Source organism: Oryza sativa, chromosome 9, assembly GCF_034140825.1.
Source record: "Oryza sativa Japonica Group chromosome 9, ASM3414082v1".
In the NCBI taxonomy this organism is placed as follows: Eukaryota; Viridiplantae; Streptophyta; class Magnoliopsida; order Poales; family Poaceae; genus Oryza; species Oryza sativa.
In genome coordinates, this window is record NC_089043.1 from 25,051,688 (window position 1) to 25,165,682 (window position 113,995).

Below are 113,995 nucleotides of genomic sequence, written 5' to 3' on the forward strand. Positions count from 1 at the left end.
CGCCATCCGCCGTGGACGATCTGATGACGAGCTCACAACATCCACCTTATAAGTGACGAAGTCAAAAATTTTTTGAAGGCTATAGCTAAGATATAACTTAACTAATGGAGCATTGATTTTCCTTTATAAAAATTACACGGTATTTTAATAAAATTTAAACAATAATTTAAAGGTAGGCCTAGAGCTCAAGCCCTAGCTATCCGCCCTGACCCTACCGGAGTACCGGGCACCTGGCAATCTGGCATGGACTCGCTGATGGAGTGATGGAGATGTCACTGATGTTTCTTTAAGGTAGTGTTTGGTTGGTGGGATAGGATGTGATGGGATGGGACGAACCCACTTTTAAAGGTGTTTGGTTTAGGGGTGAGTGGGATGGGTTGGTTCCTGGACAGGAATATTCCTCTCAGATCCGGAACCAAGCCATCCGGAAAAATCTCGTGGACGAGCTCGTCCCACCTGGGACGAGCGCACGGCGTGAGGCGCGCCGCTTCGCCACGCTCGTTCGCTCGCACCGTCGCACGCCACTCGCTCGCCCCTCTCACTCGCATCTTGCTCCTCCACCCATCGTGAGTGATGACGATGGCGGCAGATCCGGTGGTGGGGAGGGTGGCGGCAGTGAATCTGAAGGCAGGGAGGGCGGGGAGGGCTCGTCATCGGTGGCGAATCCGGAGGCGGGGATGGCGGCGGTGGCGAATCCGGAGGCGGGGAGGGCGGTGGTAGCGAATCTGGTAGCGAGGAGGGCTGCGGCGGTGTGGAGGGCTCCGATGGCGGCGACAGTGATGGCGGGCAAGGGTGAGTGCTCCGGCCACCACTTCCGCATCGTCGTTGCCTCTGACTCGCTCCTCCTTCCGCCCGCGCCGATGGTAGCCGCTCCTCCTTCCGCCCGCGCCGCCGGTCGCCCCTCCTCATTCCGCCTGCGCCACTAGTCGCCGCTCATCCTTCTGCCACTCTACTTCCTCCGCGAGTTGCGAGCTGCGACACATTTTCTCACTAACGTGGTGCAACGTGACTCCATATGTCATTCATCCCATCCCTATCCATCCCTTCTACCAAACAAAAAATTGAGATCATTCCATCCAATAAATCAAACAAGTAAATGGGATTACTCCATCCCTAAAACTAGGGATGGTATCATCCCATCCCACGTAGTCCCCAAACTAAACATATGCTAAAAGATTTGATCAAAATGAACTGACGTTTGTTTAGACGGAATGAGAGTGATGATTTCGACACTGCACTTTAGCTAACCGAATAATGATGGTGCCAATATGACTTTGGAAAAGTTGAAATGACCACCGATCGAACACTAATCTCTTATTATCATGGACGTTCATTGCAAACAGTGTCAGCATCCCATAGTCTAGCTGAGAAACAGGAGATAATTAAATTGAGCGATCAAATCATCGAAAACTTTCTTTTACCTAACAATGTCGATATAATACGATGGGACTAAAAAAATGCGGCAAACCAAATTTCATGCAGCCACCAATTTGCAACACTGAACATCATTCGGTTTCAGCGCGCGTCAAGGACTCGAGTCGATCGATGTGATATTCAGTTTTAGCTTATCTCTTGCACTGTCATTTTTCTGAGATTTTGCAAAATAAATAGCACGCACTTACACTGTAGGAGCGATAGGAGTGCACAGCCATGCAGTTGATCCAACAAAACGGTAAATGCTGCGCGCCGGGCGTCCGACGTTAGAAGGAAAAATCGGACGCCTCGGACGCCTGCGCCTTTAAAACGATTTTTCTCTTAAATTAATTATCCAATCTACGATCCAATCACACCGTTATATTCGTTGCAATTAAATCTTTACAACAAGACCACACATGATTATATTTCGACAAAAAAATATTTTAGCTTCTCTATTGATTTTTTTTTTGAATATTGCATATTATCTGTTTCGATGTTTCAACCAGTAGCTTTACGATGTTTCACTATGTACGGATCAAATGTTGCAGTGGATTTTGATATTATGGAACGTGCCGTTGTGACAAATCACCCACATATTTTGAAAACCCCCTATTAAGGGAATTTGGTTTATTTTTTGTTCCACAAAAAATGTTTCATCTAGTGTACTCACAATATTTCACTATGTATAGATCTAATGATGTAGTGAACTGAAATATTCCATTGCAACAAAAAAACGCACATATTTTGGAAACCCCCTGTTAAGGGAATTCGTTTCATTTTTTGTTCCAAAAAAAATATTTCACCTAGTGTACTTATAATGTTTCACTATGAATGGATCAAATGTTGCAGTGAACTGAAACATTATTTCGCTATTTGCTGAAACATTATTTTTATATAAGGTGAAATAACACCCGATTTAAACGAGTGAAACATTTTCGATATATTTAGTGAAACAATTCCGATATACATGGTGAAACATCGTGCAACATTTAAAAATAATTTAATAATAAGCTAAAAAAAATTTCATCGGAATATATCCATGTGTGGTCTTGTTTTGAAGATTTAATTGCAACGAATTTAATGGTGCAATCGAATCATGATTTGGATAAGTAATTTAAGAGAAAAATCAGTTTAAACTAGTTTTTCACGTAAATCGGGCGCTGACGTCATGCTGACGTCAGTGTCCGATTTTTCTCCGAACATTGGACATCCGAGCCCGGAGTTACCTCCCAACAAAACAGATATGGATTAATTGGAGAGAGTGGATAACGGAAGAAGAAATACACTACCACCAGTGCGAGTGTGAAAACCGGGTTAACAAAAACGACCCATTTTCCATGAAATTGCTAATGGTCGGTTTACAAAAGACGGATCGATTTAGCAAGTTGACTGAAAGTAATCAGTCTTCACCCGTTTTCGTCAAAGAGTGGTTTTCACCTCTGAAACGGGAAGATAAACCTTGGTGGCAACTGGCAACTCGATTTACATATTAAAAACAAGCAATTAGAAGATACTGGGTTACATTCGATGACTTTGGAGCTTACTATTCAGAGGTCGAGAGATAGAATTTCTCAGTGAAAACACTCCAGCATTGCGTTCTTTCACTCGATCTGAGCTGCACTGCACAACCGTGATAACTCGATCCGGCAAACTTTGGGAGCAGATATATGGGCGTAACCAAGGTTGTCAGAATCGAGATACTAGACAGTATCGTTTTGCTCAAAGTAATGTCATATCGTAGGATCGTATCGTAGTATCGGGATACTAAGAGATTTTTTTTAAGTTTAATTAATATTTATGTTAATTATATATAGCCATTTTGTATAAAAAAATATAGTAATGATATATATCATGTAAATAGAGATATTTATCAAGAGAAACCACGTTGGTTTTGATATATTTAACTGATTTTTATATAAATTTGAGCATATTTAGTTACATTATTTTCAAACCATGTTATTTAAAATAATATTTTGTAGTATCGTAGGGATCGTAGAATCGGGATACTACCTAAGATTTCGTATGATCGTGTAGTAATGAATAGTAGGATAAGATACTAGGTGGGATCGGTATTGTTTCGGCTTGATAGGATCGTAGTATCGTAAGATACTAATACGAATCAGGGTACTGCCAACCTTGCCAACCTTGGGCGTAACTACTTGAGCCGGAACGGATTCCCACGTGGAGATCTCCTCTAGATGGGCCTCAACAAACAGGCCAAACACACTTGCAGTTTAGTTTAGGCCCATCATTCTAAGTCCACTAAACTCTCCTGGCTACTCCACCGCCGCACGTGACACGTCATACGCCGCATCCTTCGTTCACGCCGCCGCCGCCTCGCGCTCTTGCCGACGGCCACCGCGCCGCCTCGCCGGTCGCCGCTCCCACCCTTCCACGGCGACCGGAGCCAAAGACGGTGACCGGCGGGCGCGACGACCTAGGGGAATGTGTACCTCACCTACCCCACATCGTCCCCGCACCCGCATTCCCTAAACCCCCAAACCCTAGCCCGCTCCTCCGTTGTCGGATACGCCAACCTGCTATATGCGAGAGAAGGGCATCCACAACTGTTTGATGATCTCCACCGGAGCCGCCGTTTACCGGAGTAACCGTGCTTACGCGTCAGCTGGAGGGGTGACCTCGGATTCGGTGGAGGGCTGATGGCTCCGACCCAGCTGGTCGATCGCTGCGGCGGCGGCGCCCCCGCGAGTCGCTGCTGTGAGCCTGTGATCGCCTGTGATGGGGGTGTCCGTGGTGGCGCAGGCGCCATGGGGGAAGTAACTCATGAGATGGGATGTGGCCGCAGGCGCGATTGTCGCTGTGATGGCGCCCTTGGCTATGCTTGGGGCGACGATGGTGGCACTGATGCCCCTGCAAGCGGCTTCGGTGCCCACGATTGGTGGTTCATTCGTGATGGTGGACTTGTGACCTTGCCACCGCCTCCTCCGCAAGACGAATTTGTGATGATGATGCAGCCTATGATAGTATGATAGCACATTCATCGATGACTGCGATGTCGCTGTGATGCCGTACCCACATGCCAGAGCTGCGATGGAGCTGCTGCCTTTGTGCGCAGGCCTTCCACCTTATTGACATGGTATTGCAGCCCCAACAAGCTGGACCTATGATGCCATTGTTGGCACAGCCGCCTTTGGCCATGGCACTCCTCTACTCAAGCTTCAACATCTGGACTACTTTGGTTCGTTCTAACACTCCACCTCCCCTGTACTTTACATTGGCAACATAAGACATGAGATATTTTTAATGTTGCTAGTCGTAGCTATTATTATTGTCAGGTTGATATAAGCTTCTTTTGTCTAAAATAAATAAATAAATAAATAAATAAGCAAGAAATGAAGTGAGCTGCATAGCACATCAGCGATTAGCCTCTTATATTCCTTGTAATGTTAAGATGTAACCCAGTGATTGGATGTAGTTTCAACATGGAGGTATGCAATGTTTTGTTCGTTGTTTTGATTGTAGCTTTTCTTAAGCATGACTGCAATTGCTTGGTGTTATCTACTGATCATCATTGATCTGTGATCTTTGGCTTTGTTAATGAACTTTAGAATATAAGTGATCACTGATCATTGATCTGTGATCTCTAATCTATGTTTTTCTGGTAAGCTTCAAGATAATCTTAGGAACAGTTGTTGTTTTAGAATTGAGGTTATGCCTTTTCCTTTTATGCTTTGGCTTGTACAGTTTTTAAACATTTGTTCAGTGTAGCCTACCCTTTTCGGTTGTTAAGCAAAATGGCACATAAGGTTTTCTTGTAGAGTTTCAATTTTGGGTTAGGGAAATGTTTTCAACTGCTCTTGTGAAGAAATTTGGAATGTCTGTTTGGACCAAAGAGACGATGCAATTTATAATCTGTTGATGGCGATTTCACGTAGATCTGATCGGTTAGCTTAGGATTTGCATGATACTGCATTTTTTGCCGCTCTTACTTCATGCAGTTATTGAAAGTGCAGTAATGCAATCTCCTGTTTCCTTTTAATATTGGAGTATCATTTATCGATAGGATGTTTTCTTGTTACACTTGCTATCTCGAACCGAGCAAGAGCATTAGTAATTGCCATTTTGGCAATTGTTTGGAAATTTGTGTGTACACAATTATAGCGCTGCTGACAGCATGATGGTTCAAATAACTTGCCATTCTCAGATGGCCATCTATTAATTTTTCAACTCAATAGCCATATGCTTATGTGATAAAAATGAACCATACATATTCGAAAGAAATGGTTGTGGTTTTCCCAATACTAGTCAATGCCTGTGTATTGCAATGGATTTGTGAAAGATTAATTGTGCATGTTTCTGTTTTTAGCCCATTGGGATGGTTTTTTGGGTTGTTTTTAAAACCTTTTTTTTGTGGTGGGTGGGGGAGGGGGGGGGGGAGGCAAGGATGTGCCCTGCATGTTTATTTCTTCTTGCATTGCATGCGGTGGAGGAAGGGGAGGGCGGACGAACGATTGCCCTTTTAAGTAGTTTAGAGAGAAATTTCAGAATTTGCCACCGAATACGTAGGCCTTTAAGGATTTGCCACCCAATCCGCACTCCTTTCAAAATTTACCACTGAGGATGCGAATTTCTTCATTCCGTGCCGCTTCGTCCACTTGTGCAGCTGAGCCTTCTGTCCTTCCGCTGGCTCCATCCTCGTCCATCCGCCATACACGCGAACCCAGCTCGGCGCCAACGTCATCCATCCGCTGCCTGTGTCAGCGTAATCTGTCCGCTTCGAGGGTGTCGCGTGGGCGGACGTCACGGGCAAGGTGGAGCTGACACGCTCGTGTTCCCTCCTTCTCTAACGGCTCTCACCTCCCAGCATCCACCGCAGGAGAAACCAAGCTGCGACGCATGGGGTCCCATCCTCCCTCTTCCCTCTCGTCGATCCCATCCCCCAAAACACTCGAGTTACGACGCGGGAGAGCACACATCCGTGGTGCACCGCGGGAATAGGAAGCGGCAGCGGCGGTGCACGGACTCCCCTCACCCCCATTCTCTGGCTCCTCACATGTGAAGTGCGGCGTATATGTCCCTCCCAAACCCTAGAAATTCGACGGGCTGGTGCTTCTTCCACACAGTTGGCTAGCTTGGGATCGGTTGTGGTCATAGATGGTGGCGATGCACACTGGGCTCGCAAAGTACGTTGGTGGCAGATGGAAGATGATGGAGCCAATGCAAAAGATAGACGGCATGACTTCACGGGCAAACGGAGTGGTATGGAACGAAGAAATTGGTACCCTAAGTGGTAAATTTTGAAAGGAGTGTGGATTGCGTGGCAAATCCTTAGAAGCCTGCATATTCGGTGGCAAATTCTGAAATTTCTCGTTTAGATATGCACCATACACATTCTTACCATGATTTGCAGAGAACCTAGGCCATTGGCGAAGCTAGGATTTAAACTTGAGGGGGCCAACTTAAGCTCATTACCGAGTGACAATGACCATAAAAAAGTTGCATCATAATACGCACAAAATTGAAACATTTTGACATGGATAATAAATCATATGAATATATTTGTTAGTTTTGACCATACAAAAGGATGTTTTCCTGCCTATTATTTAGTCATTGGCTACATACATATTTTTTGTTTTGAAGATTTTAGTATTTCAAATTAAAGTGAAGAGGTAAATAAAAATAAAGTATTAGGGCTTACAAAAAAATGCATATTTAGAACACGGTATGCGGACATTGGAACAACTGAGCTGTCCAAGTGTGTTGTGTTCTTCGTGTTAGCTTGTTAGGTCTGCTTAGCCTAGGAAGCAGTCATCACCATCTAAAAACGATATACTGCTATGTCTCCCAAATAACTTGTTTGCATGCAATCCTAGCTGGTAGTGGTAGCATTGGAAGCCTGAATACGCCAATGCACCAAGTACATGACATAATCATGTATTTGATGATTAATTAGCCGGTACTTAAGAAAAAAAATTCGCCGTTGGGGGAGGCCTGACCTCCCTCCACCCCTCCCTGGCTCTGCCCTTGACCTAGGCTTTTTCTCCACATTAATGTATATGCACTTTCATGATGTATTATTTGATCACCTCCATCTTGATGGACACACTCTAACCCCATGTCATGCAACACCACCCGGCACATGTAACTGACAAACAACACATGAATAGTAACTGCCAACAAATCACTACATGTTTTTGCACAATTAAGCCCATTCAATCCACACCAACACACCTCTATCAAAGAAACATCCACCGTATACGAATATGGATTAAAAAACATATACCACCGGTAAATTGTGACTCACCTAATGCCTCCCCAGTTACTGACCACACCACTGTCCCCATCTCAGTCTCATCTTATCTGTGCCTTTTTATGTGGGCATCTGGTAGAGGTGCTCTCTTCATCTGCATCCACCATTTCATTCACCAACTAAGTAGGCCTTTTTGAGCTAGGTGGTTGGTTGGCCTTGGCCTTATTAATTTTTCATGTGGTACTACAATATGCCATTATGTCCCTAAGTTGTGTCCTTCACATTTTATTTAGTATCTATGTAGTTATGTCTTTTACATTTATTTACATAGTTATGTCTTTTACATTTTTTTTACATAGTTATGTCTTTTACTTTTTTTTACATAGTTATGTCTTTTATGTGGTTATATGATGGAGAAGAAGCTTCCGATTTGTCTTTCTTGCCGTTTTGAGTTTCTTTTCTTGTGGTCAGAGCAGAATGCAAGAATTAAAAATTAGGTGAGAAATGGAACAGAAATTTTGGATTTAAACTTTGTTTCTTCTCTTGTTGTTATGCCCTCTGATATTTGGCCATGGCCACACCTCAATGTTTTCCACCACTGCTTCTACCATGCACCTGCAGTTTGATCTCTCATTGTTCTGCATTTGATGCGTGCGTTTGTAGCAGTTGTTGCCTTGTTGGTACTAAGTTGTTGTTGTTGTTGTTGTTGTTTCTTCAATGCTCAAAATTGCAACTTGGGAGATAAAGTTTGGCGGAGAAAGAGAAGTGTGAGAAGAAATATCGATCCTAATAACAATGGATGATGCAATACCGGCAATTTTTTGGGGCATCCAAAATAGTTTTGACTAATCAACCCATGTTACCCTGAAAATTATGTGGCCTATATCTGCATTAAGTCACCTGTTTATACAACATTTCTGGTTTCTTATCCTTTTTCTTTCTTAGTGTAAATGTTGTATGCTGATTGTTATTGTTAGCTGGGCCTCTGTTGCTTCGTGTAATTATTCTTGCTTTATTGAGGTGTTACGTATGATGGAAAGTTATAGTGTAGTTTGTACTTTGGAGTAACATGTAATCCAGTGAATTATCAGTTCTTCCTTCATAAGACACTATTTAGCATTCATTTTACCTGTCATTGTTTGTGGGCAATTCCTACCTATTTGTTTGTTTTTATATAATGGCAATTCCCCAGTACAACACTAACATTTCTCACTAATGGCTTTCAATCTTTGTTGTTCTTTAAAATGAATGGTTACCTCAATTGCCTGATTTCATAACCCAGACAAAGAAATTTCTCTTGTATTTTTTTTCTTTGCTTTTTTTAGTTGTTTCACAAAATTATATTGGTGAACCCGTCAATTTTTATAAATAGATGCCATGGTAACTGCTATGTACAAAATATAGGATCAACCTGTCAGAGATTTCCCTAATTCTCTAGTAATCTGGTGCGTCTTACTGGCTGGCTGGCTGGTGGTTGATCTGCTCGCTGGTGGTGTTGCAGTCTTGCAGGATTCATCAGTGGTGTGAGCTGAAGTGGGGGTTCTGTGGTTTTTTGTTTCTCCGTTAAGGTTTCTCTTTCCGTTTCCCCTCTCGCTTGAGGGGACTGTTCACATGTTTGTTTCTGTTGCACTCCCATTTATTGTAACTTCTTAAATGGAAAGGGAAAAAAATGTTAATGACACTTTACACTAGTTTCTGCCTAATGCATTTTCTCCAAGTGGGATGTACACTAGTTTAGCATTGCTCGAGGAGAGAGGATTGACGTGTCCTTTCATGTAAACATTTCTATTACTGTATTTTTGCAAATTTAGTGCATCTGATATCTAGGAATGTGTTTTTCAATTCACATGGATTGCTCCTTTTCTGTGCTGCTAAACTAAGATCATATTTGCCTATAATTAGTCTAGGTAAAAATATATCTTTTGCGATGTAATTCATATTGCACCTCGTTGGTGCTTTTGCCCTCAGAAAAATATTGACGAGACTGTTCACTAATTTCTGCCTAATGTATTTTCTCCAAGTGGAATGTGCATTTAAATATTTTAGCACTTTACACGTTTGTTTGTAGATATGCCTTCTGGAACAGGGAAATGGCCTCTTCCATGAATGAATGAGCCCCCTCTATAGCCATCACTTGAATGATCAGGTAGCATATTGATTATAAGTTTGTTGATTTGAGGCTAGCAACTTTTTTACCAACATAGTAATTATCTTCCAGTTGCAGATGTCTTATGTTGCTGGTACTAACCAAAGTGCGATTCCACTTGGTGGGATGGCCAGATATTCAGTGGGCATGGACAGTGGAATCCATGGCGCTACAAGAACTGAATCAAGAACTCTCTATGTGGAAGGACTACCTTCGAACTGCACAAAGAGAGAGGTTGCACGTATCCTTTTCTATGCTTGTAAACTAAAATCACATTTTCCTAGCTATAATTAGTCTAGGTATCTTTTGCGACGTAATTCATATTACACCTCCTAGGTGCTTTTGCCCTTAACTCTTTCTTCTGCAGATATTTTTCGCCCCTTTTCTGGTTTTCGTGAGGTGAGATTGGTCAACAAGGAGTCTAGGCATGTAAGTTAAATGCTACCTGTGATCCAAATTTTCCCTGTTATTTTTTGCAAAGCCAAGCATGCTTACATGTCAAATCCCCTCTCTGTTTTGCAGGCTGGAAGCTGTAACCTCTTGTGTTTTGTTGATTTTTCATCTCCTCCTGAAGCTCGTGCTGCTCTGGAGACTCTGCAAGGTAATTATAACATCATATTTTCTGCATCCATATGCATTGTACTTATGTTGCCAATTTCGTTAGATAGTGCTTGCGCACAGTTTCATTCTTTTATGTTTGTGTGCCTTTAGTCTTTTTAAAAATCTGTTTATTTTTCTGAATATTTTTCCCTTTGTCCCACATCCAGTAGGTTTTAGTGTGATGACTGAACTAAAACTAAGATTGTTATTTCGAAATATCATATTTTTTCCTTGTTCCACTTTGAAACCAGCTTACTGTCATTCTATGTGTGCTATATCATATGTAATAATATTTGTGTGCACATCAACTTTAGTGCTTTCCATCATAAAACTAGACGTTTCATTGGTAGGGAGAGAATAAACTTTGAGCTTCTAATACTTGTTCAGGTTATAAGCTTGAATTTGGCTCTGAAATTATGACGTTTTACTTTGCAGGCTATAAGTTTGATGAACATGACCATGAGTCTTCCAACCTGCGCACACAATTCTCTCTCACTCCTCGCAGGAGGTCAATTGGTGGGCCTTGTGTTAGAAACTAAGTTTCTTGGGTGGAGTTGAATTAATAATGCAGAGCAAAATTTGTGGAGAATCTCTAGGGAGACTTGTATACAATGCTAGACCAAACTTGACTCTAGGGAAACAGCCTCTTCCACGAAGCAATGAGCCCCCATTATGTCCATCGCTTGAACAATCAGGTATTATATCAATTATAAGCTTGTTAATTTAAGGATAGCAACTTTCTTACTAACATAGTGCTGGTTGCAGATGTCCTATGCTGCTGGTGCTAACCAAAGTGCTATTCCACTTGGTGGGATGGCCACATATTCAGCGGGCATGGACAGTGGAAACCATGGCGCTACAAGGACCGAATAAAAAACTCTATGTGGAAGGACTACCTTCGAACTGCACAAAGAGAGAGGTTGCACATATCCTTTTTATGCCTGTAAACTAAAATCACATTTTCCTAGCTATAATTAGTCTAGGTATCTTTTGCGATGTAATTCATGTTACACCTCCTAGGTGCTTTTGCCCTTAACCCTGTCTTCTTCAGATATTCTTCGCCCCTTTCTGGTTTCTTTGAGGTGAGATTGGTCAACAAGGAGTCTAGATATGTAAGTTAAATGCTACTTATGAACCAAAACTTCCCTGTTCATATTTTGTAAAGCCTAGCATTGCTTATATTTTGTTCTCTTTTGCAGGTGGAAGGTATATAATCTCTTGTGTTTTGTTGATTTTGCAACTCCTTCTGAAGCTCGTGCTGCTCTGGAGACTCTGCAAGGTAATTACAACATCATTTTTACCTATGAAATTTATGATTGTCTGCATCCATATGCATTTTCTTATGCTGCCAATTTCTCTAGTTAATGTCTCTGCACCTGCATTAGATGCTTTTCTTTGCTGTGCTTTAACATGCATTGAAGTATAGCAGTTTAGTTTTCATAGGCACCCATTTCACCCGTCATACACTTTCAGCCAAAAATTGCCACAGTTGTGCCAGCCACACTTTTCATGGCAAAAAAGTGTGGCTGCCAACTAAAGTGCTATATACAATGATTAATGTATGCCATCTTCATTTGTGGTTAGTACATTTTTTTTCTGTCATTTTGTTTCACCCTATATAGACCATTGTTGCATGTCTACGACTATTAAAGGATATGCTTGCTATTCTGAACAACTTAGTAGCAAGCTCTTCTATCTTAAACCACATGCCAACAGGCTTATCTACTTTCACGATTTTTTGTGAAACCAGGCACTATTTTGTCATTTCAGTAATTCAGTTAAAATATAATTATACAATGTCAGTGCGCTTTTGGAGTTGCTATGGAAACCATTGTTGGAAACAGGCAGGGGCATATGTACAGTAGTATCACTGGTCTCAGATGGATGCCATCCAACCAATCCAGTGTATTGCTAGCATTTGTACGCATTTACGCACTTACCCCCGGCAGTGCAACTGTGCAAGCTTGTTGACCCCAGCCGCTAAATTGCAGCAGCTCAGAGGCTAAACAATATAGCTCCATCTTTGAAAACTTAAACAGTTTAACTGGTGTGGTAGGTGCTGGAGCCCGAATCTATTTTCCAACATCCTTCCTCTTTCATATTATAAGATGTTTTAGATTTTGAATAGATTCATTCATGCATCCATCATCCTTCCTCTTTCACATTATAAGATGTTTTAGATTTTGAATAGATTCATTCATGCATCCACATGCGCTACATATATATGCTCAACTTCATATGTATGTTAGTGAATTTAGACAAGAGATAAAAAGACCAAAACTTTTTATAATGTGAAACGGAGGGAGTATATGTTTTGGTACCATCAGCCACCACTAATGTCGCAGTTTAAAATATTTGATCTGTTGACTATAATTATTTCTTTTAGCTAATGTTTCTATCCATGTAATTAGGCCAATAATTCTATTATCAACTATTAAAAGTTAACCATATTTTTAGCTATTAGTAAAAACAACTTCAATAACTTGCTTGTCTGACCAAAAGAATAAAGGATTTGTATGTCTTATTAGGTTCTAACTCTCAAAGTATTGCTCAATACAGAATTAAGTCTAAAATTAAGTGATTCAAACCTTAAACTTTAATTAGTCTCAAATGAACATGCTCATTGAAACAACAGCAATATTCTACCGACAACTCTAGCTAAAAAGATCAGCTCAAGGACACCTTAGCTTAGAAATATTTAGAAATGGAGCCCTTCCAAACACCGCATAAGTATAAGTGAGTGGTGACACCGGTGCCCCAAAATCCTGGATACACCCCTGGTAACAGGGAAACCACCAAGTTTTGGTTGGATCGGTGTCTGCATGGCAAAACGATATTTGAATTAGCTCCAAACTTGTGCTAGCTGATCTCTAAGTGCACCTTTAAACAATGCACTGTGGCTCAAGCGCTGAATAACAGAAGATGGTTGGCTGCCACATGGTGCTTTTATTGTTCAAGTGCTTATTTCACTTGAGAAGGCATCTACATCAGGAAGTTGGCCTATAATGCTTATTTCATGTGGTCTATCAAGTTTGCTCCTTGGAAGTGAATTTGGAAAAGTTGGGCTAGCTTCGCTGCAAGTTATTCACTTGGTTAGCTGTTTAACAACTGGTGTTGGATGGTTGACAGGCTTGCTAAGCGAGGTTTATCGCACCCGAATGCTTGTCCCTTCTGCGACCAGGATGATGAATCTATTCGGCACTTTCTCATCTCATGTGTATTTCCCCGCCATGTCTGGACATGTATTCTACAGAAGCTGAATATGTTGGCCTCCGTGCCTCGGTCTACCGCGTGTCTCTCTAGTTGGTGGTAAGTTAACAGAGGTGTTCCTAAAGACCAAAGAAAGGGGCTCAACTCCTTGATCATTCTAGTAAGCTAGGAAATATAGAAGCACCGGAATGCATGTGTGTTTGAGGGAACAAAGCCCCAATGTTCAGGTGGTTCTGCATTCTATTGCGGAAGAGAGCAGCCTGTGGTGCTGGGCTGGCACCTCCGCACTTCGTGAGCTACTTGTTTGGTCGCTCACAATAGTCACCTAGTCCGTCCTTATGGTGTTATCCTCCTTTGATCTTGTTCCCATTGGCAATAGGCAATTGTTTTTAGTCCTTTTGATCTTGGGGGGGGGGGGGGGGAGAAGGGGGTTTATCCTCCTTTATAACTTTCTAAAACAATCGTCTAATTTGCATCTCATATTTCCCCAAAGGTACATCAACCATTTCTACGCATCAGTAAAATTTGTCAATTGGCCGTTGAAATGGCAAAATTACTACTACATTTTTCTATTTTGTTACTAAATTATACATTCAATACCCTTTAAATTCTACAACAACCTGTAACCCCTTCCAACCGTTTGTAAGTCAGCAGGGTCTAGATTTGTTTTTGTTTTTTTTGGCCCCCATGGTATATTTCTGTTAAAAAAAGATAAAAGTAATAACCTTTTTTTAAAAAATCTTAGTTCTGTCACTTGTTCCCATTGGCATTGACTGTATACAGCTTCTACCAATGCATTTGTGTTTTGAGGAACTGCTAATTAAAGTACTGGAGTTTTTTATGTGGTAGCACGCCCTTAGTAGTATTGCAAACTTGCGATTCTTGGTGAGTAGAAGCATGATGTTGTTACATAGGCTCATATCAGTTGCTGGTGTGATTAGACAAATCATGCTCTTTGACATGAATGAACCTATCCTAATTTATCCTTTGAGCTTCATTACCAGGAACAGTAGTTGGTTGTGCTGTATACTTTTAATCTTGCGTGGATATTCACCTAGTCTCAATGTTTCATGAACGTGAGAACCACATATGGCTGCCAAAACATGCAAGCGTGATTCCAGTTTATTGAATCGTGCATGCTAGATAAAGGGCCTAATTACCTTTATAGATGTGTTGGCAAGCAGGAGTAGAAATCAGTGTGGTTGTGTGAGTTTAATGATCTTTTGTATTTTACTATTGCAATAAATTGAAAGTTTAAGTTGGGAAGAAAGGCCGTTCTGAACATTGTTGTTAGAGGTTTAAACAAACGAGATGGTATTAGAAAGGGGGTCCTGGTTATCCTGCAACCTTAACCACCTTTACCACCTGTTATCATTATCCATTACTTGGCTGTATCTTCGTAGGCTGATGCTAGGTTATTCAACCTCTGGCTGTTTGTAGCAACAGGGTAATAGAACATTTATTGATTTATACTCACTGACTAATAAATGAAACGCCGGTTTCCTTCTTTGTCAAGAGAGAAGAATTTTGTCCTTCCTATTAGACAAGATAAACACGGCATATTACTTTTCTAGCAATTAACTGTGGGTAGTGATCGTTTCTTCTTTCTGATTGTCGAAATGGCCATTGCCATCCAGCTTTCCACCATAAATAAACTGACATGGATATTGCGGTAAAAGAACTGCCATTGATAGCAAAATTCTAAAATCTATCCTGCAACATTAATTTCTGACTAGAAGAATAAGGCAAATTTATTTTTTTGCTCCTGCTGCATTATTTGCTTCTTCAAGTTCCAGCATGACAATATAAATTCATTCGACTAGACAAACTTGAAATGTTTAATGGACGTAGTGTAATAATAGTACTACCATTTATAGCACAGTTTTGTCACTACCTGCAGCAATTTTGAAAAAAAATCAACACTAATGTGGTTGTAACTATCAGACATGTTGATACGAAATCTATTCATAGGATGTGACCTCAACTTCTGCCTGATACGCTCAAAGGTCTGTGTGTTTTGCAGTGATCACCAGTTACTACTAAGGAAAGGTGTTCGGTGATGCCACTAAGATCATGGTTCCAGGGACGATGCAAAGGCAATGGAACATGTTTCACTGAGGTTCTCATTCAGGGCAAAGGGGAATTGCTCTTCGGAGCTATGTGAATTTGGTAAGTGGTACCCTTCTTAGAGTGGTCTATTCCATGGTGCAACAGCTTATGCATCATACAGATTTTGGAATGGTTCTTATGTTATGATCGTTTTGATGTACTCCATTCATCCTAAACATATTTAAGCTTGTCTATCTACTTTTCTTTTTTCAGTTTGGCAGAAACACTGCTTCGTATGGTTGCAAGTGTATTCTAGCGTGAATTGTATTTTCTCAAGGTCTAAACTGTAACTGAATTTAAATTGTAATGCTTGGAGTGAATGTCTTAAGTTAAAAACTTTTGCTTTTTGTTTGAGTTAAGTACTCCCTTTGTTTCATATTATAAGTCGCTTTTTTTATAGTCAAACATCTTTAGGTTTAGTTAAGTTTATAGAAAAAATTAGCAATATCTATTCCACCAAATTAATTTCATTATATATAACATTGTATATTTGATAATATGTTTGTGTTGTATTGAAAATGTTGTTATATTTTTCTGTAAACTTAGACAAACTTAAAAAAAGAGTTGATTAGGAAAAATGTCAAAACGAATGACTTATGGTATGAAACGCAACGCGGGGAGTATATGGCTATGGTACAAAGACATTGTAACTACAGAAGTATATTGATTTGCCCCTCTTTTCTACTTCGAGCGGATGAGATGAAGTTTACTCCGCTCCACGAAGAGTTGATTTTTACAAAATTCCGGACAAATTAGCATCATGATGAAAAGATGTCGAAGCCATCCAATAAGCCCCTTGATTGGTTGCGACCTTTCGTTAATTGCTTGGTGGACCCCTTGAAAATTCAACTTTTTATGGGACAGATTTCAGTTACTGTCGAATTCGTTTCAACTCGGACCTGCTTCGTTAATCATCTTATGCATATGCTTAAACTTGTAAGCAAATTTGAATTTGGCTCATATGCTCAAGTTTTGGAATACCGTAAACGAGGCACCATTTTACTTCTTACTAGTAGATTTGCTCGAGGCACCATTGTACTTCTTACCATATGTATCTTTCATGGCCTTGTTAGTATTTTAGTGTGAATGAATGCCGCAGCAAATAGCCAAGGTCCTTTTTAAAGAACATATATTAACAGGTTACTGATCTACGGAATCAACGGACATATTAGGGATCGGGAGTGTTTGAATTAGGGAGCACAAAATTACACCGACGCCATATGTCAATGATAGAGGGTTAAATATATCAGTGATAGGCAGTTGTTGTGGCAGATTTACTATCACCGACTACCAACATTTTGTCATCACCACCACCAACAATTAGAGCAAGGTCAATAGTGCAGCCCACTACTAGCTCTAAATCATCTTAGCTAATGTAATAGCCAATTCATACAATAGTTGCTTACTATACTATTTATATCTGGTCTCACCTATCATACACATATTACATCTTGGAGTTCGTACTGCAGCTGGCTACAGTTCTGTAGCCCGCTGCCCTTCTCTCTCTTCCTTTATCTCTTTAAAATATGTTTATAGCTGGCTTATAGCTTGCTATTGTACCTGCTGTTATAGCTGTGTAGATTAGTTTTGGCAAATTTTGCCACAGGATATTGTGACTTTGCAGTTTTAGCCGTAGGACACCGCGCGAAGTGACTTTTGGAGGAATACACTCTCAAAATGTGGTTATTTGCTGGTGGACACCGCACCCATTAAATTAGTAATTTCCGGTTGAATAGGAGAGATAAATTGTGTGAAATTTCTAAAATGTCCTTTGGCCCACATGTCAGGTCTTTCTTCTCTCTATCCCCTCCTTCCACACTGCAATGGCTAGCGCTTCTCCGTCCTCTATGTCAACGCGAAGGAGATGGCTCGTGCTGGGCTAACCCACAAGCAGGAATCCGAAGAGGGAGGCCAGCTGATTGGAGTCGTACGCCGGCGAGGGAGGGAGCGCCACGCGCTGGGTGACGCCGTGGGGTCAGGGAGCGGAGCAGAGAAGAGCTGGGCGTGGGGGCGGGGCGGTGGCAGTCGTGTACGGCGGCGGCGGCAGTCGTGTACGGCGGCGGCGGCGGCCTTCTTCTGCTGTACCTGGTGCCGCATAGCCACGCCAGCCGTTGCTCCGCCATCGCGCCAGCCGCCGCTCCTGCACGAGTGCGCCACCGCGTCGCGCGCTGCCCTGCGATGCATCGCCGGCCGCCCGCATCGCGCCGCACAGTTGCCGCGAGCCGCGCCGTCCACTACTCCACCTTCGCGCTAGCCGCCGCTCCTGCACAAGTGCGCCTAATGCCCTGTGCCGCGGGCTGCTCGTATCGCCCAATGCCCTTCACCGGCCGCTCGCATCGCCCGCTGCCCTATGCCGAGCAGCCACGCCGGTCGTTGCTCCGCCATCGCGCCGACCGCCGCTCCTGCACGAGTGCGTCCCTGCGTCGCGCGCCGGCCGCCTGCATCACGCCGCACGGTCGCCGCAAGCCGCGCCAGCCGCTGCTCCACCTTCGCGCTGGCCGCTGCTCCTAGACGAGTGTGCCATCGCATCACCCACCGCCCTCTGTCGCGTCGCCAGTCGCCTGCATCGCGTGCCGCGTTGCGCCGCACGGTCATCGCGAGCCGCGCCATCGAGGGAGAGAGAGGAAGAAGATAGGAAGAGAAAGAGGAATAAGGGGCAATTTGGTAAGTCATGTAAAAAAGTGGAGCCATCTCGTCTACTCAGCACCGAAATCATTAATTTAATGGGTGCGGTGTCCACCATCAAATAACCACATTTTGAGAGTGTTTTCCCCAAAAAATTACTTCGCGCGATGTCCTACAGCTAAAACCACAAAGTCACGATGTCATGTGGCAAAATTTGCCATTAGTTTTTCAGGCTTTTGCTTGGCCGGCTCAACATCCAACGCTCCGATGACAACTGTGGCTGAAGGCAAGGCCCAGCCCTATAGACGCTGGCCTCCACCATGTTCCAAAGAAAGGCCCGGCCCAAAACCAACTGTGGCTGAAGGCAAGGCCCAGCCCTATAGGCGCAGGCCTCCACCATGTTCCAAAGAAAGGCCCGGCCCAATACCCAGCGAATCCCATGCAAAAGGAAAAAAGTTATACCTGACTTCCCTCGTCTTGTCGCTGAATTACAAAATCATCCCTGAACCAAAAAACGAGATATATAGCATCTCTCAACTTAGAAAACTAGGCTCTCTAGGTCTTTAGGTGATTTTGTCTTTGGTTTTTACCGACGTGATAGCTGAGTCAGTATTGGACCCCATATGAGCCATACATGTTAGTGACTACTTCCCTTCCTCTCTCTCTCCACCTCTCTTCATCTCTTCTCCAGTCCTCTCCATCTGAGGTGTGCAACGGTCGACGAGGAGAAGGGCCAGCGCGGCGAGCGCGACCGGCGACGGGCGGGGAGAACTGGAGGCGCGCGGTGCCCGACGGTGGCCCTCGCTGACAGCGACGACGCTTGTTGGTGACGACGAGCAAGGAGAAGAACGGTGGCCGGTGGAGAGGAGCTAGGAGTCAGCAGCGTCACTAAGCTTGACCGGTAATGGCGAGGAAAGCGGGAGCCCATCCCCCCAACGACGGTGGGCTCACGAAGGATGTCTGGGCAGGGGTGCCGTCAGCGAGAGCTTGATGGAGCCGGAGAAGAGGGGGCGAAGATCTAGGAGGGGAAGTAGAGAGGCCCGCTGCCGCCGCCAATGTGTAGCTCCTCTCCATCGGTCACTACTCGTAGCGGCAAGGAGGAGGAGGAGTGGCCTAAGGTGTTGGATATCGGGCGGCGACGAGCAAGAGGGAGGAGTAGTTTGGCGGCGACATCAGTGTGGTTGGCTGGTCGTTGCGTGGCCACCGCCTCCTCCCGAGCTGCTTTGCCTAGCGACCAGCCCCGGTGATCTCTTCCTGTGCCGCCTCTCCCCCGCCACCTCCGCGACCGGCTGACTACCCGTGCCGGTATCTACCTCGACGACCCTTTCCCATGCCGCCTCTCCGCCGCTCCCCGTTGCTACGACCGGCTGCCTCGTCACGCCGGCATCTGTCGCTCTGCACCGGCCTGATGTGAGAACGGGGAGAATGAGAAGAGTTTATGTCATTGACATGTAGGTCCCACGTTAAGTCAGCTACCACGTCGGCCAAAACCGGAGTCAATGCCGCCATAGGAGGGACCTCAGGTATACTTTTCCCCACGCAAAAACTACCCAGCCCATCATCACGGCCCATGCAGGCCCGACACGCTTGTCGAAGGCAGCCCACACTGCACAACTTCTCTCTCCCTCCAGCCGTCACGCGCGCCGCGCCGCGCCGTAGCGCGCGTCCACACCAGCGCGGCGCGGCGCAACGCGGTGCCCGCGCGCCGCTTGCTCCCCCCTCCTCGCGCTCCACGCGCGCCCGCGCTCGCCGCCAGCGCGCGCTGCCCCGGAGCGCGACGACAGCTGTGTGGGGGGCAGCGACAGCGCCACTGGCGTCAGCACCAGTAACCGAAGCCGCGCTCGCTGGCTACAAAACACGCGCCCCCTCCTCCCCTCACCGCGGCTGCGCACGCATTCCCCATTCCCCATTCCCCTATCTCTCGAACCCTAGCCCCTAGTCCCCTCCCGAACCCTAGCCCCCACCGCGCCGCCGCCGCCGCCCTCCCGATCGCGATGGCCGCCGAGAGCTACTGGCAGTACCAGTACGCCGCCGTCGACCCGCGCCAGCAGGCGCCGGCGCCGGTGCCTGTGCCCACGCCCGCGCTCATGTGGCAGCAGCAGCAGCAGCAGGCGGGGTATCAGCCCGCCGTGGCGCCGGTCGCGCCCCCGATGGCTGCTCCGCCACTGCCCGCCGGCCCCCCGCCGTCGTTCAAGCGCCAGCGCCCGGAGTACTTCGGTTCGTGCTCGCCCACACATTCCTCCTCTTCTTGATTGTTAATTTTGTGTTGCCTGCTAGATTAGTCGTAAGAAAGTATAGGTAGCTTTGTTGTGGGTATCCATGGGGTTTAGGGCTTTAGGCTATAGAACATATAGATGATGATAGTGGAAGCTAGTCTTTTTTTATAAGCAGATCTTGTTGTCCTGAACTTTTGGGGTTCAGGGCGAGAAAAAATCAGAGGCCTTTTATTTGAATGTATCATCATCAGTAATCTTAATAAATTGCAAATATCCCTCATGTTTGAATTACAGATCCAGATATTATCAGTTATAAGTCTGAAACTCTGAATAATAGGGAGCAGAATCACCTGGATTTTTGTGATCTTGTAGAAACCGAAATATCATCAAGAACTCGTGGAAGCCAATCTCCTCAAGGGTATAATCTGTTAGAGGACTCCTAAAAAGGGAAAACACACACACACACCAACTATAGAAAATCAGTGCAAAGCTATGAGATAAACCAACCAACCACTCAACTCAAGGAGATCTTGCTGACTAACTAGAGAAACTAATTATTATGAACAACTCACAGGAATGAGGAATTCATAACCAATCAACTCTAATGGCAATCTTTAGAACCAAAAGAAATCAAAGTTCCATCTTTTTTTTGTCAATCTTCTTTGGGGTGTTATTCAACCCTGAAGCAAAGGAGTGAGATCTAAAAAACTTAAAGAGTACGACATATGCAGTGGCTGAATGACGGGATTACATGCAGCAAATGACACACTTAATTAGGCTTTAGTCATGCTAGCTAACCCAGCGTAGTTTCGGGAATAGATAAGGGTCGAGGGGAATGAGATAGCTTCGATGCTTCGTGACCTGCGCAGACTGATATGCTTGTTGGACATCTGCTAATGAGGCTTGGGCTTCCAAACAATACGTGTGTGGTCTGGGGCCCTGACTGCCCTGACTCAGGGCCGGCCTTGTGTTTTCCCTGCCACGCTGTACTATTAACCTGTCCAAGGAAATGGTAGGAGAAGTTGCAGGCTTGTAGTTTTGAATTGTTCCAATGGTAGATGTTTGTTTGAAATGAATACATAAAAATGAAACCATTCCTCATTTCCTGATAAAGCCTCAATGTCGTAAGATGGGAACTAGTAATTTTCATATGTGAATCTACAAGATCATATTGATTCTTTGTTTTCTTTAAAGTTAGATGGTGTAGCATGGTTTATATGATATGTTAGATTGAATTAATCTCTGGTTAGGCTAATATTTCACTATCATTGGTAGGCTCTAGGCAAAAGGTTTCGGCTTCTATTATAGAGTAGTCGGTCTGACTATTTTGATGGCTAAATGGTTTGTAAATTCTGAAATCTAAAACAAGAGAAAAAAAAAGGAATTTGTTGTGTAAAAAGGTTCTAATAATCTCTACAAAGGAATTTGCTGCTTGCATGCCGTTACGTTGTTTGCCGCCAATTCTGAATGCATCTATCATCACAACAATAAAGTTTAGTCCTTTTTTAGTATCATTTTATTGGGAAAATGATTGCTTGCTATGCACAGCTACCTGAAACTATGTATCAGGATTGCCTACCTGCACATAGATTTGGCGGCTTTTTAGTTGTTAGATAATGTTGTAATTACCGCACATCATTAATTCTTCACATGTTTGCTTCTATTGCAACCCCATTTTTGTCATAGCTTGCTTCTTAAATGGACAGGGAAAAAATATTGACGAGACTGTTCAGTAGTTTCTTCCTAATGTATTTTCTCCAAGTGAGATGTTCATTTGTTTCAGTCAAAAAAAAAAGATGTGCATTTGTATATTTTAACACTTTACACTTTGTTTGCAGACATGCCTTCTGGACAGGGAAACAGCCTCTTCCACGAAGCAATGAGCCCCCATTATGTCCATCGCTTGAACAATCAGGTATTATATCAATTATAAGCTTGTTAATTTGAGGATAGCAACTTTCTTACTAACATAGTGCTGGTTGCAGATGTCCTATGCTGCTGGTGCTAACCAAAGTGCTATTCCACTTGGTGGGATGGCCACATATTCAGCAGGCATGGACAGTGGAAACCATGGCGCTACAATAACTGAATCAAGAACTCTCTATGTGGAAGGACTACCTTCGAACTGCACAAAGAGAGAGGTTGCACGTATCCTTTTCTATGCTTGTAAACTAAAATCACATTTTCCTAGCTATAATTAGTGTAGGTATCTTTTGCGATGTAATTCATATTACACCTCCTAGGTGCTTTTGCCCTTAACTCTTTCTTCTGCAGATATCTTTCGCCCCTTTTCTGGTTTCCGTGAGGTGAGATTGGTCAACAAGGAGATTAGGCATGTAAGTTAAATGCTACCTGTGAACCAAATTTTCCCTGTTATTTTTTGCAAAGCCAAGCATGCTTACATGTCAAATCCCCTCTCTGTTTTGCAGGCTGGAAGCTGTAACCTCTTGTGTTTTGTTGATTTTTCATCTCCTCCTGAAGCTCGTGCTGCTCTGGAGACTCTGCAAGGTAATTATAACATCATATTTTCTGCATCCATATGCATTGTAGTTATGTTGCCAATTTCGTTAGATAGTGCTTGCGCGCAGTTTCATTCTTTTATGTTTGTGTGCCTTTAGTCTTATTAAAAATCTGTTTATTTTTCTTAATATTTTTCCCTTTGTCCCACATCCAGTAGGTTTTAGTGTGATGACTGAACTATGTAGAGTGTAGTCCATAGATAACTAAACTAAGATTATTATTATTTTTTTGCTGAAAACTAAGATTGTTATTTCGAAATATCATAATTTTTCCTTGTTCCACTTTGAAACCAGCTTACTGTCATTCTATGTGTGCTATATCATATGTAATAATATTTGTGTGCACATCAACTTTAGTGCTTTCCATCATAAAACTAGACGTTTCATTGGTAGGGAGAGAATAAACTTTGAGCTTCTAATACTTGTTCAGGTTATAAGCTTGAATTTGGCTCTGAAACTATGACGTTTTGCTTTGCAGGCTATAAGTTTGATGAACATGACCATGAGTCTTCCAACCTGCGCATACAATTCTCTCTCACTCCTCGCAGGAGGCCAATTGGTGGGCCTCGTGTTAGAAACTAAGTTTCTTGGGTGGAGTTGAATTAATAATGCAGAGCAAAATTTGTGGAGAATCTCTAGGGAGACTTGTATACAATGCTAGACCAAACTTGACTCTGATGCACCGTTAGTGTTGTATGTTGTTGCTTTGCAAAGATTCTGCCGTGTAGGTTGGTATGGATGTGTTGATAACTATTGGTTGGATGGAAACAAAGTAGATGGGGCTGAAAAATTGTTTAATCATGTGCTGTGTGATCTGAATTACATCTATTCTTCTGTGGATGATTGCAATGAGTACATACATGGTGCATCGGCACATGTATAGTAGTGAGTTATGAATGTGTTATCTGGCTTAGATTGTTTGCAGGTTGATTTCATGGTGCAAGACTGCTCCTGTACCATTTCTTACAAAAAGGATTTCGGTGAGTTTCATTGGTTTTTCATAGTAGTTTTTCTTGCCTGAAATAGTCTTACAGTGATTCGTAAGGACAAGAGTATCTCACCACCTATATCCTTGGTATTTGACAAAATCAAATTGGAATGGGTCCTTCAAATAAGCTGATATCTTGTTCAGAGGCTCTATGTGTTCTTTTGCAGATGGCAATGTTGGCTGAAAAATGTTGTGTTGTGCCTGGAAGATGCTATGTCACTGAATCCCCAGCAACAACAACAGGGCACACCTATAGACTTGTAGCATTACTAGAAACAACAATATGCATGTGTTTTCTGGAGATGGATAAGCTACTGTATGTATGGGAATTTCAGCATGTACTTAGCAGTTGTTCAATACTGGTTTCTGGGCCTCAGTTTTTTTTTCTCTGTAGGCACAGATTGAGATGCATTTTTGTTGCATCTGCAGGACATGTAAGCCAATTGCTTGTGCTCCCTGATACTGAAGTTGTAACATGTAACTTTTGACTTACCATGTAGTAGTACTGTAAGTATGGAGTCATGGATGATTGTCCTTGGATTACTTTGAAATAAAACCTGTTGGTGACATTTTTTATGCATTCATCTGGTACAAGAGAATTGATGTGTACCGTCAACGGTAAGCATAGCTTCTCTTCATGTGAAGAAAGCTGCATTGCATAACTGTCCTGCAGGTTGTGATTGAGTGAAGAAATGCTCTGCAAGGACATTAGGGGTCTGTTTGGGGAAGGTTCTGACAGCTGCAGCTTCTTCCAAAATTAGAAATTATTGCAAACAATCCAGTTTTTCATTCAGATTCTGAGAAGTTGTAACTGTAGAATCCAAAAAATAAACTAGAAGCTAGAAATTGGAAAACTCAGTTTTTTTATATTATCAAAAGCTGACTACCAATTAGTTGCTTGTTTGTTTCTCGGAATTTTAAGTTCCTCTAAACAAGCCCTAATCATGCAACTGCTTGAACGTACAAAGCGTGTTGGTTAAAGATAGATCATATCTTGTCTATTCTAGCTTAATTAACTTGGTAAGTACATGTCCTTATTGGTATCAGTAGTTCATAATCCAGAACATGTATTTCTATCAAAAAATAAAGTTGATGCTCAAATAATGTCAGCATGATAGTTTTGCTACAGTGTCGAGCTTAGTCGGCATTAATTTGATTGGACATTAAACATACACGTACTTTGTATATGATAAATTGATGCAAACCTTGCTGGTCCTAGCACTATCTCTTGTATAGCGACATCATCCAACTAGTCCTGACACCTGCTTGTACATCAAGGACTTTGATCATTTGCTGAGTTTTCACCTTAATTAAGCGTGACACTGAAATTTCCGATCAATTTCTCATCTCTGCACACTAGCCATTACCCTCAAAATTTCCAGAAAAGAATAGGGGAAAAATCAACCTGGCTGCTACTAATATTCAGCAAATTAAAGAAATTATTCAGACTTTTCACCCAGTCGCAGGCACCTGACACATTCTACTTGACCAGAAATTTAGAAACCTGCCAAGAAATCAACAGAATTTCCACCGGGATCACGTACCCAACATCTCGGTTGGTCCCGTCTCTTCCTTTTGCTTGCAAATTCAGGAAGAGAATACCGTATGACACGCATGACTACTGCTGCAATTGCGTAACATACTGGCCGACAGCGACGGCACACTTGGAAGGCCTTGCATGAGACCGGATCAGACTTCAGAGATTCAGAGGAGAAGAAACCTTGGCCCTGTCGCAATTCCAACCGTGATTTGTTGATCGGTTTATCCAGGAAACTGCCGATTTGTTTGGACCTGGATTTTTCTTGGTGTTTTCTGTTCTTGGACGGCATACGTACAGTGTGAAGGTCTGCATGGACCACTGCTGATTGACAAAGCAAAGATCTGAATTGGTCACTGCTAAACACTCAAGAAGGTGTGGTATTCTTCACTGGTTCATTCTGGTCATCAACACAGTTAATGGTTCCTTTAAAAAAAATGAGATTTGAAAGGAGAGACATCCTTTCAAATATTTTTTAAATATTTTTTAAGAAAAAATTATGAGTATGTCAAGGATTAAATACGGGACTTGTACTATCAAGTGCATCTCTTAAGGGCTCCTTTTAGAACGTATGATTCTGAAAATAAAAAAAAAATCATAGGAATATAATGTCATGCCATATTGAATACCACAAGAAATAAATTCATAGGATTTTGCAAAAAAAAAATGTTTGGTAGCACCGTAGAAAAGGTAAAGGGACTTTGAGTCACAAGGATGAGAAAACATGAGGTCTAGTCTCATGTTAATTTTCCTCTAAAATTCTTACAAAATGGGTAATTCCATAAGAATTTTAAAGGATTTTGGGGAAGCTATTCCGTCCAAAGGATCATGTAGGGAAATTTTTCTAATGGATTTGAATCTTCCAAAATTTCTCTATTTTTCTTTTGTTCCAAAAGAGCCTGAGTATTTTTTTGAGACAGATGTATGATACTTTTTTGTGGATTACATGTAAAAAATGTCACTTCCATAACCACAGAGAGATTTTAGCGTGGCACAGTAGCATTGTGGATTACGTTATTATATGGGAAATATATATTTTTTTATCTACAAATTATATTTTGATCATTACTTCCTCCGTTTCACAATGTAAGTCATTATAGCATTTATTGATGTTAATGAATCGAGATAGATAGGAGGGAGTAATAAGTATTGCACTTATAATCCGTTGGAAGTGAAGCAATGAGACTGCTAATAATATCTGGTTTCTTGATACGTCATCATGTTGGGTCTTTCAGTTCTTGAGAGCTCCTGCAACTTGCAATCACATTTCAGACTTTCGATCGAATCGAATAGCATAAAATGTGATGTGAAGTGGCACGGCTAAGGGAACTACTTCCTCCGTTTCCTCCGTTTTAGGTTATAAGACTTTCTAACATTGTCCACATTTATATAGATGTTTACTCCCTCTGTCCTAAAAAAAAAAGCAAACCCTAGTTTTCCGTGTCCAACTTTGACTGTCCGTCTTATATGAAATTTTTTTATAATTCGTATTTTTATTGTTGTTAGATGATAAAACATGATTAATATTTTATGCGTTACTTGTCTTTTTAATTTTTTTTATAATTTTTTCAAATAAGACGGACGGTCAAACGTTGGGCACGGAAACCAGGGTTTGTCTTTTTTTTAGGACGGAGGGAGTATGTGTCTAGATCCATTAACATCCATATGAATATAGGCAATGCTAGAAAGTCTTACTCCCTCCGTTTTAAAATATTTGACACCATTGACTTTTTAGTACGTGTTTGACCATTCATTTTATTCAAAAAATTTAAGTAATTATTTATTCTTTTCATATCATTTGATTCATTGTTAAATATACTTTCATGTACACATATAGTTTTACATAATTTGTTTTAATAAGATGAACAGTCAAACATGTGCTAAATAGTCAATGGTGTTAAATATTTTGAAACGGATGGAATATATAGTATGAAACGGAGGTAGTAGTAATAAGCCAAGTTGGTCAACCACTGCTATATAATTCAGCTATAGTCTCGAACACTTGTTTAATCATAATAACAAAAGGTCTTCATGTTGCCCTGTTCCTTCACTACTTTTTCTTTCCTTTTCTTTTTCTAAAAAGCAAACAGTCTCCTGGCACTGTTTCAGTTTAATAACATACGTACTCCGGGTAATCTAAACAGAAAGAAAAGATAGTCTAGTACTACTCTACTAATGGTAAATTAATGGAGATTAACCACAGTGCATGGTAAAGAATTTCTGGCTTTTTATTATTAACACATGTATGAGATCTAAAGAAAAAAAGTATGATATCTATCTATTGTACCCTTCTTAAACCGGAAGCAACATATAAACATTTTTGTAATATGTCCAGTTGTCTGCACAAAAGTTAAAAGCAAAAGGCAACAAAACAAGGACTCATCTTGATTTTTTTTTGTTTCTTTTAAACAAAAAAGAAGGCCTGGGTATTAGCCAAGCTAGGTGGCCTTGGAATGGACAGCAAAAGGCAGCGATGATAGCTGCAGCCTCCCTTTGTGCAGCACACACTGCACTGCAGCATTGCAGCAATCCTCCTCTCCAAAAGCAGGACACACCATCACTAGGGTAGTAGACCACCAGCACACCGAGCCTCCCTCAAAAGCAAGCACTGCATGCTTTCAACATAAGCCTAGCCTCTAGCCATCCATCTAGCTCGATCACCACAGTTCTTAGCCGAAGAGAAAGAAAGTTAATTAGAGAGTTCATATATAGCTGAAGTAATCAAGAACCAAGAAGAGGAGAGGAAGGTGATCGAGGAGGAAGGAAAGGATGGTAGCGGAGGAGGAGGTGGTGGTGGTGTGGGAGGGGGAGAAGGAGGGGGAGATCGACTACGTGTTCAAGGTGGTGGTGGTGGGGGACTCGGCGGTGGGGAAGACGCAGCTGCTGGGGAGGTTCACCAAGGACGAGTTCTTCCTCGACTCCAAGTCCACCATCGGCGTCGAGTTCCAGACCCGCACCCTCTCCCTCCACCGCAAGCGCGTCAAGGCCCAGATCTGGGACACCGCCGGCCAAGAACGGTAACCATCCATGCACACACCGATCATCTTCTTTCCTCGCAAACGCATCAGTTCATACGCAGTTATCTAGACTCATGACTTAGAAATACTGGAAAGATCATTTTTACTTGTGATAATACTGATAGTATATATAATAGAGCAACGCAATGATAGTCGCTGCGAAATCGTGATCGTTGCTGCGTTTTTGTTAGCGTTTACGTGTTCAAGCTATCCCAACTGATCTGGCTGTTCTTGCATTTGATTAGTAATTTGGTACTCCATATACTTACTCCATATACTTACATAGCGTCAATGACTCATGTTCTGTTGCTTGCTGCGAGGGAGATGGTGTCACATGCATGTCAGCCAAGACACCAGCTTCATTTTGCTTTCATTGTGATTAATTAAGCCGGGAGCTAATTGGATCGGTACAAGGACTCGTGGAAGATTGGATTTGTATTGGTTGGGAAGATAAGGATGCATGTATAGTGGCTGTCAGTTTTCATGAAGCCAGCTGAAATTAAAGCTATGAAATGCGATGCTACTACTAGTAGCTTCTGCTAAAGACAACGCGTCAGAACAGAGCACGCCGACCACCGAAAGTGATCCCTGCAAGAACCACTAATGCCTCCTTTTTGCAGGAGAAGATTTGATAGAAACTGTCATGTAGCAAATCAGTCATTACCTGCCTAATCTAACCTGCCCTTGGATTAGGCAGTTGTCGCCTAATTAAGATTTTGATCTGTTTTCAATGCAACAAAGCGGGAATTCTGTGTGCAATTCGTGTGTTCCCGAGGGAGACTGATGTGTTCGTGGCGGAAATATTTGAATTTTTGGAGGAAATTTGAGCGAAGTTTGGTCTTTTTGGTTTCGCAGGTACAGGGCGGTGACGAGCGCGTACTACCGCGGCGCGCTGGGCGCCATGGTGGTGTACGACATCACGCGGCGGCGGACGTTCGAGAACGTGGCGCGGTGGGTGGAGGAGCTCCGGGCGCACGCCGATGGCTCCACCGTGGTGGCGCTGATCGGGAACAAGGCCGACATGCCGGCGGGCCGGCGCGAGGTCGCCGCCGACGAGGCCGCGCGGTTCGCGGAGGAGCAGGGGCTCTTCTTCTCCGAGGCGTCCGCGCTGTCGGGCGACAACGTGGACCGCGCCTTCCTCACGCTGCTCGAGGAGATCTTCGCCGTCGTGTCGCGCAGGGCGCTGGAGCTCGACGAGGCACGGCGGATGCGCGACGGCGGCGCCGGCGGCGGCGAGGTGCTGTCGCTGAAGGGGACCACGCTGGACGTCGGCTCCATCATGGAGACCAGCGCCATGAAGAAGAGCTCGCAGTGCTCCTGCTCGTGAGCGACACACAGAGACTGGATGTTCGCTCGTGTAATGTTTTTGTTTCGACATATCGATTATTACACATTCACATCATTTCACCTCGCGTTCTTGTCAATTATAGAGAAGGATTAGGCATGTAAAACATTGTAAATTTGGTGATTGACAAGAAATGGTTTAGATTCTTCATCTGTGACTGTGATTATCTACGCGTGCGTGATGCTATGATTCGTCGCTTAGCTAACAGAGCAAGCTAGCTCGGTTTTTCTAATGCCACATAAGCGCAACGTGGACTTTTTCCTATTTCATATACAAACCATTCAGGCGCACCTGTGAGTGGGCCGCGTGGCCTCGTGATGCCATATTTGGGCCGTTTCTTCACTGTATGGGCTAGAAAGCTAGGCCCAACACCAGAATTCGGCCCAGAGAAAGTTGGAGATGACCAGGTTGTGCAGGTCAAAGGGTTCGGAGTTACTAATCAACTCCAAACGCTGGCGCCGGAGTTTTCATTTCTGACCCCGTTGGCCTTTTTAAAGATCGAACTGGTGATTGAGTGTCTCCGACGAGCATAGCACCGAGCACGTCGTGGGTGACTGATCGAGACGTAAAAACTCCATTAATTTGTGTGGAGATGACAGTGTTGTGGAGGTCAAGGAGGTTCGGAGTTTTAATCCCCGACCCACCGGAGCCGGAGTTTTCGTTGCCCAACCCGTTCTTACCGGTCAGTCCAGCAACTAGGAGCAGCTGTCTGCCATGGCACGGCAGCCAGCAATGCTTTGCCGGTGTTTTACCGTGAAGCCATGAACATGAGCTAGTCCATGGTCGCATTTCCAATCATCGACTTACTGAACTGAACACGAATTTTCAAACACTAAACGGTGCGCTTTTTACGAAAACTTTATATACGAAAGTTGCTTTAAAAATTCATATTTTAAAAAAATAGATAATACTTAATTAATTATGTGCTAATAGATCATTTCGTTTTCCGTACGAAAGGAATTAATTCCCATCCTCATGAAACAAACACATTATTTCAACAGAAGTTCAGCGACGTTATTCGTATTCCTATTCTTGACCGAGGCAATTCTGCTGCATCAACTGAATAAGGGCATGTTTAGTACCTAAACAAAATTTTTCACGCTATCACATCGAATGTTTAGACACATGCATGGAGTATTAAATGTAGAAAGAAAATCAATTATATAGTTCGCCAGGAAATTGCGAGACGAATTTTTTAAGCCTAATTACGCCATGATTTGATAATGTGATGCTACAGTAAACATTTGCTAATGATGGATTAATTAGGCTTAATAAATTTGTCTCACGGTTTTCTGGCAGAATTTGTAATTTATTTTGTTATTAGACTGTGTTTAATATTTCAAATGTGTGTCCGTATATCCAGTGTGACACGCCAGGAATTATCGTTCACGAAATAAACCGGCCCTAAGTGCGGCTGTACATAGCAGCAGCTGCAGCGATCGTGTTGTCTTTTGTGTAGTGGGTACTGTTGCTGCAGCTCAAGCAGCCATATGAGCCGAACAAATGGACGCGCAGAAGCTTTTGGACTCCTTTTGATCCATCCACTCCAGTTGGCCTAATGGCAACTGGTACATAACTACCTACCTATGTATGATCCACAAATCCTGAAAACAACATGGCCACTTGCTCATCGGTAGCTGTTACATTTGCCTACTTGGATGGATACCACTACCGCTGCTGCTGCAATTAGCAACATCTTCCATGAAGATCAATTCCACGCAGTCCTTGCCGCACGCTGCTCCGACAGATGAACTGGGTTCTGCACTGGTGCAGCAAAAACAGAAACGTGATGAGCAGTTGAGCACCATGATCCTGTCTGCAGAAACCACACCCATGAACAGAATTGAACCTCATCTCAGACTCAAAAGATCTTCGTGCTAGCTGTATCAAAATTTGGGAGGTACAACGAACAACTCTTGATCCATGTACATGTGATGCGACATACATACATATACAGCCGAAACAACTTACAACTAGCTAGAGGCAAAAGGGAGCTAAAATGTTGGGATCTCATCAGGGAAGTCAACCGTATCAGAGGCATTCAGGCTCATGTGAGAAGCAAGCAGCAAGCTGGAGAGATTGACCGCATCTGCAGTGTCAACTACTTAACTAACATTTATTCCAGGCTAGCTAGTGAGATGCTGATATGCTGGTCTTTCTGTAGATGTTGTTGCATCAATCATGTGTGCGCAGCATAGCTTTGGTCGGTCAGAAAATTGCGTCATCCTTTTCGTCAGCGCTTTCACCACTTGCATGAGCGATCGATGTCCAGGTTCAGTTATCTACAACGCACTGGTCAACCTGGAACCACGCAAAATCCAAATCAGTTTATTGCAGTATAAAAGAACTGAATTAACAACGAAAACTCTAAATCAGTTTATCAGTGGAAAAGAACTGAACAATGCCAAACCCTGAATCAATTGTATATTCATCCCTAGTAAAGAAATGGACTGAAAGTCTGAAACTCTTGGCAGTGAGAAAGAACTCAAGAAGTCAAAGTTTCAGTCTGATCAGTTAGTGGTTAGTGAACTTAGTGCGATTACTCGGTTGTTCTTAATTGGTTCTCTATATGGATTAGTTTGATCATATTGCAGATTTTTTTTTCCAGACAAAGGAAACTATGCTACTGCATGCACTATTCTGTATTTACCAATCTGATCGAATTGGAGTTAATCCTCCTCACCTGCAATTGTTTCTGTCACGCGTTTGAGCTCAAGCCTCTCGCCTCACAAGCTCGCATCACTCTCATCCTCTTACACGAAGACACGAACATCCTGCAATTCAAGATGCATCAGGTTGAGATTTCCACGTTTACCTTTAGTTTTTGCATTCGCATAATTTTGAAACGATGATGAACAGTGCAATGACGCAGTTTCAGTAATGTATAAAAAAAGCGATGCGGTTTCAGCGGTGCTTACTCCCAGGGCACGTCGCCGACGAGCATCCAGTCGCCGTCGCCGTCCTCGTACACGACGGCGTGCTCCCACTCGCCGTACCCGTCCATCAGTCCTGCTCGATCACCGTACACAAAACATTATTAACCGCCATTACTGATCAATGTTTGGCAGATTACTCTTGCATATACAGCGAGGTGAAACTAGCAGCTCACCAATGGTGGAGCAGTAGAACATGTCGTTGAGCGCCTCGACGAGCTCGAGGTAGTCGCCGTACGCCGCGACGTCCACCTTCCTCAGGTACGGCGTCCCGTCCATGCTCACCTTCACGAAGTACGCTGCCTGAATCCTAAACCGAACAACGAAACCCATCCATCAGAGGAGACGCGACATTGATCGATCATCACAAAACCATTAGCCGTGTAAGAACACTAGAAATTACATCGAGGACGACGGCGGCGGATGGCCGTTCTTCCTGCCGCGCCTGGCCCTGCGAGCGCTGGCTCCGGGAGGCCCCAGCGTCAGCTCGGTGAGCTCCACGCCGTCGTCGCCGTAGCTCGCCATGACCCAACACCGTGTCGCCGCCGCTGACCTCGACGAAGAAGACGCTGATGGTGGCGAGCTGTGGGCTGCACAGAGCGAGCTATATATATATACCGTTGGTGCAAGCGCGGAGGCGGCAGCGGAGTGGGATCCTCTGCGGGCGAGCGGGGGTGTCAGCGTGTCAGGCGGCGAGGGCGAGGCGGGAGCAGAGGATCCGGAGGTGGTGGGGGGGGGGGGGGTGCAGCGGCTGGGACAGGCGGCGCATCGGCGGTTGGGCCGGTTGGGTTGGCACCGGAGGCTGCCGGCGAGGGGGATGGCACCGTGTCGCCGTGGGACCCGACCGGCGGGGCGCCAGGTGGACGCCCTGGTCTCCTGCGTCGTGGCTGCCTTGCGCGGGGAATCAGGTGTGACCGTCTTATAATCTGTGGCCGCCACTACTGTTCAATGTGCATTCTGCAAGTCAATAGTACTCCTAGACAAGTGAATCTTGTTCTGGTGGACGTAGCAAACTTGAATTGCAAATCTAAGCGAATAGAACAATATGGGATACTTGCAAGTACGACTAGTATAATACATCATCTGTTCTTAAAAAAAAATACTAACTTCTAGTGATAAATCTGGACAAATATATCTTTAGAAGTTGTTTTTCTACGTGACAGAGAGTACTCCATAGTTCTATTTTAAATTATAAGGCATTTTGATTTTAATTAAGGTTGCAGAGAGATATACTAGCCTCCACTTCTTGAGTTCGTTTGTGGTGGTTATCAACCTACATTTACTCGTTTTCCGTACGCACACTTCCTAAACTACTAAACGGTATGTTTTCTCAAAAATGTTCCATAGGGAAGTTGCTTTAAGAAATCATATAAATCCATTTTTTAGTTTTTTTAGCTAATACTCCCTCCGTTTCGAAATATTTGACACCGTTGACTTTTTAGCACATGTTTGACCGTTCGTCTTATTCAAAAACTTTTGTGAAATATGTAAAATTATATGCCTACATAAAAATATATTTAACAATGAATTAAATGATAGGAAAAGAATTAATAATTACTTAAATTTTTTGAATAAGACGAACGGTCAAACATATGCTAAAAAGTCAACGGCGTCAAATATTTCGAAACGGAGGGAGTACTTAATTAATAATACGTTAATCTATCGCTCCGTTTTCTATGCTTGGAGATTAGTTCCCAACCCACACCAAAGAATGCAGTCAATATCTACAGCAACAAATTAGTTTTATTGAATCTATAATTGAATATGTGTTAATAGTATATTTGTCTTTTGTTGAATTTGTTATTACTTTTTTCTATTGATTTAAATCAGTTTTAGTTTGACTAAAATGTAAAATGAATTATAATTTAAAACAACGGAGGAAGTAATTGGTAGGGTGCATGATTTAGGGGTTGTTAAGATCATCCTAGAAGGACACCATTCGTACAACTCATTATGGAATTTGTGACAGCGTTATGGAAATATTCCAAGTTCGCACGAAAGCTTACACTAAACTGAATTTTATTTTTTTTTAAAAAAAAATAGCCGCCGTGCCATTGCCACCCCACCCAGGCAGCCAGGCAGGCTGTTACTCCGTACCAATGGAGAGCGAACGGGCACAGTAGATCCGGATTCTGGCGAGGGGGGTAGGGGACAGGGTTCCCGCAAGTGGCCACGTGCTTGTTCCGCTCGCTCGCCGACTTCGCCGTGATGCTCCGCTGCGCCCTCCTGCCCACCAGGTGCAACGCACGCAGCAGCAGCAGCAGCAAACATATGAGACGACCAAGCCCAGTACTCTGCCAGTGGTGTACCGTGTACGTGCCGTGGCGTCCCCTCACCCACCCCTGCCAGTCTCGTCACACATCGCACGCTCCGGTGCGGTGCGCCCCGTCGCCCGCCCGGCCCGCGGCCTCGCCATCGCCGGCAAAAAGCCGCGCACCGGGGAGGCAAGCACGAGCATCGTGCCCCGCGCGCGCCCACACGCCCATTCTCGGTTACAAAAACCCAGTACTCCAGCATTTAGAGTAAGTACAATAACAGCTGTAAGCTAACAATAACCTAGTATCGAGAAGAGAAGGAAAGAGACAGAAGAAACTATAGCCTCGCGTATCAAGAAAGGAGGAAAAAGTCAGAAGAAAACGGGTTACATTCAGTTGATTTTAATACATTGTATATATAAAAGGTGAAACCAAATATTAATGGTGTAATATATTTTTATAGATAACTATTATATAAATAGATTATTATATTACCTATAAATAATTTGGAGCTAACATTTAACTCTGCTATTAAACTTGCTCTTATACGCACGAGCGCAGGCAGCGTAAGTACGTACGTGGCGGTGCCGTGCGGAGACGGGGATATCTCGTGGGATTTCTTTTGCCTCCCGCCGTGGCGCGCCCCGGGGGGGGGGGGGGGGGGGGGGGGGAGGAGGCAGCCGCCCTGCGTTTCGCCAGCGTGTGCCGCCGGCTGGGCGAGCAGCGGCGTGCGTGTGGCGGCCGTGGCCAATTATTTTTTAGTATTACTGGAGTATTGCGTTCAGGTCGGCTTTCGGTTTGGTTGGGTTCCAGAGGACAGTTGCGCTGCTGTGTTGGCAGAGGATGTACTAATCCATCTCGGATTTTGATGAGTGTGTGACATGGGAGTATGGGACTACTCGAGCTCTACAAGACATCCAAGAGCTTTTTGATGCAACCACGTTTGACTAGCCCTTTGTTTTTTTCTGCCCCCTTTGGGCAAAAAGGTTTGTTGGTGCTTGACCGGCTTCACGCCCTCAAAGGCATGAGACGTGTCAGTTCGTGTCCTATTGCAGAGTGCATACTGCATGCTCCCTCCGTCCAAAAAATATAAACTTTAGTTTTCGTGTATAACATTTGACCGTCCGTCTTATTTGAAAAAATTATGAAAAAAATTAAAAAGACAAGTCACGCATAAAATATTAATCATGTTTTATCATCTAACAACAATAAAAATACGAATTATAAAAAATTTCATATAAGACGGATAATCAAAATTGAACACGGAAACCCAGGGTTTGTCCTTTTTTTTTTTTGGAACGGAGGGAGTACTACTCAACTACTTGTACGAGCAAAGTTTTTAAGAATAGATGAAGCTGCTTACTTCCTTTTAAGAATAGAGCAAGAGTGGGATCTTATTGGACAAAGAACATATCTAGATTATTTATAGTCCTAGCAAATATCCAGATTTTAGTTTTACATATTTTTGAACATCCAGATTTTAGATTTTTATATTTTAAAATAGAGGTAGTAGTAATTAAGAAAATAGAGCTTCGCGTGTTGTAATCTTGCAAGAGAGCAAAATGGGAAGTAAATGCTTAACACAGTCCAAGCAAGCAACATTTGGATATACACCGAAAAAAAATGATGGGTCTATTAATCTTTTGAACAGTTTCTAATAGCGCACAGCAGCAATCCACAAAAGCACAAGTGACAGCCCACTGTGCTTCCCGTATGGCCCATGTGACACCAGTCTTACAACCACAACACGAGTACACGACGATAAATAGCGTCCACGGCATATGGCATGCCGAGTTGACATGAACTCGTTCAACTTCAGCTCTACTAGAATCATACTACTAGCGACACAAGAGGACCATGTAATAACACATATTCTGCCTGGCTGAAGACCAAAGCTAATCCAACCTCCCGGAGAGCTACTGCTATATAGCAGCAACCGAAGAAATGTACATCCTGGTGTTACGGTATTTATTTGTTGGCTTCTCGTTCGAAATTACATGTTGGCACCACTCCTGGAGAATCATGATTGTTGACGCTAACATCCACGCCCTGAGTCTGGTTTGTCATCAGTAAGGGAAGAGCATAGACCAGAGAGGAAAATGTGAGTGATCGGTAAAGGTAATAATAGATGAGCCCATTGCATTAACATGGAGAATGTGATGTACCTGTGAGTTTGAACCTTGTCCATGAGTACGGACGGGTCTCATATTAAGATCAATCATTTTGGAATCGATGTTACCCTGGTCATCGCAGTTGCCATCTGAGGCTGGATCATCAGACACATTATGATGGTTTGCCATTTGCTCCTTTGTTACTGAGTGAGGGGCCTTCTTTTGATCCGTCCGGTTTTCAGGATCTTTCTGTTGCATAGCAACATCATCCATATGACCTGGTTTATCTCCTGGAAACTAATCAAAATTTCAAACTTCAAGCACTAGAAAATAAGGCGTGAGATTACAATACGAAGTTGGTTTCTAAACAATAACCTACTTCAACCCGTTGCCTTAGGAGCAGGTATCTTCCATGGGTTCGTTTCCCACCAACATGAACAGTCATATCACAACTAAGGCAAAGTGATGTACCATCTATCTCGCAATAGAAGAAGGCTGCATGGACAGCAGGACATAATCACAACAAGCTTTAACAGGCAAAATATGATAAGAAACTATTCATAAATAAGAAAGAATACCGGGGGCATTTTCACATATATCACAGCGTTGAACTTTATTAGGGTCTGCAAGCCCAACTCTCACGTGCCGCCTAGCAAGCTTGTTACACATATGCACCTGCATCACAACATTGGAAGAAATATCAGAAAATGCAGCATGAATATTTAATGGGTTATTGAGACCAAAGCTGTAATATTTGTTTTTCTTCATGCTAATGATACCACATGAAGGATATTGCACAGCTACTAAAATAACTTGTATAGACTGATTGTTGGTCAAAATCTACAAAGTTTGGCCTCTTCAAACCAAAATACATCTTATAACAATCAATGGAGCGAGTAATTTTGTTGATCGAAGTTCTCATAGAGCTGAATATGGATATGCATCTCTAACATACAGAGTACAACAACCAATCTGGCAAACTTTCAGTAAACAAATCCATGCAAAAATGTCAGCTTTATTAACAGTATCTGATTTCTTATGTTGCCTGCACATAATCAGCATACATCGTGTTCTTCAGCAGATCCATTACTGACAAACCTTATTAACTCATTAAACAGGTGCTCAACTGACATAAAGACATAAGTAAGGACTAAGAACCAGAAAAGATGACCTTTCATAGTTGGAAGAGAACTTAACTGCTCAAAACATAGTCGTAAAACAGAATAGACGTACAATGTTTTAATGGGTAAATCAATATAATATAAGAATGTGAGAGCACAATGGGATATTTGACCAAAAGATCTGCCCACGAAGGATGTTTCATAATGTTTGGCCTCATTAGGGATGGGGCCACCCACATACAACAATTCCATTTCCGGTTGGAACTTTCATCTACAACCTGGTTGCACTTTTGCACGTACTGATGATTTTTAATCATGTCATCAGTTCCAAATATTATAAAAAACCAAAGAAACCAGTGTCATAGCATTGGTTACGGAGCGCAAAACTAGTTGAGCAGCTAAAGAATGAGTAAAGGATGCTCTCATGTATGTTTTTATTAGCAATTGAAGGTAGCGACTGGAATCATGTACAGTAACATAGTATAAGACATACTACTCTGTCCCATAAAAAAGCAAACCCTAGCTACGAATCTGGACACGAATGTGTTCAGGATTGGACTTTTTTTGGGACGGAGGGGGTATTCATTAACTCTAGAAAATCTGCAATTCAGACTCTGCATTCTGCAATTAAAGTGAGGCAGAAGCATAATCTTGGCTACAAATAACAGTAAACATATGGACTGAAAAATCGTGTAAACACAAGTGCAAAATCTATACCTAACTATTTCTTTACTATTGAAGAATTTCAACAAGGGAAATTCAATCATTACTTCTACAGAACAATGATCGACTTAAGTATTACACATAGCCAATAAGGTTAACAGAAATTCCAACCAAAATGGCAAAATCACGACAAGCTCATCTCGCACTGTCCCACATATGGCCATGAATGATGATGCCTGGAGGTGTCTAACGACCACCAAGCTAGATATAGAACTCAGGGTAGTGTGATCTTCTAAGAAATCCCGTTCCGAAGTAACCCAATTGCTGGATTCAAGTACTTATTTGAACTTATTATGTATGTTTTATGCTGTAAAAGTGCCTCCTTCGATAACAACATCATAGAATTATGCTTTGTTTTCCAGTTCTAAAGTTGGCCAGCTTTAATTTCAAGTGGAATTCTCTAGGCAATAGGCCTCATTTTGAAGTCAGACAAGAAATAAGTGGATACCCCATAAGGCAATTTCTCGGTTACTACCCAAACAAGCACTACAGTTAGTCACTATCAATGCACGCTGGCATCCTATTATACCATAACTTCGTTTGGTCATAAGTCCACAATACTCAACGAATGAAAAAAAAAAGGCCTTAATGAATGAATTGCTCCAGGCCAGTGAGCAGTACGCAGTTGATTCGCAGTCAAAATTAAATGGCTTTCTGTACCCAAAAAAGAAACACGCAGATCCACACGCTAATTCGAGCGTAGTAAACCATCTCGTGAGATCTTAATTGCACAATCAAACAACCCGATCGCCCAGCGTGAAACAAGCGACCGCAATTGAAGCATCGCATAACCCGATCTACGATTCGGCAAGCGGACTCCGACGCGTGCGCGTTGTAGAGCAGAGGACGAAGGCAGGGTTAGAGAGAGGGGGCACCTTCTCGTCGCAGGACCGGCAGAGCGCGGCCTCGTCGGCCACGCAGAAGAGCACCGCCGGCGCGCTCTCGCACACGTCGCAGATCGTCCGCATCCCGCCCGCGCCGAGCCGCGCCCGCTGTCATCGCCCCCCCTCCCCCATCTCCCCGCCCCCCCACTCCCTCCTCCTCCTCCTCCGGCGGATCGGTCCTCCCCGCCTGGCTCTTCGCCGTCGTAGTCGTACACACAGCGGCGGCGGCGGCGGCGGCGGCGGCGGCGGCGGCGACGAGGAGGAGCAGAGCGGGAGTCGCGGGGCGAGAGGAGGAACGAAGCCGGGAGAGAGATTGTGGCGAGCGAGGAGGGAGGAACTCGAGAGAAACAAAAAAAAATACTAGAAAATAGAAGTAATAGTTTTTGATTTCGATGTGGTGGTGGGGCGAGCAGGAGCTAGCTTGGTGGTGGCCCCACCTTCTCGAGGGATCGAGCCCCACCGTCGCTAGACCCGGTCCACGAGGACCACACGTCCAACTCACCGCGCCCGCGGGTCTAATCCCGTGAGCCGGGTTCATGCCGCCGTAGACCCGAGGAAAGCGAAACATACTGTGTAGTGGCTACTTTCACCAGATCCGCACGGTACATCACACTGACAGGTGGGGCCAGATGCGGTGGGGCCCGTGGATCTGTTATTATGGGGGAGGGAGTTGGGATGAGACTGGTAGGTGCAGCCGTGCAGGGGGGGTTGTGGATATGGCGGATTTAGGCGCGGTGGGCCCGCGAGAGGCGACGGCCACAGAACATAGAAGGGGGTGGGGAGACGCGGGGGGGGGGGGGGATTTTGGGGGTGTGGCTCCGAATCAATTGCTTGGCTGCTCTGCCGCCAATGGGCGCCGTCACGACTCCCTGTCTTTCTCTTTCTTCTTCTCTCCCTGCTGGCCTCCGGGCTCCGGTACCCTGTGTCCCTGTCCGTGGGCCACCACCACCGTCCAATAGGAGTACCTGTTGGACCTAGATCTCTGCAAAGGAATACTAGAGTTCTTGGGCTGGTTATAGGCCGGCCCAGCTATCCTTTGCAGAACTCCTCCAGTGATCCGGTCTCTAGGCTGAGCTGCATGCCCTGTGCAGTCCAGTAAACCATCTTTTTTTTAATGCTATTGTCTCTATTGTAAAATCAAAGTCCACTAAACACATTATTCTAAATCCAGTACTTTATTATAAATCCATCCTCACAATCACATTCCATCAACACCTCCAATCATATAGGTCTAGGCGTATTAGCCCGTTGAATAGTTGCATACTTATACTCCATTCACTTCATATTATAATAAGTCGTTTGGATTTTTTTTCCATAGTCAACCTTTTTAAAAAATTGACTAAGTTTATAGAAAAATATAGGAACACTTCTAACACAAAACAAACATATTATTAAAGTATATTTTGCATCTAATGAAACTAATTTGGTGTTGTAGATATTGCTATTTATTTTTATAAATTTAGCCAAACCTAGAAAAGTATAACTAGAAAAGAAGATCAAAGCAATTTATAATATGACTAAACAGATTTAGGACCAAAATAATATAGCACAGACGTCACTATATGCTACTAGCTTCGTTTCAGGTTATAAGACATTTTGACTTTGATCAAAGTCAAACTGCTTCAAGTTTAACTAAGTTTATAGAAAAACATAGTAACATTTTCAACCCAAGTCAAATTTATTATGAAAATATATTCAATAATTGATTGAATGAAACTAATTTGGAATTATAAATATTATTATATTTGTCTATAAACTTAGTCAAACTTAAATTAGTTTGATTTTGACCAAAGTCAAAACATTTTTTACCCTGAAACGGAGGGAGCACTATGCAAGCACATAACAAGCCTTTGAATGTCACCCTTGCCGTTATAGTCCCTCATGTACTAATCGTTTTTTTTAACGTAAAGAGAGACTTTGAGCTTGTTTGGGGGAGTTTCTAGCTGCTGCAGATTCTTTTAGAATCAGAAGCTCCCCAAACAGTCCAGCTTTTGATCTAGATTCTAAAAAGCTGTAGTTGTAGAATCAAAAAAATGAACTAGAAGCTAAAAACTAGGAAACCCAACTTTTCCATATTCTCAGAAGCTGGCTACCAACCAATTGCTTCTCATAATTTTAAGCTTTTCAAACAGACCCTTTATTAATTACTAAAATTTGGATTACATTCCTTATTTAATAGCTCAAGATTTTCTGCTGGGGCACACAATCTTCACTCCAAGCAAATTCTTGAACTAAATGCCAGCTGAGTCAATGCATGCAAATGCACACTATCTTTATGTGGATCACTTTCACTTCTTGTAGACGTTGCATCGCTCACAGATTATTCCTTCTCACGGATGAGCGTTTCATTGTCAAGCTAGCCACAACCTCTACGTTGTCAGATACGGAGTACATTACTAATCGTATTTTCACCTGTGAACTTCTCACTCCTTCCCGTATTTTCAGCGTAAACGATTCTATCGTCACATCGACAAAAACCTTTCGATTGCACTTTGCACATGGCTGGTCCAATGCAACTGCATTTTCATTCATGCACAACGCTTGCTTGGCCACGTTAATGTGCTTGTGCAGCGTCACTGTGCAGAGAGAACGTGCGTCCTACCTGCTACACGAATGAACGATATTAATTACTTAGCGTATGTATATATGGCGTAAACCATGTATCAGCCGTACATAGTACGTGGATTATTACTGTGCGCAGCGGCGCTTAAGTCTTAAGTGCCATTTTGCCGTACGTACCTGGTTGTTGACTGTGCGTACGTGTCTCTGGTTTAGTTTATTATGTCTCGTCCGTCGGCCGTCGCTAAGACTCTTGCTGACAACTGACTGACTGCAATCAGCGGCGGAGCTAGAAAATTAATTCATCGGTATCACCGAGATCAGAATACACTAATCTTGTTTAACTTTTAGTGTCATATATAACACACAATTCATTGGGAGGATTGACTCAACGACGACAAAGCTAATATGGAAAGTATGGACGCTGTCAAAATGAAAAAAAAAAAAACTTTACATAGCTCCTCATTCGAAACAAAATCTGGATGACAGATCGGCTGCAAATCCGTCAATGTCTATCAGTTTTGCTATAGAAACCTTTAAACGGCACAACACCTTTTCAAGGATTACACTTTCGTACATCAAATCTGAGAGAAGATCTTTCAACAGCCGAGACACAATACACTAAACACACACGATGGCGACGAGCCACTGCTTGACTGGTGGATCAAGGGACATCCCAATGGAAAAAAACACAAACGAAAGCAATTAAATCAATTCATATGGTGGTGCCTTGGAAAACCTGATGCGAATGACACAAACGAGTGTTCCACAATCAGGAGACTCAATTGTCTCAACTAGTGACCAAAATCACAGATAAGAATGCGAGGCTGTCGGTTTTCTTGTTGTTCTCCCTCTTGTTCGGTTCTTTTTCGGCTTTGTCTCTTTCACCTTTGGTGAGTCTGTAAATAATTTCTATCCTACCTAATATAACACCAGCAAAATGCTAGCTACGGTTTCAAAATATAAAAATTTATAGTGTCATCTTGATTGCCTAAACAATATAACCATAGATTTCGCCACAGGTTACCGGGGTCAGCTGACCTCGATAGTTCTACTGTAACTCCGCCCCTGCCTACAATCTCATTATCATTTTTATTATTTATCATGTCGTGATTTGTAATTCACAATAATCCGATCCATAATGTTTGTAATAGTTGACTGTACATTATTTAAATTAAAGACTGGAAACTCTATAATAATTAATTGTGGTCTTTTTAAACAAAGTCCAAAATGAATTAATTACATATATCTTAAAAAACCCTCAAAAAGAACACAAGGAAAATAAGCGAGATTTAACCACTGTACCAAATGTTCAGCAATGAACAGTGACCATATAATCCCTGGAAATCCGTGCTTAAACCATCAATCATATTCTCTCCGTCTAAAAAAACTCAACCTATAAGTGTATGTGACCTCTCCTACGACAACGAATGTGGGCAAAGGATAGTCCATATTTAGGGCCCCTTTGATTTGTAGGAAAAATGTAGGAATTTTGGAGGATTTCAATCCTATGGAAAAAAAATCCTATGAAGGCCTTTGAGACAAAGGATTGAATCCTATCCAATCCTTTAAAATTCCTATGGAATGGGTAATCCTATGCACATTTTGGAGGAAAGTTAGCAAGAGGTCTAACCTCTTGGAACATTTCCTCTGAGTCTATCTCTCTCATCTGATTCCTGCGTTTTTTCTGTGGTCCAATCAAACAGCCATTCCTGTGTTTTTCCTGTGTTTTGCAATCCTCTGTTTTACAATGGTATTCCTGTCAGAATCCTGTGTTTTTCCTATTCCTCTGTTTTTTCATTCCTACGATTTAAAGGGGCCCTTATAGTCTTAGGAGAGATCACATCCCCTATTAAGTTGGATTTTTTCTGTGATGGTGGGAGTATATCGCACCCCAGACTGGACGATGAGGCACTGATTGTAGACAGGTGAAAGTTAAAAGCGAGAGGCTGAATGTTTGGTAGGTAGGTTGGCACCAGTACTTGGCCGGGTACCCATCTGCATTCTTCTGCCTTCACTAGTTCACTGCCAATATAATGCGACATCTGCGACACAGTACTGTACGTGCGACGGGCTCTGAAGCAGAGCAATGGCAAAAGCAATAATGTCACTCATGGACATGGACGGCGAGCGATCTGCCGGAGCAAAGCAAAGCCTAGCTCGCCCCCACAGGGACAGCATTCATGGCGCTCTCGTCTCGTGTGCCCCCCCTCAATCGCCATTGCCAACCAGAAAGATCGTACTCTTCCCGTGGTTTCTACTGCTGCTCTCCGGTGGCCGCCGCCGCCTCCATATTAGGGCCATCGCCTTCCTGGCGCGGCCACCGGTCAAAACGGTTATTTTTGGTCCGGTCTCTCCTTTTTCTTTTCCTTTTCTTACCAAGTCTTTTTTTTAACCATTCCGTGAGCTTCACATGGCAGACAGGTGGGCCCCGTGGGAGTTAGCCCCAACCACCGTCCACTCTGCTGCCTTTTTCGCGGTAAAAAAAAGCGAGTAAAACGAAAGGGGAAATTCACCTGCCCCATTGTGAATAGTCCCGTCGTCCCCTTCCTCCTCTTCCTCCTCCCTCTCTCCTTTTTCTTCTTCTTCTTCTTTCGAGGAGAGGAAGGAGGCAGCCGCGCGCGCGCGGAGGCGGGCAACCTCTCCTCGACTCCTCTCCCCCACCGTTTCGTCGTCCCCGCGTGAGAGGTAAACGAGCTCCTCATCGATCGATTTCTCTCTCTCTCTCGCCGCGAATTCGCTTGGTAGCCATGCACGCGCGCATGGAGGGAAACCTTTTCTCTTTTGTTGTTGTCGTCGTCGTTGGTGCATGTAGCTTCGCCGTCGTTAGTACGTGACAACCTCCGGCGACGGATGGATGGATCGGTGGCGGCGAGGCGGCCGCGCGCCGGCCGGCATTTTGCTATTTTTTTTTCATCATGATGACATGAGCGCGACTGCGTACGTGCTTGGTGGTGCAGGAAGGGGAGGAGGCGGAGATGGCGGGGGAGGAGCGGCCGGAGCGGATCGTGGTGTCGGTGCGGCTGCGGCCGGTGAACGCGCGCGAGGCGGAGCGCGGCGACGGCTCCGACTGGGAGTGCGCCGGCCCGACCACGCTCACGTTCCGCGGCGCCGTCCCCGAGCGCGCCATGTTCCCCGCCTCCTACAGCTACGGTTCGTACGCCGCCGCCGCCGCCGAATGCAATTGCAAACCGCTCTCCCGCTCACCTTCTCGCCGTGGTTTCCAGACAGGGTGTTCAGCCATGAGTGCGGCACGAGGCAGGTGTACGACGAAGGCGCCAGGCAGGTCGCCATGTCAGTGCTCAGTGGAATCAACGGTAACCAAAAAAAAAAGAACAAATCCATTACTTGTTTGCAACGACGAGCTCTTCGTCGTCTTCTTCGTCGCGATGAACTCACTCGCGAGAATCTGCTCTGACATTGCTGCAGCGAGCATATTCGCGTACGGGCAGACGAGCAGCGGCAAGACCTACACCATGGTTGGCATCACGGAGTACAGCATGTCGGACATCTACGACTACATCGAGAAGGTGATCAATCGCGTTGACTGAATTACTGTTGATTTTGTTTGCATAATTGCGTTCGGTTTTTGATTTACGAGTCTCTGCTCTGCAGCATCCTGAGAGAGAGTTCATCCTGAAGTTCTCGGCAATGGAGATATACAACGAGGCTGTCAGGGACCTCCTGAGCTCTGACGCAACGCCTCTCAGGCTTCTTGATGATCCAGAGGTTACCTTTTTCCTTGACATGGTTTGCTGATTACCTTCAACAAAAATCCTGCAAAATTTATCACATTTTGCTGTTCTTTCTGAATGCAAACAGAAAGGAACAGTTGTAGAAAAACTCACCGAGGAGACTCTGCGAGACAAAGGCCATCTTCTGGAGCTCCTTGCTGTGTGTGAAGGTGTGGAAATGAATTTTCTTTCTTTCTTCCCAGTGAACCTGGATATAGCAATAAGAGTAGCAGCTCATTTGTTTCTTCAGTCTGGTGATCATTTTGTTTTTGCTTGTGTGACAGCTCAAAGACAGATTGGGGAAACTGCTATGAATGAAGCAAGCTCCAGATCTCATCAAATACTCAGGATGGTTTGTGCTCATATCAAGCTAAATTGTTTGCAACAGACTTTTTTTGTAAAAAAAAAACCGGTTCTTAACCTGCTTTGTTAACTGTAGACGGTTGAGAGTTCAGCTAAGCAGTTCTTGGGGAAAGGAAACTCGAGCACTCTTATTGCTTGTGTGGTATTGATGAAATACCTGCATCTTGTAAGCTTTGTATTATTTTGCACATGTTTTTCCATAGAATCTGAGTTTCTTGTGGACAGAATTTTGTTGATTTAGCAGGAAGTGAGCGTGCATCTCAGACGGCATCGGCTGGTATGAGGCTAAAGGAGGGCAGCCATATTAACAGAAGCCTGCTTACTCTAGGAAAGGTCATTCGCCAACTCAGGTTCACAGAATTCTCTTCTGTGTCTTTCAAATCATTCTACAAGTTCATTTTTCTCTCTCTTTCTTTTGAAACAAGACATCTTCATTTCATTTAAAATGATTTCTGAACAACTTCTTGGTGGTGTAGCAAGGGGAGAAATGGCCATATCCCATACAGAGATTCAAAGCTCACCCGGATACTGCAGTCATCACTGGGAGGCAATGCAAGAACAGCAATCATCTGCACGATGAGCCCGGCACACTGCCACATCGAGCAGTCGAGGAACACTCTTCTGTTTGCTAACTGCGCGAAAGATGTCGTCACCAATGCACAGGTCAACGTGGTTATGTCAGACAAGGCACTGGTGAAGCATCTTCAGAGAGAGATCGCTAGGTTGGAGAACGAGCTGAAGTTTCCTGCATCAGCCTCTTGCACTTCTCATGCAGAGATTCTCAGAGAAAAGGATGAACTAATTAAGAATGTGTGTACTGCTCTTGGATCCTTCTGTTTTGATCTTCACATCGATGATAATTTACAGTTCTTCACTTTCAAATGTCCCCAAGAAAAGTACTGAAGTTCTTTTTTTTGGGGGGTGAATTTTCAGCTGGAAGAACAGTTGAAGGAACTGATGGAGCAAAAGGACACCGTTCAATCTCAGCTTGATAATTTCCGCAAAGTTGCGAGCGACGGGGATATCAACAATCACTTAGCAAGGCGATGGGTACTTCTCTTATGCACTAATGTGTTATCTAAAAAAAATTAACAACGCAACAGTGTTTTAGTATCCAACTAATTTAACCTTACTCTGATGTTCTTCACAGAGTCGGTCTTCAGACTCGATTCCGCGCATTGTGTCAGAAGGTGCATTTTCATCTTCAGATACTCAAGACATTGACTATCAAGATCAAACAATGGATGAACTGTCAGTACCTCACTCGTTTCCACCAAGCAGCCAAATTTCTGACATCACAGAGGAACACGAAGCACAGAGAGTAGCTCATCGAGCTGAATCTGAGCCCCCTGAGGAGCACTGCAAGGAAGTGCAGTGCATCGAGACAAACAAGCTCAGGAGCAGGAGAAGCCAAGAATTCTTCCAAACACCTGAAAAGAAGACACACACTGATGATCAAAAGCATAGCGAAAGCATGTCAAATTCAGCAGAAAATGCCATCAAGCTATATGCGTGTGATTTTGAGCCGTCATTTGATCTCGAGAAGCCTGAAACTGAAGAATCTCTTGCCCTGAAGAGGTGTGTGGTTAGCTCCAGGGACAGTGCGCTTACTAGGAGTAGAAGCTGCAGAGCTAGCTTCATGGTCATTCCGAACAGCTGGTTCGATGACTCGGCGAGCACGACGCCGTCGTCCGAAACCTTCAGATATTCTACCAGAAGGCCAGAGAAGGTGAGGAAAAGCCTGAGTCCTGATGAGATCGCAGACAAGAGCACGGGCAACGCTGAAGAAGACAAGAGCACCTGCAATGCTGAAGAAGAGACTGCTGTGAATGACATCGGCTGCGTCACAGAAGTGAAGCAGAAGACAGAAATGAACCATGCACCCCAATCTTCAGAGCAACACCAGGTACAGTAAAAATGGGAAATCTCTCTTGAGAATTCTCTCTCCATAAAAACCATTGACTGCAACATTTACATTTCTCTTGTCAAGCCGATTTCACTCTGGTGTACTGTCTGTCTACTATTGATTCATGCAGCCGAAAATTGCTAAAGAAGTTGCCACGGTCTCCCTTTCGAAATGGCACATCGATTTCGAGAGAAAGCAGCAGGAGATCATCGAGCTGTGGCATGACTGCAACGTCTCGATCGTACACCGGACCTACTTCTTCCTCCTCTTCAAGGGCGATCAGACGGACAGCATCTACATGGAGGTAGAGCACAGGCGACTCTCCTTCATCAAGAACTCCCTCATCGCAGACGGCGAGCTCCACGCTACCACCGCATCAAGGTTCAGAGACGCATCTCTGAAAGTATTCTGAACACCGTCTTGATGAGCAGCATGACAAACAACATTCTTGGTGGTCTTTGCAGCTTGAGGAATCTTCGGCATGAGAGGGACATGCTGTACAGGCAGATGGTGAGGAAGCTGCACCTGGCCGAGAAGGAGAGGCTGTACGGCAAGTGGGGGATCGACATGAGCACCAAGCAGAGGAGGCTGCAGCTGTCGCGGCGGATCTGGACGCAGACCGGGATGGATCACGTCAGGGAGAGCGCCGCCCTCGTCGCGAAGCTGGTCGAGCACCTGGAGAAGGGGCAGGCCATCAGGGAGATGTTCGGGCTGAGCTTCAGTTTCAAGCCACGCAGATCTTTCAGCTGGGTCGGCGTCTACTCCCGAGACTGAATTCTTGCCCGGCCATGGCGATGAACTGATGATGATGTCTCAGTGGTAGATGGATGCGTAGTGGAGGAGACGATGCTGCATGTCAGGAAGGAGAGGAGAGAGATTTTGCCGCCGGAATTGAACTGATGGATTGCCCCGTTCTATCTATGCATGTGAATTGTGATTCAGATTTTTTGCTTCTGGCGTGAGTTCCTGAGTTGTGGAAAAGAATCGGCGTCGAGCTCCTCTCCGGCGAAGTTGTGGCACGCCGCCGCCGGAACCGCGTCGCTGGCGGCGGCGCGGCTTCTGCTCGGCGGCGAGGCAGCAACAACGACTTGGGCCGGAACGAGCTTCTCACTAACGTGTGGGCCGAAATGATAATTGGGCCGGGCAGCCGCATGGACCTAACTGTTAATTCTAAGTAATAGGAGGGACCTAGTGAAAATAATGCAGCCACGACGCTTCCTATTCCCAAGCCCAATCTGATCCGCACAATATTAGATCGGACAGTACAGATAGTAGCGATCCAAAACTGGAGGGTATAAAAAGACAAAATCTAATATTACAAGGGCCTTATGAAAAAAATTCCAACCGTACGTTCTTTGACCCGATCTGAGCCGCACATCCGAGATCCAACGTCTCACAGAACAAGCCAATTCATATTGGGCCAATGGCCTATCAGATTCGACTGGGCCGAGAGGACACGGACAAGTGGGCCTTTGCTTAACTCGACGTGGGCCCAAAAACCCTTCGTCCCTCTCACTTCGCTTCTCTTGTCCCCTCCCCCATCTCTGCGATCCAAAGGCGGCGGCGGCGGCGAGCTCGGTGGCATGGCGATGCGGCTGGCGGCGGCGGCGGCGTTCGTGCGACGCCTCGTGCCGGCGCGAAATCCGGTGATCTCGGCGGAGGCGGAGGCGGTGACCTGCGGGCGCGGGGACAAGAAGACCAAGCGCGGGAAGCGGTTCAAGGGCTCCTACGGCAACGCGCGGCCGAAGCGGGAGAAGAAGATCGAGCGCATCAAGGACCGCGTCGAGGTGCCCCGCTCCACCCCGTGGCCGCTCCCCTTCAAGCTCATCTGAGCCAAAGCCCAGCGCGAGCTCCCCCCCGTCGGTTCGTGAGGCTACCTAGGGTTTTCCTTTCCCTTTTTCGATTTGGTACTCTTGTCCAACTCTTGCGCCTGCGCCCACGCTTGCGTGGGCACGCATCGTTTTTTTAGTTCCTCATATTGGGCTGTGTCAGATATGTATTGTCGAATCAAGCTGCCATATCGCAACATTGTAGAATGCAGTCCATATGGACGAAAATATCATCACCATGTTTGTTTGTCCAGTGTCCTTTTGCTGGGTGTCATCTGGATGGTGATAATACGCAGTTTATGATAATTGGAAATGGAATTTACGGTTTTGGATTGATTGTTTTGTGCAGTTGCTGATAATGTGATCCACGGTTGTTAATACGAACACAAAATGGATGGGTAACAAACGACTTAGCCAATTAGCCTTGTTTTGTTTCGTTTGGCAGTTGATTAGCATATATTCAGTGAATTATATTTTCTTTTAAGAAAATGATGCCTGGTACTTTGATCAATTTATGTTGTAAACTGAAATAGGTCCGAGTAGTAGCGAGCAGCCAGGCACTCGAATCACTAGTATAAGTCTTTGTTTCTTTGTTATCGTCATAACTGGATTAATATGTGTGGATTCATGGTGATAAAAAAAATGTTTTGGCCGAAGCCAACATTTCCGTGCATTGATGTTTATTCATAACTGGATTGTATCAAACTTCTGATCTTAGGTTATTCTGCACATCGCATCTTGATATTCCTAATGCATTCCTGATAGATTAGACTTGAAGCTTGCCCTGTGTTGAGATTGGTGGATTTCATAATGATAAAATATGTTGACTGGTGTTTAATATACCATCATCTTCTAGTGCATGAGCTTACGCTCCGCTATATTGGTAATTGGTGATAACTTGTCTTGACATTCATGTCGGGCTAAAGAGACAACCTTACTGTTTATTAATACTACTTACTTGATTGTCTTTACAAAGTCAGGGAAATGTATATTATTTTGTTGCACGTTTCTAGCTGGAGATAGGACCCCGACACTTTATACTCAGCTCTCACATCATGCTTGAAGAAACATATTCATCTCATTGCATTGCCAATCCGAAGCTCTGGAAGAATTTTAGTGACTCTGGCAGTACAAAGCTCTAGAATTCCATGACATTCCTCTTTGCTTAGCGATATCTGTTGCCATTGCAAAATAGACAAAAAAAGAATAATGCTATGTGATGTGTACCAATGGCTTGCTTTGCACGTTTCACGTGGTGAAACTTTGTAGCGACAAGCTGACACTCTAATGTTAGTTTAAGCTATGCTGCGAGATAAACAAATTTTTTAGTCTCCTTTTTCAGTGCTAGATAGGGAAATAGGGAAGAGTTCCAGAAGGGTAATTTGTTCTGGTCTTTTGGTAGATCAACTTTTGTGCATGCAACAGCTTACATATGCAGATATATGCTCATATTAGCAAGTGTTCCTTTATGCTTTTCTTTATTGTTATTTGAGACATCATAATGTATACTAATTACTGTAACAGTGTTCCTTTTCAACAAATCCTCATCACAATTGTGTTTGTACAAGAATAAGAGCTAATAGATCTAAAGCATAATGAAGAATCAACACACATATTAGTGTCTTTACATCTATAAGATATACATGGTATGGAGATTTTAAAGAAATTAAATTATGTTTATAAGTTCAGATTTTCAGTTCAATAGCAATTAAGAATACTAATGGAATACCCCCCCCCTCTCCTTTCTCTCTTTTTTAATTTCTAATGGGTAACACAGACTGGCTGCACTTTATATAGATCACAATTGTGTTTGCTTCCATCTCTAGTTACAACGTTACCCCTATGTAGATCTATTCCCTGCTGTCGGAGAACCTGTTGATTCTGCATGTTTATTATGTAAGAAATAGTAAATCATACTCGAACCCGTTTTTCCTTCCAAAACTCTACTTGGTACCTATATGGGTTTGATGCTAACATGGACAAGGTACTGGAGTGGCAGAGCCCGGATGATAATTGGCACTAGTCTATGTGTTACTTTTTATGTGCTGTTGTTATCAGTCCATGTCATTTGACATTCACATTTCACGCTGAAGTTGTCGGTAACAAATTCGGTGCAGTGAAGATTAACATCTTGAATGCACAATTTGGGCTACTCTGACATGTTGGCAAGTTGTTGATAGTACTAGTAAATTCTACTGCAATTTTCTTTGTGAAGTTGACAACTTAATGTTTAGAACCAAGTCTTAATTTACAATTTATAGATCATGCTGTGTCAAAGCTTCTGATTACATATTTGGCTGTGTACTACTGTTAGCAGTCATCACCACATGTCCACACACTGTTTTGTTGCTTAGATTTGCAATAATTATATGCTAGGATCCCAGGTTATCCGCATGGAAATTTAACACGCCTGTGGATTAGCCTGGTTCTGACCAAGAATCCGACCAATCCTGTTCAAGTACTTACTCGAGTGAAGTTTAGACATTACATAAATAAAACTAATAACAATCTGTCTGGTTTTGTCAATGGATAATGGAGGTGTATTACTGACGAGTGACGAACCAAGATGGTTGCCGTCAGGTATGGATCATAGATCGATGAACAGCTCCTGACCATGACAGGCCAGCGACCACAATGGAAAGATTACGCCGTACGTACGATCAGTCTTCATTCCTCATAATTTCATTGTTCGTACTCCTTTTTGTAACACCATTTCTCGTAGCAAAGCAAAGAAAAGCATCATGCGAATTGACTAACAGCAGCACACACCACATAAATTCTGCTCGATATTTCAACGTCACCATTGTCACCTGAGGGCCAATGTAAGGGGGTGTTTGTGGTTATCAGTCACATTTTGTTGCATCTAGTATTAGGGAAGTTTAATCACACTGGCAGTTGTTTAGTTGTAGCTATAGTTGTGACAAGATTTTTTTTTAATATATTGGGTCAACTTAAAAAAGTTTGGTAAGATTCACTTAGACTTGCTAATGTACGACCAAGAATTTAATTGTCTCAACTTAAACAAGTGTAACAATATTTATTGACAAATGGACGGAGCTCCTCTTACGTAAAGTCAGAGGGACATAGGTCCCTGATAGGTGGGGCCGGCCCATACGTCGGTGACCATGTCCCTCTAACTTTACGTCAGAGGAGCCCTCAATGGTGATAAAGTATGACTGGGAACCAAATACAAATACTCCGTGCTTTCTCCATCCTAAAATATAATAACTTCTAATATTTACTCCATCCATTTCATAATGTAAAACACAACTATTTTTTTTCATATATTTCATAATATAAGATGTGCATACATACAATTAATTAGTATCTTCTCACCACCAAATTATTATTTTTTTTAAATCCTCAATCTTCAACATCTCTAATTTTGTTGGATGCAGTATTATATTTATCACGATGATTTAACTTAGGAGATGATAATAATTGTTTCTTGGTTTTTAGATTAAGGTTGTTGTTCTATATATTTTGGATTGTAGGGAGTAAAATTTAATTTGAATATAGTAACTTCTTCACCTATTTCAGAGTACGAGACTTAACTGCTGTGCAACAGTGCTAGGGCATTTTCTTTTTGTTTTTGAACTTAAAGATGAGAGGAAAATCAAGATAAAAAGATGTCGATTTCATTTGGGCTCTCCATATACGGAGTACATCTTGAATTCCTGAGATATCCTCTACATCGGATGAGTCCAGATGAGTCAAACATGGGATCAATCGTCGTCATCGATCCGTCCGACCTGCAGGATAGGAGAGGTCGAGATCGAATAGGCCGGCGTTGACGCCTCCTGTTCATTCCTGGACATGTCACTGGTCCGAGAAACCATGTCCATTCCACTTCTGCTAAATCCAAGCTTTTTCTCTGCACATACACATGTACTGCATGCCAATGCCAAGCATCTCTGCATTCACGACACGGATGCGACCCTGTTCTTTTCTCCAACAAAATTTATTGGATAAATTTTTAAATATTTGTGACACGTTTTTCAAACTGCTAAATGATGTGTTTTGTATGAAAACTTGCTATATGAAAGTTGTTCTAAAATATCTAATTAATTCATTTTTCAAGTTTGTAATAATTAAAATTTAATTAATTACATGTTATTGCCGCTTTCTTTTACGTGAAACACTTAACCTTTATTTTATCTTTAGAAGATTCAACCACCATCGCATCGCAATGTACCGCCACAAAGAGAGATCACTGTTACACTGTATCAGTCTCAAGAACATTGGGATGGAGAGGGGAAGAAAAAGACTGAGATCACTGTAGTGGTGCATATATATATATACACACGGAGGAGAAAAAGGCGATGACAGAGATGAACATTGGATGCCAGTACTGTATCTACTAGTTGGGTCGGCATGGAGCGTAGGGCTCACCGGCGGTGGCCACCACCACGACGTACGTACACGACGCCGGTCGTAGCAGGTGGCCGTGCCGTCGTAGCGTGACCGTGCACGCAACTCCGGCCGGCCGGCCGTCCGCGACACTGCAGTACGCAGCACTGCACTGTAGCTAGGATATTGGTAAGATCGGTATCACTTTGGCGTGACAGGATACCATGTATCGTAAGATATATTATGATTAGTGTCAAGATACTGACAAACTTGGTAGGCAGCATTGGCACTGTGGCTAGTATAACCACAGAATTCTTAGGTCCGTTTGCTTTTCGATTAACACATACTCCATCCGTCCCATAAAAAACAAACTTTATTACTGAACATTTGAACATTTTTTTAGTACAACGAATTTTGATAGGCTCCTATTCGGATTTACTACCTCCGTTTCAGGTTATGAGATATTTTGACTTTTCAGAGTCAAACTGCTTCAAGTTTGACTTAAGTTTGTAGAAAAAAATAATAACATTTTCAATCCAAGACAAATTTATTATGAATATATATTTAATTATTGATTTAATAAAACTAATTTGGTATTATAAATATTACAATATTTGTCTATAAACCTAGTTAAACTTGAAGTAGTTTGACTTTAACCAAAGTCAAAACGTTCAGTAATAGGTTGGTTTTTTTAACAAAAAGTAGATTTTACCTCAATTTACATTAGCACATTTTTTTAAAAAAATAAATGGTGTATTTGTGCGAAAACTCTAGACAAATATTTTTTAAGTTTAAAGTAATTAAAAGTCAATTAATTATTCAACAATGATTTTCTCGTTTTACAGTGCACTAATGACTATTATGCAGTAGGATTGGCTAGGATATGCGGTAAAGATTGGTATCATTCAGCTTGATAAGATATGATAAGATACTAGGATACGTGTTGGGACATGGTAAAGAGCCTCGCAACACTGTTACTTCTTTCATCTTAAAAACACCATAAATCTAAATATAGACTACATTTAGGGTTGTAAGCGGGCCAACCCGCGAACCCGTTTATAGACAAAATTTATGAGTAACCTGTGGGTTGACTCGCGGGTTAACTACTAATTTGGCCTGTAAATAGGTTTATGGGTTGATCTACTTGCATCTCTACGACGCGGCAAGCCGAGCCATGACGTGAAAACCTGCAGATTACCCTTTATTTAACATATATGTAGGTTCACGGATCGGCCCGCTTACCTTCCTACCTACCTATATTAGAATTTAGTATTTTATATATGCGACGGAGGGTGTAACCGTGTAAGCGGCCGCAGTTGCCAGCAATTCTGCATGGAGGGTCGAGGGATAGAAGCAGTATACAAGAAGGTCACAAAGCTGTAGAAGGAGCTAGGGAAGGTTGGCAGCAGCAGGGCGGCATGGGGGGGGGGGGGGGTGACCTGACCAATGGGGTAGAGAAAGGTGGACGGCGACGGCAACGGCATCATGGAATGGCGATGGATGGGGCGGAGCTAATGGCCAAATCCACGCACTGTGGACGGGGACGGCTGACGAGATGGCGCCACAGTGCCGCCGCGGCAATTTGTCAGATTCCCCGTCCTACGTGGACCATCCGCGCACGGCTCGACCTCCTCCCAACGACCAAACTCCCTCCGTAAAAAAAAAAAAAAAAAAAAAAGAAAGAAAGAAAGAAGAGAGAGGAGTAAGAGACAAACCTTGAGTTTCCATGTCCAACATTTAACCATCCATTTTATTTAAAAATATTATGAAAAAAATTAAAAAGACAAGTCACGCATAAAGTATTAATTATGTTTTATCATCTAACAACAATAAAAATACTAATTGTATAAAAAATTTATATAAAACAGACAGTTAAATATTGGACACGGAAATACAGGCTTACTTTTTTTTTTTTTTTACTACGAAGGGAGTACACAGCTCGATCGACGCGGTCGAGCTCTCGCGTTGCTGGCCGATTCCTCGCCTCTCGTTCGATTGTCGTCGCCGTTCGCAACGCAAAAGGGAGATTTGTATATAGTACAATTTTGGTTAGTACGGAGTATTAGAAAATCTTAGCAGTGGAGATCTTACAAAGTTCGGTCGACTAGGTTACAAGATGCGATCGGGAGTCAAAAACCGATTCCTATTTTTCTAACAGTTTCATCGATATCTATGATAATCAAGCGTATATGGAAAAGATAAGATAACCGATGAAACTTTTTTTAGTAGAATAAAAAACCGATGAAACTTAATAAATATTGCTACTCCGTCCTAAAATATAACAACTTATATCATTTAAAATCTACCTTAAAATATAATAACTTTTCAACCTGTCGAGGGGTGACCCTCTCTAGCGGGAGGCTGTGAGATCCCCTTTGTGAGTTTAGTCGGGGGACCGGGTGCAATACTGAAGAGCGTGTTCTCGTGCGAGCGAAGTGAGTCGGTGGGGGTCAAGCTTGCGAGGCAGAAGGCGAGAGAGCGAGAGAGAGGGATTATACAGGTTCGAGCCGCTACGGAGCGTAATACCGTACTCCTGTTTATATGATGATCTTCGTGTGGTTACAAAGACTTCAGATCCTAGGAGTGCTAGCTAGGGCTTGGCCGGTCTCTTCCCAGAATCCGGTTTTCTAAGAGACGTCTCTTTACTCGTTGGGTACGGTCCTCCTTTTTACCATATGCACCGCCCCTACGCTCTCCTCACAGGAAATGGGCCCACATTGCCTATATTAACAAGCATCTCATGCCTTGGGTCGGAAGCGATCCACGCGGCCGCTCTTGGGTGGCTCCCACTGAAGCTTTTCGTCTAACACGGGAGACATCCCCTGTCATTCCCTATTAAATGTTTGGCAACTTCGTAGGCACACGCGCGTGGGAGGTGGCGACCTGCATGTCCTTCCCTTGCGCATGATGGGACGGGGCATACCAGCTCCCACGCCGCCTGACACGAAACGGGACATGGATGCGTTGCCTCCTGTCCCATCCATCCGTCGCCGGGTCACAGACCGGTCAAAAAGTGGTCGCCAGGCGCACGTCTATCGGCGTGCGGCGCACGACCTGCCACACCGTATTAAATGCAACTGGGGCGGTTAGGGCGCTGCCCATAAATGCGCCTGGCGGACGGTACTCCCGCCCGCTCAAGCCCTCACACAGCTGCCACGTGGCAGCCGAGCGAGGGCTTCGGGGCGATCCAACCCCTCGGGCCCGAGGGGTGTGACGGGGCACCCTTGATCCCGAGAGTGGGGGGGGGGGGATGGCCGCTCCTTTTCCGAGGGCGCGACTCACTCGGGGGAACTAGGCCCACCCTACGTGCCATACGGAAAGGGATTTCTTTCCCCCTAGACCGGGGACCCCGTGCCCATATCACCGACACAACCTATATTTTTCTTCTCAACCAATTATAATTTTCTACCATTTAAGTTCTTCGTCCACCTCCTTCCATCAGCAAACCACAAACTCTTTCTATTTAATTTCACATATTTATTGATATCCGTGTCTAACATAAAAACCCTTATATTCTTGTAAGAGGTAGTACTAAATTTTCGAAATTTAGTTTCTTTTACTTTTAATTTTTTTGCCATTTTAGTAAGCGATTTCTAACATGGTAATATTAATAACAAGTAGTTCTCGTCGCATTTTCAAACATGTATTCTTGTCAAGTTATAACCTCGTTCAGATTACCTGCACGTGCGACGGTGGTGTTATCGCGTCGTGTCCTTCTTATAAGTGTCGCTTAGGAGGTTTGTTATTGCCTCTTCGCCATAAGATAGTTGGATCGATGATTTTGGATGCGGCTGGTCTATACAAAGGATGAGTGGATCTTTTTCTCTCTTGCTCTCTCCAGATGCGATCTTTCTCTCTCGCTCTCTTTATAAGATAGTTGTTTGGAGGCGTTGGTGGACGGTTTAGTGGCGGCTGTGTTATAGGTTTGGCAGTGTCCATCTCGCATTGTCACCACAAATTGGTGGTTTTTCTTTTCTTTTTCCTGTTAACAATCTCTCAAGGATGTAGTTTTCAAAAAAAAAAATACTATATCGATATAAAACATTGCACCATCTTATACTATTTGTTTTAAAAAAAAACACTAAGATGCATATACATACCACTATACATGCAAGCACCCATGAGTGTGCACACTTTACCATACATAATAAATGAAGACTAGCAGTAAATTTCTAACCTCCATATCTCACAAAGTTTTGATTGAAAATATATATGCATGTGTGCAGGGGCGTTCCTACACTATACTACCCGGGTAATGACCCCGGGTAGAATTTTAATATTTAGATGGTTTAGTCTATATTAACTATATTATTAGTTAAAAATTAACTAATAATATACATGTTATGACAGGTAAAAGACCTCGGTAATTTTCGTTCTGGATTCGTCCTGCATGTGTGAAATTCTAACCATTAGGTTTTTTTACCCTGATCAATGTACTCATACCATCACGAAATTTACCACTGTCGCTTCTTCTCTTATCAAATTTTCGAGGATGAGAAACATGTTAGTAAACCTTTTCTTGCTTGCACAAATGCTCGAAAATGACATGGATGAGACATATGTTATTTCGGTTGTGTATGAAAAGCTTTTAGCTACTGCAGCTTATCCAAAATCTTAAGCTTCCCAAATAGTTTAGATTATTACCTAAATCCTAAATCAATACTAACTACAAAATCCAAAGAAACAGGCTAGTGATAAGAAACCGGGAAACACAACCTTTTAGATTCTTACTAGCTGGCTTTTTATTATTTCCCGTCCCAAAATATAACAACTTTTAGCCTTTTAAATTTGTCCCGAAATATAACAAATTCTGCATCAATATTCACTTCTCAACCAATAACAACATTCCACTGTTCAATTTACCCACCTACCTATTATCAACCAATCACAATCTCCCACCATTTAATTCTACTTACTTTCTAAATAACCGTATACAACTCTAAAACTTTTTATATTTTGAGACGAAAGGAGTTATTGTTTTTCATAATCTCTAGCTTCTCAAACATAACCTTGTAAAAAAGGGCAGAAAAGGAGGCATTTCCTTTTCTTAGCTGTCCAAAATGAGAGCAAAATAAGATTAAACACGGCAGAAAACTCAACTATATGAGAAGAACATGACACCTAAAGGAAACCTTCATTGCGGCTGGTCCATAAAAAACAAAAGGCAAAAACACATGTTCAGTCAACGATAAGTAACTTGCCAAGACACGAAATTTGGAGTGTGGCGCCGATAACTGATAAGATAGGAACTGGAAAAGCATCAAACCAGCAAATCACTAATCAGCAAACAGTCCAGCTTTGGTTAGTGGATCTAAAAGGACCAAACCCAAGTGCGTCGTCAAACTTTTCTGCTTAACGATCACACGCTGCCCAAACAAAACTCGCCAGCGGCATCGCTGGGAAAGGACACCTGGTGACATGTGCGAGACTAACAGCAAATGTGGCTATCTTTCACTGAATTTCCAATTCAATAGTAACACTGGAAGAGTGAGAGAGCAGCCTAATCCACCTGCTCACTCTACCTGTCTTTTTTTATGTCAGGGATAAGGTACCTGTGTTTACAAATTACACATCAATAAACTGAAAATTAATGCTCCACGTGGGCACCGTGTCCACATAACATAGTGTCAGTCAACAGAGTATTTGATGTTGATTACACACAAAGATGATTTTCCAGAGTACAGGGATGATTACTGCACGGAACGTACAAGGATCAAGGGCTAATTAAGTTTGGTACTGTGCCAGGTAGTACTTGAGGGTATATTTGGTTGCCAGGCAGGTTGTCGCAATTTGCTGACAGAAGTAGACAAACTTACTCAAGGTTTGGTGTTCAGAGTTCTTAACAAGTCTAACAGAATCTTGTTTCTTTTTTAACATAAGCCAGCAAATGCTTATGTTATATTGAGCAGATGAGTAGTAGAAATATGTATAACTTCACCAAAGATGAAGAAACTGACTCCAGTAGCCCGAAGACAGCCGAGAAAAGAAAAACGCACACATATGCATCAGTTTTGTAAGTTATTGATGCCTAGTAATTTGTTGGAAGTGAATTTTCCTACAAATATGGCTAACCAAACAGCTAATGTTTCAAATCACTTATCATCCAAATTTTGTTTGAAGTTAAAACATTTATATCTTTGACTATCAATATTTAGATATTAATATGATTTAACATTACAATATTTATCTTTTTTCATCATGACAAGTATTTTTCATAAATAATATTACAATTCATATGTTGTTAAGCTATATAATTTTTTTAAAGATTGATAGTAAAAAAGATAACATCTTTTACTTAGGACAAAGCTAAAAAGATAGGTAATTGAAAAAAAGAGTATTTAAATTAGTTTAACTTTAGACGCATCAGATTGTGACAAGTTAGCAAGCAAACATCCCCTAGCTAGTGAGCCTGAGTGTTTGCTCAGGTGGTTAGTGTCGCCGGTGGGCACACTACCTGCGAGCGTTCGAACCCTACGTTCGATGGCTCGTGCTCTCCTGGGGAGGTTTTGTTTTCCCTTTTTTTCCCGAGACTGACTTCGGTTGGTTCCGGTTAGGTATAAGGGTAAACATACACGTGAGCGTTCACTGGTACTGCACGTTTCCGGTGCCTCCAATTTCATTCTTAGCGTGTGTTAGGGATACGCAAACGTGTGTGCGTGTGGCGTGGACTTGTGGTGTATGTGTGGTGTGTGTTCATGTGCATCCTGAATTTTACTTCCCTCTAAAAACACATCCCCTAGCTAGTAGCTGCTGGTAAACTACCGTCCTGAGCAACAGAGAAGCAAAGCAATGAGTTGACGCGACCGAATCCGCGACGCCGCCCTCGCACCGCAAGGGCCACGCCAATTTGGTGCTCGATCGATCGGAACGCGCGCGGCGCTCCACGGCCATGTCCCACCGCACGAACCGCGCGGCCGCCCGCCAACCGAGCTAGCGCGCGGCCCCGGCCGCCGCCATGCTAACACACACCCGATGCGTTGCATTGCATGGCCGCTCCACGACGCCTCCCGCCCGCCTCGCGCCACCACGGCCACGCGGTGCACCAGCTATAGCTAGCTAGCTAGGCGCATGGGGAGACGCTCCACGACGCCCACTGCACTCCCGACACGTTTCCCCCAACCAACCACCACGCACCAACCCAAAACCATCCATCCATCCAGCCAGCCAAGCCAATCTCCCGGCTCCCTCCGCTACGCGCCCCACGACCTTTTTCCCATCACCCGCCCGCGCGCGCGGTCGAGCGCAACGCAACGCAACTCCACCGTACCAACCGCGGCGCGGCCGATCGATCGACGCGAATCCCGCATGCGTATACGTACTATTCTACGTGAAGTATATGTGTAGCCGATCGAGCCGTCTCCCACCGCGCGCTCCCTCCCTGCCCCCGCGACAGCGACGCCGAGCGAGCGAGAGCGCGCAGCTAGCCACAGCCTCCAGAGCTATAGCTACAGCGCGATCGAGAGAGAAGGGGGGAGACAGTGAGGCCGAGAGCGAGAGGGCCAGCCACGCACGCACGCACGCCACCGCGCTCCATTGGCCACCCCCTCGCCATCGCCACGATTAAACTACTCTCTTGCTACTCCCCCTCCATCCATCCACACACTCCACCATTTCCTCTTCTTCTTCCTCCATATCACACGGTTTTCGTCCATCGATCATCAGAGCTCGATCGGGCGCCATGGATGGGGAGGAGGACAGCGAGTGGATGATGATGGACGTTGGAGGGAAGGGCGGGAAGGGCGGCGGCGGCGGCGGCGCGGCGGACAGGAAGAAGCGGTTCAGCGAGGAGCAGATCAAGTCGCTGGAGTCCATGTTCGCGACGCAGACCAAGCTGGAGCCGAGGCAGAAGCTGCAGCTCGCCAGGGAGCTCGGCCTGCAGCCTCGCCAGGTCGCCATCTGGTTCCAGAACAAGCGCGCGCGGTGGAAGTCCAAGCAGCTCGAGCGCGAGTACTCCGCCCTCCGCGACGACTACGACGCCCTCCTCTGCAGCTACGAGTCCCTCAAGAAGGAGAAGCTCGCCCTCATCAAGCAGGCACGCACATCGTCGTCCTCATCGATTCTTGATCGCTTTCTTTCTTGCTTGCCTTTTGCATCGATTCTGACGCGTGATCGGTGCGTTCTTGCAGCTGGAGAAGCTGGCGGAGATGCTGCAGGAGCCACGGGGGAAGTACGGCGATAATGCCGGGGACGACGCGCGGTCGGGCGGCGTCGCCGGCATGAAGAAGGAGGAGTTCGTCGGCGCGGGCGGCGCCGCCACGCTCTACTCGTCGGCCGAGGGTGGCGGGACGACGACGACGACGACGGCCAAGTTGATGCCCCACTTCGGCAGCGACGACGTCGACGCGGGGCTCTTCCTCCGGCCGTCGTCGCAGCATCATCCGCCGCCGCCGCACGCCGGTGCCGGCTTCACGTCCTCCGAGCCGGCCGCCGACCACCAGTCCTTCAACTTCCACTCGAGCTGGCCGTCGTCCACGGAGCAGACCTGCAGCAGCACGCCATGGTGGGAATTCGAGAGCGAGTGAGCATCCACACTGTTACTACTAGGCTACTCATGGATGATCCATCGATCGCCACAGATCATGCATGCCACGATCAGAATTTCAATTCGCCGCGAGGACGGATCAAACCTGTACTAGATCGGATCAGAGCAAACATAGCAGAGAAGATGATCAAACCAACAGTGATGTGTACATAGCTTTCTGTAGATCAAAACCCCAGGCAGTCTCCTCTCCATCCAGCCATCAGCATGCGAAAATTCTCTCTCTCTTTTTTTCCCCTCCAAGTCTTACTCGACTTCGATGTTGTTATCACAACACCACATCATGTAATCCAGCAACACGCCGAGATGAAAAAAAGGTTAAAAAGCTTATAGAGTTCGTTCATTTGATGGATCCAATGGCCGCTTCAGTTTTCGCCTTTATGATTTCTTCCAATGGATGGATCAATGAATCTTTATGCTTTCTTCCAATGGTGGATCGATGAATGCTACAAAAAAAAAAACTAGATAGGTTCAAGAAAGAAAGAAAGTGAAGAGAGGAAAAGGATGTGTGCATCCATGTAGATCAAGATTCCCGAGCAGGTGAGGGGATGAGAATCGAACAACACACATTCGCTCACTCACACGTACTACGCTACAGTACGGGACAATACAGAGTGGCACAGATCACAGAACATGCGAGCCGCCATTGTTAATTTCAAGCAAATGTAAGAGGCGCGTGGGATTAGTCAGCCCAAATATATATATATCATACCATTTGATCGGAGATTGATTTTGTAGTGTAGTGTAGTCCTGATCAGTTTAGCACACCCCATTTAGACACAAACCTTTGCAGAGTTGGGACAAATTAACCCGAACTCATGGCACCTTTGGAACCTAATTAAGATTTCTACAGAGTTTTCATATATAGTAGTTTGATTCCTACGAAAATCTTTCAAAATCCTCCTGTTCCAAACGAGCCCTTCAGCTTGCTGCGCTTACAGGATAAACGACTGATGAGTAGTCGCATTTTTCTGCAAGATCAGAAGGCCATTTTTTATGACTAAAGCTAGAATTTTGTGAGAAGGCTGAAGAGTGCAAGGCTGAGTAATCAATCCGGATACAAGCAGTAGCAGTTTTAGTCAAAGACAAGACCCACCCAGGACAATGACAGCCACCATGTTAATCCTTCGTTTATCCTAGGTAGAAGTGATAGTAATAATTTACCCGGCATACTTCTTTTCCATCCTGACAGCGACCAGCTCCAACGTGTCAACAATCCAGTACATGCTAGCTCACCCACAAGGCCACAAACTAAAATGGTGATCCAAAACCAAAATTTCACTTATCAATTAAGCAACTTATTTACTTACAGTAATTAATGGCGATGGTATCACCCACTGTTTCTTGGGCACGTACGTAACCCCGGACGAATTAGGTTGCTTTCTCTGGCGAACGATCAGGTCTCTTTCTTTCGTCTTCAACTGTTGTGTGGGCTCCATGGCATAATTACATGTCACTGTTCAGACACAGTGACGATCAGAATCGTTGAACACAAATTCTATGTTCGATGGGCACTAGCCAAGCAGCCAAGAGTATGAAACTCTGAAAAAGAAAAATGGAGAGGAAAAAATATTGAGTTGAGCTTGCTAGCTCCAGAATATCACAGGCGCTTGTCGTGTTATCTTGAGGGTGGTTAGCATTGCTTCCATCTAACCGATATGGGTTCCACTCAAATGTGACAACTCATGAGCCCAACATATTATAAGCAAATTGCAATCCTGTCAAGAACAAAGACCCCATCAGTGAAGGCAAAGGGCAAAGCAAAGCAAATATAATGGACTAGCAATATATAAAAAAAACTCTTCACCTAGTCACAGAATTGTAGCCACTTGTACACCCTGTGATGTGAATGCAAGGGTTCTGTCATCAAGCCGTTGTCCACGTGGATTGCTTATCACTTACTCGTGTGACATTACCTTGGATGAGTTAGAATATACAGAGGCTTTTCTCAGTGGATGCTTGATACACTCCAATAAGAGACTGAAAGACTCCAAGCACGCAGTTTCAATTTGGATATTCAACTTTAGATGCGATTAGGTGTCAACTCCAGATAAGTTGCAGATCATTCAAAAGATGAGCACCACGCATGGTAGTACATCAATTTACTACATATCTGGAACACATGATTTACGTAATACTAGTAATAATTAAAACAAAGATTTGTATGGAATTCCTAGAGATGAAACTCAGTGGAACAAACAGGGTCTTGCACTCTCATCTTCATCCATGGACGTGTTGTACTGGGAGTTTGAAACCAATAGCATCTTTGACTTGATTACTGATGCACAACGACTAAATGATTTGGACTAAATGATTTGGATACATAGCTTTTGGGACTTATCTGGGCAGGCGTGACTCGTTAATTTAAAAAGCTCCCATGCTTGGAACAATCCAAAGACTGAGGGTAGTACAGCCATCAAAGAAGAAATATGAGAAAATGATCTCAAATTATTCTCACATATCTTTCAAAATAAACATATGGACTACATCATACGATCGCTCGCTACAAGTCACTGTTACGTCCTAAAGATACTCTGCATCTCATATATGCTTATATACATAATATTCCAGGCTGATGTCAAGATCAAGGTTTACTTCTAATTTAATGCAGTCTTGTATTCATAATATATCTTCCGTCCCCTTAAGTTCCATTAGACCATAGCAAATTCCATGGTAGCTCAGTAGCTCACCATCATAGTATCCACGTCACTTTAGGAGAAATCACCAAACGATTTAAGTACCTGAATTAATTGCATTCATGTGATAAACTGGTGATAATAGTCAAAATCATAAATAGGAAAGATTAGACATTGAAGCGCCCCAAGTATACAGATGAATTTCCTAATTTCAACTAGCTGACTTCGAAAGGGAAATCGACCAGCCAACACAGCATAAGACAACCGTTTCTCTGTTTAACAAACCAGAAGGCAATCTATCCTATGTACTATATAGGACCATAGACTACATTGCAGAAAGAATCTAGGGGCAACTGCCAACTGGATTAGCAAATGAATGGAGTACACAGCAGTATCCAGTAGGACCAGAATGAGGAAATGGTTATCAGATCAGACGAATGATAAGATATAAGCTTACAGATTTACTATTAATTGTCAGTTGCATAATAGTCTATTGACTGATAGATGAGGCATGGCATTCCTAGTCCAGATGGTGCTACTCTTTGGATAAACCAAAATAAGGTAAACACAACTACTCAGCATGCAGCACCTAATAAGCAACCATTTTTCCCTTGAGCTAGCTGAGCTGCAGATAATTTATGCTCATGTAGGATGATAGATTACAGGGTTATTACTTCAATCATTAGGTAAGCTGAACAAATGATGTGGCACACAATACGAGAATACATACAGATCTATTGGTAAGAAACAGTTGATACAAGGAAATTTGAGTTGTTAATTCACAAATCATACCTAAAGCAAAGCATAAATAAAAATCCTTACCTTTGCAGTTGGGTCCTCTCAATGCTCCGGTTTCACTTTAACATCACCATTAGGCAAGGCGCTTTGGGACTGAGCCAGCTGTTTTGATTCCTGGATAAAAACAAAATATTTAGAAATCAGTTGGATATAAAAACGAAAGAATTAGTACACCCAGAAGAACTAAATATGCATTCTGATAATTGAATAATGAAGCTTGATATAATACCAAAAGATGATCACCACAACATTGCTGGCCCATTGGACCAGCTATGGGCATTCATATGCAAATCCTGAAACAGAAACTACATTCCAGAACTTACAGCAGCAGCAGTAGCGCGTATCTCCCTGTATGCTTCTACATCCTCAGGAAAAGCTTGCTCCAGCTCCTCAAGAAGATGCTTCCGCAGGCTCTGAAACAAACAAGTTGCAAGGAAAATAATTCAATTTGTATTACTAAGTAAGTTCAAATGAAAGACGATGTCAATTTTTCATCTGAATACAGGAAATAATTAAATAGTAATGTAAAAGGTTGTAAAAGATGAATGCCTGTAACCAAACACCATATAAGAAAATAGCAGATGTTTAACTTGGAGAAATCAATCATGGATCAAATTATAGTTTAAAATACAAACTAACAATGTTGATACTCCCTACTACATTGATTCTTATATGGCATATTTTAATTTCAAAAAGGCCAAACTTTGTAGATTTTGATCAATGATTAGACAAATTAAAGGAACCATTTAGTTAGTGTATAAAAAGTATATCAATAGCTTTGTACTTTAAAGTGATCTCACATACTATTGGATTTATTACTATTATGAGTATAATTTATAAGAAATCAATAGACGAAGTTAATGTTGAAGACTTCTTCAAATTAAAATACAGCATATAAAAATCAATGGAGGTAGTTTATAAAACGTATCCATGACACAGACTAATGCAGATCACAACTATATGCACCTCATAAAAAAAATATCAAAAGGCTAAAAAAAATCTGGGCCTAACAGTTATACATCTATCAATAAATGCTATAGAAGTATTGGATGAGAATTTCCATCTATTTGTTTCAATGAGGACCATCAACTTATACAGCTAGATGTACCAGTGATAGGAATCTGTCTAGCTAGTACAACAAACTTTGTCCCCACAATTCGCCTAAAATTAATTAGAGCATATTGTTGGAAGTCAATGAGAGCAATACAATAAGCAAAATGTGTACTTAATAACTGACTAGCTAGACAGAAGATACTAGACCATAACCAATTTCACTGGGTTAAAAGGGATTAGTATATGCTCCTGGATACGGTTTGGATGAGAATGTTTGAAATGAGATAAGCAAGGCTCTTGCTGATTCTTTTCATTCAAGTGTCATTGATTCCCTTGAAACTACATTTAAACCTTCTTATCTAAAAATCAACATAAGACTAATAACACGAACAATAACACCCCTTAGGGCGGGGGGAGCGGCAATTGCAGTTTGGATCAAGAGTTTCCCTTTGAACAGATCTAAATCTCTACTTAGCAACTGCCAGGGAATACCTAAATCTCTACTTAGCACCTAGAATCAAAATAGCACATGCTATGTCAGCATTAACCAATTGTAACATACCTTGAAAGCATCGGTCTTGCCCTTAGTGACCTGGTTCTTTGCGATGCAGCTGTTGAGCACGTCTCGGGTGAACTCGTCAGGATTCTTCCCGTCATCGATCAAACTAGCAAAACAGGCACCAATCCAATCCAATCCAATCCAAGTCATACACCCAGAACCAGGGGGCGAAAGGGGTACTGAGATGGAAATCGAACCAACTCACTTGACGACCTCCATGGGGACCTGGATGTTGCATCCCTCGGCGTGCTTCTGCATCGTGTCGAGCTCCGCCACCAGCGAGTTCCTGCGGCAAACGAGACAATCACCAACCAAACCCTAAGATTTCTCCACCCACTCACACCCGCACAGGAAGGGGGAGAGGGGGATTTGCTGGGAGAATCTCACAGGCGCTGGAGGAGGGGTAGCTGGGAGGCGGAGCTGAAGGAGGAGACGTTGAGGTTGAGCTGGTGGAGGAGCCCCAGCGTCCTCTGGATCGAGGCCATCATCAGCGCCAGGTTCTGCTTCGACGCGTCCTCCGCCCTCTCGCCCCCGCCCCCCGCCTGCACGCCGTTCCCCGCCGCCGCTGCCGCCGCGGCGACTCCAGATGCGTTCGTGGCCGCGCCGCCGTCCATTCCGCCGCGATCGGAGAAGACGAGAGAGAGAGAGAGAGAGAGAGAGAGAAGAGAGACCGAGACTTGACGTGTCGGCCCAATATATCAGCGGCCTATTGCTGGGCTGACGTGGACGTAACACCATCACGGGCTCTTCCCGAAGCGCATGGGCCGCAACTCCCTAATTCGGGCCCAGTTTAACTGGGCCGTGCTGTCCTAGGCCGAGAAGCATCGGAAGTTTTTCTTTTTCTTTTTCTTTTTCTTTTCTTGCTATATGCTACTTCCTCCGTTCCATAATGAACTTTCTAGCATTGCACATATTCATATAAACTTACATTATGAGAAAAGTACTAAAATTTAGGGATGCAAGTGGGTAGTCCCGCTATCCGTATAAAAACCCGCTTGCTAGTTCATTTCCCATATAGTAGTATAAAATTTAGAAGAAAAAAATAAACTAGAAGAAGCGGGCTAAAAAAACCTATTTGCCCGTCCCGCTTGTATCCCTATTACATACAAAAGTTGGAAATATTATTAGCCATGCAAAGGTAAAAATGGAGATTGATTGGTTGGTGCGTGTCCCACCATCATCAAATCATAGGTTGATAACCAGTCCATGTACAGTGCACATACGCTTCCTCGTCGGTATTCATACGTGTTACATATGACAAACAAACGAGATAACGAGATAAGCGTCGTCACTCGGTCGCTAGCTAGCTAGATAGCTTAACTTGCTTTGTTTGGAGGCCCGTCTCCATCATATCCATCCAATCTGATCTCATGGCCGCTAGCTGCAGGGTGAGTCCGCAGTGTGAGTGATCAGCTGACTCGATCGATGTGCATGCATGGTGCATGCGACCGGTGCAACGTACCGTACGTTGCGTACCCTGCCCTCCCCTGCCGGTATACGTGTTGTGCCACTGCCACGTCAGTGACAACAGTCTCATCGTTTGGTCAACAGCTGATGACTCATAGGAAAATAAACAAAACAATAGAATAAATAAAGCTTTATTTGTGTTCTTGATGAGTTAAAAGTGGATGGTGAAAAATAAACCATCGTTAAGAAAAGAAATTCAAAAAACCAGCTCAATTAAGTTTTAGAACACACATAAAACTAATTTGATTGTGGCTTATAAGCTAACAATCAAACAATTGGGCTGCGAGTTTTGGGACGACGCCGTACGTCGTGTACCATACAGGTCATGTCATCAGCAAGAGCTGGCCAAAGTTGAGGACGCCGACTCGCAAACCGATCGTCCAAGCTAATTATTAAGCTAGCTAATCGATCGATCAGTCGACCGATCGAGAGATCGCCGTGTGATTGCTTACGTGCATGGTCCCTGCAGCTAGCTAACTAGCTAGCAAAAACGTACAAAAAGATCCCATGAAAACTACCATGTACCGACGACACGTACGTTAACGTTACGCCGTGGCATGGGCATCAGGGCATGCAACTAGGTACTAGCTCGATATCTCAGCTGTTGGCGAGCTAGTTGTGCATTTACACTTAGGACTTATTTAAGAGCTTCTAACTACTAAACAAAAAATTGGAAAACCTAGTTTTTTTTTAAAAAAAATTAGAAACTAACTATCAACGCCGCCAGTTACTCCTCAGAATCTTGAGCTCTCGAAATAAGCCCTTAAACAGCTAGCTAGCTGAGCACAAGAACGACAAGGCCGGCCAGCCGGCTCCCTGTCGCCGCTTTGTCCGAGTGGCCGGCCGGCGAGCGAAAGGGGCTTGCGCGCATTGGATTAACTACGATTATATTCCGACGATTTTAGCAAGGAAAAGAACATCAGCAAGGTAACAAATTTGCAAAGATATTCGCTTCTCGATCGAGATCTGTCCGGCAATCAGCTGGCTGGCCGATCGAGACGATAGCTAGCTATAGCGCAGATCGCCGTCAGTCCAAACCACCGGCCGTCACCCGCACCCACCCGCGGCGCCACCTTTATACCGCGATTCGATGCGATGCGATGAGATGAGAGATGCTTCGATCTCTCTCTCCCCTCGCCGGCGCACCCAGCGTTCCGGGCACTGACCCGCCGCCCAATCGGCTGCGATATTCGCCGTGCACCTCCGCTCACGGTTGCTAGCTAGCTTTGTACCACCCTTACCCGTGCCGCCCATTGCATCATCGATCAGTACGTACACAAAAAACCGGAATAAGTTCGTACCGCGTACGGGCCCGGCGATCGGTACATGCATATGCGCGCTGCTAGTGGATCGCCGTCGTCGTCGGCGGCGTCCGCCTCGTACGTCCACTTGGCCACCGTGCTGGTGATCGATCGATCGCCGGATCGGAGGCAGGGGTATATGCGTAGAGGTAGGCATCTCGTCAGACACAAGTAGCTTGACCCGTGTGGCGTTCATGGCGGGGCCCCGGGGTTGGATCTGATAAGATCCACCGTGCCACAGCCGGCGAATCAGCCAGCTATAGCTACCCTCGCCGGCCTCTGCATCGCATTCGCTCGTGGCTACACGTGCGGCTGCGGCCTGCGCTGCGGCACAATATCTGGAACAAACCGGCCACTCGCGTGCTCCGCCGGGCGCCAATAATAATGCAAAATCACCTCGATCTTTACTTGCACCCGGAGCCCCGCACTAGTGGAGAAACCATCTTTGGTCGCTAGACCAAATTCCACAATAATACTGGTTCCATTAAAAACCGGGACTAAAGATGATTTTTAGTCCGGTTCATCCCCTGTCAGATGTATGTCAGGGGCCGAGGATCTTTAGTAGATTACCACTTTAGTCCGGGACTAAAGATTGATCTTTAGTTCCGGTTGGAGTTATCAACCGGGAGTAAATATTTCTCTCCCACATCTGATCGGTTAAGTCCCAGACAGATATTTAGATAAGATTGGATCATCCCATCTCTTCCTCTTCTCGATCCAATCCCCTTCCTCCTCCCCTCCCCCCTCTTCCTCCCCCCTTCCTCTTCTCCTCCTCCCCTCTCCTCCCTCCCATAAGCCGGCCCTTCCTCCTCCTCCCCTCTACTCCCTCTTCCATCAGCCGGCCGGCGGCGGGCGGTGGCAGCGCGGCCGCGCGGGGTAGGATGGCGGCAGGCTGCGAGCGGTGGCCGGCTCGTTTGTTTTTTTATATATAATTTGTGTTTCACTATATGTATATTTTTTTAGATTTTGTGATTCATTGCATCGCATGGATCTGACATGTATAATCTGTGATGTATTTAATTTATGTGTAGTTTTTTAGGATTTATGATGTATTTGATATGTGTGTAGGATTTGTGATGTATTTGATCTGTGTGTATGAGTAACTTAATATTTAGGATGTTGATTTGGGATATGCATCCCACTCGATTTGGGAAAAATATAGGGATTAACTCTAGCCATTAGCAAATCAACAATGAAAAAAAAAGACCTCAAGGGATTGCCGCTACCCCTCTTCAGGGACTAAAGATTACCCCTCTTTACTCCAACCGGGACTACCTGGATTCGTAGTCCCGGTTGAAAAACCGAGGGTTCTAAACCGGGAGTAAAAAATATTTCTCCACCAGTGCCGGACGGCGGATCACAGTGATCGGCATCAAGAATTACCATATCCACGTATTAATTCCAGCGTCCAAAATTACCAAAGCCACTCAAAAGAATTAGTTATAATTACTATACCTCCATATTAAAACATAAAGATTTTTGGAAGTAGTTATATAATATTCGATAGTTTTTTGAATGAAAAACTTTCAACTGCAACTACTATATAATTACAATTACAATGTAGTTGTAGGAGTACCATGTAACTACAATATAAGCTATCTGTGACTCAAATGTAACTTGGAAGAATTTGATGGAGCGATTGGTTATTTCAATGAGCATGTAGTCTGTAGGTCTCGGGTTCAATTCTTGTAGTGAGCGTGTGGTTTTTTTTTTCCATTTTTTCCACCACAGCACAAAGCTCAAAGCATATCGGACGGTTTAAAGTTTGCTGCAGGTCTCGGGTTCAATTCTTGCCGTGAGCGTGTGGTTTTTTTTTTCATTTTTTCCTCCACAGCACAAAGCTCAAAGCTAAGCATATCGGACGGTTTAAAATTTGACAGTTTTCACCCCTGAAAACTGTGGTGAAAACTGTCGACAGTAGGATAGCAAATCCGTTTTTAGATTGTACAAAGATATTTTTAAAATATGTATAATTAGGGGCAGACTCACACCTCAGATCACTCGGGCCATGGCCCGAAGACTGCCCATTAATTATGATGGATATATTTTCACCATGTAATCATTATGCATAGGCTAATTAATTATGTGGATATATTTTCACCATGTAATCATTATGCATAGGCTAATGTGCCTTACCAATTTTTTGGCAACTTAAATAGTACATGTGTTTGGATTGAGCACAACCAATTGGTAGTGCCCATGTTTTATTTGGCCAAATTATAGAAGTTTTTCACTACGATACCAAAATTTGGCTTCATATTGATCCCAATCGAAACAAGAACCATATAACTTTACCTTAACGAAATATTAGTAGTGCTAAAATTTGCCTAGATTTTGGCACTAGTAATAAATTGTTAGGGTAGGATCCAAACATGCCCTTAACTCTTTTATAGGCTAGCCCTGACCATGGACCAATCCTAGATCACTTCCTAGGTGGAACTAAATGAAAAAGTTATGATTTGTTAAGAACATAAGTAGATAGAGAAGTTATATTTTGGTATAAATTTTAGGAACTGCCTATATGACTTTTGACATGAAAAACCCCCTCAAATGTTGTAAATTTTGAACTATTGGATCACTTTAAGATTTGTGCAACATAGCCAAAACCTTTTCTTTCTCCTTCCCTTCCTCAGTCCCGCTTGCACATGCGCATGCACACTCCTCCTGCGCCGGCTGCAGCCCGGTCTCATCGGATGGTCGGAATTGGTTAACAATACCAAGTCCTCTCTCTCCGGCCGGCCTCCCCCCTTCTCTTTCGCAAAGCTATGGTGCCCCCACCCAAGGTCTTACCCGTCTCTAGCCGCCGGATCCTTCATCACCAGTCGTTGCCTCCTCTACAGTCTCGTTGTTTGCCCCCGTCTTCAACGCCGGCCCACTGCCCACTGCCAACCCCCATGGCTCCAACGTCGTTGGCCCGTGTCCACCACCCATCATAGGTCCTCTGCTGTCTATGGCGATCCCTCTGAACCCCAAGGAAATCCTTCCTCTTCCCCATCTCCCAACGCTCCTACCCAACCTAATCTTAAACCCAAACCCTAATCTATGTCTCCTCTGTCAGAGTTGGGAAATATCGTCGGGGCCGGAAAGAGGGGGAGCTCACTAAAGTCGGAGGATAAAAAGCTTAGCCACAAAAATTTAGTGCGGATCGGATGGTCCAAAATCTATAAGATTTTATTTCTAAATTTTTATCGAATGATATGTAGCAAATATGTAAATTTTAAATGCTGGAGGTCCGGATGGAGCGAGTACGAGCTTGATTAGTAGGGGTGGTCCCACTGCACAGTTGATGAGCCTAACCCAATGACTAGGATGGTATCTATAGTATTAAATAAGTTGCCATCTAAAATGAAAAATGATATGGCAAGTGAATAAATGAGGAAAGAGAAGGAAACCATGTCTTGCATGAGACATGGTTTCTACACAACATCTAAGACATCATGTGGAATAAGTAGCATTAAATTAAAGTATGGAATAGTTGTGTTTGCATTGGAAGAGTAGTGTCTAGCACTAGTTTCTTGATGATGTGGAGTTTATGGAAACTATGTCTAGTGTCATGTGTTGGGAATGACCTACCATTCTCAATCCAATGACTAGGATGGTGTCCATATCATTAAATAAACTGTCACCTAGAATGAAAAATGATATGGCAAGTGAATAAATAAGGAAAGAGAAATAAACCATGTCTTGCATGAGACATGATTTCTACACAACATCCAAGACATCATGTGAGATAAGTAGCATTAAATTTAAGTATGGAATAGTGATGCTTGCATTGAAATAGTAGTGTCTAGTAGTACTAGTTTCATGATGATGTGAAATTTATGAAAATTATGTGTAGTGTTATTTAATGAGGAGTTACAAAATCTTTTCTTGTAATAGATCTTAACCTCTGGTAGATAACCTAGAAATGGTTATATTATTTGTGGATGGAAGGAGTACAATACAAGGTTAGCATCAGGATTTGCCAGGTATGTGAAAAGAGAGAGCTGATGATCCAAATCAAAAAACTTAATTAACTTACTCCCCGGAATTAATCAGCTGATGGATCATCATCACTCATGCTCCTTTTAGTTTCTTTTGAGGAAGGCATCACTCATGCTGTCATCCAATATTGGTTGCTGTTTCTTGCTAATATGAACAAAACAGTCGCTATATTATATATGCTCGTAAAATATTGATGCGTTGTGAGTAGAACGCAAAGAAAAAACAATAGGAATCGATAAGGACTCAAACACTTATCTAATTGTAAGCGTCTTAAAAAACCGCACTGTTCTTTTCGTCCCTCGTATGCACTAGTAGGATTCAGAACTTCAGATATATTTAATCATGCTCTCATCCCTCGAGCTAGAATAATATACAATGATGAAAACTAACTTGTGCTTGACATAGACAGAGAATGCAGAATTTTCAGATCAAACTTACTGTACCATACAAGATTAGCCACTCACAGCTCATCGATGCAATAATTGATTCTAGTTTATAGCTTAACACCTGATTTGTTTATGGTAAACATGGATGTTTTCCTGCAATGGAAGCAATCAGTGTCGATCAAGCAAGATTGCCACAACAAGATGGCAGGAACGGAAAGAGCATATCTAAGGAAGAATCTTGATTTAGTCACTCCTCTTCAGATTAAAATAGAGTTGGTCCATCCATATCCACAAGCCTTGGAGGTGTTGTTCACCCGTTCTGCATTTTTTTTTTCGCGAAACCTGTTCTGTATTTTGCATGTCCCTCTCTTGACCACATATAACTGAAGAACGTTGCTTAATTATTTCAGTTAAACATGTAGTCAGGCAAGAGCACATTATGTTATTGAGTAAGTGAGTCACCTAGTTGACTTGCCACGAGTCATTTTCATGTGTTTTTAAGAAATGGACATAATGGTACAATTAGGGGTGCATAGGGAAATTAACTAATCAGCTATACATACTAATTAGTATAGTAACAAAGCAAGCCTTTGGCGTCCACAGGAGACTAACAGAATCTAGCTAGCAACAGATCAGATATTATCTATATTGGTTGAAGCAGCTCTTGTCTGAGAGCATGTCACTGCGTCACATACTCGCATGTATTGTCGATCGATCGATTGCAAGAAGCCAAGAACTGGTAAAAACGGAGTAGAAATGAATGCCTGACTACAGCCTGAGTAACCCCCTATTTGTCCCAGCTGTTTGGTGTGTGATACTATATGTGTACTTGAAAGTTCTATCTTTCCAAGAATTAATGAAGCTGCGAATACCACTGACCACATAACGATCTGATAATTACCTTGCTGGGCACTTTGCCTGTTCTGTTCATGCTGCACCATAACTGAAAAGATATCACACAAAAGCAGCAGAAGAATGTTATGACAGTGCTGAGTGCTTGCCTCACAAACTCGTCACCCTTACGATCGAAATCATGAGCTAATTAAAACAAGTCCAGCGACAAAGCATGTTGATCTCTACTATTATTCTTAATTTGGTACTAGTACAAAATGTGACGTATAATTTTCCTGAACCATATATGTATGCAACAATAATCTAATTAACACGCGACTGCAATTCCCCCTCCCCGGGTTCGTATCCTCTGCATTTGGGACCAAAGGCAAAGTTTGCCGTTGGTTCCATCCAGGACATCCATACGTCAATCAACGGTTCCATAGTTTAGCAGTTAGCACCCTTTTAGTGACTAATTAGCAGCTAATTAACTAATAGAGTTGTTCTCTCTTAAAAAAAAATCAAGGAAATGATCTCCAGCGGTAAATCAAATACAACTAATACCTGCCTTGCCTTTTGGAACCAACTCAAAAAATAAGATAAAATCAAGAAGCAAACAATCTCAGGACAAGAAAAATCCTTTATTTATACAGTAGTAAAATAATTATGCCACGTCCGTATGAAACATCTAGCAATTCTAATGCTAAAATCCTCCCAAAAAATAAACATTTATTTTGAAAAAACTAATCTGTCTTTATTGTACAAGAGTATTTTATCATAAGAAAATTAATAGACAGAACCGATCTTGTTAATTAATTGGACTAATATATAGAAATTATTATATTATATTAATTAATTAGCTGTTAATCATCTTTGAGGTGCTAAACCATGCTACCGTTCATTGAAGTACGGATGGTCTGGATGGAACAACGGCGAACCTTGCCTTTCATCCCAAAGGCAAGACGATACTGACCCCCCAGTATTCTTTTTAGTTCAAATTTTGTAGAATAATATAAATATTCGTAGGGAACTGATCCTAATGAACAGAAATTCATCCATTTAGGCAATCATATCCTCGAGGGGGTAATCTAAACAAATTTAAAATTGGACTACTAGTGTGTGTTAATCTTAGTATTTACTACTCCCTCCATCCCATAATATAAGAGATTTTAAATTTTTCTTACAATGTTTGATCACTCGTCTTATTCAAGAAATTTGTGCAAATATAAAAAACGAAAAGTTATGCTTAAAGTATTTTAGATAATAAAGTAAATCAAAAAAAATAAATAATAATTCCTAAATTTTTTGAATAAGACGAATGGTCAAACAGTGCAAACAGAAACGCAAAATACCTTATATTATGGGACGGAGGGAGTAAATAACTTGCATATGTTCGTATCCATGGGACGGACATGCATGATAGGTGCACACTTAAGTACCTGACTTGGATCGAGTTGTTTTATGCATCAACCTTGCATTATTTGAGGAAACTTTTTTCATACCTTAATGCAATATCCTCTTATTTTTACATGCATTTAATATTTTTTAGAAACATAGTATAAACACAAATACTTACAATGCGCGCACATTCACCCTATGAACCTATGAGGGCCTTCATTGATAAAGTCGACACGGACGCCTCACTATCGATGGGTACGTTGCCTACCACGGAAAGAATAATTAGCTATCAACGCGAGCAGCCATGTCAAATCTATAATTTAAACCAGATGAGCTAGTTCCACAACAAGAAACCTACCCAGTTGAGTTACACTCACTTCGCTATATGCACCTAAATTGTTATTAATTTTTTTTAAAAAAAATGACATGATATATTAATATAAGATATTTCATGTCACAAACGTACCAATTTAAAATCAATATATACAAATAGAAATAAAAAAACAATAAATTTGAATGTGAACAGTGCGTACCATTCGCAACGATATTTATTATTTTTTTATAATTGTCTAAGTTAAATTTAAATTTACATATTTGTGAAGTCTATCTTGTTAATATTTTAATTTTTATCACTTTTAAAGTGATAAGTACAAAACAAGGGAATATCCTCATGGAATGGATATATGTCTCCCATCACTGTAGTGATATTTGGCATGGTGAGTTGGTGACATTTCTAGCCATTCGATATTTATTTAGTAGGAGTAATCACAAAGTTTGTTTAATGGTGTCGCTAAATGCGTGACGCGGTACTAATATATAGAATGACATTATGTTGCATCAGCTGGGACTCCCTGCCCCTGCCCTGATAACCTGATCCGTATATCTGATCATTATCTGAAGATGTCTAGCTGCAGCTATGCACACGGAAGAACTTGCGTAGACTTTCACAATCTTCAGCTCCTCAGACAACCTGGATTTTCCTATGGATTTCGAAAATCAATAGCTATAGTATTTAAAAATTGAACTAAAAACTAGAAACGGAAAAACTTCTCACCCGCTAACTACTCATCTCTTAACAATGAATCCTCTAATTCCTGTTTGGCACAATTCCAGCTCCAGCTCCACCTCCATCCTCTACTAGAAAAAAAACACTTTTACCGACGTTAGGTATTTATTTTCGCAGGCGGACATGACCCTCGGAGCCAAATAGCCGCCTACAGAAATACAAACCGGGGTGAAGCTCGTTGTCCGCCTGCGAAAATAGACTTGGAATATAAATAGAGCCAACCTATAGGGCCTATTTTTTTTCAAAGTCCTCATTCTCCCTCATTCCTCTCCCGCGTTGTAATATCCCGGCCTAGGGCTTAATAGAATTAATAGAATATTCATATCAACAAGTTACAACTTCTTTTCCGGAAGCCGATCTCGAAAGAACTTTGAACTTGTGTTGGTTTGTGAGGGTAGTTTATGACCTATGAAAGCTGATAGATGTAAGCGGACCCGACCTGGAAGAGGCGGGACGTTACAAGTGGTATCAGAGCCGACTCTCGCGGTTACACAGGCGCGTGTGTCGCAGTTGCACAGGCATGGGGCTCATGGCTGGTGTGGACTCGGAGTGGTCATACAGCATGGCACATGCGCTGGCACTGGATGCACGGACGTACGTTACAAGTGGTATCAGAGCCGACTCTCATGGTTACACGGGCGCGTGTGTCGCAGTTGCGCAGGCATAGGGCGCATGGCTGGTGTGGACTCAGAGTGGTCACACAGCATGGCACATGCGCTGGCACTGGATGCACGGACGTACGTTACAAGTGGTATCAGAGCCGACTCTCGCGGTTACACGGGCGCGTGTGTCGCAGTTGCGCAGGCATAGGGCGCATGGCTGGTGTGGACCCGGAGTGGTCACACAGTATGGCACATGCGCTGGCACTGGATGCACTGACGTAGTCAAGAGGGGACGTTCCTAGCCTGGGGTTGACCGACGAGGACGTCGGTGTCTTAAGAGGGTGAGGATGTAACATCCCGCCCTAGGGCTTGATAGTATTAATAGAATACTCATATCAACAAGTTGCAACTTCTTTTTCGGAAGCCCATCTCGAAAGAACTCTAAGGTTAAGCGTGTTTGGCTTGGAGCAATTTCAGGATGGGTGACCGATCGGGAAATTCTTCCTGAGAGTGCGCAGAAAAGACTTGTGTTGGTTTGTGAGGGTAGTCTATGACCTATGAAGGCTGCCAGATGTAAGCGGCCCCAGCCTGGGAGAGGCGGGACATTACACGCACCCTCCCCTTCCCCCTCCCCTCCACGACGTTGGGCGGCGGCGGCGCGGCTCCCCTCCCCTCCCGGATCCGGCCAGGGGAGGGCGGCGGTGGCGGCATTGTTTGTCCAGAGGATTTTCGCAGGCGGGTGACTAGGCCACCTGCGAAAATTTATATATGGGTGACGGGAGCCTGCGAAAATGATTTTTGGTTGCCTGAAAAAAATGATTTTTCTAGTAGTGATCTCTCCTGAAGCTGGAGTTCAATCAAACAGTTTTAGCTCCACCTAAAATGGGAGCGGAACTGGGTGGAGTTCTCTCACAAAATGAACTAGAGAGGTGGAGCTAGGTTTAGACAGCTCAACAACTTCACTCGAGACCCAACTCCTGTAGTTATTTAGAAGTTGGAGCTCTACAAGGCCCTAGGGTATGTTTGGCACGGCTCCAACTCGAGTTTTAGAGCTCAGCCAAACAGTTCTAGCTCCACCTAAAATAGGAGTGAAGCTGGGTGAAGCGTTCTCACAAAATAAAGTAGAAATGTGGAGTTGTGTTTAGGGTGTTCTCCAACTCCACTCCAAATCCAATTTCTGAGCTAAATTTAGGAGTTGGAGCTGTACCAAGGGCATGTTTGATACAGCTCCAACTACTAAATATAACTCCAGGAGTTGAGTCTGGAATGGAGTTATGGAGCTGCATAAACCCAGCTCCACAACTCCAGTATATTTTGTGAGAGCTCCACCCAATTCCACTCCTAGTTTTGGTGAAGCTGAAACTGTTTAGCTGAGCTCCAGCTCCGGAAGGGGTGGAGCTGGAGCTAGAGCTATGCCAAACAGACCCCAAATACTACTACTAGCTGCTTTTAAAAATCTCAAAACTCTTCAAACAGCGCCGTTGCGGCATTTGCCAGAGGACTTCATGAAGCACACGATCGAACGAGCGACAAATTAAACAAGGGATACGGAGGAAGAGGTCGATCCGCCGATGCCGTTGCATTGGTTGGTGAGCAGCATCATGCGCGCGCCCACGCCCGCACGCGCACGAGCCCCGCGTGAGCGACGCAGCGACGGCGCGTGGCCGGGCTAGCTGTGGGCGAGCGCGCGCCGAGCCGACCAGCCGCGCCCCGCGGCGCGAGCACCATGCTCCGCGCCTACCTAGTATTCCGATCGTAGACAATTACACAGGCCGACGCGACGCTAGCCTCTGCACCTGCATGGGCGCGCACGCCTCGCTGCCAACCGGCGCATCCGTGCATGGTAATCACGTGCACCCCACGCCGCCTCGCCCCCCTGCCCCTTCTCCCGCACCCCTACCACCACCGTTCGTGTACGTGTCACCGCCGCTTCCCTCTCTCCCCCGTCCTTACGCGTGCCCCCCCACTCTCGCGCGCGCCGTTTCACCCCCTCAAAACTTTCACCAGCTTGTGCCATGCATCTCGCCAATTCGTCCGGTTGAGAATCCTCTACGTGAATTCTACTCTTCTACTGCTTTACGTGTCACTGCCTATAATAGTACTACTATTATGCCCAGTTCGCCACCCAAAATATCTCGTCTTTTCATCTGCCGAATCGCCGTTGAAATGAAAACAGCTAGTAGTACTACTACTCGTAGAAGTGCGTTAAACTGTATACCGTCGCTCGCGTCGCGCGCCGTTGACGACTTTCCCGCGCCTATAAAAGCCGGCGCCTCGTCCGTCATTCCGCCTGTGTCAAGCCGAAGCGTTGAGCTAACGAACGAGAGTCGTACGTCTCTAGACAGTCGAGTCAACAATAGTCATGGCGACTCCGGAGGACACTGGCAGCTGGCTGCTCTACCTCTCCTTGGCGGCTAAATGCTCCGGCGATGGCGACGGCCAGCCTCACCGGCTTCTTGGGTTCGTCGTGGTTTGCGCCGTCGCTGGTCTGGTTACATGTCTGCTGCACTGGTCCTTCCCCGGAGGGCCGGCGTGGGGGAGGTGGTGGTGGACGCGGCGGCGGCGTCGGGGGTCGCCGTGCGGTGTGGCGGCTGTTCCTGGGCTGAGGGGGCTGCCGGTGATCGGCAGCATGTGGCTCATGACCGGGCTGGCGCACCGGAAGCTCGCCGCGGCGGCGGAGGCGGCGGGGGCGGGGCGGCTGATGGCGCTGTCGCTCGGGGAGACGCGGGTGGTCGTGGCGGCGCACCCGGACGTGGCGAGGGAGATCCTGCACGGCGCGGCGTTCGCCGACCGCCCCGTGAAGGAGTCCGCGTACGGGCTGCTGTTCCACCGCGCCATCGGGTTCGCGCCCCACGGCGCGTACTGGCGCGCGCTGCGGCGGGTGGCGTCCACGCACCTCTTCTCCCCGTGGCAGGTCGCGGCGTCCGCGCCCCAGCGCGCGGTCATCGCGCGCCAGATGGTCCGCGCCATCAAGCTGCAGCAGCGGAGCCGGAGCGGCGATTCCGCCGCCGGCGCCGCCGTCGAGGTCCGCCGCGTCCTGCGCCGCGCGTCGCTCCACAACGTGATGTGGTCGGTGTTCGGCCGGCGGTACGAGCTGCAGCTGGACCCCGGCAAGGAGAGCGACGAGGTCCGGGAGCTGAGGGCCCTCGTCGACGAAGGCTACGACCTGCTCGGCCAGCTCAACTGGTCCGACCACCTCCCATGGCTCGCCCGCTTCGACCTGCAGAGCACCCGCGCCCGCTGCTCCCGCCTCGTCCCCCGCGTCAACCGCTTCGTCACCCGCATCATCGACGAGCATCGCTCATCTGCTCCCGTCGCAGCCGCCATCGACTTCACCGACGTCTTGCTCTCCCTGCAGGGCAGCGACAAGCTCGCCGACTCCGACATGGTCGCCGTTCTCTGGGTGCGTCACGTCACCGAAGAACCCAACCTTTCTCGCCGGCGACTACCTCTGCATGTTTTCTCATCGGTTTTCTGATACGTGTGCAGGAGATGGTGTTTCGCGGGACGGACACGGTGGCCGTGCTGATCGAGTGGGTCTTAGCCCGGCTCGTGCTGCAGCAGGACGTGCAGGCTCGGGTGCACGACGAGCTGGGCCGGGTGGTTGGGCTGGACCGGGACGTGACCGAGTCCGACACGGCCTCACTCGTCTACCTCCACGCCGTCATCAAGGAGACGCTGAGGCTGCACCCACCGGGCCCACTCCTCTCATGGGCCCGCCTGGCCACGTCGGACGTACACGTGGACGGGTACCTGATCCCCGCTGGCACCACCGCGATGGTGAACATGTGGGCCATAGCACACGACCCCGACGTGTGGGCCGAGCCGATGGAGTTTCGGCCCGAGCGGTTCATCGGGAAGGCGGCGGAGTTCAGTGTAATGGGTTCGGATCTCAGGCTCGCGCCGTTCGGATCGGGTCGGCGGAGCTGCCCCGGGAAGAGCCTCGCCATGGCCACGGTGGCATTCTGGCTTGCCACGCTGTTGCACGAGTTCGCCCTCCTCCCCTCGCCCGACCCGGCACACGGCGTCGACTTGTCGGAGGTGCTAAGGCTGTCGTGCGAGATGGCCACCCCGCTGGCGGTGACAGCGTGGCCTCGGCGTGTGGTGTGATGACGTGTCCAAGCTACGTCATCAGAGATGCTCCTTACAAAGACTACTTGATGGTGCCTTGTACTCCCTCCGTCCTAAAAAAAACTCAACATAGGAGGGGATGTGACCCCTTCTAAGACAACGAATCTGGACTGACTAACGACGCTTAGTCCAGATTCGTTATGTTAGGAGGGGTCATATTCCCTTCTAGGCTGAGTTTTTTTTGGACGGAGGGAGTAGTTGTAGCATATGCTTTAGATGCTCCTGCCACTACATATATAGGATGTGAAGTGCTGATGCTTTTTGGACGCCTGGTCAGCCTGCACCGGCACAAAGGCCACAAGGGTGTGTATGCTGGCGAAATGAGGTGACTGAGTGTGATATTTTTGTTTTGTACTGTTCTCTTGCTAAATATTACCCTCGGCTTGCTCTGTAAATTAGTCTCAATGGTATGGAATTGTACATCTATTTTACTGCCAAGACTCGAAATCTCCATTTCCTTGCAATGCTAAGCTGAACTGTAACTGATTTGGCTCACAAAGGAAGGACCAAGAACAATCCCTGACAAAACATCTCAACCATAAAATTCAGGAGTTAACAAAAGCATCCGACAATCTGAAGCATGACTAGATCCAAGCATATCCTGAAGACCTGAACACTAGATTTTATTCCTTCAGAGTTCAGACTGTAAACTAGCTAACCAGCCACTTATTACAACTGGTCTGAACTCTGAATTATTCCCAGCTTCTTTCTCTGAAGATGGCAACCGTTTGGGGCTCTTGGCAGATAGCTTCTTGTAACCGCGCTACCTGCCATGAAATCTGAGGACAACAACTTGGCATCCATTCCTACCCAAGCGCGTGCCTCTCTTATCTCCCAATTTCACTGCCGAAAGTTGCCAAGTTCACTAGCGGGTCGCTTTTCTCTCGAGGCACAAGTTGAGGCGCTAAGCTACAAAACTGAAACTGGCATCTTGGGTAGAAACCGATCTGTGAATCCGACGCATGATGTTTTCTAGTAGGAGGTTCAGTTTAAGTCGATCGGCAGAATGTATCACTGTCTTTGCTTCATTTTTGGTTTCTTTCATGATAAAATCCAGCCGATCGAATTGCCGCGCAATCGCAGTCTATCCATAATCCTTAATATAGCAGTCAGTGTTTATTTGTCACTGAAATGTGGGGTTGAAATGGCCAAATGTTACACAGGAACAGATAAGGATCATGTCAAGCATATGATATGTAGTTTTTGCTATGCAGCAGTAGTTAAAATTGTTGCAACCAATTACTCAAGTCAGTTTACTTTTCACTCATGCATCATGCATGCTACTACATCACCAAGACAGGAAGCACTATTAATTGGTAGGAAAATCACATGATAAGTACAGCATATTATTGATGAGAGAGCACCTAGTGCATGCTCAGGATTCTTTAACAACTCTGATTAGAAGGGTTTTAGGCTTTCAGCAAGTGTATAATGTATACGCAGAGGTTCTGATCGACTGAGTCACAGACCCATAAATCCATAATTAATTCTGGAAAGGGATTGCTCAAGCTTTTAGAACAGAGATTAAACTCACCAAATCAATCATAGTGCAGCAATTTTGCTGTTGTCAGACGATCTGTGTCCACTTGCTGTATCTCAGTCCAAGTTTGTGGTCAGATTAGACAGTTAAGCAGCCGGACTGATTGATTGTGTAGCTTAGAACGACTCAGATTGATTTATGCAGGCCCCCAGCTAAGCTACACAATTTACATATATATCATCATTAGTATGCAGCTGTTTCGATTTTGCCCAAAAGATGCATCATGATCACGCAGGAACAACATGGCTTCACAACAAAGGATAGAGCACCTTACGATGGTCTGTACTCCTCCCTCCGTCCCATAATATAAGGATTTTGAATTTTTACTTGCACTGTTTGACCACTCATCTTATTCAAAAAATTTATGCAAATATAAAAAATAAAAAGTTGTGCTTAAAGTACTTTGGATAATAAAGTAAGTCAAAAAAAATAATTCTAAAATTTTTTGAATAAAATAAGTGGTCAAACGGTGTAAGCAAAAACTCAAAATCACTTATATTATGGGACAGAGGGAGTATTATTTCACTGCAGTATTATCACCAGCAGAAGTGATCTCAATCATTCAATTGTGAGTTTTATTACTAGTAAAGAAACATATATTTTATTATAAGTAGTTGAGATGGTAGTACAGATAGAAATAAATACGATATATGGATTAGGAAAGATGAAGTCGAAATTAATTCTAATACTACTATAAACCATCTCCAAAGGGTTATTATTATCTTTAGACCTTTTATGAATAAGAAAATCTACAGGACGGTGTTTGTGCAAGATAAATTAATGAGATACTTATCCTTTCCTCTTCCCTCGCTCCATCCTCCTCCGCCCCCTCCTGTATTTTCCCCTCCTCCTCCTATGCTCCTCCTTCTAGCCGTAGACAACTACTTCGTAGAAATGCTTAGCGATGGTGGAGCAGGCCAATGAAGCCAGATTATAGGCTAGACCCTTCCCACCTACTGGATCCGGCCGAGTGCACGTCAATAACAAGGGCGGTTGCCAGCATCATTCTCGTGGCCTCCTCCAGTTCATACTTTGAGGCATAACGGCATCCATCTAATCTGGCTTCCATGGCGAAAGGGGGCGACCAGGAAGAAGGAATGACATCGAGAAAGATGCCAATCAGCGCATTGTCGATGGTGATGCAAGGGAGAGGCCAATAAAGTTGTTGGACTTGGAGTTTCGATTCACAACAACATGGTGGTGAGCCCATCGTGCTCCTTGCCGGTATTTTGTGCAGTTGCGGTGCATTATCCTTATCTGGTACCTATGGTATCACAGCTGATACCTACGGGGTATCAAGTCTATCAGACTGTCACTAGCACCTCCTCTCCTCTTCTCCCTTCCCCTTGGCTCAACCCTTGCTCCCTGTTATTGTTGTCGTGACGAGCGTCATTGCCAATAGGGATGCAAGTGGGTAGTTCCGCTACCCGCATAAAAACCCGCTTGCTAGTTTATTTCTCACACGATATTACAAAATTTAGAAGAAAAAATGAACTAAAAGTAAGATAAGCGGGCTAAAAAACCCACTTGCCCGCCCCACTTGCATCCCTAATTGCCAACGTAGCCGCTGTTGGCTCAAGGTGCGGGGCGTGAGTGCGTGGAGTGAGGGTAGGATTATGCTAGACTACGAGTAGGAGCGGATACATGGAACTACGTCAACCTTCATAAAGTATCCTGTTCGGACGATATCCCATGCTCTAGCAGCTCTCTTTATGAACAGAACCATTTGTTAAACATACGGTTTGGTCTATCTGTTGGAATTAATGAATGGGCCTTAGCCCACTCGAAGATTAATTCTTTGGAAAATCACAAAAGCCCACCTCATGGGATGGCATGCATGTGGAGTTTAGTACCACCTTGCTTATTCTAGGAGAGGGGGACCTCCTTAAAAGGGAGGATGCCCTCCTAGTCGCTTGAAGCATGTGTGGTGGAGAGAAGAGGGGAAACACACGCGCGCGCTCGCTCGCCTCGCCTGGCAGGGCAGGGCAGGCGGCGCGCGTGCACGACGTACGCGTCGAATGGTCCGAAAAATTGGCTCCTCACCCTTGCGCAGATGCAGCCTCCTTTTGCAGTTTTGTTTTGTTGCAAATTCGGATTCGTTTTTGTTTTGGAAACGTTCCGAAAGATCCGGTGCGTGCAAACGGCGTGGAGTCCGGATAAGTTACGCGCGACTTATCCGGTTCGGTTACGCGCAATAGAGATCGTGCGGGCGCCCTGATCAAGCGACCCTTCTCTATATAAACCGACCTGCCGTCTTCACGCAACATACAAAAAAATCAATCTAGGGTTTGCTTCCTACTCTGTACTGCGCCGTCGCTCGTAGACTACTCCATCCCGCTCGCCGGCGTGCACCGGCGATCGGGAGAGCAGGTCTCCGGAACCTCTGCCTTCGACGTTCTGCACCGGGAGAAGGCAGCAATAAGGTTTTTGGGAAGCGCTTCGCGCGACTGCTCCCTGTTCGTTCGCGACGGCTCGCCTTCCTCTTCGCTCGCGTGTTTCGTGCCTTCGTAGACACTTGCGAAAAGTTTCGACCAAGCAGCCGGTCTTTCCGTCACCTCGGTACGTGTTCAATATGTTGCGCATATTTAATCTGTTCATGTTATACTGTGTAGTTTACATGTGTAGATCTAATGATGCGTTCATGCTAGTTTTCATCTGTAATGTCATGATTTATTTATGGAATAGATTAAATCATTATATGTCTATAATCTCAACAATCCAAAAACCTTATTATAGGCACTGTGATTTTACTATGGCTGGTTTTGCCGATGCACTGAGACCGGATAAATTCACCGGTGTGCATTTTAAGAGATGGCAGATCAGGGTCACTCTGTGGTTGACAGCTATGAAATGCTTCTGGGTGAGTACTGGCAAACCTGAAGGAGTTCTTACTGCTGAACAGCAGAAGCAATTCGAGGAAGCCACTACTCTCTTTGTGGGATGCATTCTTAGCGTTCTTGGCGATCGTCTGGTCGAGGTGTATATGCATATGACCGACGCTAAGGAGTTGTGGGATGCACTGAATACTAAATTCGGTGCTACTGATGCTAGCAATGATCTGTATATCATGGAGCAGTTTCATGACTACAAAATGGCTGACAACCGTTCTGTAGTCGAACAGGCTCATGAGATACAAACCATGGCTAAGGAACTCGAACTCCTTAAGTGTGTCTTACCCGACAAATTTGTGGCCGGGTGCATTATTGCAAAACTACCTCCATCTTGGAGGAGTTTCGGTACTGCACTCAAACACAAGAGACAGGAATACTCCGTTGAGGGGTTGATTGCGTCTCTTGATGTTGAGGAGAAAGCTCGGGAAAAAGATGCCGCGTCTAAGGGCGATGGTGGGCAGTCCAGTGCCAATGTTGTGCACAAGGCCCAGAACAAGAGCAAGGGGAAATACAAAGCTCAGCAGACCACCAACTTCAAGAAGCAGAAGAAGAACAACAACAATCCTAATCAGGATGAGAGGACTTGCTTTGTGTGTGGCCAAGTTGGTCATCTGGCTAGGAAGTGTCCACAGCGCAAGGGGATGAAGGCACCTGCAGGGCAGACTTCTAAGTCTGCTAATGTGACCATTGGCAACACTGGAGATGGAAGCGGGTATGGTAATTTACCTACTGTTTTTTCAGTTAATCAATCTACTAATTGGTGGGTTGATACTGGGGCCAATGTACATGTTTGTGCTGACATCTCATTGTTTTCTTCTTATCAGGTCGCACGGGGTTCCACCGTCCTAATGGGGAATGGGTCACATGCTTCTGTTCATGGTGTTGGCACGGTAGATCTGAAGTTTACTTCGGGAAAGATCGTGCAGCTGAAGAACGTGCAGCATGTCCCTTCTATCGACAGGAATCTTGTTAGTGGCTCCCGTCTGACTAGAGACGGATTTAAGTTGGTTTTTGAGTCTAATAAAGTAGTCGTGTCTAAACATGGATATTTTATTGGTAAAGGTTATGAGTGCGGAGGCCTGTTCCGCTTTTCCCTTTCTGATTTCTGCAATAAGTCTGTGAACCATATTTGTGGCAGTGTGGATGATGAGGCTAATGTTTGGCATTCACGTTTATGTCATATTAATTTTGGCTTGATGTCTCGGCTTTCCAGCATGTGTTTAATTCCTAAGTTTTCCATTGTCAAAGGTTCTAAGTGCCATAGTTGTGTGCAATCGAAGCAACCTCGCAAGCCTCACAAGGCTGCCGAGGAGAGAAACTTGGCACCACTAGAACTCCTACATTCAGATCTTTGTGAAATGAATGGGGTGTTGACGAAGGGTGGAAAACGATATTTCATGACATTGATTGATGATGCTACTAGATTTTGCTATGTGTACTTGTTGAAAACGAAAGACGAGGCTCTAGACTATTTTAAAATTTATAAGGCAGAAGTTGAAAATCAACTTGACAGAAAGATAAAAAGGCTTAGGTCTAATCGTGGTGGAGAGTTTTTCTCGAACGAGTTTGACTTATTCTGTGAGGAACATGGCATCATACATGAGAGGACGCCTCCCTATTCTCCCGAGTCTAATGGGATTGCTGAAAGGAAGAACCGCACACTGACTGACTTGGTGAATGCCATGTTGGACACCGCGGGACTGCCTAAGGCATGGTGGGGGGGAGGCATTGTTGACCTCAAATCATGTGTTAAACAGAGTTCCTAACAGAAATAAGGACAAAACACCATATGAGATATGGATTGGTAGAAAACCATCACTTTCTTATTTGCGCACATGGGGGTGCTTGGCGAAAGTCAATGTACCAATAACGAAGAAGCGCAAACTTGGACCTAAGACTGTGGACTGTGTTTTTCTGGGATATGCTCATCATAGCATTGCCTATAGATTTTTAATAGTTAAATCCGAGGTACCGGACATGCATGTTGGTACAATTATGGAGTCTCGTGATGCTACCTTCTTTGAGAGCTTTTTCCCAATGAAGGATACACATAGTGGTTCGAACCAACCCTCTGAAATAATTCCCAGTTCAATCACACCACCAGAACAAACTGAACATACACATGAACTTGTCTCTGAGGAGGATGTCAGTGAAGCTCCTCGAAGGAGTAAGAGACAAAGGACGGCTAAGTCTTTTGGTGATGATTTCACTGTGTACCTCGTGGATGACACTCCTAAGTCAATTTCAGAAGCATATGCATCTCCTGATGCAGACTACTGGAAGGAGGCTGTCCGTAGTGAAATGGATTCCATTATCGCTAACGGGACTTGGGAGGTGACAGAGCGACCCTATGGGTGTAAACCTGTGGGGTGCAAGTGGGTGTTCAAGAAGAAGCTTAGGCCTGACGGTACTATTGAAAAGTACAAGGCTCGGCTTGTTGCTAAGGGCTATACTCAGAAAGAAGGCGAAGATTTCTTTGACACTTACTCACCTGTTGCTAGATTGACCACAATTCGTGTGCTACTTTCCCTAGCAGCCTCACATGGTCTTCTCGTTCATCAAATGGACGTTAAGACAGCTTTTCTTAATGGAGAGCTGGATGAGGAGATCTATATGGATCAACCTGATGGGTTTGTAGTTGAAGGTCAAGAAGGCAAAGTGTGCAAATTGTTGAAGTCTTTGTATGGTCTGAAACAAGTTCCTAAGCAATGGCATGAGAAATTTGACAAAACATTGACATCTGCAGGCTTTGCAGTCAATGAGGCAGATAAATGTGTGTACTATCGCCATGGTGGGGGTGAGGGAGTTATTTTGTGCTTGTATGTTGACGACATACTGATATTTGGGACAAACCTTGAGGTGATAAATGAGGTTAAATCATTCTTGTCTCAAAATTTTGATATGAAAGATTTGGGAGTAGCTGATGTTATCTTAAACATTAAGCTAATTAGAGGTGAGAATGGGATTACACTCTTGCAGTCCCATTATGTGGAGAAGATCTTGAATCGCTTTGGCTACATTGATAGTAAGCCTTCTCCAACACCTTATGATCCTAGCTTGTTGCTTCGCAAGAACAAGAGAATTGCTAGGAATCAACTGGAATACTCCCAAATCATTGGCTCGTTGATGTACCTGGCTAGTGCAACTAGGCCTGATATCTCCTTTGCTGTGAGCAAGTTGAGCCGATTTACCTCTAATCCGGGAGATGATCACTGGCGTGCGCTTGAGCGAGTAATGCGCTATCTGAAAGGTACTGTGGAATTGGGGCTTCACTATACTGGGTATCCTGCGGTACTGGAGGGTTATAGTGATTCTAACTGGATCTCTGATGTGGATGAGATCAAAGCCACTAGTGGATATGTTTTCACACTGGGTGGTGGTGCTGTTTCATGGAGGTCTTGCAAACAGACAATTTTGACGAGGTCAACCATGGAAGCAGAGCTAACGGCACTGGATACTGCTACTGTTGAGGCAGAATGGCTGCGTGATCTATTAATGGATCTGCCTGTTGTTGAAAAACCGGTGCCGGCTATCCTTATGAACTGTGACAATCAAACGGTAATTGTCAAAGTGAATAATTCTAAGGATAATATGAAATCGTCTAGACATGTGAAAAGACGATTGAAGTCTGTCAGGAAATTAAGAAACTCCGGAGTTATAACGTTGGATTACATCCAAACAGCGAGAAACCTGGCAGATCCCTTCACGAAGGGACTATCACGAAATGTGATAGACAATGCATCGAAGGAGATGGGTTTGAGACCCATGTGAGTTATACTATGGTGGTAACCCAGTCTATGTGATCGGAGATCCCGTGAATTAGATCCTGGGAAGAACAAACCATTAATAAACTAGAGGAGAGTACCAATATATATACCCTCTCCAAGTGAAGATGCATATACTCTCGTGAGCTGCAAGGCAGGTTGGCTATGCCTTAATGAGTTCTGTTGGCTTTAATTAGCAAAGATGTTGTCCTGCAGAGCATTCTTGAAAGAACTCACCTTTGTGAGCTTGACTGTTGGTCGCAGTCTATGAAGATTTTGGGTGAATCTTCTAGGAAGCTTACTAAAGACCTAGGAGTATGACTTATACGCTCCACCCGAGGGGTAGTCTACAGACGGTCTAGTACCAGATAAGACTTTGAGTGAAACTTGCTTGCACAAGACTTGCAATTCAAGGCGTAGTCCATTGTTCAAGTTGTGAGTAAGTGTAGCTTGGAGTTCTAGGTGGATGTTCAACCTTAATTGGTCTCCATCGAACCGCTGGTATATAAACAATACATTGGAAAAGGCAAATCTCAGTGGGATTTTGAGATTTGGTGGGGGATTGTTGGAATTAATGAATGGGCCTTAGCCCACTCGAAGATTAATTCTTTGGAAAATCACAAAAGCCCACCTCATGGGATGGCATGCATGTGGAGTTTAGTACTACCTTGCTTATTCTAGGAGAGGGGGACCTCCTTAAAAGGGAGGATGCCCTCCTAGTCGCTTGAAGCATGTGTGGTGGAGAGAAGAGGGGAAACACACGCGCGCGCTCGCTCGCCTCGCCTGGCAGGGCAGGGCAGGCGGCGCGCGTGCACGACGTACGCGTCGAATGGTCCGAAAAATTGGCTCCTCACCCTTGCGCAGATGCAGCCTCCTTTTGCAGTTTTGTTTCGTTGCAAATTCGGATTCGTTTTTGTTTTGGAAACGTTCCGAAAGATCCGGTGCGTGCAAACGGCGTGGAGTCCGGATAAGTTACGCGCGACTTATCCGGTTCGGTTACGCGCAGTAGAGATTGTGCGGGCGCCCTGATCAAGCGACCCTTCTCTATATAAACCGACCTGCCGTCTTCACGCAACATACAAAAAAATCAATCTAGGGTTTGCTTCCTACTCTGTACTGCGCCGTCGCTCGTAGACTACTCCATCCCGCTCGCCGGCGTGCACCGGCGATCGGGAGAGCAGGTCTCCGGAACCTCTGCCTTCGACGTTCTGCACCGGGAGAAGGCGGTAATAAGGTTTTTGGGAAGCGCTTCGCGCGACTGCTCCCTGTTCGTTCGCGACGGCTCGCCTTCCTCTTCGCTCGCGTGTTTCGTGCCTTCGTAGACACTTGCGAAAAGTTTCGACCAAGCAGCCGGTCTTTCCGTCACCTCGGTACGTGTTCAATATGTTGCGCATATTTGATCTATTCATGTTATACTGTGTAGTTTACATGTGTAGATCTAATGATGCGTTCATACTAGTTTTCATCTGTAATGTCATGATTTATTTATGGAATAGATTAAATCATTATATGTCTATAATCTCAACACTATCAACTACGAGAAAAAAAAGACCTGCATAAAAAGCAAGTTGTGTAATCATATTCTAATAGTCACTAAAAAAGGGCAGATATAAACACAACACTCAGAAACAGCAAACGCGAGACAGCACACTTTTCTCTGAAAGTAAAGAAAAGCTAGGAAAACTCTTGAAGCTGTTGCTATCGTTATTAGGTCTCGACGTCCATGTCGAGCCATCGAGTGTCACACACACACGCTTTCCTGTACTATGTTCAGTGCATGCAGTACACACTTGCCACTGAAAATGCAGCACTAAAAACAAACAGTTACAGTGTATTTTTAAACTGAAATTTCACTGGCGTAAATTGGTCACTTATCGAGTTCAAAATTTCAGAAGTTTTCCAATTTATCCAAAGTATAAATTTTGAATTGTATGGTGTAAGATTAGCGGTAGAAGTTCTCACATTTAGGCCAATTTTGAATTGGAGCAAAAGCAAAGAAAACCAAGGATTTGCTTTCCTATGTATTTAACCACTGTAACATCGTTTGGATCAACGTAATTAATGGCACAAAGGAAAATCGAAGGAAAGCATAAAGAAAGTTTCCTTCCCTGTCTATTCCAGAGGAAAAGAAGAATTCACTCAGAGCTCTTGATTTTCTTTTCATCCCTTAACTTTTCGCATAATGTTTGACCATTAATTTTATTGAAAAAGTTAGTACAACGTTCGCACAACATTAGCAGCATAAAATCCTCTAAAATTCTTAATTTTTCATATGTTCCATTCAAATACATATTTATATAGAATTATTGTGTTTTTCAATATTCTGTTTTACACGGGCGTTCCTATCGGTTTCATTTCTTTTTCTTTTCTATCATGTATCTAATCCTCCGATCATTTCAGTGGAAAGCATCGTCGACAAGCCTATCCGTTTGGTGTTTGGAGCTCGGACACTAGTATTCTGTCAAGTCACAAGTGCAACCTTCTGACAGTGCAATGTAATCGAGTGAGGTCAGCTACACTGTGAGGAGTTTGTTTGGAGCAAACAATTTTTCTTTTTTGTAGAAATTAATTTCACAGTAAGATTCTGTCGGAAGCGCAGGAGAGGTCCCATAAGAATTTGACAGAAACTAATTTAATTTAGTGCCAAATATATACACAAAGGCGGTTACAAAGTACACAACCATCCAAAAATATAGCTACTTTAGTGTTTAAATGTCCCTAGTATACTCCCTCCATGCCATATTAATCATCACATAAAAAAAATTCAGAAATTTCAAACTGATCGTCACATAACACTGACATCTTCATTTGACGTGCAGTATTATTGTCTATACATGCAAATTAAGTTTGCATGAAATGGGGGTAATTAATTAGAACGGTCCCAACCCTCCACATGAGCTAATTTCTATAGCATTAAAGAGTAAATTGCACCCATAGTACAACAATTTAGCGGGTGGCTGTGATATAGTACAAGAACTTAAGAATTAAACATTCGAGTGCAACAACTTGACAAGTGGGTGTGTTCTAGTAAAAGAACTTGACAATTTAGTATTTTGGTGCATCAACTTAGCTAAGCATATGCTAGGTGAGTTTTTTTTTCACGATGTCAATATGCTGTTACATAGCAATCCTACAGATATTATCTTACAATATTAAATTTAATCTTTAAGAATTATACTGCACATCCAATTACCTTCAAGAATTTTTGTTTTCTTCACCTTCCCAAATCTCAACCGAAATATAATAATTTCTACATCCAGTTTAATTGACTTTCAGTTATTAGTTATTAGAATAAAAATATAAATATACTTATATACAAACCCACGCTAGTATATTATCAAAATAAGTACTTAAAAATCTAATATGTGTAAAAATGTGCTCCAAATAATTAAGTTGTTGAATAACTTCTTAACTTATTGTATCAAAATCATACATATCTTGTAAGTTGTTGTATTTATACGATCACTTATGAAGTTCTTATACTAAATTGTACTTATCTGCCAAGTTGTTGCACTAGAACGCTCATTTCTCAAGTTCTTGCACCAAATTGCACCCACCTGCTAAGTTGATGCATCATGGGTGCAATTTACTCATCATTAAATATATTGTCACATAAGAAAAAAATAAGGTGGCAAAAGAGTTAATGAGTAGAGAGGGAAAAAAGATGAAGAAACCATTTTTATGCAACAAACTAGTTCTACATAAAAAAAAGAACAAGGGGATAGGAGGATGAGGAGAGAGAATAAAGGTGATTGGACAAGAATATTGTCAGGGTTATGGATAAGTCATACCCTCTATCCTTAGGGTCATGAGACATACGGATACGGTATATCCATAAGTACACGAAAAGGATCTGTATAAATCAAGGAAATAGTATTTGTGAAATGGAAAGTAACAGAGTCCTACTCGGAGAGGATTAGGATATAGTTTGGTCGTACGGGGTCCGTTGTCTCCGACTTCTACTTGGAGACTAAGGTGATCTACGGTATAAATACAAACCCCCTAAGGGATACAGGGTATCAAATCTTAGTGCAAGACACCTGCCACCATAGACGCAATCCGGAGGACTTGAAGCCTACTCGCCGATAGATCTCGTTGAACCCCTCTCGACAAGGATCTCGTCAGTAATCTCAGAGTTCAGTCGTTCTCTTCTGTACTCTCTGTGGTTTCTTCCATAATCTTATATAAAGTGGATTAGCGCTATTACCTTACGAGGGGTCTGAACTAGTATAATCATTTTCTTCTTGTATGCTTGATGTCGTATCGTTTAGATCCTCGTACCAACGTACCCCAATACCCTCCAAATACGATCCGCGGGTATCCCCCGTCGACAAATATATTTTGAAGAAACTACTTATTGGGTACATAGTTTCTATATATAGTGTCTATATGATAAGGTAAGTATGGAAATCACTATATGATTTCTAGGTTGGGATTGCCCTTAAGCACTCTTTCCTTGTGCATATGAGGAAGTTTAAGTCTATATGTTTCTTGATTATTCTCTACCACTTTTTGTACAACAGGTAAGTCTTTCGTTACCCAGCTTGGAAACCAAGCCCAAGAGACAACATAAGTGCATACATGAAAAGCAGACAAGAGAACCTTGCTGCACTAAAAGTGAAAAAAGGCCCAAAAGGGCAGAACCATAGTAAACAACTACACTGGGGCTATGTCACACCCCAAAGTTCTTTCCCAAGCCTAAATTGAAGTTATAAATGGTCTCAAAAAAATACTTGTGTAAATCAAGAGAAAACCTTAATAAATTAATGCAAATAATAATCAGAATTGGCATGTGGAATTTTTCTTGAGTTCTACATGTCGAAATACGCTAACAAGATTTTTAGTGGAATTTTCAGAGCCCTAGAAATAATTTTAACTAATTAAAATTGAGCAAGCAATATTTTAATTCCAGGGAAAATCCTTTTCTTCCTTTTTCTTTTTCTTTTTCCCCCTTTTCTTTTCGAGTGGGCCGCCGGCCCATTCCCCTTCCTCCTCTCCCCTCCGCTGGGCCAGCCGAAGGCCAAGGCCCAGCTAGGCCGGCCGCCTCCCTCCTCCCACCCAGGACGCCGACAGGTGGGCCCCACCTGTCGGGCCCGTCTCCTACCTCGCGCCCGCGCCGCCGCGCCCGCAACCGTCGCCACGCCCACGCCTCCGCCTCCTCCGGGCCACGTCGGTCACGCCCGCGCATGCGCCGCACCTCCCGCGCCCACTCCCCTCTCTCTCCCGCCCGCGCCCGCGCCCGAGATGGCTGGGATTCGATTTTCGAATCCCGCCTCTCTCTCTCCTCTCCCACTCCCCCACGTTGGCCGGCGGAATCTCGCCCCTACCGGCCACGTCCGGGACTCCCCTCCCCTATTTAAGCTCCGCCGTCGCCCCCTCTCTCTTTTTCCCCATTTCGTCGAACTCCCTCTTGCTCCCCATCGCTCCCGCGCCGTGCACCCACCCGCTGCCGCCTTTCCCGCCGCTCCGGCCGCCGCTAGCCGCCGCTAGGCTCGCCGCCGCACCGCGCCGTCGTCGCCGTTGGGTTCGCAAGGACGAACTCCACCCCGTCCGCCCTTCCTTCGTCGGGATTCGTCGCCGGAATTCGCATCCCCTCGCGCTCCGGTAAGTTCTACCTCTACCGCCGCCTTCGGCCATGGATGCCGGCCGCCGTGGTTCATCTCCCTCTCTCTAATCTCTCTCTCCTCCTTCCTTAGGGCACCCCGAAGCCCGTCCGCCGGTTGCCGTCGTCCTCCCGTGGCTTGCCGTCGCCGTTCGCCGTCATCTTCCTCCGCGCCGGCCACCCTCGGTGAGGCGTCCTCTCCCCTTTACTCCCCTCCCTCTCCCTCCTAGTGCCGCGCCGCCGCTTCAAGTCATGCGCCGTTGCCTTCGGCCGCCACCGCCGCCTCCCGTGCCGCCGGTCGCCGTCGCCGTCGGCCGCGTGTCATCGCCGCTAGCCCTGGCCGGCCGGCCGGCTTTGATGCTGAGCCGAGCCCGGCGGCCACCTCTATCGCCACCGCCCGATCGGCTCGGGGCCGATCTGGGCCGTCGGTCCCGTGGACCGGCGGTGGATCACCCTGTGGTCCCGGTCCACGGTGGACCGCCCCCCCTTGAGCCGCTGCCGAGTGGGGCCCACGTGCCGCCGCCCCTTCCCCTCTCTCCCGAGCCACTGACCAGTGGGACCCACCCGTCGGCGCCGCCCCCTTGATGATGTCAGCCCTGGGAATTATTGCGCAATAAATGATTTAAGGACTTTTTGTTATAGTAATAAACACAGTGAATCTTCTAAAATTCATAACTAATTCATCCGAGCTCCGTTTAAGCCCATTCAAGTCTCAGTAAATCAAGAAAAATGTGTAGAATCCATTAAAAATGGTTTTGTTCTCTGTTTCAGTAGTCTTATAGCCTGTTTGCAATGTTTGCCTTGTATGTCGCTAGATTCCGGTTCTTCCGACGCTCCGGTGTACTTCGAAATAGTCGCCGAGGTTTCTCCAGCAGCAGAGCAAGGCAAGTCATGCTTGTCACTTGATCATGTTGATACTATATTGCAAATGTTCTAATGTTTTCTTTCAAATACTACATTTGTTTTGCAATATCACTATGGGATGTTTACCTATTGTTACAGCCATGCTATTTTGGTACCCTGCTCCTTTTTTAGCTTGGGTTATAACATGAATAGACGTTGGACTAGGAGTTGCTTAGCCATGCTTAGTTCAACTAGTACACAGTGGGGAAAATCCTATTAATGTTTAGACTGTAGGTTCATATGATAATGTTGGTTTAGTACCACCGCTTTGGTGTTGGTTAATTAAAATGAATCACACGGTGGGCTGTGGGTGCATGATTTTGCTAGTCGCACCCATGGCAGTTAAGGACCGGTTCGCGGGATGCCCTGGAAGAACTTATCGTACTTACCACAAGCCAGTGTGGGCAACGGCTGGGCTTGTAGTGTAGCTTTCCTCTAGCTGACGCATCCAGGCAAGGGTGGGCGTGATGGAGCGGGGCGGGCCCTGCGACGGCCTCTGTCGCTTCTGGATTCACCTAGGTACGAGAGGGGACTGCCCGCTGCCTTGCGAGGAGTGGGGGTGAAACCTGAGGTGTGGTGTGCTTGGTTAGAGGGGGTTATGCAAAGGGTCCTGTCACGGCATCTTTCCGGTATGTCGTGGTGGCATGTCGGCGCACGGAAACGTGTCGTGGGGCTGTGTCTTGTGGGTACAGTTGTACACCTCTGATCAGAGTAAAACTATTCGAATAGCCGTGCCCGCGGTTATGGGCGGTCAACCAGATTCACCGTGATTAGTCTCACCCTAGTTTAGTCTAATGAAATTGGATAGTATAGGTGGATGGTTGGGCCTGTTGCAACGTGGGATGGCGTTGGACAGCCGATGATCAATATTAATTAATTATTGCAACTGTTTAATTCTTTCAACTTCTGTTTATAAATGCTCGCTTTATGCAAATGAACCACTTTAGCTCTCTTTTGATAATTCCCTACATCATACCCCTATTCCGGTATGACTTGCTGAGTACAGTGGGTAGTACTCAGTCTTGCTCTATTTTCCCCAACCCCAGAGTACGAGTATGTGTCAGATGGAGGTTTCTCCGAGGAGTAGGCTTCGTCCGTGCCATCGAGGATGCCTGTGGAGTGGTGTTCCCGCTGCAGTTCTAGTCAAGGCTTAGCTCCTGTTGTCTTTCGTTTTTCCACTGTATTTATGTAAGACTTTTATGATGTTTGTAAGATATGGATCTGAATGTCAACATTGTCGTTTGTGTACCCCGGCCGGTCCTGGACGGGGATTTTAATACACATTCTGCTTGGAATTCTATTCGGGAATTTCTGGGCGTGACCACACTGGGGCTACCAGCTATCCAGGACAACATAGAAACACAAGAAAACATACTCATATTAAATGAAATGCATGGAAGTTAAGCCATCCTCATCTTTGATGAAAAAAACTTCTATGAAGATCAAATAGGAGCGGAGGGAGTAGCTACCTAGAATTGTAAAAGGTGATTTTTTTTTTCACTTACTTTTTCACCCTACCCCTAGCAATCTATATCAAACCAACTACCTAGCCTTAGAATATAATAAATTTTTACCTTGCACCATAATCCTTAATCTCTCCAAAAACAAGCTAGATACTTATATTTTGAGACAAAGGAAGTAGGATTTAGAGTTATAACATATGCAAGATAAAAAAATATAGTCTGACTCTTATCCTAAACTCTCCCTTAATAGAGATACAAACACAATATAACTGCATGGGGACAGTAACATATGCAAGGGAACAATGGCAAGTGGTTCAAGCAGATTGAGATTTGTTGATACCTTGATACACTGTAATTATGTCAGATTGGGAAAGAGTGCTTGCAATTAGTGTCTCAGGGATGTATGTTTTACCCAGTATTCACCTAGACGCTAAACGCTAGACGGACGGTGACCCATGGTATAGAGTCTAGCTAGTCTAGACGATATGCCGTACACTATATTATCGTCATTTTTTTTATACACTTAACATGTTCCATAAATATTGAAGAACTAGCAGCTTTATATAGGTACAACCACTCGAGTAAAGCCATGGGCCGGACAAATATGCAGCAAGGTCCACAATGACGAATAGCAGAGAAGAGACGACGTAAGTTAATTGCAGTGACTGGCTTAGAGTAGAGGAGAAAGGTTTGGAATGAGGTCAAAACCTTAAACCATATGCACTTTGGATTGGGCTCGAAGTTTTAACTCCTGCCACACAAAAAATGCATTGGCCCATTGCCTAGGCCATAGTCTAAAACGACAGGTTTACAATTTACACTTGTCTATATATTGTCTAATTATGTGGTCTAGATAGTGTTCGAATTGGTTTTGACTGACTGGACAGTCGAACAGTCTAATTCCAAGTTAACCCAACATTTAGGGTCTAGACCGTCTAAACTATATGGTCTAGGCGAACACTAATTTTACGTTAACCTCAGTAACAAATATTATATGTTAGTATCTTCATAGAGTCCCACTCCGGTGCTTTCTACTCGGAGTATAAATTAATCTAAACCGTTGATCGTTTTATATCTAATGGGTCAGATCTATTTATACTCCTATCTTAAATAGCGGTAGTAGAAACGTTAGAGGGTATAATCGTCCAAAAAATATGGACGGGATGGTTGAATTCGTAATTTTGCATATCAGTTAGAAACACTTGAGCATCGTTGGGCCGTGCTAGGTTTAGGGTGAGTGTGGCGGAGCAGATGCGATGAGCAGATCGGCGGCGTGCTTCCATGAGATCGTTGCGGGATTACGGCGGGGGATCAGCCTCGGGAGGCTACTCCTTGCCCAGCGGCTCAAATGCTAGAGATCAGTATGCGTTCCACGCCAGGCCCGAGAAGGAGACATATAACTAGCGAGCCTGAAGCCCTGAACCACGACAAGAAGTCAGATCAATTCAACGATTTCAACGCCATCGAAGCCAATCAATATTACGGTGTTTTGAGCATCGCTTTGAACTGAGCAAATGACCACTCTGAACTTAAATACTTCGGTACCATCTTGGACAAATTTAGCGATGTTAATGGCTTAATTCTTTAAGAACTGAAAACACAACATGTGGAGAAACTAATAAATAGGTTTTAAAGATAATCATGGTGAGTTTATAACAGCACATTTGCTCTTGCTCCTCGATTTGACTATATAGCTTTGTTCAGTAGTTCTTTGTAGTATTATCTGTTCAACGGAGGAGCTCGCACATGCCGGAGTGGGCACTGCCGCCGGAGTCGGGCGCACGCGAGAACGAAAGAAGCGGTGACACAGACGAACTGATCCTACTATTAAGAAAAAAAAGTAAAAGTTAAAAATTACCCTTAACCATAAATTAGTAAAATACTAATTTGCCCTTATAAATTAATGGCTCAGATTGCTTCTACTTGTAGTAGAATACTACAAGTAGAGAGCACCATAGCAGTGCTCATCTTCATAACGATTAGATTTCCATGGTATTTTTTTCGCGTGCGGCTATTGAGGTCTATATCGGTGCTGGTTTTTATAGAAAATGGGAAAATGCGTTGCAATCCAAACAAGAGAAGACATTTTTCTGGTGACTCGTCAGCTCAGCGCATGGGCAAAGCCCCCTATCTCGTTACAATCCAGGAGTACTAGTGTTTCCACTCGGAACATATGTTGCTGCCGCACGATGCAAGGTGGAAACAGACAGAGAATAATCGAAACCCAAGCTAATGCTTGGTCACCACCTGCAAATATTACTTTCTCCACTCTACTAAAGCCTCAGCTAAGCTTTGTTCCTACTGCACTTTTGCAGTGCTGTATATAGCTGTGCACTGGCATATCACTACCAGGGGGTGATGCACAAAAAGGTTTCTGGCTCAAATGATCAGAGAATTGAAGCGCACACACACGAGAAGAGACTCCAGTGGTGAGACACTTCTGATCTCTCTGTCCCCCATTGCAAGTTTGCAACCTCAAATGCAGTTCAATCCCCACACGTGCAAATGCAGATTGATCGACCAGGCCAGTGGGTATGTAGGTGTGTAGCCACTGTGTAGTGCCAGTTGAAGCAATGATATAGCTCATCAGCATTCAGCAAGATGAATGTTTCTTTTCGAAATGTTTATCAGATTGATGAAACGAATGATTTGTTTCATGCTTTAAAAGATATATTTTTTTATAAAAAAAATTTATCGTATTGTTTGGATCATGTACTTATTTTAAGTTATTTATTAAGTTTATTTGTTAAAATATTCAATTTGTCCTTATAATTAAGTAGATCAGCCGCAGCAACAATTCACTCAGGGCTCATTCGGTTCACAGGATTTTCAAAACGTAGGAATAGGAAAAACGTAGGAATACTATAGGAATACATGTGCAAACCTATGGATTGAGAAACACAGGAATTTTTCCTATGTTGTTGAGCAATCCAACCAAAGGAATGCAAACATTAGGTTGGAGTGGATTATTTTTTCCTATGCTTTTCCTTTATAAATGGAGGAATGGAAAACTTTCCTATAGTTTTTCTATGGTGCATTCCTATAAAACGAATGGTAGTTTAAAACCCATTCCTATTCCTATGCTTTTCCTTTGCAATTCCTTTGAAACGAATAAGCCCAATCTTTCAAATTTAAAGTATTAGTAGACATTAGCTCACCATGCATGCCAATCCACTTATCAGAGAAGCAGATAGGTGATACTGCCGTATCTTCTGAACCGAACCTCTGATTTGAAGTTGAACGAACCATCGATCCAACCCACCTGCTGGTGCCGATTGCGCAAGTGATCGAATCACTCATCATCTCCACCATGCTTGTGTCTGTCTAGACAGTTAATTACTCCCACATTTTAAATTACTTATCGCTTTAGGATTATCCCAATTCAAGCATTTTAATCTCTTTGAATAATATTTTCTGTAAACTCATATAGTTTTACACCATAAGATTTATATTTTTAAATTCACCATGAGAAATACTTTTATGCGTATAATTCACATGTTATTGAATCACACGAATAAAAATTAATGGTTATAAATATATTTGATTTAGGATAAATTAAAATGATAACTATAAATAATTTGAAACGTATGGTGTAGCTAACTTAGACATGCATGGCAGCAGCTGGATGTTGTTGCTATAACATGTTTGAAGGCATAGCCAGAATTTTCTTGCCTAAGAGCATGTTGGTGCAGTACTGGCTTCATCTTCATCTCTCTTGAAGTTGGGGCCTAACCAAACAATTTCAGTTCCATCTAAAATAGTAGTGGAGCTAGGTTTAGACTGTTCTATAACTTTACTACATACCTAACTTTTGGAGTTAAATTTAGGAATTGGAGTTCTACCAAACGGAACTTAAGATTCAACTAGTGTAATTTACATATTTTTATCTTTATCTCATACTATATTTGGAGGTTTTGAAATATATGGTATGTTCAGATTGTACTCAAAATAAACTTTATCAAAATTTGACAATACCAAAATTTTGACAATTTAGCAATATTGCCAGGTTTTGGCAGGACTTCTTATATATTTATCAGAGTTTGATAAAAAAGAAACTAAATAGATGCACATATTGAACAACTTAAAAAAATGGTATGATTTGAAATAATATCGATATGTACAACCTCATAATTTGTAATGGATATCTAGGCTCAGGAATATATAGGGTAATAGGGCTACACAGTAGCAACGGCATCTAGTGTTTGAGGGGAGAGTCGATGAGGCTTCCCTGTCATACAGTTCACCTGCAGGGAGCCCGGACGCACGGTGGCTTGCCGGCTGTCGATCTCGCCGTCGCCGTCGTGCTCGCATGTCAGCCATGGGAGCTGTAGCTAGAGGTAGACGACGTACGAGGTGGCGACCGATAGCTAAAGCTATAGCTGTAGCTAGCTGCAGATCTCGATCAGTTGACGCATGAGATGAGATCGAGAGATCTTCAGTAGCGCGCAGGCTTAGGTGCAGGGTGACTCGACTGTGTCGCGATATGATCGCTTTGGTCGTTTGAGCTTTGATGAAGAAGCCGAGACTTGCAAAGCGGTGGGCAGTCGAGAGGTCTCACTATCGACGGTGTGCGCTCCGTCCTTCGTACGTATGCCATTTGCAGAGGGTTCACGATAAATCCGAAATTTCAGAAATTTTGGAATGTATATTTCGGTCTGATATAATTTCAATTTTGAGATATTTAACTATTTGCCATACAAGTGATAATTAAGGATTTACCATTAGATCCACATGTCATAATCTGAATAAAATTAGCTAAATTCACGGATATATTAGAATTTCGGATGCTATAGTTTCGTTCCTGGGGGCCGAAATGTTGAAACAAAATTTCGAACCCTGATGCAATGAATTGTATTGCTTGCTGATCCATTTTCGAATAATTGTTAGCGTTGACTATCACATTTTCATTTCCTATTTTTACTGTAATAAATGGAAGAAGTTTTATGCCTATGTTTAAGATATATGCAATATACATATACTTCGATAATATAGTATTTTCTTAAATATTTGTATTTTTTAAGAAAAAAATGAGAGATTAAAGTTTAAGCATGAATAGTTCAGCTACAAGTTATTTAAAAATGGAGATAGTATTTCCTTTATATTTTAAAAACTAAACTCTTAAATAACTTGTTTTAAAAAGTATCAATAATTGAAAAAAAATATTATAGAACTATTGTTCATGGCATGGAATGACAACAATGATTTGCCATATCATTGGTCTCTTAAGTGACGCAACAACATTATTCTATCTCAACATTACAGTAGGCAAATGGTTCAGATTTATAAATATGCTTAAGAGGAGTTTATTTTAAAATTATATTTAAAAGGTTAGAAAATAAAATGAATTGTACATGCATATTTTACATATTTCCATGTAACTTGGAAAAAAAATACGCCATGAAATTTTGTACGCCACATTGGAAAGTTGTTTAGAAATATGAATCCGACAACAAAGTTATGCCCTACGACAACTTGTGGCTACCCCAACATGGAGAGCTTCATCATACTACGATTTGATATGTTCCTTGTCTTGTCACTCAGGGCAATCCACCATGCGGCAGAAAGAAGACAATCGAAACGTGTACGGGATACCCATATATATCTGATAGACTGTTAGCAGAATGCTGTGGGCTTGTTTTGAGATGGTTACTACAGTAGTAGCTAGTTTGTTTTATCAAACTCTTAGAAAAGAAATGTAAGATAAGCTATTACTCTCCCTGTCCCAGAAAGATTGATGTTCTAAGGATTATAGGATAAATTAGCTCATGTGTAAATTTCCAATTTATCCTCCTTCATCAAAGGTGGTTTGAGTGGTTGAGAAATAACAATAAATACGCACATGCATTTAATTCAAACAAGTGGACAAGAATAATTCAAGTACTATATGATCCGACAAAACTGGTATGATAATCTATATAGGATATTTTGTGAGTATAAAACGATCGCCTTTACGGGACAGAGGAAGTAGTGTATTACTAAATTTTATTCTCCATCTCAATATAAGTGCAACCTATGGTGGATGAAACATATACTAGATTCGTAGCACTACGATATGTCACGTTTATCCTAGGTTACACTTATATTAAGACGGGGGGAGTAAATAACTTGTATGATACCTTGGCCAAATTTTGACACTAACCCATGTATGATATACTAATTTGTATCCTTGATTTACGGAGTAGTACTTCTCCATAGCGTTGTAGTTTTACTCACTAAGGCCTTGTTCATTTAATCTCTGTGAGGGAGGGATTGGAGATGATTTATTTCACACCTATTGTGGTGTGAAATTATTCCCCCTCAATCCCCTTCAATCATCTTCAACTCCCTCTAAACCGAACAAGGTCTAATAGTAATATTGAAAATCGTTCTGTTAATCACAGTAAAAGGAGAACTGGTAAATGTCTTTTTAAGTATATAATTGAACTGCCCCAGCTTGGTTTCGTGATAGAAACCGGTATCCCCAATTCCCCAGTATGTTTTGCTTTCTGTTTCGTTTTAAGAACTTTGTATGCATGTTTTGGGCTTTCAAAAAAGTACTCTCCTGTTTCATTTCTATGTCAATTTTTCTTGACTTTAACCATATTTTTGAAAAAATCATACCAAAATCTATAACAAAAAATTAATTTCACTAAATCTAATATTAAATGTATTTTGAGACTATATTTTTTGCAGGGTATTATGAGACTATCTGTTTAGTGCTAAAAGTAGTTCTACATTTTTCTACAAATTTAATTAAAATTAAAGAAGTTGGCTTAGAAAAAAATCAAAATATTTTATAATATAAATCAGAGAGAGAGAGAGTATATAATTGAACATGCTGAAAGCACTCCAGAATAATAGGATTCAAAGCAAAATACGTCATCGGCCAACTCAAATTTGCTTGGTTTTGTTACCTTTATTTTCCTGCATAAAGGATTACGATTGTCAGGCTAGAATTCGCTTGCCATGCTGCTCCCAAGTCCCAGGTATCAATCAAACAAGAAACAGAAGGGTGCGTTTTGAAGCCAAATGTTTAGAGGCATCGATTTCAGACGATACAATTTGATTCCCACATGAACAAGAAACTTCTCCCAAATCCCAAACGAAGCCCAAATTATTGGAGAAAACAATATGACAGACCATACAGGCATACACAGATATACCTTTCAATGAAAAATCTGTCCGTGCCTATAACAGGTTAAACAATGAATAGTAGTAGTCTGCAGAGCCTCAGTAACATCAAGCAGTATTGCTGATCTTCGTGTGTGAGGAACACTCGAGTCCTCACTCTTTTTAAGTTACAACAATCTCTATACTTAGAAGTGGGTTCTAATGTTCTATGCCGGTACGAGCTACAGGGAACATAACACTTTTCTGCAAGCAGCAAAGAAACCCCCCCCCCCCCCCCCAAAAAAAAAAAATGTCGAGGTCTATATTTGTTCTACCGCAAGAACAAAGAGAAACGCATCCCTCAGATCAGATTTTGTCGTGGAAGTTAACAACCAGGTCGTGTGCGTCGTCGAGTAGCCTCCAGACGTCCAGTTGCCCAGCCATGCTATTGCATTCTCGCAATATCTCGTCCATGCTACTATACTTCTCGATTATCAGCTTCCTCCTCTGGAGGACGCAAGCCGCAATGGCATAAAGCAACAAGTCGTCGGTTGGTGGAGCACGCAACCTTATTTTTGCCCAGGTGGATCTCCCAATACCAGCGCGAATCGCCGCCTGATCAGCCCACATAACCTCCCAAAGGCATACGGTCTGCTCAAAGGTGAGCTCCCTCCTGAAGAGAACCACTACCATTCTGTACACAAAGAAGCAGTCCTCAGCTTGCAGCTTCTGCAGGTGCTTGTACAGGTGCGAATCTTTTCGCTTGATAATCTGAGAGACAATCTTCAACTGCCTTCTTATTCCAACCTCATCAAGCCTGAAGTTGTGCCTGGCTTTCCTCATGAAACCCACAAAGCACCAAAATGCTTCATCGTCCTCCTCCATCACTGCAATTATTGGAGATAAAAGATCACTCATACCTTGACAGTAACCGATTTCTGGATCATAGACCGCATATGCTTCAAGAAGCCCCACTAATCGAGCAGCATGATAAATCATACTGGGATCTAAATGGTCATAATCTCTTAACCCAACAGATTCTGCACACTGCAAAGCTCTCTCTCTAGAAATTTCGGCCTGGTTGCGAGAGAACAGAATCCATTCTGTGTTTGCTCGGATAGCATCCAACCTTATAATGCGTTGCCACGTGGCAAAATCCTCTGAAGTCTTGCTAGACTTAAAAAAGTCTGCCTTGAATGAAGTAGTCCTGGTAAATTTAGGATCTGGATCACAATTTTCCTCACCAGACATCGATATCCTTCCAGGGTCATCTTCATCAGATGATTCAGAATCAGAAGATTCTGACTCTGCTATGCAAGGATCTAAACAAATTAATTCACCCGTGTCTTCTTCCATACATTCTGTAACAGCACACATTGAGTTATCTGGTTGCTCAGGCTCGGATTCAGGTTTCAGCTCCTCATGTGACACAGAAGCCCTTGCAATATTGACATCTTCAAAACAAGGTGATTCTGATCCTTCAGCACTAAACTCTATACCAGAACACTCCTCATTATTTTCATTTATTACTTTCAGCCCATTGCCCTTGTAACAATTCAGAATTTGCTGGCACTGTCGCCTCAACTTTTCATACTCTTTCCTGAACCAAAAGCCACATCAATCAACAAGTTCTTATCAGATTAGAAATTATATTGGTCGCATTTAGAATATCATAGTCTCATTTTCTTTAGGCCATTGCAAAATAACAATATTGATGTTCTGAAACTACTTGGGGATCTTCTGCTATGTTACATATTAGTGGTTGGGCTTTTAGTGTAGCTTGATGGAAACACAGCACATTGAGCAAAATGTTTCAATCCTACTTAAATTGAACAGCCTTTCAGAGCAATGAATATAATACCTTTTCTTGATTTTGATGGTATTCCTTTCGTCTTCTGTGCTATTTAAATCATAGCTGCACATAAGAATTGACAGCGTCAATCTCTCTTGGTTTGAAGACAGAATACATTAAACACAACACAACAATCCGAACAGACTTTATGACAACAACCATACAATTTATCACATCAACCAAAACCAAACTGGAAAAGATGTTACTACCTCTGCCCCACAAAGACTTCATTTCTGGCTATGCACCTGGACAAGAACTGAGAAATGAAGTCTTTTTGGGACAGAGGTAGTATGAAGGTATTAATTATCCTGGATTCAAATACTAAGAATGGTGTATTATATTGCCATGAAGAACTATCTTCTCTAACTGATAATCCTAAACCTTTTCATTATGGGAAACAGTAAGGAAGGACCCTAGTCCATGAATCGGAGCCGTCCCGTAGAGCTACACAAAACATGCACACTCCATGTGGTCACATAACCAATTAGGTGCTATAGGAAGTCTACGTGTATGTAGTTGCGACCTCAAACTTGGTCAAAGAAACGAAAGCTTATGAATTACTAGATGCATAGAAGAGATTAAAAAACTCACACTCCTAGCAGGAAGGGCCAAACTTCAGCCCTGATTCCTGGTTCAATGCCCTGACACAACAGAAAAAAAAGGCCAGTATATTAATTAGACTGTACGGAGTAAGATGCAGAACATGCTTTCAATATCACTACTATATATGTCTAAATCTTTGAACAAACAAAACAATAGGCAAGTATTCTTGTAAACATATGCAGGACATCTAAACAAATAGATAATCAAACTTACCCCGCTGCGAACTTTCTTCAGAAACTTCTTTCCTCGATCACGAAGTTTCCCATTAGCAGAAAACAGACCTTCCCATTGTTGACGAGAAAGTACTCGTTTTCTTTTCCTTCGAGACCATGGAGACTTTATTCCACCCCTGAAAGAAGATTAAAGAATAGTTTTAGAAAGTGGAGCAACAAGGAAGATATGGATCAATAAAAGATAACACTGCCATACCAACTGACAGACTAACTAATAGTACCATCTTTAACACACTCTCTAAGCTACAGCATCCGAAGAGGGAATGCTTTGAGTCCTCATAAATCCAACTTCACATATAATTTGTATGCACACGAAAAGGTTGGATATAAAACAAATTCATAAAATAGACAGATATTAAGGTATTAATTAGTTTACGAAACAAACGTGATACTGAAAAACTTCCTCCTAGTTATTGTTTCAAAGTGCTGTTAAGAACATAATTGTGCAGCGTCAAGGATACATTCGTTATGCGCAGCATGAACTGATTCTTAATCAAGCAGTATGGTCTACCATATTTTGAACTAACCATACAATTTTATCCATTATCTAAACAAAACTACATAGCTGAATAATACATACATCGATCAAGAGGCATAAATCAGACAATACTATGGAATCTGTGGATGAAACAGGGTCCCTAACACCATACGCTAGTGAAAAAAATTGATGGTATTGAACTTGGTAATTGGATTAAGAAAAGATGACCACATAAAACGATTTTCTAGGCAATGATTCATAGTTATGAGTTATCTGAGGACCTGGGCTACAAAAAGGAATCGTTATAGTCAACATGCAGTTCAATATAATACCTAGATCAGTGAACAAATAAGTTGAAAGCAAACTTGACAAGAGATAACTACGGAACAAGAGCAGATCACAGGAAAACTGGAGGTGTATCATCTAAAAACTCTTGTGATTTACGGTGATACCTATTCAGGTCAGCAAAATTGTTCAACTCATGGAAGATCCAAACTTTTAGGTAGCATTTACAGTGCCACAGCTTCACTCCCAAACCAAAAGGAAACATCAAGCACCCCCCCTATTATTCTTAGAAACTAAATTTGCTACCTTAGGGGACAGGATCACCTCCAAGGTCTTAAATACCATGCCATCCAACAACCTAAAGCACATAATTCAAGATAGCAGCAAGCTGTCCCTTGTTCAAACCACCAACAGCATCACATCATCAACATATCTTGAGGCAATTGTGCAAGCTGCATTCAGCACTAACGCTGCCACTAAACTATGACAAAATCTTATCACACTAGAACTTAGACGGAAGGCACCTTTAGAGTAAGCAAACCACTCTGCAACAGAATCCATGATCTCTCTGAATCAACAAACCGAATCTCCCCCACTATCATGTCAACAGATTGAACACATAATCGATTCGCTCTTAAAAATCCGGTGTCCTCAGTTTGGATTGCAGGCCCCGCAACCTTCCTGCACGAGGCAGGAATTGCTAGGCACACAATTAAGCCAGGCTGTCACTCTAACGTTTTACTGCACTCTTAAGCTGAAATCCAAAGACTTGGTTGGATTGAGGCGCACAAAAAAACCATAACATGAGCACCTAAGCAGCCTCCAGACCACCAATTAGATCAGAACATGTGAGGCTAGACTCCACGGGAAGCAGATCAAGACGCCCCCAAAAGGAAAGGACTAAAAAAGGAGTCATTTTTACTCCTCCTTTTCACCAATCCGAAGGAGAGGGAGAAAACCCACCGATCCGAGTGCGGCGAGGACGGCGCGGGGGCGGGCGCTGGCGACGGCGACGGCGACGACGACGCGGCGGGCGCCGAAGCGGACACCATGGCCACGGAGCTTCCCGCCGCCGCCGACGACGACGCCGACGAAGACGACGACGCCGCGGCGACGAGCAGCGACCGGAGGTGGATCCACGACGAGGACGGCGGGGACGACGCGGCCGTCGGCGACGAGGACGACGACGACGGGGAGGACGAGGTGCTGGATCGCCGCAGCGCCTTCATGTCCCCTCTCCCTCTCCCCCTCTCTCACCCACCAAACTCCCCAAACCCAACCAACCACTCCCCGTCCCCGCCACTACCAGCGCCACCACTCCCCCGGCCCCCACCACTCCATCCCCCTCCTCCTCCTCCTCCTCCTCCTCCTCCGCCGCCGCAGGATCTCGCCGCCGGCGAACGCACGCCGCGCAAGGAGGAGGCGCCGGTTAATTAAAAAAAAATCGGTTGGTTTTTTTTTTCTTCCTCGGCTTTAACTCGTTGTCTCTTTAAGCTCGTAAGCGAAGAGATAGAGAGAGAAAAAGAAGAAAAACAGAGAGAGGAAAAGAGGGCGCATGTGACGCCAATAAAGCCACACCCACACACACACAAGAAGAGGGAGAGAGGAGTGGGTGGGTGCCGTGCGCGTTTAAACGGGTCTTTGTTCCGGCCTGCCACGTGGGACCCACCGGCCCTGTCCTTCTTGTGGGGCCTAGGTGTCAGTGGGAGAGGCTGGCGGTGTGGGCCCACCACATTTGTGGATCTGTTCTGAAACTTTTGGGCTCCCGAAATGTCTATAAAACCGTGCAGTTATCGTGTGAAATAACATTTTCAGTTTTTTAACCACGATATACTTCGTGGTAACCACGTGGTTTTCGTGATAATCGTTATATCATAAGGTGATAGTAGTCCCAATCCAAACGGTTTGGTAAATCTTGGGCTCTTGTCGGTTGATAAACCATTGGAAAAAGAACATGTTATTAGGTTATTAGTTTAGGTAAAACTTTTTATGTCTGTATAGTAAAAATTATATTATAGAGGTTATTAAGACTGGATAATAGCTTTAGTAGAATAAAAGAAAAAAATCTTAAATCAACTCTAAGGTTACGTTTCGATATTAGTTGCAGCTTATAAACAAAACAAGTAGAGGATGAGAATCATATACTAGTAGTTTCAAAGGAATTTTTGGTACGAATAGAACCGATGTACCTTTGGTTTGAATTCGGTTAGTTCTTTGATTTTTTTTTTAATTTTTTAAAAAAATATTCAAAGTGGGGATACATTCTTGAACTCTTTCTTTGGCAATTTTATGTTTGTCTGAATAACTAAGCTTAGGTTGTAAGGACAAAAGGAGACTGGGTTGGTTGACCTGAAAATTTGTTCATACTTTAATAGCGTGTTTGTTTTTCTGATTTTTTTATATGCATCTACTTGAGTGTATTTTAACTCAATTCATGCGAGATTTGGTAGGCTTATAATAGGTCTAAATGTTTGTCTAAAAGGTGTGTACTTGCAATGCTAAATTTTGAATGAACCATTCAGAGTGGACCAAATCCACACGGTTTTATCCAGGAGAAGAAGCCCATGAAAATCCCAACCACTAATTAACTTTTTTTTCTAACCTAATCCTGCACTAATTTCAGGTAGGTCAATGTACGTGTGAACTATAAAATGGCATGGGCGTGATCAACACTGATTGACTTGTGACCTGACACGTTTAGCTCATGGAAATCCTCACCTTGTCAACGGATCAAATATGCTCGAAAAAAAACGAAGAAAAAATTGGAGAATATTTCGCGTGGACCGACTCATTGAACGAGTCATCAAAATCTTTTGTGGATGCAGCCAAGCCAAATTAACAACCATACGCAATCATACATGACAATAACGCGCGTGTTTTCTCATGTAATGGCTGCAAATTTCTTCAGAAATTCGTATGTATTTCGTATTCAAGTTATTACGTACTCCAGCTAAATTTTGATTTAATTCAATACGCATGGTTAGAATAAAGCAGGCCCAAAAAAAAGCACAAAACCTTAAGACAAAAGCAAATCGATCGGTCAGGTCTGTCCGGCAATCATAACCACCCCAAATTTTTTTCTGCACTGGTCGCACCTTTGACGAACACCTTTACCTTTCTCTTCTCTTTATCAATTGCTGCGGCAAAAAAAATGAAAGATCCTATCATCTATTCTGCTACCACATGTTAATTAACAATTCTCTATATATCCAGTATCCTTCTTAATTCGATCACACACAAAATTTGGACAGATGAGTTCAGTCACAAAGTCACAATTTGCAAGTTGCAACACCAAGAATTTTAATATGATCTTACATGAGACAGTTGAACATGCGGAGTAGTTTTGTGGGGAAACCAACAGCAGCAACGATGGAGCTCTCCTCATGTAGTGACGAGCAACGTGTCCCCAAGATCAGGCTTCTGAATCTTTCAGTTTTATTTATCCGAACAAAAAAAGAATTCCATGCCACACCATGATGAGCCTCTAACATGGCCAAGGTTAGATTTTTTTTTCTTTTGAAACTAATAGGTTAGATTTTTAAGAGTGCCCTAGATTCTAGGCCATGTTCTTTTGCTCCAAAGCTCATGTGAGTCTTGAGAGGAGATAGGGTCACACCTCACATGAACCTGGGTGAGAGGTTAGGTACTGGATTAGTAATATCTTGCTGCAAACTGGAGATCGAGTGGCAGCAGAAGCTTTCACTGGAGCAGCTCATGGAATCATGTGTTGCTGCTGCTTGTTTGTTGGGATTTTTGGAGTGCGTTGCAGATGGATGGAGGACCATGGCTGCAAATGCCGGTGCAAATGGCCGAAATGGGCGGTGCGGCGGCTTG

At 43.7% G+C, this 113,995-nt stretch overlaps 11 protein-coding genes and 1 long non-coding RNA gene across 23 annotated transcripts; 8 read left to right on the forward strand and 4 right to left on the reverse strand.

Moving 5' to 3' along the window:
• Positions 1-3,657: 3,657 nt before the first annotated feature.
• LOC4347640 (RNA-binding protein 1) lies at positions 3,658-16,051 on the forward strand. 11 transcript variants are annotated; one of them, XM_066304241.1, is made up of 11 exons: positions 3,658-4,615; positions 9,696-9,773; positions 9,846-10,014; positions 10,141-10,202; positions 10,296-10,374; positions 10,809-11,068; positions 11,139-11,485; positions 11,573-11,652; positions 13,503-13,682; positions 15,590-15,752; positions 15,906-16,051. In XM_066304241.1, exons 2-6 carry the CDS (start codon positions 9,738-9,740, stop codon positions 10,910-10,912), a joined length of 450 nt encoding a protein of 149 aa, XP_066160338.1. In that variant the 5' UTR covers positions 3,658-4,615; positions 9,696-9,737; the 3' UTR covers positions 10,913-11,068; positions 11,139-11,485; positions 11,573-11,652; positions 13,503-13,682; positions 15,590-15,752; positions 15,906-16,051. The 11 variants fall into 11 exon arrangements, with proteins under 11 accessions (XP_066160338.1, XP_066160337.1, XP_066160342.1 ...); XM_066304240.1 differs by having other exon boundaries at positions 15,607-15,752; XM_066304245.1 differs by having other exon boundaries at positions 9,852-10,014.
• A 4,148-nt stretch (positions 16,052-20,199) lies between these two features.
• Positions 20,200-23,853, forward strand: LOC4347641 (uncharacterized). The gene is made up of 6 exons (XM_015755546.3): positions 20,200-20,534; positions 22,372-22,448; positions 22,519-22,681; positions 22,808-22,869; positions 22,963-23,041; positions 23,531-23,853. Exons 1-6 carry the CDS (start codon positions 20,312-20,314, stop codon positions 23,632-23,634), a joined length of 708 nt encoding a protein of 235 aa, XP_015611032.1. The 5' UTR covers positions 20,200-20,311; the 3' UTR covers positions 23,635-23,853.
• A 4,162-nt stretch (positions 23,854-28,015) lies between these two features.
• On the forward strand, positions 28,016-30,088 carry LOC4347642 (ras-related protein RABA3). Its single transcript, NM_001422911.1, has 2 exons — positions 28,016-28,594; positions 29,450-30,088. The coding sequence occupies exons 1-2, from the start codon at positions 28,347-28,349 to the stop codon at positions 29,919-29,921; spliced, it is 720 nt and encodes a 239-aa protein (NP_001409840.1). The 5' UTR covers positions 28,016-28,346; the 3' UTR covers positions 29,922-30,088.
• A 1,696-nt stretch (positions 30,089-31,784) lies between these two features.
• On the reverse strand, positions 31,785-33,459 carry LOC4347643 (auxin-responsive protein IAA26-like). Its single transcript, NM_001422910.1, has 5 exons — positions 33,276-33,459; positions 33,049-33,182; positions 32,858-32,948; positions 32,623-32,713; positions 31,785-32,240 (listed from the first exon to the last, which is right to left on the reverse strand). The coding sequence occupies exons 1-4, from the start codon at positions 33,395-33,397 to the stop codon at positions 32,638-32,640; spliced, it is 423 nt and encodes a 140-aa protein (NP_001409839.1). The 5' UTR covers positions 33,398-33,459; the 3' UTR covers positions 31,785-32,240; positions 32,623-32,637.
• A 3,277-nt stretch (positions 33,460-36,736) lies between these two features.
• LOC4347644 (B-box zinc finger protein 18) lies at positions 36,737-40,306 on the reverse strand. Its single transcript, XM_015795841.3, has 5 exons — positions 39,958-40,306; positions 37,817-37,913; positions 37,618-37,733; positions 37,293-37,535; positions 36,737-37,182 (listed from the first exon to the last, which is right to left on the reverse strand). The coding sequence occupies exons 1-5, from the start codon at positions 40,048-40,050 to the stop codon at positions 37,096-37,098; spliced, it is 636 nt and encodes a 211-aa protein (XP_015651327.1). The 5' UTR covers positions 40,051-40,306; the 3' UTR covers positions 36,737-37,095.
• Positions 40,307-45,028: 4,722 nt separating this feature from the next.
• KIN7J (kinesin-like protein KIN-7J) lies at positions 45,029-49,505 on the forward strand. Of its 2 annotated transcripts, none has more exons than NM_001403930.1 (14): positions 45,029-45,213; positions 45,486-45,678; positions 45,753-45,842; positions 45,955-46,055; positions 46,141-46,254; positions 46,348-46,429; positions 46,544-46,611; positions 46,699-46,764; positions 46,848-46,972; positions 47,099-47,432; positions 47,556-47,672; positions 47,773-48,528; positions 48,659-48,909; positions 48,993-49,505. In NM_001403930.1, the coding sequence occupies exons 2-14, from the start codon at positions 45,504-45,506 to the stop codon at positions 49,300-49,302; spliced, it is 2,589 nt and encodes an 862-aa protein (NP_001390859.1). In that variant the 5' UTR covers positions 45,029-45,213; positions 45,486-45,503; the 3' UTR covers positions 49,303-49,505. The 2 variants fall into 2 exon arrangements, with proteins under 2 accessions (NP_001390859.1, XP_015610830.1); XM_015755344.3 differs by having other exon boundaries at positions 45,057-45,213; positions 46,699-46,788; positions 48,993-49,469.
• A 528-nt stretch (positions 49,506-50,033) lies between these two features.
• Positions 50,034-50,685, forward strand: LOC4347646 (30S ribosomal protein S31, mitochondrial-like). Its single transcript, NM_001403929.1, has one exon. The coding sequence runs from the start codon at positions 50,112-50,114 to the stop codon at positions 50,358-50,360; it is 249 nt and encodes an 82-aa protein (NP_001390858.1). The 5' UTR covers positions 50,034-50,111; the 3' UTR covers positions 50,361-50,685.
• Positions 50,686-62,314: 11,629 nt separating this feature from the next.
• LOC4347647 (homeobox-leucine zipper protein HOX6-like) lies at positions 62,315-63,603 on the forward strand. The gene is made up of 2 exons (NM_001422912.1): positions 62,315-62,739; positions 62,834-63,603. Exons 1-2 carry the CDS (start codon positions 62,386-62,388, stop codon positions 63,227-63,229), a joined length of 750 nt encoding a protein of 249 aa, NP_001409841.1. The 5' UTR covers positions 62,315-62,385; the 3' UTR covers positions 63,230-63,603.
• Positions 63,604-65,676: 2,073 nt separating this feature from the next.
• On the reverse strand, positions 65,677-68,961 carry LOC4347648 (mediator of RNA polymerase II transcription subunit 10b). Its single transcript, NM_001422913.1, has 6 exons — positions 68,680-68,961; positions 68,498-68,578; positions 68,296-68,398; positions 67,004-67,093; positions 66,705-66,794; positions 65,677-65,987 (listed from the first exon to the last, which is right to left on the reverse strand). Exons 1-5 carry the CDS (start codon positions 68,904-68,906, stop codon positions 66,723-66,725), a joined length of 573 nt encoding a protein of 190 aa, NP_001409842.1. The 5' UTR covers positions 68,907-68,961; the 3' UTR covers positions 65,677-65,987; positions 66,705-66,722.
• Positions 68,962-81,595: 12,634 nt separating this feature from the next.
• Positions 81,596-83,896, forward strand: LOC4347650 (cytochrome P450 78A9). The gene is made up of 2 exons (XM_015755190.3): positions 81,596-82,730; positions 82,817-83,896. The coding sequence occupies exons 1-2, from the start codon at positions 81,690-81,692 to the stop codon at positions 83,435-83,437; spliced, it is 1,662 nt and encodes a 553-aa protein (XP_015610676.1). The 5' UTR covers positions 81,596-81,689; the 3' UTR covers positions 83,438-83,896.
• A 4,575-nt stretch (positions 83,897-88,471) lies between these two features.
• LOC136351902 (uncharacterized) lies at positions 88,472-89,086 on the forward strand. Its single transcript, XR_010735180.1, has 2 exons — positions 88,472-88,601; positions 88,714-89,086. It is a non-coding gene; the product is annotated as an uncharacterized lncRNA (long non-coding RNA).
• A 17,646-nt stretch (positions 89,087-106,732) lies between these two features.
• Positions 106,733-111,695, reverse strand: LOC4347651 (rab GTPase-activating protein 22). Its single transcript, XM_015756974.3, has 5 exons — positions 111,125-111,695; positions 109,379-109,514; positions 109,154-109,203; positions 108,572-108,625; positions 106,733-108,310 (listed from the first exon to the last, which is right to left on the reverse strand). Exons 1-5 carry the CDS (start codon positions 111,388-111,390, stop codon positions 107,077-107,079), a joined length of 1,740 nt encoding a protein of 579 aa, XP_015612460.1. The 5' UTR covers positions 111,391-111,695; the 3' UTR covers positions 106,733-107,076.
• Positions 111,696-113,995: the final 2,300 nt, after the last annotated feature.

What these genes read in the sequence shown, in the direction of transcription:
- LOC4347640 (XM_066304241.1), top strand. Translation starts at nt 9,738, where the DNA reads ATGAGCCCCCTCTATAGCCATCACTTGAATGATCAG. An exon ending in GCCATCACTTGAATGATCAG is followed by an intron (nt 9,774 to 9,845) that starts GTAGCATATTGA and finishes ATTATCTTCCAG; the next exon opens with TTGCAGATGTCTTATGTTGC. An exon ending in TCAACAAGGAGTCTAGGCAT is followed by an intron (nt 10,203 to 10,295) that starts GTAAGTTAAATG and finishes TCTGTTTTGCAG; the next exon opens with GCTGGAAGCTGTAACCTCTT.
- LOC4347641 (XM_015755546.3), top strand. Translation starts at nt 20,312, where the DNA reads ATGGCCGCCGAGAGCTACTGGCAGTACCAGTACGCCGCCGTCGACCCG. An exon ending in CACAAAGAGAGAGGTTGCAC is followed by an intron (nt 22,682 to 22,807) that starts GTATCCTTTTCT and finishes TTTCTTCTGCAG; the next exon opens with ATATCTTTCGCCCCTTTTCT. An exon ending in TGCTCTGGAGACTCTGCAAG is followed by an intron (nt 23,042 to 23,530) that starts GTAATTATAACA and finishes TTTGCTTTGCAG; the next exon opens with GCTATAAGTTTGATGAACAT.
- LOC4347642 (NM_001422911.1), top strand. Translation starts at nt 28,347, where the DNA reads ATGGTAGCGGAGGAGGAGGTGGTGGTGGTGTGGGAGGGGGAGAAGGAG. An exon ending in GACACCGCCGGCCAAGAACG is followed by an intron (nt 28,595 to 29,449) that starts GTAACCATCCAT and finishes TTGGTTTCGCAG; the next exon opens with GTACAGGGCGGTGACGAGCG.
- LOC4347643 (NM_001422910.1), bottom strand. Translation starts at nt 33,397, where the DNA reads ATGGCGAGCTACGGCGACGACGGCGTGGAGCTCACCGAGCTGACGCTG. An exon ending in CCGCCGCCGTCGTCCTCGAT is followed by an intron (nt 33,183 to 33,275) that starts GTAATTTCTAGT and finishes TGTTCGGTTTAG; the next exon opens with GATTCAGGCAGCGTACTTCG. An exon ending in GTCGGCGACGTGCCCTGGGA is followed by an intron (nt 32,714 to 32,857) that starts GTAAGCACCGCT and finishes CTTGAATTGCAG; the next exon opens with GATGTTCGTGTCTTCGTGTA.
- LOC4347644 (XM_015795841.3), bottom strand. Translation starts at nt 40,050, where the DNA reads ATGCGGACGATCTGCGACGTGTGCGAGAGCGCGCCGGCGGTGCTCTTC. An exon ending in GCCGGTCCTGCGACGAGAAG is followed by an intron (nt 37,914 to 39,957) that starts GTGCCCCCTCTC and finishes GTTGTGATGCAG; the next exon opens with GTGCATATGTGTAACAAGCT. An exon ending in TCCTAAGGCAACGGGTTGAA is followed by an intron (nt 37,536 to 37,617) that starts GTAGGTTATTGT and finishes AATTTTGATTAG; the next exon opens with TTTCCAGGAGATAAACCAGG.
- KIN7J (XM_015755344.3), top strand. Translation starts at nt 45,504, where the DNA reads ATGGCGGGGGAGGAGCGGCCGGAGCGGATCGTGGTGTCGGTGCGGCTG. An exon ending in AAGGTCATTCGCCAACTCAG is followed by an intron (nt 46,973 to 47,098) that starts GTTCACAGAATT and finishes TTGGTGGTGTAG; the next exon opens with CAAGGGGAGAAATGGCCATA. An exon ending in CACGCTACCACCGCATCAAG is followed by an intron (nt 48,910 to 48,992) that starts GTTCAGAGACGC and finishes TGGTCTTTGCAG; the next exon opens with CTTGAGGAATCTTCGGCATG.
- LOC4347646 (NM_001403929.1), top strand. Translation starts at nt 50,112, where the DNA reads ATGGCGATGCGGCTGGCGGCGGCGGCGGCGTTCGTGCGACGCCTCGTG.
- LOC4347647 (NM_001422912.1), top strand. Translation starts at nt 62,386, where the DNA reads ATGGATGGGGAGGAGGACAGCGAGTGGATGATGATGGACGTTGGAGGG. An exon ending in AGCTCGCCCTCATCAAGCAG is followed by an intron (nt 62,740 to 62,833) that starts GCACGCACATCG and finishes GCGTTCTTGCAG; the next exon opens with CTGGAGAAGCTGGCGGAGAT.
- LOC4347648 (NM_001422913.1), bottom strand. Translation starts at nt 68,906, where the DNA reads ATGGACGGCGGCGCGGCCACGAACGCATCTGGAGTCGCCGCGGCGGCA. An exon ending in CTACCCCTCCTCCAGCGCCT is followed by an intron (nt 68,579 to 68,679) that starts GTGAGATTCTCC and finishes CGTTTGCCGCAG; the next exon opens with GAACTCGCTGGTGGCGGAGC. An exon ending in GTCCCCATGGAGGTCGTCAA is followed by an intron (nt 68,399 to 68,497) that starts GTGAGTTGGTTC and finishes CTGTTTTGCTAG; the next exon opens with TTTGATCGATGACGGGAAGA.
- LOC4347650 (XM_015755190.3), top strand. Translation starts at nt 81,690, where the DNA reads ATGGCGACTCCGGAGGACACTGGCAGCTGGCTGCTCTACCTCTCCTTG. An exon ending in ACATGGTCGCCGTTCTCTGG is followed by an intron (nt 82,731 to 82,816) that starts GTGCGTCACGTC and finishes ATACGTGTGCAG; the next exon opens with GAGATGGTGTTTCGCGGGAC.
- LOC4347651 (XM_015756974.3), bottom strand. Translation starts at nt 111,390, where the DNA reads ATGAAGGCGCTGCGGCGATCCAGCACCTCGTCCTCCCCGTCGTCGTCG. An exon ending in TCCTCGCCGCACTCGGATCG is followed by an intron (nt 109,515 to 111,124) that starts GTGGGTTTTCTC and finishes ATCTTCTTTCAG; the next exon opens with GGGTGGAATAAAGTCTCCAT. An exon ending in ACCATCAAAATCAAGAAAAG is followed by an intron (nt 108,311 to 108,571) that starts GTATTATATTCA and finishes CTTTTGGTTCAG; the next exon opens with GAAAGAGTATGAAAAGTTGA.